Source organism: Neovison vison, chromosome 5 (genome assembly GCF_020171115.1).
Source record: "Neovison vison isolate M4711 chromosome 5, ASM_NN_V1, whole genome shotgun sequence".
Taxonomy (NCBI): Eukaryota; Metazoa; Chordata; class Mammalia; order Carnivora; family Mustelidae; genus Neogale; species Neogale vison.
In genome coordinates this window covers 69722320-69859658 of record NC_058095.1, presented here as the reverse complement: position 1 = coordinate 69859658, position 137339 = coordinate 69722320, and the positions used below count along the sequence as shown (strand labels likewise).

The 137339-nt window shown below is 54.3% G+C and overlaps 3 protein-coding genes across 13 annotated transcripts in view; 2 read left to right on the top strand and 1 right to left on the bottom strand.

The window, feature by feature from the left end:
- Positions 1 to 48759: 48759 nt before the first annotated feature.
- PEMT (phosphatidylethanolamine N-methyltransferase) lies at positions 48760 to 128643 on the top strand. 9 transcript variants are annotated; one of them, XM_044249284.1, is made up of 8 exons: positions 48875 to 48962; positions 52219 to 52292; positions 65262 to 65369; positions 110749 to 110864; positions 122870 to 123015; positions 125343 to 125454; positions 128013 to 128087; positions 128338 to 128643. In XM_044249284.1, the coding sequence occupies exons 3-8, from the start codon at positions 65277 to 65279 to the stop codon at positions 128393 to 128395; spliced, it is 600 nt and encodes a 199-aa protein (XP_044105219.1). In that variant the 5' UTR covers positions 48875 to 48962; positions 52219 to 52292; positions 65262 to 65276; the 3' UTR covers positions 128396 to 128643. The 9 variants fall into 9 exon arrangements, with proteins under 9 accessions (XP_044105215.1, XP_044105219.1, XP_044105220.1 ...); XM_044249288.1 differs by lacking the exon at positions 48875 to 48962 and adding an exon at positions 49576 to 49626; XM_044249281.1 differs by lacking the exons at positions 48875 to 48962; positions 52219 to 52292 and adding exons at positions 60548 to 60593; positions 127561 to 127622.
- A 5343-nt stretch (positions 128644 to 133986) lies between these two features.
- Positions 133987 to 135965, top strand: RASD1 (ras related dexamethasone induced 1). The gene is made up of 2 exons (XM_044250630.1): positions 133987 to 134430; positions 134704 to 135965. The coding sequence occupies exons 1-2, from the start codon at positions 134145 to 134147 to the stop codon at positions 135255 to 135257; spliced, it is 840 nt and encodes a 279-aa protein (XP_044106565.1). The 5' UTR covers positions 133987 to 134144; the 3' UTR covers positions 135258 to 135965.
- Positions 135966 to 137117: 1152 nt separating this feature from the next.
- The window catches only part of MED9 (mediator complex subunit 9), a 14011-nt gene continuing 13789 nt past the window's right edge, over positions 137118 to 137339 (bottom strand). For 2 of the 3 annotated variants that reach the window (XR_006384627.1, XM_044249278.1), the window contains exon 3: positions 137118 to 137309. Coding sequence is in view for 1 of the 3 variants with exons in the window: in XM_044249278.1 (XP_044105213.1) it covers positions 137280 to 137309 (30 nt within the window). In the remaining 2 variants the exon portion in view is untranslated. The other variant, XM_044249277.1, reaches the window with a different exon arrangement.

Below are 137339 nucleotides of genomic sequence, written 5' to 3'. Positions count from 1 at the left end.
TAACTGAATCTCAGAAACTCCTAGACTTCCAGTTACACAACCAATAAATTCACCTGTTTGTATAAATTAGTTTGAGTTGATTTTCTGCCTCTTATCTCAGAGAGAACCGAAGCTGCTTTACCCAGAGAAGGAAAATGAGGAATGTGAGAACAGCAGCATAACCTCTGTCTCCAAAGATCTGGAAGACTGCCCTGGCCTTGTATACCAGCATACTGAGTGTGTGGTTCCAGTGGGTGGGGGGACCTGGAGCAGGATGTTGACTCCATGAGGAAGAACTTTCCCACAGTTAGAACTGTTCAAAGAGGACCACGTACCACCTGGAGAGAGAGTAAGTTTCCTATCTCTGGGGGTATGCAAACAGAAGCAGGATGTGATGAAGGGATTCAGGCTGGCTAGGACAGCAAGTTTATAATTCAACGTGACTCAGGACCTCAGACCTGAGTTAGTGGAGAGCTGGTGAATATCAGTCACCCCCCGTTTTTCACTATAAAATAGTTAAAATATTCAATAAGGTAAGAGAATAATTCAGTGATGGCCACTGAATCCCTTCTCAACAGCTCAAGAAAGAAACCCTCACCAATACAGCGGCATTCTTGATCATAGAGTCCCGCCCCCACCGCCGCTGCCCCCTTGCTGGCCTTTAAGCTTTTACTATGTGTGCAGTATTCCCAAGAGATGTGCAATTCACAGGTCTATCTTAAATAGAGGGGGTGGGATTGCCATACTTTCGGGCCCTCCAGATTTTTTTGTTATTGTCAGTGGTGAAAATAATGGGTAGCGCTTAGCTACCCATAAAACATGTATTTTCCTTCTTCCTTTTTTTAATAATAGAAAAGTCTTACAAAAGCAGTCTCCAAACAGTTTTTCATCTTGTTTTTATAAAAACAACTCCATTGCCTCCCCTCTCCACCTCCGACACCCCAGCCTCCTCCGCCTCCCCTGTTCAGGGTTTCTGAGTCGTGGGGACTGAGACTGAGAGGAGGCGTAGCAAGCACTTTGCTCGCTCGCAGGCATGTAGTAAGTGCTCAGTTATAGCTCTGGAATTATTGCTGTTATGCCGGGAATGGCTTCCAGCCACTGCACCACACCCCCCACCCCCACCGCTCTCCCCTCAGTGGAGAAACCATCACCCCCCTCCCTCTGCTTCCCTCCTCCCCCAGCCAGGGTGTCATGAAACCCTGAGGGTTTTACCCTTTGGTCCTTCCCCAGTGACGGCCTCTGTGACTGGTCTCTGGTCCTCAGTTGTAAGCCCCATATCTACCCTCCTCGAGTGGCCCCAACAGTAGTTCCCCTCCAGTGTGTGACTACCTGACTTGCTCCCCTTCTGCCCCCCAAAAACACACCCCAAGTCTGGCTTGGCCCTTACGCGCACTCTTCCCTGCACAATGACTTGCAGGTCCTTCTGAAGGCTCATCCTTGACTCCTCTGAGCATCCTTCCCTGTTGTTCTCTCTGCCTGAGGCACCTTTCTCTATGGCTCGATCTGGCTGCTCCCTTCACACTCTTGTGGCCTCAGCTCAAGAACGGACTCCTCCAGGGTGCCCTCCCGGAGCTCCTCAGGCAAATCAGGCCTTGGCTCCCTCAGCTGTGCGCCTGGACCCTACGGTCCGATGGCATTCTCCGCGATCCGATGGCATTCTCCGCGATCAGCGTGTGTTACGAGTCTCTCTTGCTCTGGGTGGAGAGTTTCTTGAGGGCAGGGGTGCTGTCCTCTGTGGGACCTTGCGGATGATATTTGCTCAGCAATGATTAAAAACAGTACCATTTCCTTTCTAAGCTCTCTGCACCCACCAACTCATTTAAACCTCGCAAGAGCCCCGGAGGAGGACATTCTGCAGGGGAGGAAGTGAGGCATGGGGAGGGTGTGTGTGTTTTGCCTGCGGCTGCCAGCCAGTCACCACTAATCTGGTGGCTGAAAATGACACAGATGTGTTTGTTCTCTGAGTGTCCTGGAGGTCAGGAGTCCAGAGTCAGTCACTCGGGACAGAGCTGGTTCCTTCTGGAGGCTCTAGGGGGAGAACCCATGACCTTGCCTGTCCAGATTCCGGGGGCTGGCCCCACTCCTCAGCTTGTGACCCCTTCCTCACGTCACTGCTACCCTTGCTTTTGTTGTCACCTCTCCTGCCCTTTTTTGTCATCTCTCCTGCCTCTTTCTTCTATGACACTTGTGATGACTTTGATAAGTCACTGGATAAGTGATTCCTCTCCCATCTCAAGACCCTCTTCTTAATCATACCTGCAGAGTCCCTTTTGCCCTCTGAGGTCACAGGCACAGGGTCCGGTGATTGGGACATGGATATCTTTGGGGGCCATTATTCAGCTGACACAGAAGGGCCCCAGACCGGCAGAGGTGAGACTCAGACCCCGGAGGTCGGGTTTCTGTTTGGGGAGGTTTGCTGACCAGCTGACTGACCACATGGGGCGAAGCATTCCCAGCAGAAGGAAGAAGGTGGATTCTGGCCTGGGATCAGGGAGTCAGAGGCATGGGAGGGAAGTTCACACAGCCCTGCGGTCAGACAGGGCTGATGAGGCATCCAGGCCACCACCACAAGAGTCCCCAGAAGGCAGGGCACAGCTGTTCTTCCCACCTCCTCCCAGTGGTCAGCAGGGCCCAGATCAGGGTCCTTCCTGAGAATTCAGTGTTTAGAATGTGCCAGGCAATGGGCCCAACTGTGTGCATCTCTCATTTAATATTTATTTATTTATTTATTTATTTATTTATTGAGAGAAAGAGATAGCAGGGAGATGGCAAAGGGAGAGAGTGAATCTTAAGCTGACTCCACGCCCAGCACGGAGCCCAATGAGGTGCTTGGTCTCCCGACCCTGAGACCATGACCTAAGCTGAAATCAGGAGTCAGATGCTTAACTACTTCCCAGGTTCCTGCTGAGCTGGTGCTCACAGCGGCCCTATACCAGAGGTATTGTGAGAGGAAACTGAGCTTAACAGTACAGTGACTAATCACAGAATGCTGAGGACATTTGGGGGACGAGGCTGCAGTTTGGAGTGGAAAGGGAGGGCCGGCAAGGTCTGGTTTGGTGGGGGGAGCCAGCTCCCAGGCCACTCCCCCTCAGCCAGGCTGAATCGAAGAGGTGTAGGGCCTCTGTCCAGCTGCCAGACAGCAGGGGATAGGAGAGAACAAGAACACGTTGCTCTTAGGCTGTGGGGTGGGAGCAAAGGGAATGTGTGTTGTGGGTAAGCAATGGGGCGGATGGGGTAGGGAGGGAATGGAAAATAGGGAGTGGGGGTACAGTGGGGGAAGTGGGCAGTGGGGCGGATGGAGGAGGAGTGGGGGAGGAGTGGGGAGTGAGGGGAGAGAGGGAGTGGGAGGTGGGGGAGGAGGAGAGCTAAGTAGTGGGAAGCAGGGATGGGGAGGAGGGATGGGGTGCAGAGAGAGGGGAGATGGGGAGTGGGGGAGGAAGGAAGGGGAGGGATTAGGAAGTGGGGAGTGGGGGAGGGAGAGGGGGAGATGTGGGGAGGGAGTGGGAGGGACTCAGGGAGGTCCAAGAGGGTCGCCATAGTAACGGGAGCCAGTGCTGCTCTGAGGCTGAGCTGCCCCTGGGGAAGGAGATAAAATGTTTTCTATCGATCTCTGTCGGGAAAGTCATCAGTGATAAGCTCCTCCAGCCAAGACAGGGCTGGAGGGGCCTGGCTGGTGGGAGTTTGCGTGCGGCTACATGCCCCTGTGCCCGTGGTACCCAGGGTGACCACCAGGATTGGGGTCAGATTGGGAATTGACAGCCCCAGCCAGGGTGGTGCTGGGCAGGGGGCCACATTCATCTGCTCTGGCCTCTTGGCTTAGTCTCCCCTTCTGCTCAATGGGGGCAGTGACACCTAGGCTGTCTCTACCTCTCTTGGGGCTGTGATGAGTCAGGGATGGGGATGCAGGAGGAGGAGAGTGGGCTGGGGATCTGGCTGGTGCACTGAACACTGTGATGCCCTTCTCTGTGCCTGAAGGTCCAGCTGCAATCAGCTTGTCCTTTCTCTTCCAGGAAACTGGTGAGATTAGTCAGGTGCCCAGCGGGGGCATCGGCAGCCACGGCTGGGGCAGGACTCGGTGGCCCCTGGTGAGGACAAACACTCCATCTGCCTATGCTGGCAAGGCCAGGGCCTGTCTGCTGTCCAGGGCCTTATTGGAGCAGGAGACCGTCTGCGTGTGTGTGGGTGTGTACACATGCGCACGTGTGTGTGAGGTCACCAGGCCTCACTGTCCCATGCACAGGCATGCACGGCTCACCTGTCCCATGTACGGCTCAGGTCTCCATGAGTGTCCACCTGTGTCTGTCTATGCGGTTCCTTCACTCTGTAGGTGTTAGCGCCTGCCATGCCCAGGGACTGGGCTGGGCTAGGCAGGGGGACAATGGTGACCAAGGCAGGCACAACTCCTCCTCACAGAGCCAATTTTTGCAGGGGTGGAGGATCAGACTGAAAAAAATGGATAAGTATATACATAGACTATGGCTGATGATGTGGCGGGACCCTAGAAAGGGGCAGGAGGGTGGGGAAGTGGCTTCTTGGATATGTAAGGAACGGTGGAGAGCAAAGGAAGGGCATGGCTGGGCCAGGGAAATAAGTGCAAAGGCCCTGAGGCAGAGAGCATGGCGGGACCATTAGCCCCTGTGGGGCTGGAGTGCGAGTGAGGGACAGAGAGGGTCAGGAAGGGCTTGGGGGACCACCCGAGACCTCTGGCTCGGACTCTGAGTGAGGGGCGTGATCTCCCCGAAGCTCTTGCTGCTGGGCCAGGGCAGCGGCAGGGGGATCTGCAAGGCAGCCACCACAGGAGTCCAGATGGTCATCGCCAGGGCCTGATCGGGGCACGAGCCGCGTCCGTGTGAAAAGTTGCCAATCCCAATTACATTTTGAAGGTGGAATTGTCAGGCTTTGCTGCTGTGAGAGAGCAAGAGAGGAGTCCTGGACACTCCAGAGTTTTGGCCTCAAAGACGGGCTCTGTGCTAGCCTGAATCGATGGGCTCATGGCTGTCCGTGGGGGTCTGAGGATAGCCCTTGGGCCCTGGAGTGTGGGGGCGGGTCTGTGTGGGGGGTGCGTCTGCACACATGGGGTGTGGGCATGTGTGCCTGCGTGTGCCCCTGTGTGAGGCCTGAGTGCGGGCCCAGGGGCTCCGCCAGACCCTGTTCCCACCGCACTGGCTCCCAGCCTCTGGATCCCCCTGGCCTCCTTCTGCCGGCCCAGGTGCAGGCTCTCATCCCTGCTGTTCCTCCCTAGGGAGCAGGCAGGACGGAGAGGAAACACAGGGATGGAGGGACATGGCAGTCCTGGAGAAACATTTATAAGTAAGAATGGCCTCTTTCGATCTACCGCCTCCCTGGGGACTGCTCGTTGGTGGCCTCTGTCCTGCAGGGCCTGAGAGGAGGCACCTGCTCAATGGGAGAGATGCTGGTCCCCACCCTGCATATATCCTCCTTCTGGAAACTAGAGAGAATCCCATAGGTCCATTCAGCTCTCAGAAGCCATCCACCTTCTTTCTCCACTCCTGGAATCCTGTCTGTCCCCCAGGACTGGCTCAAACTCTGGCTTCAAGGAGTCTCTTGAGACACCAGGAAGATGGGTATTTGGGTCAATCGGAGGGTACATAAGCTTGCCACCTGTTGCTGTGTGACCTGGGGCAAGTCACTTGGCCTCTTTGAGCTGACATTCTTCCCTGTGCAGCTTGGAGCTTATAACGCCTGTTCCGTGGAGTTGTTCAGCCTTTATCTCTGTGAGCCTTACTTTCATAGTCTGTCAAGGAGGGTTGAGGGAAGATAAAATGGGACACTGTGGAGGTCCCCGTTCAGTGCCTGGGCCATAGGACACCTATCCCTGCATTCATTCCTTTCTCTGCCCCTGGAACTCAGCCCTGTCTCCCCACCCTGCTTCTTTGGTGCAACCCCCCCCCCAATTCAAGGGCTCTCTCACTGGGCTGTGACCACACAGCCCACGAGGCGCATGAATGTCAGCACCAGGCAGGGTCTCCAAAGGCCATCGCCGTACGTGGCCCCACTTGATCAGCTAGCTGATCAAAGCCAGAGCTGGCTCTAGGAGCTGGCCACAGAGTATCGGGGGCTCTGGCTCAGATCCCATGGGGCTCTCTGTGGCAGACTGAAAATGGCCCCCCAAAGATACCTATATACTAACCCATGGACCTGGTGGTCCCAAAAAGTGTCCTTGCTGGTGTGATTGAGTTAAGGAACCTGAGATGGGGAGATTGTCCAGCATCATCTGGATGGACTCTAATGCTATCACAATTGTCCTTCAAAGAGAGATAGAGGAAGATGTGACATTTGCATGGGAGGTGGTGACATGTGAGGTCACAATCCTGAGCCAAGGGAGACCCCGCAGACAGCAGAACTAGCAGAAAGAAGGATGAATCCCCCACCGCCACCCCCTAAGCCCCTGGCAGGAACATGCTGTGGCAACACCACCACGTCAGCCCACTGGTACTGCTTTCAGACTTCCAGCCTCCAGAATGGAGAGAATCAATGTCTGTGCTTTCAGCCCCCAAATTTCTGGTGATTGCTTACTGTGTCCTGGGAAACTCACACATGTACATTTCAGGATGTCTTCAAGGATCACCCTGAACCCCCTCCTTGCCTACCTTTCACCCAGAGTTGGGTAGTGAGTGGGTAGGGTGGGTGGGTGGGTGTTGCCTCGTTCCTTAGGACACCGGGGTCCCAGAGGCTGGTGGGAGGCAGGGCAGGTGCAGGGCAGGGAGGTGGCCGGGCTTCAGTTATCTGGACTGTGTGGGTGTTCTGTTGAGAAGCTGCCCCTAAGAGGCTGGGAGTCGTGGCTGCTGTTGACCATCCTGGCTTGACTCGGTCTCATCTTAAATCAACTGAAATCCTCTTCTAAGCCCCCATCCTGCTGACCGGTAGAAATGTGCATCTCAGCCATTCCTGGGACTCTTCTTCCCCTCCAGAGTGATGCAAAGGTCCTGGGACCCCACAGCCTGGCCACCACCTTTGGCAAGCAGGTAATCGACACTTCCTGGCTGGCAGAGGGCCCAGTTAAACTCCCTTAGAAAGGAATGCAAGGAGCCTGCCTGGAATTGGAGTGTGGGGTAGGGTTGGGTAAAAATAGAACAAAATCCAGATTAATATCTGGTATTCATCTAGAACCCTAGAGTTGCATTGCTCAATATGGGCATTGTTAGCCATGTGTGGCTATTTGAATTTCAATTACTAAAAATGAAACAAGAAAATGTAATGTAGTTCTTCATTCACGTAGCTATACATTGCAAATTTCCAGTGGCTATAATCACAGAAAGTTCTACCACTGACATGGGTACTGCCCTTTTGAATGGAGTAATCCACCCATCTTATAGATGAGAACGCTAGGACTAGGCGGGCCACGCACAGTAGCTGGAAGCTTTGAGCCCCACGATGCCCCCGTGGTATAAGGGTTCGTGGCTGTAGTAAGCCCTGGGCTCCCAGGCAAAGTCGGCACCAGTCAGTGCTCAGTGATGCCCCTGGGTCATCCTCTGCATTCCCGGCAGAAAGCTGCCTTCAGGAGGACAGTTCTGTCTTTGTTTAGAGGTACTGTCTCCTGAGCTTGGCTTGTCGAAGAGCTGTGTGGCTCTAGGCCCTGACTCAGGTGTGATGCCTTGCTCTTTTGTGAGTCAGGTTCACCATTCATGAGATGGAGATTATGACTGCCTCATCAGCCTGCCACGGAATTTCTGTGAGTTAATATTTGTAAAGTGCTCAGGACACTGCAGGGTGCCCAGTATTGCCAAGTCAGAGTGCGTCTGAGTGTCCTCTCCCAGAGGCAGGGGCTGGGATTCACTTAGAATTAGACCTCCAATTTTATTTGTGCTTCTAGCATTCACTTGACAAACACTCACTGAATTTGCTTTTGGGGGCTGATAGGCTTGTATGATGCAAATCTGGAGCTTGTAGGGGCCACCCTGGGGAAAGGGAAAGCTGGTCTGAGAATAAAGTGAACCCAGAGGAAGTCTCCTGTTGATATATGAGAGCTGTATCCAGCTGTTCCTGAAGCTGGTCACTTACCAGTTATGTTTGCCAACAATTTTTCCCTTGTCATTTGCAACTCAAAGATGAATGTGAGGTCATCTCATCTAACTCCTTGCTTCCTAATACCTGATCCTTCAGAGAAGCTCGGACAGCTTCTTCTTGAATGCTGCTCCCAATGGGGAATTCACTACCTATCAAGCTCCACAAGGATAGTACCAATTCTGGCACTAGTGAGGGCTGAGGGTCGATTGCTCCTGTCTGGAAAGCATGTGTGTGAAAAGACAGAGGAGGGCTCAGATACAGGGCAGGGCAGTGGAAAGAAGATCCTTCACAGTCCGGCAGACCTGGGTTCAAATTTTCGCTCGTGTTGTTGACTTGCTGTATGACCCTGAGCAAGAGACTTTCCTTCTCTGATCCTCAGTTTCACCACCTGCAAAAAGGGTTCCCTGGCAGCATTCATCTGGTAGGATGTTGTGAGAATTGTGGAGGGGGGATTGTGTGTGAAGTCACTGGGCACACGAACACGCCTGGCACAGGCGGGCACTTAGGAGTGGGAGCCACGTCTTTTATGTGGATGACAGTGGTGCGTGTTCTATGAACATCTGAAAGGGTCTGCTCTGTGCGCACAAGGGGCTGACACTAGGGGTCTACGAGGAGCCCGGGGATGCTCCTGTTCTGGGAAGCATCCACTGTGATGCACACCCTTCCCCTGGCCGCTGCTGGCAGCCCGAGATGCAGGAGCTGCCTGTTGTCATGGTGACGGAGGCCCATTGGCGTCCCGGGCCCGTCAGTCACCTAGGCCTGTTGCTGTGGGCGCGTGGGCACAAGGGTGTGGGAGCAGGGTGCACATAATTTGTGTGCCTGTGTGTGAATGGAATTCCTGAGTGTGCAAGGCTGCATGCCTGTGTGTATGGGTGTGTGCAGAGAATTCCTGCCTGTGTGGGGCTGGGTGTGTCTACATGCAGGTGACCCTGCATGTAGGTGGCATTGGAGTGGCGTGTGCTGTGTATGTTTGGAGCGTGTGTCTCTGGGATGCTGGGCCCGAAGCAGGGTGGGCAGGAGGGTGGTTCGTGGGGAGGGGTGTGGGCTCAGGTGTCCTTTGCTCTGATCGTGTGGCCCTGCTGTGCCACCGTACCTTTCTGAACCTTGGTTCCCTCCTCTGGAAGCCCAGCAGCATGTGAAGGACAGTCACATTTGGTATTTCACATTATCCTCGTGGGTCTTGTGTAGCAAATGTATTCACCTATCATGTTATTTATTGATGGCTGACGATGCGCCAGGCCCTGGGGTTACAGTGTGATCCAAGTTCCTTCCCTTAGGAGCTTGGCAGAAGATGGACACTGTACACAGAAGCAAACAGAAACACAGTGATGTCGGATATGGGCTGTGAGCAAGAGCCAGATGAGGGTGCAGAGAGGTGGGAGTGAATTCTGAAGATGATGTGGTTAGGGAGGTGACCTTTGAGCAGAGACTTGATGGAAGGAGGGGCAAAGGCATGGGAAGAGCATTGCGAGCAGATGGGATAGCAAGTGCAAAGACCCTGAGGCAGGTCTGAGCTTCGGGTGTCTGTGGGAGAATAGATGTGCTGGAACCATGTGGGCTCTACAGTGAGAAGGCTGTCAGGTAACAGGTGGTAGATGGAGAGAGAAGAGAGAATGGAGCTCTGCACAGGGTCTGGACAGGGTGGGGACTTGAATTCTGGGCCTGGGGATGGGGTTTAGGGCCAAGAAAGCCTGGACCGCTCTTCACATTGAAAAGGCCCTGTAAGTCTAAGGACTGGTGTTGAGGATGCACAAAAGGCCCGGGAGGTGGGTGACAAAGAGCATTGGTGGCAGTTGATGTCCCTCCCTTCTTGTACAGAGTGATTCTGCTCTGGCCCCTGCATGTTCTCCTTGGCCAAATCTAGAACCCTCACGATTTGATGATAAGAAAACAAGCCAATCAAAATGAGCAGAAGATCAGAATAGATACTTCTTCGGAGAGGTGCCGCGGGTCTGAAAGCACATGGAAGGAGGCTCCATGTCATTAACCACCTGGGAAATTGCGTCGAAACCACCGTGAGATACTGCCACAGCCCCACGAGTCTGGCTAAAGTGTAAAAGTGGGTAATGCCAAGTGCTGGTAAAGGCCCCGGGACAGTGGGGACGCTCAGACATCGCTTGGCAATGTGAAATGGGGCAGTCACTCCGGGAAGCCGTCTGGTGGTTTCTTATGCATTTAAATATGCACTTGCCGTATGATGCAGGCTTTCCGCTCCGAGGTGTTTACCCAGGAGAGATGCAAACAGACGTCCATGCATATGCTCAGGACGCTTTTATGCATAATTGCCACAACCTGAAAGCAACCCAAAAGCGCATCAGCTGATGATCAGAGAAGCAAAATGTGATACGCTCATACCATGAAATATTATTCGGTAATAAAAAGGGTGGAGCTCTTGGTGTAAGGATGGGCACAGGCAAAACCAGTGGTGAATCTCAGATGCTTTGTGCTGAGCGGGAGAACCCAAGATCACAGGGCTACGTACTACGATTCCCTTTACGTGACATTCTCAGAGTGTCAAGATTATAGGGACATAAAACTGATCAGCCTTTGCCAGGGGCTGGGGGTGGGGAAAAGGTTGACCACGAGGGGGTGTGAAGGAACTTTTTTGGGTCTATGAGAGCGTTCAAGGTCATAATAGTGGCTCTGGTTTCGTGGTTGTATACATTTGTCAAAACCCATTAAGCAGTACACTAGGAATTGGTGCCTGTACTTATGCGTAAATTATACTTCATTATATCTGGCCACAAATTATGATATCTGGCTCTGCTGGGCATAGCTTCTCAATAAATACATATTTTTATTTTTGATTTATTTTTTAAAAGATTTTATTTATTTATTTGACAGAGAGAAACATAGTGAGAGAGGGAACACAAGCAGGAGGAGTGGGAGAGGGAGAAGCAGGTTTCCCGCTGAGCAGGGAGCCTGATGTGGGGCTTGATCCCAGGACCCTGAGATCATGACCTGAGCTGAAGGCAGACTCTTAACCAACTGAGCCACCCAGATGCCCTCTCTGATTTGGAAATTGGCTGATTTCGAAGATTCCCTCCTAACATAGAGGCTCCTTGTTCTTGACAGGCGAGGGAGGAGTGAGCAAGGACTTCAGAGGCTTGCTGAGAAGTGTGGGCATGTGGGAGAGAGATGGAGGGTTTCTGTGCAGACCACCGCAGAATATGGTGATCTGTGCCCAACAGCAGCACTGGGTTCTCCTCCTAGCACCAGGCAAGATAGGGTGCACTCTGGGCTTGCTTTGAAGTCAGGGGTGGGAGGCGCCTTGCTCTGGCTAATGAAATGGAAACAAAAATGAGGATATCACTTTGAGGAAGCAGCCTGGAGGGCAGGGGTGCAATTCTTCCCTTTGCCTTTGCCCTGACCTGCTGACCCGTGGTAAGATAGTCTTGACCAGTGCGGATCCTGGCGTGACTCTGACATGTGTTGTCTTCTGGCTCCCCTCGGTCAGGCGTGGGGCACGAGCAAGACAAATCAACTGTTTTCCTCCCTTCCTTCCTTTTTTAAAAAATTAGAGTGGGTTTATTTATTTTTTCCATTTTAAAAATATTTATTAATCAGAGAGAGAGAATGAGCAGAAGGGCAGAGGGAGAGGAAGACTCTCAAGCCCATTTCCCCGCTGAGCTGAGTGTGGAATCCAGTGCAGGTGGGGATCGATCTCACCACCCTGAGATCATGATCTGAACTGAAACTTAGAGTCAGATGCTTGACTCTCTGCACCATCGGATGCTCCTAGAGCTGTTTCAGATTCACAGTGAAATTGAATGGAAAGTACAGATTTCCTGTGCTCCTGCCCCGCCCCCTAGCACCCACATCCTTGGGCATTTGTTATAGCTGATGAGCATACACTGACACATTGTTATCCCCCTAACCAGTCCCTGGTTCACTGTTAGGCTTCACTCTTAGTGGTGCCCATTGCAAGGGTTTTGAGAAATGCAGTATGGCACGGAATAGTTTTACAGAAGAGTTTCCCTGCCCTGAAAACCCTCCGTGCTCTGCCTATCATCCCTCCCTTTCCTCAAAGCCCTGGCAGCCACTGATCTTTTTACTGTCTCCGTAGTTCTGTCTCTTCCAGAATGTCATGCAGTTGGAATCATCGAGTACGTAGCCTTTCCAGATTGGCTTCTTTCACTTAGTGATCTGCATTTAACTTTTCCCCATGTCTTTTCGTGGCTTGATAGCTCATTTCCATTTCACGCTGAATCATATTCTGCTGGATGGATGGACTACAGTTTGTTTACCTGTTCATCTAGCAGAGGACATCTTGGTTGCAATCATGAGTAAAGCTCCTATAGCCATCCGCGTGCGGGTTTCTGGGTGGGTCTGAGTTTTTGAGTCATGTGGGTAAGTACCAAGAAACGTGATGGCTGGATTGCACGGTAAGATTATGTTGTATTTGGTTAAGAAACTGCCTGTCTTAGTCAGCGAGGGCCACCGTAACACAATACCACAGACTGGGTAGCTTATAAAACAGCTATTTATTTATTTATTTTTAAAGATTTTATTTATTTATTTGAGAGAGAGAGACAGTGAGAGAGAGCACGAGCGAGGAGAAGGTCAGAGAGCAAAGCAGACTCCCCATGGAGCTGGGAGCCTGATGTGGGACTCGATCCCGGGACTCCAGGATCACGCCCTGAGCCGAAGGCAGTCGTCCAACCAACTGCGCCACCCAGGCGTCCCTACAGCTATTTATTTTTCAAAGTTCTGGAGGTACACCTTCATATGGTAGGGGTGGAAAGAGAGAGAGAGGAGGAAAGAGAGAGAGAGGGAAAGAGGAGAGAGAGAGAGAGATGGAAAGAGGCAGGGAGAGAGGGAGGGAGAAGGTGAGAGAGAGAAGAATGCGGGCAGAGAGAGAGGGAGAGAGACAGAGAGAGAGAGACAGAGAGAGAGACAGAGAGACAGAGAGGAACAGAGGACAATAAGGAGGGCTATGTAGTGTCTCTCCTTATAAGAATATGAATCAGGGTCTCTTCCCTGATCACCTCATTTAATCTTAATTATCTCCATAAAGGCTTTCTCTCCAAATATAGTCACATTGGGGGGTTGGTGCCTGTCTTAGTCAGCGAGGGCCATCCATAGGAATGTTCCATCCATAACACTGCCAAATTGTTTTCCAGAGTGGCTGAAATGTGTTGCATTCCCACAAGTGGGGAATGATGGTTCCCACTGCCCCACACCCTTGTCGGCTTCTGGTGCCTGATGCCTGGGCTGCGGATTATCCATTCGTTCGTTTGTTTGTCTGCTTATTTAAAGATTTCATTTTTTAAAAGGATTTATTTATTTATTTATTTGAGGGAGAGAGAGAGGTAGGAGAGGCAGAGAGAGAGAGGGAGAGAATCTTAAGCAGACTCTCCGCTGAGCGTGGAGCCTGACGCGGGTTCTCGATCTCAAGACCCTGAGAGATCATGACCTGAGCGGAAATTGGGAGTTGGACACAGAACTGACTGAGCCACCCAGATGGCCCTGTGTTGTGCATTTTAGTCATTCTAATGGGTGTGTTGTTTTCATTTGCATTCCCCTAATGATGTATGTATGGAACATTTTCCTGAATGTTTATTTTCTATTGTTGAGTTTTAAGAGTTCCGTGTGTGTGTGTGTCTGTGTCTGTACATTTTTAAAAGAGTTCTTTGTATATTTCTGATACTAGTCCTTTCTCAGATATTTCCATTGTGAATACATTCTCCCAGTCTATGGTTTGTCTTCTGTAGACCAGAAATGCTAAATTTTCGTGAGATCCAACCTATTCCCTCTTTCTTTGATGGACCATGCCTCCGGTATTGTATGTAAAAAGTTGCTGCTCTGTTGTTATTCTTTCAAGTTTTAACAAGCGCTGAGATGTGGGGGATGGTTGTTACTGCAGCATCACCATGCCAGTACTGACTAATGCAACAATGAACAACAGAACCAGGCTGCAGGACTGAGTGTCCTGGAGAGCTGCTTGTTCTGCAAGAGTCTACATGGTGGGGAATCAGGAACTGGCCCCGTAACCAAGTCAGGGCACAATTTACGCCAGGGCAATCTCTTAGTCCTCACAAAGCAGAACCCTTAAGCCTGAGAGACTGCAGCAGCAGAACAGCTCCCCAGCAGGGAGATGTCCCCATCTCATTTCCTCCCTCCTGGTCTGTGTGTCAGTGCGTTGAAAGGCCGTGTATCTAGACTTGATTTCCTATCCTAGCTGCAAGAGATCCAGGAACGCAGTTTCAGCTTTCTAGCCTCACTGGCCAGAGAGCCATGAAAGAAGGTGATGGGCATGGGTGCTAAGGGTCACTTGACCAAGATCCACACAGTGGGGAGTGGGAAGGGGACGCACCATGGAGAATGAGAAGAGGCAGAGAAGGAGGCTGGGGGTGAGGAGGCTCAGGGTGGGCAGAGGGGCAAAAAGAAGGGGTTCCCAAGGGGAAGAGAGAGGGAGAGAAGATTGGGGAGGGGGCCAGAGACAGAGGAGAGAGATGGGCTCTGGGTTGATCTCAGCTATAGTGGGTTGAATAGTGTTTCCCAAAATTCAGGGCTACTGGGCTCCTCAGAACATGACCTTATTGGGAAGTAAGGTCTTTGTGGGTGCAGTGACTTAAGGATTTCCAGGCAACATCATTCTGAATTTAGAGTGGGCCCCAAATCCAGTGACCAGTGTCCTTGTAGGACAAGGGGAAGACACAGAGACGCATGGAAGGCAGCTGCAGAAAGACAGGGGTAGCGATCAGAGGGGTGTTTCCACAGGTCTGGGAATGGCAGGAGCCTCCAGGGTGAGGTGAGGTGAGGAGGGACCTTCCCCTCATGCCTCCAGGGAGAGCACAGCCCTGCAGACACCTTGAGTTCAGACTCTGGCTTCCAGAAGGGGGATTGATGTGTCTGTCCTTAAGGGGTTTCTTGGCCCTGGGTCCACACAATTTGGCTTTTCTTAACTTGCTGTGTGCAAGTGGACTTGTCCCGTGTCCCTGGGAAGATCCAGTATAAGGCGAGACAGGTCTTTAGAGATCCTGAGGGCAAGGCGGGGCTGAGGGACATGGTCACTGTCACTCTTGAGAGGAGGATGAGAGAAGACATACGGAAAACATGGTGGAATGTAGGGGAAACTGAGGAATTCTTCCAGAATCCTGGCATCCAAAGCCTGGGAATTGTCTTAAGGGAAGAGAATGCTTCCATCCTCAGTTCCCGCTGAGGGTTAAGTAGGGTGACTTTAATCCAGAGGTCGGCAAACTATGGCTGACCATCCAGATTCAGCCTGCCACCTGTTTTTATGAATTAAGTTTTCTTGGCGCCAGCTAATAAAAACACTCACTCGTTTATACACCATATGGTGGCATTAGGGCCATGAAAACAGGCTCAGTGAGGGGAGACTCAGCCGTTGTGCACAAACTGGGCTGTTCCGCTCAGGCCTCGGGCTCCCTGTTATTGACATCCGTCCCTGCTTGTCAGTGCCGAGGTGGGATGAGGCAGCTACATGGGACCTGCTGGTCAGTCACCGCAGAGCTTACCAGGGCTCCCCAGACTGGGACTGAGGCCTTGGGACCCGAGTGGTGGCCACACGCCGGTAGAGCCCCAGAATGCCCCATTAGGAGGAAGGGGAGAGAAAATGGAGCTTACCAGTGTCTGTCGGCCTGAGAGGCAGGGCCTAGGCACACGTCTGGGTGAGGTCCTGGGTGTTTAGGGTCTCTGATGTCTCTCTCCACAGCCCTCACCTGGAGCCATGTTTGTTCTTGAAGTTCTGCCCACTTACCTGCAAACGAGGTCCCTAACCTCTTTCCCCACCCTGCTGCTATTGTCATCCACGCCCCCAGGATTGTGATGTTTCTATCTTTCCCCCAAAGTGCACACAACAGCCAAAGTGCTTAAGAAGTAAAACAGGCTACATCATTCTGCTACTTAAAACCTCACACTGAAAAAAAAACACAACAAAAAAACCCCCTCACACTGCCCACCCCATTTCCTATCATCCTTAAAATAAAATCCCCATCCTCCTGTGGCTAGCAGAGACCTGCATGACCCAGCCTGCCTACTCTCTCATCTAATTGCCCCCACAATCCCCCTTTCTTTACTACTTTCATTGCTGGTTCTATAAGTTGCCAAGTTTGCTCCTGCCCCAGGCCATTAGCGCAGACCATTCCATCTGCCTTCCTCTATGCTGGCTCCTTCTCAGCCTTCACCTCTCAGCTCAGGTGCCATCTCTTCAGAGTGGTTTTCCTGAGTAACTTTGCAAAAGCTCCTGGAACTTTTTTTTTTTTTTTCAAGATTTTATTTATTTGGGGCACCTGGGTGGTTTAGTCAGGTAAGCATTTGCCTTTGTTTCAGGTCATGATTGCTTGGGTCCTGGGATCAAGCCCTGTATTGGGCTTCCTGCTCCATGGGGAGCCTACTTCTCCTTTTTCCTCTGCCTGTTGCCCCCCTGATTGTGCTCTCTCTCTGTCAGATAAGTAAATAAAAATATTTTTAAAAAACATTTTATTTATTTATTTGAGAGGAGAGAGAGGATATGAGCTGGGGTAGGGGCAGAGGGAGACGCTGGGCTCAATCCCAGAATCCTGGGATCTTGACCTGCCTGAGCTGAAGGTAGACGTTTAACCGACTGAGCTACCTAGGCGCGCCTAGTGCTGCTGGAATTCTTAACCAAGGTCTTGTTCGATGATTTCCATTTTAATTTTTTAAAAAGATTTATTTATTTATTTTAGAGAAAGAGAGAGAGAAAAGGCGGGAGGGGAACGGGAGAGGGAGAGACACAGGCACACTTTGTGCTCTGCACAGAGCCCAGCACAGGGCTTGATCTTACAGCCCTGAGATCGTGACTTGAGCTGAAACCAAGAGTCGGTTGCTTTACCGACTGAGCCACCCAGGTGTCCCTGTCCGTCAACTTTTATGTCAAAATTATGCATGCCTATAGTTTAGGGAGTACAATAGTTTTAAAGGTTTATTGGGAATAAGAGAAGTCTCTCTTCCCTTCCCCCAGTTGCGTCCTTCCCTGAGGAAGCGGCTCCCTGCACTTTTTAGCAGGTTCTTTTGCTGTTTATCTCCACGCCTCCATAACCCATTCATCTTGTGGCATCTTGGGTTTTCAACTTTCGGTATTATCTACCAACTTCCCACCCCAGGAGATGAAGGTTTGAAGCTCTCCCTCCTCCCTTTCAACATGCATATGGGCCCTCCTGACCCCTCACTCTCTATTAGAATGAGTCATGACTTGGATCAAAGGCAGGGGGTGATGGGGCACTGCTCGCATTGCCGTTCAAGTAAAAGCTTGCTTGGCTACAGGTAGTGTGGTCCTGCTGTGGCTTCCGTTGGCTTCAGGGCAGCCTTGGAGCTGAAGCCATGCTCTCCAGGAAAGCCTTCAGCCAGATCCTGCGCTCTGGGGGTGGTCTGCACCAGAGCCAGTCCTGCCCAACATGGGACTTCTGAAATGGGCAGTCTTTGCTCTAGGGCCCCTGATTGGGTTGGCCAAGACTTCTCCAGATTTACACTGGAGTCCAGTGGCCTCCCTGCCCAGTTCTGCTTTCCTCCCTTTCATTTCTCCCAGGCGTTACTCATCAACACACTTCTGTGCTCACAGCCTCTTGGCGGCTGCCCCCCTGGAGAACCCGAGCCCACACCAGCCACAGTCGGTATGGCCATTAGCACGCCAAGGAAATGCCATTGGCAGCCGAGCTGCGCAGTCTACAGAGTTGAAATGTGCTTCCCTGCACAGCATGTTGCCCTCCCCTGCAGCTAGACTGAAGAGCTTTTGTTTCATTTTGTGTGTACTTGTCATGAACTCGACCCCCCAACCTCCGCCATTTGTCTAAGCAAACTTTCACTTCTTATCTGCCGTGGGTGCCGTTAGTTTTATTTTGAAGAAATCCCTGCAGAGCCTTCCGCTCTGCCCTGATCTGGTCCGGCCACCCTCTCTGTCTGATGCACAACTTAAGATCACCTTCGGGTCACGACTTATCTCTCTCCCCAGGTGGAGTTCCTGTTTCCTGTATCCGTGATTTCCTCTTTCTTGTTTCTTGTGTTGTTTTTTTCCCTCTTATTTTGGTAGAGCTCATCTTCCACCCTTCCCAAGAAAGAATATGTGGAAGTATATTTATTAAGACTTTTTGTGTCTGGAAGTGCCTTTATTATTTATTTAATTTATTTATTTAGAGAGAGGAGGGGGTGGGAGGAAAGGGAGAATGAGAGAGAATCTTAAGCAGGCTCCATGCCCAGTGTGGAGCCTGATGCAGGGCTGGGTTTCACAACCCTGAGAGCACGACCTGAGCCAAAATCAAGAGTCAGATGATTAACCGACTGAGCCACCCAGGTGGCCCTGAAAGTGCCTTTAGTCTACGTTGCTACTTGGTTTCTAGTTTGTCTGGGTATGAAATTGAAGGTTGGGAGTAGTTCGTTTTCAATGATGGGGGCACTATTTCATTGCGCTTGGGTTTCCAGTGCTGCTGTTGAGAAGTCTGAAGTGAGTCTGATTTCTGATCTTTTGTATGCGACCAACTCTCCCTCTTTTTGTAAAGAAAGCGTTTTATTTATTTGAGAGAGTGATGGAGAGAGAGTGCAAGTTGGGGGGGGGAGGGGAAGAGCCAGGGGGAGAAGCAGGCTCCCCACTGAACAGGGAACTCGATGCTGAGCTCTATTCCAGGACCCCGAGATCATGACCTGAGCTGAAGGCAGACGCTTCACCGACTGAGCCCCCCAGCACCCACCCCCACCTCAACCAACTCCCCCTATCCTTCCTCTCTCTGGAAGTTGTAGGAACTTCTCTGTCACTAACCTTCACAAGGATGTTTTGATGTGACTCTATTTTCATCCATTGTTTGGGTTCTTGGTGAGCCCTTTCAGTCTGCAAAGGACAGAAAAAGCCCTTTGGATCTGGGACATTTCCTCATCTTTTCTATTTTCCATCTCATTGCTCTCAGAAATTTTAGTTTTATTTTCTAACTCTCACACTGATGTTTTAATTTCTGTACATATGTATGAAGGTATATAGATATATATTCTATAAGATAAAATATATTACATAATACATTATAAATATATTTTACCAATAATATAATATATACTATGAATATAACCTATAGATATAATTTTCACAGATGCTTTTCTGTTCTCGGAAGATTACTTTTTTTTGCCACATCCTGTTCTCATTTTGTGGCTGTAGTTCTCTTATCTCTGTGAGGAGATTAATGAGGTTGTCACTCATTTTAATTAATTAATTAATGATTTTCTTTATTTGAGATAGAAAGTGCGCACAAGTGGGAGGAGGGGCAGAGGGAGAGGGAGTAGCAGACTCCCCACTGAGCAGGGGGCCTGACATGGGGCTGGATCACAGGACCTGAGATCATGACCTGAGCTAAAGGCAGACGCCTAACCAACTGAGCCACTCAGGGACCCCACTGGTACTCATTTTTAAAGTTTTCCTCTTCCTGTAGAGTCTGTTTCTTTTTTGCCTTTTCATGTTTGTTGATGTGGTTCTCTGCCCTTCTCCTCAGAGGCCTCCCCAGGTTTCGGGTGGTCTCTGGAATCTTCATGGGCCTTGCGGCTCCCGGAAGAAAGTACCAGCGGGGCCTTCAGCAGCAGACATTTATTTCTCATGGTTCTGATCTTGGGTTGGAAGTCTGAATCAAGATACAGCAGGGTTGGCTTCTCCTGAGGCCTCCCTCCTTGTCTTGTGGAGAGCCTGCTTCTCTCTGTGTCTCGGTCATGCTTGTGTCCAAATGTCCTTTCATGAGGACGCCGGTCAGATTGGGTAGAATGAACTCTAATGGCCTCTTTTTACTTTACTTGCCTCTGTAAAGGCGACCCCCAGATGCAGTCCTATTCTGAAGGATGGTTTAGGAGTTCAGTATATGGGGGAGGGGCCACAACTTAGCCCAGAATACCTCCTGTGCTCCCAAACCCCTGAACTTGGCCCAGTTCCCGCCTTCATGGAAACAGCTTCCCCTGGAGTGTCCACCAGGCAGAGGCTGCTCCGTCTCCGTCCAGCTGGGCCTTTCTGCAGCATGGGCTTCTAACACTCACGTGCTTCCTCCTGAAATCCAACCCCCCCCCACCCATGCTTTGGTTTTCTTTCTCACCCCATGTACTTTGGGCAACCCCTGGGCTTTTTCATCCTCCTTCGATGTTGCCAGGGCCATGAGGGGGCAGGTAGGATGCCAGTTGGAAAGCCAGATTGCCAGGTCTCATCAGAAACTGTCTGAGCTAGAACCTGGGGGTACGGAGTCTGGGAAGCTTCCTCTTGAGTCAGGTCCCTAAGTGACCATCAGGAGCACAGCGTCGTAGCTGCCATTTCCTGCGTGATCCACGGGCACCCGTCTAAGCCCTGGGCCACTGGCCACCGTTAGCTCATGGGGTCCTCACAACTCTGACTGCCTCCACTTCCCAGGCAGAGAAGGAGGCTCGGAGGGATTGAAGCCACATGGCTCATAAAGGGCAGTGCTCTGTGTTACTGGAATATACTAGAATTACAAAAAAAAAAAAAAAAGACAGTGCTCAGATTTGAGCCCAGACCATGAGCTTTGAGAGCCCGTGGTGTAGCACCCCTATGGGTTGTCACAAGAGCCACTGTCCCAAGTAATCTCCTCCATTGGTGGTCTTACTCCCTAAGCAGGTCCTCTTGGACTGCTGTCACCTGCCCAGACCTTCCCAGATGTTTCTTGGGCACCTCCAAGCCAACACATTATGGACCTGTTCATCGTCCTCCCAGAGTGCTCCTGCCCTGGTGCTCCCCACCCTGGGTACTGTCACCCAATCTAAAACCTGGCTGGCAACCCAGGTCGTCTCTCTCCCTTGCCTCTCCTTGTGCTGTCCTCCCGGGCCTGGCCTCCGACGGGCCTCACCTTTCCTGTGATCCTTCTGTCCTCCCCCCCAGATTCACAGTCCCTCAGCCCCTGCAGCCCCTGACCTTCTCCTACCTCCAGGCCCAGCCCTTCCCTGCTTAAGACCCACCATGGCTGCCCTCTGGTGTCCCACTCAACCCGAAACCCCTTTCCTGGCTCTCAGGGTCACATGGCAACCTCTCTTGCCATCTGCTCTGTGCATTTCAACTCCTAGAAGACAACTTGTAGCTTCAGGTCTCGAGGCCTTTGATGTCACTCCTTCTAGGTCCCTTTCTGCCTTTCTTTTCTTTAAAAAATATTTTATTCAGAGATGCCGGGGCGGCTGAGTTGGTTAAGCATCTGCCTTTGGCTCAGATCGTGATCCCAGGGTCCTGGGATCGAGCCCTAGGTTGGGCTCTCTCCTCAGTGGAGAGGCTGCTTCTCCCTATCGTCTTGCCACTCCCCCTGCTCATGCTCTCTCTCTGACAAATAAAATCTCAAAAAAAATTTTTTTCAGTGGTATTTAGTATATTCGCAGTGTATAACTATCCCTAACTAGTTCCAGAATATTTTTACCACCTCGCAAAGAAAGCCCGTGCCTGCTTCTTCTGCTTAGGATGGTGTTTTTGTTTTAAATTTTTTAAAAAAGATTTTATTCATTTCTTTTGCAGAGACAGATCACAAGTAGGCAGAGAGGCAGGCGGAGAGAGAGGAGGAAGCAGGCTCCCTGCCGAGCAGAGAGCCTGATGCGGGGCTCGATACCAGGACCCTGAGATCATGACCTGAGCCGAAGGCAGAGGCTTTAACCCACTGAGCCACCCAGGCGCCCCTGGTGTTTTTCTTTTTAAAGATTTATTTATTTATTTGACAGAGTGAGCAAGCGTGCAGGGGGAGGGGCAGAGAGAGAGGGAGAGAGAGAACCTTAGGCAGACTCCCTGTGGAGCACAGAGCCCAATGCAGGGCCCAATCCCAAGACCTGAGATTGTGACCTGAACCAAAACTAAGAGTAGGACACCCAACCTATTGAGCCCCCCACCAGCCTCCCACCCCACCCCGTTCTAACAGGATCTCGAGTTCAGAAACTTGAGTCTGTGACCTGGTTGTGGGTGGCCATGGACAAGTCACACCCACTTCCAGGCTTGGCTTTCTCCCCTGTTAGTGGGGATCCGAACTCTTGCCTGTGGTAGTTTCTGTGGATGCCTGTGTTAGCTTCTGAAGCCCACCGTAATGAACACCCACAGGCTGGGGCTTACACAACAGAAGTTTCTTGTCTTGCAGTTATGGAGGCCTTAAGTCCCGTCAAGGTGCTGTGGACTGGTTCCTTCTGAGGCTGTGAGGGAACAGGCCTCTCCCCTTGGCTTGCCGTTGGCTGTCTTCTCTCTGTGTCCCTTCATATTATCTTTCATCTGTGGATGTCCGTCTCTGTGTCCAAATTTCTTCTTTTTATAAGAACACGAGTCATACTGGAGTAGCCCTCATGGCTTCATTATGACTAATGAAATTACTACTAAAGACTTAACTTGATCACCACTATAAAGAGACCCTGTCTCCAAATAAAGTCTCATTCTGAGGGACTGGGGGTTAGGACTTCAACACATGAATTTTGGGGGACACCAGTGACCAGTAACAACCTTGCAAATTAACTACTTGACCTCAGATCCTTGTCTCGGGGTCTACTTCTGGAGAATTCCCCTGGAGCCACAGCCTGGCTTTGCTCCCAGATTTGGAGAGACTCAGGTGAGCAACTGCAGTGTTTACGGATCATCTGCTGTCTCAGGGCCCCCAGACTCAGCACCTAACACAGCAGATAAAGCCCTTGACATTGTGAGGTTTGTGGGCCAGGATGGAGGTGAGGGGCCAGAGGGCCAACATGCAACGTAGTTGTAGATAGCAAGAAGTCTGAATATTATCAAGCAGGGGATTGGCAGAAGTGTGACTGAGGAGGCTGTTAGAGCCTGGGGTGGCCAGGGAAAGCCTTGCTGAGTAGGCAACATTTGAGCTGAGACCCGATTGGTGAAGATTCCAGCCTTGGGAGGTGTTGGGGGAGAGAGCATGCCAATTAGAGGAAATAGCTAAAGGACTGTGTGCCTGACACTTCCTTCCCACTCCCTAAAGGCCAGCCCTTAAAATGAGGAGAGCAATGCTGGGCGGAAGAGCCAGGTTCAGGACCCAGGAATGATGATGGAAGAAGCCCAGCCCAAGAGGAGATTCTTCTGGAAGTCAGAGGCTGTCTGAAGGGCGAGAGGTCAGATGAACTCTTTAGGGAGGTCAGTGGAGAGCTGGATGTTATAGTGGATGTTAGAATGGATGTTATAATGAAAGAAGAGGAAGAGCTTTGTAAAGAAGACACGCAGAGGGGCGCCTGGGTGGCTCTGTGGGTTAAGCCTCTGCCTTCAGCTCAGGTCATGATCTCAGGGTTCTGGGATCGAGTCCCACATCGGACTCTCTGCTAGGCAGGGAGCCTGCTTCCTCCTCTCTCTCTCTCTCTCTCTCTCTGCCTACTTGTGATCTCTCTCTGTGAAATAAATAAAATCTTAAAAAAAAAAAAGAAGAAGAAGAACACATGCAGAGAGTGAGCGCCCCATCCCTGGAGGTATTTAAGCCAAGGCGGGGCGATCTCTTGGCAGGATACTGTGGAGGGAACTCCAGAGTTGAGTTGGATGCTTGAGCACCTCTGAAGATCAGCTTCCCTGTTAAAAGCACCCAGGAGGGACCAACTCTCTGATTTTCATCTGTGATAGTACACTGGGCCCTCACTCCTATCTCTTTTATGAGTTCAAATAGAACAACTCTGCCCTGGGCTTTGAGTCTCATGGACATCTGGGACGGGTCCCAACAGGGCTCGCAGCGCCTGGAGTGTCTCTGCTGTCCACCAGGTGGCACTGTTCACCCGGCGTTGGAGCTGAATTGAACTCACTTTCCCGTTTCTTTCCAGTGCTGGCAGCAAACGGGGAGAGACGGGGGTTTCAGTTCTCAGGAATGGCCAGAGTGTGGAAAATCCTGCAGATCCCAGCCACACACTCAGCTGTGAGGAACCCAGCCTCTCAATGTGTAAATGATTCCCCAGAGTCTATGGTGGCCCCTTCTCTTATCAGAGTCCCTCAGTCTCGGGATGGGACCTTAGAGTGCCTGAAATAAACAGGTTTTTAAATTCCTGGAAGGGCTTACTGTAGACTGTGGAGCCTTCCGGACGTAGTTAGTTTCACTCGGGGCGGTAAGTGCTGTTAGGAGGTTGCTGTGAATGTCCTCAGGAATTTTTTTTTGTGTTATAAGATTTTATTTATTTATTTGACAGAGAGACACAGTGGGAGGGAACACAAGCAGGGGGAGTGGGAGAGGGAGAAGCAGGCTTCCTGCCAAGCAGGGAGCCTGAGTGGGGCTCTATCCTAGGACCCTGGGATCAGGCCCTGGAGGCAGATACTTAACCGACTAAGCCACCCACTTGGAGCTCCAAGAATTTTTAAAAAGATTTATTTATTTATTTGATAGAGATCACAAGTAGGCAGAGAGGCGGGCAGAGAGAGGGGAAGGGAAGCAGGATCCCTGCTGAGCAGGGAGCCCAATGCGATGCAGGGCTCAATCCCAGGAGAGCCCGGAATGATGACCTGAGCCAAAGGCAGAGTCTTAACCCACTGAGCCACCCAGGCGCCCCTATTTTTTATTTCAAAGAGAGAGAATGAGTGGGAGGGGCAATGGACAACCCTGAGATCATGACCTGAGCTGAAACTAAGAGTCAGATGCTTTAGCCGACTGTGGCCCCCAGGTGCCCCCTCAGTATTTTTTCCCTAACCATGCACCCAAACGCACATTTATATAAAAATGATTATTACATTTAGGAAGTGAACATGTACCTGTTCATTCCTTCAGGCATCTGTCCTGTGCTGTCCCATGCTAGTCCTGGGCCCACAGAAAACAAGGCACTTGCAATCCTGCCCTCATGGCGCTCCCGTTCTCGTTGGGAATGACACACATGCAAGAAAGGCTAGTGTGTGACAGCGGCTGGTAAAGCGGAATGGGGGTTAGGGATTGTGTTTGTGCCTAGTGTGAAGCATTGCTATAAGCCACAGAAGTGTACTCTGTTGCCGGGTGAATGCTGGAAGTCCAAATCAGTGTGGCCAGGCCAAACAAGGTGCTGGCAGGGCGGCAATCCCCGCCTTCCCCCACCCCAGGCTCTAGGGGAGGATCCATCCCTCATTGCCTCTTCCAGCTCCTGGTGGCTGCATCATCTCAGTCTTCAAAGCTAGTGTCTTCTCATCTCCCTCTGCCTCCCTCTTATAAGGACACACGTGGCTGCGTGGAGGGCCCACCCCAATAATCCAGGACAGTCTCCCCACACGCCTGCAAAACACCCCTGCATTTTTTTTTCCTTTTTCCGTACGAGGTGGCATTGGTTCCCACGATTAAGACAGGGACATCTTTTGGGGGCCACTTTCCAGCTTGTCTGGAGCGTGTCCAAGAGGGTGGAGGTGCTATTTCAGGAAGGGGACACTGAGGCAGATGCCCAAGAGAGATGACAGGAGGTGGTGCGGGCTCAGCCTCAGCCTGACACATGGAGCGGGGACACGGTTGACCAGCTTATCCATTGCTCAGTCGCCGAGTGTGGGAACGGGATGCTGACAGATCTCCCTCTGAGGACAGAAGCGTGTGCCCTGCCAAGTGCTGAATGCTGTTTTTCTGGCTAAAGCTGCGCATCGGGCTGCTGGGGGCCGAAGCTGGTGTTGGTCATCGCCTCCTGACCCTGGCCGTGGGCACCTCTGTGTTAATTCTATGTGGTCACCGGTACATAGGGACGCCCCCCAGAGGGCATGCGGCGGTCAGGGAAAGAAGGGGACCGTGGTGCTGGCAGGACCTGGCTTCTGTCCTTGTGTGGCACAGGGAGACCCCCTCCCCTCGGGTCACCAAATGCCAGCAGCCTCCCAGGCCAGTCTCTGGGGAAGCAGCGGAGTTAGGACTTGGGCGGGGCCCGCTGGCACCCAGAGCTGCCCCCTGTCCCCCGTGGCGTGTGCGACCCCTGGCCCTTGCATTCCCTGGGGTTCTCTCAGCCTGGGTGAGGGGCAGCCCCAGATGCCAGGAGCTCTAAGGAGGTGTTGGGGGGAGGTCCCCTACCACATAGATAACTGCTCTGGCATCCTCGTCTCGGGGTCTGCTTCTGAGGGTGCTCAGCCCGAGACACCGCTGAGCCCCCAGTGGTTCCCGGAGCTGGTGCTGGCCCCTTGCATATGTGGTGTCGTTTACTCCTCCACGGTCCCTGCGGCATTCCCAGCCCTGTCCCCCAGTCCAGAAAGGGTGTCGGCCACCTGCTCGCACAGCTACAAGGCAGTGGGCTGGACTTCAAAGAGCCACAAGGTGGATCGTCACCCCCCCTCACCCCCCCATCCTTAGTCCCTGCATCGGATCTCCCAGAATGTGCTCAGGATGCCTGAGCTCAGCAGCAGGGTGTACTTTCCTGAGGGCCAGACCCAGCGGGGCAAGGTGCCCCAGGGCATGGAGGGGAGGAGGAGCCACTCACTGTTCCAGGCCTGGGAACCCGCAGACCACTCTCTTCCCAGAAGAGGCTCTTCTCGACAGGCACCGGGAGGCAAGGGCAGCTGGAGCCATTCCAGCCCGGAGGCCCCTTTCGAGGGCCAGCTGAGACCCTCCGTGCCTGTCCCCAGCACACAAAGCTTCAACAGAGAGAGTGCTGGCCTCTTGGCTTGGCGAACACACTGGTAACTGCTGTCCCCAGGGCACCCCACCGCCTGCTCAGCCACCTTGGGTCAGGGACCAGGCCAGACCCAGGGTCACCTTTGGTGCGCCCCTCAGTGCAGGCCACCTGCCCAAGTGACCCCAGCAGTCAAGGCTCCAAAGGAGTCAGGGTGGAGGGAGGGGCAGGGGGAGAGGAAAGTGCCACGGAGACCTCTGGTTCTCCTGTGTGCCGTGGGGGTGTCATTTTCATTCATGTAAGGGGACCTGCTTGTAGAGTTAGGCGTCTCGTTACTTTTCTTTTCTTTTCCTTTCTTTTTCTCTTTTCTTTCAAGAGTTTATTTATTTGAGAGAGAGTGAGAGAGTGCGCATGAGCGGGGGGGAGGGGGAGAGGCAGAGGGAGAAGCAGGCACCCCGCTGAGCAGGAAGCCCCACCCTGGGCTCCATCCCAGGACCCTGAGATCATGACCCAAATGGAAGGCAGACGCAGAACAGACCGAGCCACCCAAGTGCTCATCAGCATCCCTTTTTATATATGGTAGGAAAAATATATGTATCTAGCATCAGAGGGGATCGTTGCAACGTTATAGCTGGGGGGAGGCTCACTTTTAAGAAATGAATCAGATTAAGAGGATTAAGTGACTACGAGACCATTTTTTGTGTAATAGATTGGAAAGGACTAAGAAATCTGATGAGGCCAGGCGTTAGCAAGGATGCTGTGTTATGGGACTCCCCTCTCTCCCCGTGGGGGTGCACCCAAGTAGCAATTTGGGACCACAACATGTTCTTACTTAGTGGAGTCAAAGATAGGCATCTCGATTCACAGACCTGTACCCCTGGGGCTAATAATACATTATATGTTAATAAAAAAATGAAAAAATTTAAAAAAAAAGGTATGCATCTTGGCTTCAAGGAGCAGATCTCAGAAGAGAGCTTCTGGAACCTGATGTGGGCACGGATGACCCGCGGAGCCTTGTCAGGAGGCAGAGTCGGCCTGAGGAGTTCCGGTGAGCAGACAGTCCATGGACTTCCGCATGCATGCGTGCTCTGGAATGTTCTCAGCTGGGGCGCTGGCGGTAACATGGGTTACAACAACACAAGCAGCAGTGCTGGGGGCCTGGAGGGGGAAACTGTGGCAGACCTGCACACCAGAATGCCACGTGGCCCAGAAGGGGTTCTGGACCCGCTCTAGGAGCTCTGCGGACTCTGGACAGAGCCAGGTTCCCCGACCCCAGGCCTGGAACTTTCCCAGAGTCGCTTGGTGGAGGGGATGAAGGGGGAAAGCCCATGGCCCTGCCAGCCAGGCCCCTGGTAACATTTGCATGAGAAACATCACCAAGAGGCTAGTGTCCAGTTCCCGGGTGGGGAGAGCATGTGGCTGCTGGCTGGAGGCAGACCGTGACGTCTCCCAGGCCCTGGCCCAAGTGCTGAGACCATTGTCTCAGAGGAACCGGCTTGTGAATCCCAGCTCTGCTGTGTGACCTTCTGCAAACTGCAGGATGTCTCTGAGCCTTAGTCACCTCATCTGTAAAATGAGGATAATAGGAGCTCCTAACAGCATAAGGGCTGAATGGTGACCATCCTCAGCAGGTCCCCCGTTCCCCTCACCCCCAGCCACCCTGCCCTGCAGTGGGGTCTCTATGTCTTCGCTGGCCAAATCTTGGGGCAGGGGGCACTAAATGTCTTGGGCAGCCCATCCAGGCTCCTGGGGCACCTCATCCTGATAACACCAGGTCTGCACTGGCATGGCCCCAGTACCTGGGGGCTCGTGGAGATGGCTCACTCCAGAAAGCAGACGCCCGTCCCGTCAACTTTGGGCTTGGACCAGGCACAGGCAGGTCAGGGTTCATCGGCAACAGACACTCCTTCTTCATCTGACTGCCCTCTCCCTGCCGCCCTGCTCTGCTCTCAGTCTGGGGCTCAGCTCCGGCCCTTGGCTTTGTCCCCCTGCCCCACTCCTGTGTCACTACCTTGCGTCTCTCCCACAGCCCTGCAGCCACATTGGGTTCCTCTGGGTTCCTCAGAAGATCTTTGTTCCTGCCTCCATGCCCCTCTGTGCCTGCTCTTTCCCCATCTGAGATCTCTGCCCCGACCACTCTGCAAAGCTGGTTTTCTGGCCTGCGGGTCTCAGGCAGGAAGAGAAGCCGGAGAGAGAGAGCGCTCGCCAAGCGGGAGGAGACAGAGAGAGGCCTGTGTATCTGAAACCCCAATACATGGAGAGGTGGGGGTCTGCAGGGAGAGACCCTGGGCTGGGACGGGAGGTGTGGCTCCAGGCCAGCTCACTGAGTTCAGCCTTTCTGCGGCCTTAACTTCAAAGTCTGTAAAATGGTCGGTTCTCTAAGGGTCCTTCTTCAGCCATAAAGTAGATCCCCTGGCAGGATTTCTTGGAGGCGAGTTGAACCTGGGGCCCGTGACTGCTCTGGTTGGGAAGACACAGGGCTCATCTGCCTCTTGTACCTCGAAGCCCATCGTTCCGCATTTGGGGCCCTCAGACTCGGGCTGTGGCCCCCACGGAGCTCCTCGTGCTGACTGGGGTGATCCATCGTGCCCTTTGGATTTCTTGCCATGCAGGAGTCAAGTCTTTGCACGATATCATCGCTGGTCCGCTGGAGACCACCTCTAGGTTCATTTCATTGTGTGATGCGTCCCTTTGTCTCTCCAACCCCTGCTCCTTGTCGTCCCCCCAACCCCGTTGCCCAACTAAGGCTCCCGCTTAAGAAAACTGAACTTTCATCTATCACTTGGTTTCCAAGCAGAGCTGGAGTTTATCTCATGCTGTTCCTTATCACCTTAACTGGGCCTCGTGATCTGTCCCCGGGGCTAGAAGTGCTCTTAGCTCACAGTTTTTCCCGGGCTACATGGACTGCCCCTCCCCCCACCATCCATTCCAATGCGAAGGAATGTTATGGGCATGCGCGTGGGATATCCGAGCGTGGGGAGAAGGATGGTGTGATGAATGAAGGCTGATGGTTCAGCCTGTGTAGCAAGGAGGATCCCACCTCACAACAAAGCAAAGGAGGGGTCCCTTGCATGAAAGATCCAACTCTAAACGGCTAACTGCATATACTGTTTATATGAGGGGAAGCCAAGGGTCAATGTGGGTCGATAGCTTTGTGATCATGGGATGGGAAAGATGAATCTCAAATGTCCCAACATTAAGTATGTTCCTATGCATGAGAGAGAGAGAGAGAGGGAGAGAGAGAACACATCTGTGCAAAGCAGAGAGCAGAGGCTTTGACTACAGAAAAACAGATTTCTGCTTCTGTGCAAAGGAGAGAGCAGAGAATCTGACTACAGAAAAACGGATCTCTGCCTCTTGAAGGACAATGCATACAAAAAATAACAAATGACAGACATGGAGAAAAAAAATTTTTTTTAAGTTTTATTTATGTAAGTAACCTCTACACCCAATGTGGGGCTCAAGCCCATGTCCCCAAGATCAGAAGTCACACGCTCTTCCGAGTGAGACAGCTGGTGCTACGAGAAAATATTTTTGGTAACTGGAAACAACAAGGACAAATGTTGTTGAAAGAAACTGAAGAAGAGAGAAACACGTGGAAAGGCCTCAGGTGTTCACAGGGTGGGAGGCTTAGGATTGTCTGGATGGCAATCTGCAGATCTCATGCCATCCCAAGCCAAATCCCAGCGGCCGTTCTTGCAGAAATGGAAAAGCCAGTCCTTAAATCCATAGGGGGATGCAAGTGGCCCCGAATAGCCAAAAATAATCTTGAAAAAGAGGCATTTAAAGTCAAAGGACTCACGCTTCCTGGTTTTATTTATTTTTTTAAATATATTTTTAAAGATTTTATTTTTCCACTTGACACAGAGAGAGAGAGAGATCACAGGTAGGTAGAGAGGCAGGCAGAGAGGGAGGGGGAAGCAGGCTCCCCACTGAGCAGAGAGCCCGATGCAGGGCTCAATCCCACGATGCTGGGATCATGACCTGAGCTGCAGGCAGAGGCTTAACCCACTGAGCCACCCAGGCGCCCCTTGCTTCCTGGTTTTGAAACTGACAACAAAGTTATAGCGATCAGCACAATGTGGTGGCCCCACGGAAGAGTCACGTAGACCAACAGAATAGAATTCAGAGTCTGTGGCCAGCTGATTTTCTTTTTTAAGATTTATTTATTTATTTTAGAGAGAGAAACAGAGAGCAGTGGGAAGGGGGAGAGGGAGAGCAATTTCCAGGCAGACTTGCTCAATCTCATGACCCTGACATTGTAACCTGAGCCAGAACCTAGAGTCAGACACTCACCGACTGTACCACCCACGGCCCCCACCGTTGATTTTTGACAAAGTGTCAAGACCACTCCATAGAGAAAAGAATAGTTTCTTTAACAAATGGTAGGGGGACCATTGGATAGCCACGTGCGATAGAATGAAGATGGGTCCCTATCTCACACCACAGGCAAAATTCAGCTCCGAACGGATCAAAGATCTAAAGTTAAAAGCTAAAACTATAAAACTCTTAGAAGAAAATATAGAGATAAATCTTCATGGCTTTGGACTCCACAAAACGTTCTTAGATATGATACCAAATGTGCAAATAACACAAGGAAAAATAGGTACATTCCATCAAAATTAAAAGTTTTGTGCATCAAAGAACACCATTCGGAGAATGAAAAGACAGCCTACATAATCGGAGAAAATCTCTTCAAATTATGTTTCTGATAAGGGTCTATAATCTGGAATCCATACAGAACACCTACACCACATCACCAAGAGAGATAATCCAATGTAACAATGGGCAAATGATTCCAAAGTGGATATACAAATAGACAACAAGCAATGAAAAGATGTTCAGTATCATTATTCATTAGGGAAACACAAATTGAAACCACAGAGAAATATCCCATCACACCTCCTGGGATGCCTGTAATTTTAAAACGTGGGAAATAGTGGAGACGCCCAGGTGGCTCAGTCGGGTAAGTGTCTGTCTTTGGCTCAGGTCATGATCCCAGGATCCTGGAATCAAACCCCACATCGGGCTCCCGGCTCAGTGGGGAGTCTTCTTCTCTCTCTCCCTTTCTCTCAAATAAATAAATAAATAAATAAATAAAATCTTAAAAAGAAAATGGGAAATAGTAAGTGTTGGTGAGGATGTGGAAACCTGGGAGCTCTCCTACGTGGCTGGTGGGGATGTTGTTGCAAAATAGTGTAGCCTCTGGGGAAGAGGGTTGACCAGTTAGTCAGATGGTTAAACATAGAATTACCATATGAACCAGCAATTCCACAGGGAGCTGTACACTCCCAAGAATGGACAATAAGGGCGCCTGGGTGGCTCAGTGGGTTAAAGCCTCTGCCTTCAGCTCAGGTCATGATCCCGGGGTCCTGGGATTGAGTCCCGCATCGGGCTCTCTGCTCAGCAGGGAGCCTGCTTCCTCGTCTCTCTCTGCCTGCCTCTCTGCCTACTTGTGATCTCTGTCTGTCAAATAAATAAATAAAATCTTTAAAAAAAAAAAAAGAATGGACAATAAGTGCTCAAACAAATCCTTGTCTGAATATTCATAAAGCATGACTGACAATAACCAAAGTGAAGACAACACATACGCCCATCAATGGAATAATGGAAGCAGGAAATATGGTATGTATACGATGAATATTATTCACCCATATAAAGGAAAGAGCTACATACTACAACACAAATAACCCTCAGAAACATTGTGCTATGTGAAAGAAGTCCAGCATGAAAGACCACAGTTTCTGAGGTTCTATTTATGGGAAATGTCTAGAAGAGGCGAGCCCAGGGGGACAGAAGGCTGGTTGGTGGCTGCCAGGGGTTGGGGAAAGGAGGGAATGAGGACCAAAGGGAGTGGGATTTTCCCTTGGGTTGATGAAAATACTTTGGAAGTAGAGGTCATAGTTCTGCAGCACTGGGAAGGCACTAAATGCCACTGAATTGTACACTTTCAAGTGGTTAATTTCACTGTATGTAAATTTCAGAGCAAAGCGTTCCAATAAGGAATCTGTATTCACCACTTTCAAAGAACACCTGCAAGCCAACTAGAAAAAAACTGGAAACCCAATAGAAAAATGGGCAAGGTACGAGAATGGGCTCTTAATAGACGGGAACCCAAACTGACCGACGAGTGTATGAGAAGGTGCTGGGGCTCGTTAATAACCAGAGAACAGCCCACTAAGACATCAGTGGGGCCCTCCTTTCTCCCGCCAGACTGGAGCCACTAGGCGTGGACAATAGCCGTTCTTAGTGGGCGTGGGGGAAGTGGGAATCACCCTCCACACCAGCCCCTGACTCGCCTCCCTCCCAGCACTCTGCCCTTCCTTGCCCCTGAACAAAGAGAAAGGGAGAGAGAAGCAACAATGAACAAATGTAAAAGTTGTCACTTCAGATTTGCACCCCCCCCATTTATCTGTGTTTCAGATATTTCTCTTTAATGTTTGGAAAAAAAAAAAAAAGATCCAGTGAGAGTGACGGGCTGAGGATGGGTATTTAGAGGAGGATTGTGACAGCTGGCTAGGATTGTGTGTGTGGACGTGTATGGCAGCATGTGTGCCTGCAAATGGCATTACTCAGTGCATCGAGTGTGAACTCTGGCCTGTGAACGGCGAGAAGACACAGGAGAATCAGACTTTGTGGAATGAGAGAAAGAAACACACAAAGTGGTCCCTCCGAGGGGATCTCACATGGCTGTGGTTGGGGGCCTTCCAGAGGCGAGGTTCTCCCCCAGGGGAGCAGAGGTGGAGGGAATCTTGTCGCTGCTTCCTGCAGCTTAGCAGGAGAGCTATGGACCCACAGCCAGGGGGTCCTGCTGCCAGGACCCACAGCCCCTCTGCTCTTTTGTCCTTCCTCCTGAGAAGCAGGAACATGTGATGCTGTGTCCTTTTCCTGTCTTTCTGTCTCAGACAGCAAGGATTGCTGCCCCTTATGCTTCCTCTAATCCGCAGACCTTCATTTCCTTGTCTGGGCAAGAGGAAGCCCCAGCGGTCAGTGGGGTGAGGAGTGAGGTGGGGCGGAAGGGCATTGCCTTATTTCCACCATCCGGGGATGCCTGCCTTTTAGGACTTCCTGTGTGATAGCGAAGGGCTGTTCATCATTCTCTCCACTGGTCTGTATCTTAGAGATCTTTCCTAAAAAAGGAAGAACAGTCACTAAGCCTTCCTGGCTCAGGATGGGTATATCGAGGATTTTGAAACCCGGCTAGGATTCTAGATGTGAATGTGTGAGTGTGGGTGCAGGGATCATGACAAGGATTATCAGAGCCCAGACCCTAAGATTGGCCAGGGACCCGCCACACACCCCTCCTCTGTCCTCTCCAGCAGCCCCAACGGGTCCCCACTTTGCAGAAGAAAAAACTGAGGCGCAGGGAAGTGAGGCAACTTGCCCTAAGGTCGCACGGGCAGCCAGGGGCAGAGCTGGGATTTGAGCCCAGGTCTGGGGCTTTCCTGACCTGAGCCTCAAAGCTGCCAGAGGACAGGTCTTGTTTGCATGGCTTGCACTAGGGATCCCTAATACGCAAGGCACAGCCCACATGGCCCATCCTGGCAGCCCAACCCTGGGAGGTTGTCTGTTGCTCCCAAGATTGAACAAAGCAGGGGTCCTCCCTGATCCGAGAGGAGTCAGGTCCTGTGTGCATGACCTGGGGAGCCTCCCACTGCCCCAGAGAACACCGTGACATAGCACAGCTCATCAGGGGCAGGCCTGTGTGAGCCAACCGGGTCTACCTCATAGTTGACATTTCCCTGGCAAAGCTTTCGTTCTTAGAAAGAAAACACAGGATCTAGGGCAACTCCAGCTGCTGTGTTTAAATGCCAGAGTTCATTTGACCTTCGGAAGCAGAGAAAATTGTCATGTTTCTCACAAACATTCCCATCTCTTCTCAAGGGAGCCCCGTTATTTACAAACACAGCAATTCCACAATGATCATGACTGCCAGGCAGCACTGTGCAGGTTGCGTACTACCTAACTCTAGGGAGAATGCCAATCTGTGTAAAAAGTACCCTTTAGGTGTTGCACAGTGCCCAACCTATGCAACAGTGCATGGCGGCCCTGAGCCTCCAAAAACATTTCCACTAAGCAGACAGGTGAGTGGGTCCCCTGAAGCTTTGAGAGGGTGGTTGCGATTACCTTCTTGTTGATATACATCCCCTGGAGTAGGAGAAACTGACCAGTTCCACACAAGGGACCTGGAAGTGGATGGCTCACCCTCACTGATGAACATTGTGCATGTCTTCAGCTCAGTATCTCACTTAGCTCCCCTTCCTGCCACCTCACTCTGATGTTCATGTTCCAGACTTGGCTTGTGTTACGGTTTCTGCAGAAGCTCTTCTCCTGTACCTGACTCTAAAATTCTTGAAGGGACTTTGGGTTACTTGGCTCCTGTGTCTTCTGCCTCCTCTCCCAGTCTCCACCATCCCACTCTGCCACGACCATGATCCCAGCTGCTCAGGCCCTCCCTGAGTCCTCAGTATCCTTCCCTGGCAGGGTCCAGGTGTAGGAAGTCCCGGTGGCCGTGCCTGCAAGATGCACTTGGGTCCCCTCCTTTCTCACCAGCCTACCTCCTACCTGTCCTGACCACCATCATCCCTCATCTGATGGGGCCTCCAGCCTCCTCCTCGTCTCCTTGCCTCAACCATGCCCCATTATGAACCCTCCTTCTCCTTGGGGCAACAAGAGGGGCCTCTAAGAATTTAAATCGAGAGACACCAGACATCAAACGTCACCTACTGTGTTATTCCGCATATGTGAAATGTCCAGCAGAGGCAAATCCGTAGAGAGAGAGCAGGTTGTTGGTTGCCAGAGGCTGGGATGGGGGGAATGAGGATGGGGAGGGACCACCCAGTGGGTTCAGGCGTTCTTTTTGGGGCGGTGACCGCACTGTGGAACCAGATAGAGGTAGCGATGGCACGACACTGGAAGTACCAAATGCCACTGCATCTGTATATCGAGAACGTGGCCACGGGGAATTTTATCGTAGGTGGATTCTGTCACAATAAAAATAAAATTAAATCAGCCCACTGATGAAAACCCTCACCGGTTCCCCAGATGCCCTCACAATAACCCAGAATTCCCAAGCCCCTGGTCCTCATTTGCATATTCCCAGACTCCTCCTCCAGGTCTGGGTCTGGCAGGTCCCTCCCTTATCCTCAGACCTTCTGGGGCTGCCTCTTCCCCACCTCTGAGCCTGAGCCTGCCCACCCCCGCACCCATCTCCTCTGGGGCAGGACTTCCTGGTCCACAGTCTACGCTTCCCTTCACCCCACTTCCAGTTCCCGGGCCCTGTTTGCTTCTGAGCTCTCAACATCACTTGAAAGGATCTGGTATTTATATCTTGACTTGCCGATTCCCTCTCTCCCCCTGAAAGATTCATCCACGAGGGGCAGGGGCTTTCTCTGTATCTCTGCAGCTGACTCCTGAGTGCCAGGGACAGAGTTGTGGTCTTCGTGGGCCAGCTGGTGGGAGCTCGGTAGCTGCATGGGCTGCTCCTGCCCTTGGGGCTTCTGCCTGCTGCCTCCCAGGGGCCTCCAGCGGGCTGGTCAGCCCTTGTCCCCTTGGGGGCTTGCCAGAGTGGAGCCCAGTTTCCTCTCTGCCCTTCAGAATCTTTTCTTCTTCAAAAGATTCATGAGCAGTGTTGGTTTCCGCCTGCTGCTTTCTGCTTCTGAAAATCCTCTGGGGCTTCCACGCCCCTCCCTGCTTATACCTGTGCCCTTGAACTTGTGACTTCCTCTGAGTTTGGGGCGAGGCTACCCCATACCTATACACTCAGCCCAGGCGGTGGACTAGATGGTGGGGAATGGAATGACCACAGCTGATTGTGCAGGTCATGGGGTGGGAGGGGGGGTGGGAGGGGCAGCCCTGGGACTTGTTCTGAGATGTCCCTGCCTGCTACCCAGGATGGTTCCTAAGTTGAAGGTCAAGAATGTCTGTACCGTGTAAGCTGGTATGGCTGCCTCTATATGCCCAAAAGTCTGGATTTTTGGACTGGACCCAAAAGTTACCTTCTCAGTGAAGGGACCTTTTTACTTAGCATTGCACCCCACACCCCCCTGGTGCCTCGCTTTTTTTGTTTTGTTTTGTTTTGTTTTGTTTCCAGAGCCCACCTCACCATCTGATGCCCCCATGTTTTAGCCATTCATCTCTTTGGGACATGTGAGTCCCATGAAAGCAGGGACTCGGTGCCCCCATAGCCTGGATCCTGGGGCGGCACCAGCTCAATCCATCTGTGAAGGGAGTGGAGATTTCCTAGTCCATCACTTCCTTTTCTGAATTGTTGGTGTGATGCTTAGAAATGGTCAGAGAATAGCCAGGCGGCCACCCACTGGCTCCTCCAGCACTCAGTGCCCGCTGGGACTCGACTGCCTTGCCCCCTGCCCAGATCCCTGCTTCCTGCTCCTGGAACCTGTCACCCGGCTGTACATTTATCAGTCTTGGTCCATTTTGTTTCCGGCGAACCTACCCATCCCTCTCTTTGGCTGCTTTGAAGCGAATCACAGACATCATATTATTTCATTTGTAATTATTCCAACATTTACTTCTGAAAGGCAGAGGCTGGGGGTACCTGGCTGCTTCAGTCGGTAGAGCACGAGACTCTTGATCTTGGGGTTGTGAGTTTGAGTCCCATTTTGGATGTATACTTACTTTAAAAAAAAGAAAAGAAAAGAAAAAATTTAAAAGATAATGACTCTGTTTTTATCAACTGCGTACACAGTCGCTGCTGTTGCTTGGTTGGTTTGGATTGGGGTCCAAATAAGGCCCAGCATTGTAATCAGTGGACATTCATGTGTCTTTTTCTTTTTTTGAGAGAGAGGGAGAGAGAGAGAGACGTTTGGCCCACATCTTCCAGCACAGTGGTCTTCAGACGCATGGTCCGTGGAATGGGGGCCCCCAACAGAGGCGTGTTTAAACACTTTGTCTCCCCAAGGTGGTCAGCCTAGAGCGGGAGTGGTTTGGGAGGGTCTAAGGGAAGAGAAAGCCGCTGTGGGAGTCAGTGACACCCACAGAGGTGGGTGGGAACTAGCAAGTTGGGGTGCTGCTAGGTGTTATGCTAAGCATTTTAACATTAGTTATCTTATGATAAGAACTCTATGAGGAAGGAAGTGTTATCGACATTTAACAGATAAGCAAACTGAGGCTTAGGACGATCAGTGATTTACTCTAGTCACTAAGTGGTAAGTGGTAAAGGCGTAATTCATACCGAGTTCTGGGTGATTCTAAAGAGGGTGCTCATAAGATAGAAACCGCAATTGGCAGTTACAAAGAGATAACTGACTCTAGTCCCTTAAACAGATTAGGGATTAACTTTCACATTAAAGATGACTGGAGGTAGGGTTGAGGGCTGGGCTGGCAGCTCCACAAAATTACCAGAGACCCAGCTCCACCATCCTCAGTTTATGGCTTCCATCTCCAAAGCCACCTACCTCATGGTCCAAAATGGCTGCTGGAGCTCCAGCCATCTCATCTGTTTTATAGGCAAGAAGAAGAAAAAAGAGGCAGAAAGACCTGACTCCTAGTTTAACTGGCTCTTTAAAGAGGGTCTTTCTTAGTCCCACTCAAAAGCTTCCACATCATTGGCCATCCCAACTATGAAGGAGGCTGGGAAGCGTAGTCTTTTAGTTGGGCCACATTGCTGTGCAAAGACCAGAGCTCCATAGTGAGGAGGAGGAAGATTATGTTATAGGCCCCCTTCCACCTTGCCTCCCCCACTGAGGAGCCATATTTCCATGCCTTCCAGTCTCTCCAGCGACGCATGTATTACTGATGGGAGTCACTCGAGGCTTGGAAAGTCAGTCACCCACTACCTTCTGGACTGCTTTGCTGGGGGACACAGGTGCAGAGAGGCACATCTGGGCCACGTGCTGCTGAGAGAAGTGTTACATTCTCACTGCTCACCCTTGGCTGTGCCTATGGTCTCCTAGGGGAACTGCTGTGTGTAGAATGTGCTGTTTTGTTAATTATGCCAGTGGCTCTTTGGCGTCCCACTGACTGGCTGGTGGTTTAGAGCATGGGTGGCAGTGCTAGAGAGACCTGGCTTCAACCCTTGGATCCCCCTTTTGACCACTGGCAAATGCATAATTGTTCAGGAATTTTCCATTCCCCTACCTGTCAAACGGGCATCACAATGGTTGCACACATGCATCCAGGATTTACTCCATCCCAGCACTTCTGAATACTCTGCACACACTAATATACTGAACCTTCCCAGTGAGCCTGTGAGGTAGGAACTACTATCATTCCCATTGTATAGATGCGGGAACTGAGGCACAAGGCATTTAAGTGTAGCTGGGGAATGACCCAGCTGGAAAAGAGAACTGATCTGACCAGAACTCACATTCTGGACAGTACTGCAGGCAACTCTGTGAGCCTCTGTTTCACTACATGCAGAATAAAATGGGGGTGATAACAGTACTTCCTTGGGCTGACCTGAAGACCCAGCAAGAGACCGATGTCTTTATGTACTCCATTTAGTACCTGGTGTGTAGCAGATGCTGGGCGCATGTTGGCCGATACTACCCTGTTTCCTGGACTCCTTCCCTGGATTCCCACATTTGGCTAAACACTGTCTGCCTGGCCGCTTATAGTTCCATTCCCTCTTTTGGCTATTTTTATTTCTATTTCCTTGGAACTCTAGATTCAATACGTGAGCCTCAGTGGTTCTTCGCAGCTTGCATGGAAAGACTAGGGGCTTTGGGGAGATGAGACAGCTTCCCAGATGGGAGTAACTGGGAATGCTGTGTTTATTCTGCTGGAAAGCACTCACACAGCTGCCTTTTCTAGGTGAGTGACCCTGGGGACAGAGTAGAACTTTGCCAGTGACCAAGATGGTTGCTGCTGGGAGAGGCCATCTGGACAGGGTGTGGAATTTCTGCTGAAGGCTTCCTGGGAAGAAACACCAGGACGGAGCCACAGGCAGATCTGGGTAATTAGGCAAAGGAGCCAGGAACCCTCTTGCTATTTTATCTTCACAGAGGCTCAGGCCTGGAGGAGACCAGGCATGGTAGCCCTCTCTTGGTCTTAAGAGAAGGGGACTTTCGGACAAAAATGGAGATGGACAGTGTCAGCCAATTTGCCAAGACCTATTCTCTTTGTTCTAAGAAAACATTGATTGGTTTTTAAGTCAACGGTCTAAGCCAGTCATGGCCATTTTGTTATCAAATTTCCCAGCGTCTCACGCTGATCATATGACCCAGATCTGGCCAGTCAATCCTAAAGTGGAAAGTCTGCTGGGGACATTTCTGGGAAGCTTTTGCTCTCCTGATGAAAAGAGACAGGAGTACCTCGTGTGGCCCTTGACCTTTCCCTCACCTTGGTCTTGTCCTGCACCCAAGTGTGAGGACTAGAGGAATAGCAGTCATCTTGTGACTCAGAGGCCAAAACCGCAGGATGGAAATGAATTACGTTAGGGAAGGTGGAGTCATGGTCCCTGATGCTAGCCACTACCTGCTTCTAGTTATGTGAAAAGAACCCTCTATCCATCTGCTTAAGCCTCTTTTGGTTGCATTTTGTTTTTTGCAGGTGAATGTGTTCCTTCCTTTCCAAAGTCAGTTTAAACCCCACCTGAACGTCCACGTGCCAAGCTTGGCAAAAACGACAAAGGAGCATAATGGGGGCAGAAGGAATTGCTCAGAGTCAGCAGGGATCTTAAGGCTCGGTCAGCCCTAAAATTATTGAAGGGGACTTTTGTCTTCCAGCTTTCACATTTCGGCTGACCCAGTCTGATGTTAGTTTAAAAAGACGAGCGGCTAAAACAAGTAATCTCCGGGACTCAGGAGACGGCACAATGAAGATGTAGGGATTGTTCATCTTAGTTGGACGTGGGCTGGTGGGAGGCAGCGAGCGCACTGGGTCCGCTTCCCACAGACATTCAAGGACCTAGACCCCTTCTATCTTGTGGCTCTGCCTTCCTAGGTCTTCCTCCAGGGCTTCTGGGTACTCTCATTCAGCAGGGAGATGGGGAAAGAGAAATGAGGGTGGCACATGGGAGGGTCTTTGCTTCAGGCCTGGGAGCAATGACGTCACTTCCTCCCACATTTCATTGGCTGGAACTCGGTCATGTGGTCATACCTAACAGCAAGGGAGGCTGGGAGATGGAGTCTCATTGTGTGCCCAGAGACCCTTGTGGAAGCCTGCACTGACCTTCAGAGGCGGTGGGCAGCAGAGTCCTTTGCTCCTCTCTCCAACGCCCTTTCTACAGCTGTTTCTCCCCGTCTTTTGTTCTACTGTGTCCCAGCGCCTTCCATGTAGTAGGTGCTCAGGAAATTGCACGAACGGAGATATCTAGCAGTACATGAAAGAGCTGAGTCAGAAAGGATGCCCTATACCAGCCGGACAGGACTGGGGTCTGGTTTGTGCAGGAAGGAGCCATTGCAGGGTTTGGAGCAGGGCAGTCACTTGCTGTTGGAGTAGAGGCTGCCTGAAAAGGGTGGAGGCAGGGACGCCAGCCATGGTGACCATCCAAGTGCAAGCTGATGAGGCCTGAGCATAGCTCTTTCAGAGGAAAAATTAATATGGTTGTTGATGACTGATTCGTTGCGGCAGGGAGGGAGAACACAGGGAGGAGTCTGGGTGGAGCAGGGAGGGCTAGTCTCGGTCTTGGACAAGATATGGAGGGGTCTGGAGGTGGGGTGGAGGGGTAGGTGTTCAGAGGGTGGAAGGAGTCTGGAGCCTGAAAGGGAAGTTTAACTGAGAAATAGAAAATTAGGAGTCATTCATATGTAGTGCCTGGAAGAAAAATCAGGTAATTCTGTTTTTCAGAAGCTGGTTGTATTTATGCATACATACAAGGCAGCAGCTGCAGTGGTGTTTAGAGAAGAGCAGCTTTTGTCTGGAAAAACATTCTAAAGGACTCTTGACTGGGTGAAAGGTCTTGGGCTTGCCTAGACCTAAGCTCGTAGGGGAAGGAGTGCTCCGTTTCCCCACCAGAGATGGGGAATGGGGGTTTGTGAAAACGCTGTAGGGCGCTGGAGCAGGACCTTAGGGCAGGGACAGGGGTTTCCTTGGGGGCCAGCCTGACTGACACCCTTGAGAAGCAGAGATGGCCAACATTCCGTTTTAAATGAGCATGTAATGACCCTTTCTCTTAGAACTCAACAACAGAAATGCAAATAACCCAAATAAAAACAGGCAAAGGATAGGAACAGACCTTTCTTCAAAGGAGATAGACAGATGGCCAACAGCACAAGGAAAGATACTTAACTTCATTCATGATCAGGGAAAGGCAAATCAAACCCACAATGAGAGGGGAGCCTGGGCTCAGTGGGTTGAGCCTCTGCCTTCAGCTCAGATCATGATCTCAGGGTCCTGGGATCAAGCCCCGCATCAGGCTCTCTGCTCACCAGGAAGCCTGCTTCCCCCTCTCTCTCTGCCTGCCTCTCTGCCTTCTTGTGATCTCTGTCTGTCAAATAAACAAATAAAATCTTTAAAAAAACCCCAACAAACCCACAACGAGACACCATTTCCCAGCCTCCGAGGATGGCTAGTATCAAAAAGACAAGAAAGAACAAGTGTTGTTGAGGCCATGGAGAAGTTGGAGCGCTCATGAGCTGCTTGTGGGAGTGTAAAATGGCAGCCACTGTGCAAAACGGTCTGGAAGTTTCTCAAAAGGCTAAGTATAGAGTTATCCTATGACTCACAAATTTCACTGTTAGAGAGTGCCCAAGAGAAATGAAGTGAATCCATTAAAAGACAACAATAACGACAAGCTGGTGGGCGTCTGGCTGGCTCTGTCAGTAGAACATCTAACTCTTGATCTTAAGGTAGTGAGTTCAAGTCCTACACTGGGTGTGACACCTACTTAAAAAAAAAAAAGTTAAAAAACCCAAACTGTACATAAAATGTACACACAGCATTATTCATGACAGCTAAAATACAGCAACAGCCCAAGTATCCATCAGCGGACAAACGGATAGACAAAATGGGCTATGACCATACGATGGTGTATTACTCAGGTATAGGAAGGCACGAGGTACGGATACATGCTACAGTGTGGATGGACTCGAAAACATGCTAAGTGAAAGAGCTTGGGCACAAAAGGTCACACTAACTGCATGAGTCTTCTAGAAGATGCAAATCCATAGGGATGGGAAGTTGGTTACCAGTTGCCAAGGGCTGGGGGGCAGGGTGCAGAGCAATAGCTGATGGGTACAGGGCTTCTCTCTGGGGTGATGGAGAAGTCCTGGAATTAGATCATGACGACGGTCACACAGCATCGTGAATGTGACTCAAACCACTGAACTGTACACTATAAAAGGGTTAAAATAGTTCTTTGGGAAAGACACGGTGGCTGCTGTAGGGAAGGTGGGGTCACCTGTTCCTGCCGCCCGCCCTGTCATCGCTTCTTAAGATACCTGGAAGACATCCGTGGGACCCGAGGTGGTGGTTCACTGAATCTGAACGACTCTAAGCAGAAGCAATGGGGAAAGTCTTTGGAGAAGATACGAGCTGACTGGGTCAGAGGCTCCAAGGCAAAGAATCCTAGTGTGAAGGGACCGGCCTACCAAGACTGTGAGAATCACTCCAAGAAAAATCTCCCAGTGCTGAAGGTTCTAAGATTTGAGATCTTTGCCAGATGAGGACCCACGAACGATTCATGGATTAGCACCGTCTCTGTGTGCTGCCCAGCAAATGCCCCACCCCAACCTTTGGTAGTAAGCCAGAGGTCAAGGTTGAAGTCACCATCACAGATGGTTCAAGTGATTACCTATTGTTAAAAAGTAAAAGAAGATAAGGTGGTTAAAATAATGACATTTATATCAATACAGTTTTTTTTTTTTTTTTTTAAGTAGGCTCCATGCCCAACCTGGGGCTCAAGCTTGTGACCCTGAGATCAAGATTTGCAAGCTTTACGGCCTGAGCACCACCCCCAATTTTTTTTTTTTTAAAGTATGTGAGAACTCTCTGTACTCTATGCTCACTTTGCCAAGAAAGTACTCCAAAGTGTACTGATTAACAAAACAAAACACAAAAACATGAAGTGGCCAGGAGGAGATGAAATCTGTGCCCCTGGGTCCCATGGTACCACCTGCAAGCTGCTAGGCGTTGGGAACCCTGCCCGTGAATTCACTGTCGTGGCCACCAGCCTGAACCTCCCTGGCCCCTCTGTGTTCATCTCTTCCTCTTTCTGAATGACTGAGTTTCCCGTAGGTCTGCAGAGGCCGCCCACAGAGGGCTGGTCAAAGGGCCTGTTGCCTTTGACCCCATGACAAGCCCATGAGGAACTTGAGGCTCGAGGAGGTCAGGACATTTGCCCAGGATGAATTCCTGGGTAAGTGGCAGAGCTGGGATGGGACCTCAGAAGGGTCTGGCCCAGGAGAGGGGTGTCATTGTGAGGTCAGGTCCCAGGCAAACCTCTGAGTTTGGGAACAGCTCACCCATGGTCCTGGAAACACAGACCAGACACTAACACCCACGCTCCCATGAGCGCCTGGGCTCTGTAGCTGGCCTGTCATTTAAAAGTGCTGGTTATCGAAGGTCTGGGCTGAAGCAGGGGAAATAGGCTTGCTCTGAGTTTTCCAAGGCCTGTGGGTCACTTTGACCTGGTCGGCCCTCACCAGCAGGCACTTAGCCGCCTGGTCCCCAAGCAGCCTATAAAAGTGCTCACCTGGGGGAGTCCAGGACAGAGAGGGGGCAACTCAGGGACCAGGGCAGAGTGGTCCTGGGGGCCATTCCCCTTCACCTAGGACTGATTCTCCTTTCTGTTCATTAACCTCCAACTGTCTAGTCCTTGAGGGTGAGGTGGTTGGGGTCCTTACTGGATCCGGAGTGTCACTACTTATGGTAACACTAGCTGCAGTGGTGGACAGTGTAATATAACCAACACGGGACTAAATACTTTCTGTGCTCTGGGCGCTGTTTTGAGAGCATTTTCACCTTTGAGCCTCACAACAAGCTTATAAGATCAGTATGGTGTGATACCATTATACTGATGAAGCAAAGGCCTGCAGATGCTTCTAGGAGCTGCCCAGGCTGGTCCTCGAACCCAGAGTGTATCAGTCATTTCTTGCTATAGTATTGCTGCGTAACAAACCTCCCCAAACTCCAGGGCTCACAGCAGTTGTTTATGCTCGTGTACAGGTTTGCAGGGGTGAAGGTAGGTTGGTTTGTCTAGTTTGAACTGGGCTGGGGGCTCTGCTACAGTCTGGAGTCAGCTGGGCCAAACTGAGTTCAGGTCTCCCCCACGTGTGTTGGTTCTGGGGCCCCGGCTAAAGGGGCGGCTGTCACCAAGGATGTTTGCTTTTTGCGGGAGGTCACGAGAGCACGAGAAAGCAAACCACACGAGCTCATTTGAGGCCTCTGTTTAGGTTATGCCTGTTCTCATCCTGTCAACCAAAGCAGATTACACAGGCCCAAAGTCAATGGCACAGAGCAGTCTGCTCTACCCACAATGTGAGGCCCAAGGAGGGGTGGAGGCTAGACCAGGAGGTGGCCCTGGGGTCCTCTGTAAACACAGCTTGGATGCCAGGACTCTAAGATGCAAGGACCAGGCAGCAGGGCCCCCTGGTGACAGACTGGGTTGACTGTCCCCCTGGGCCCTGCTGAAGCTGGCTGTGCCTGAGCTGCCCCGGCTGCCTGCCCTGAGCTGGGCTATAAAAGACCAGGGTTTATGAAAGCAGGAATAACACACTAGCAGCCAATGACAGACCCATAACTCAGAAGACAGGACACAGACCCCGCACACCCCTCCGAGGAGAGATCTGACACTCCCGGTGATCAAAGCTCACGCTGGAGGTCGGGCGTCACCGCAGCACTATGGTGACGCTCTGGCCCCTCCAGGCACAGCTTGTGGGGAGTCATGGGTGACAAAACCTATCCGAGGGGCCATCTGCACAATCCTCAGGGCTCTCCCCAAATGTCAGTGCTGTGAAAGATAGAGTCAGAGTAAGGGACTTCCTGCATCAAAGTCAGCTGTAGGAGGTGAATGATGGACCCCGGAGCCTGGACCTCATGCAAAACACAGCATGAAGGATGGTCTCAGGGTAATCGGTGAGATTCACATGTGCCCTATATGTTAGACACGCTCCTGTAGCAACAAGAAACTTCCTGATTTAGGTCATTGTTCGAGGTTTTGGAGGAAAACATCATAGTTCTTAGGAAATATCCCCCAAAGTATTTAGGGGCAAAACGTCTGCAATGTACTTTCAAAAGGTAGATTAAAAAAAAAAAAAATTACAGGACACCTGGATGGCTCAGTCGGTTAAGTGCCTGCCTGCCTTAGGCTCAGGTTATGATCCTGGGGTCCTGGGATTGATCCCCACGTTGGGCTCCCTGCTCCTCTCCCTGCCCCTACTCTTTTGCCCTCTTGGTCTCTCTCAAATAAATAAGTAAAATCTTAAAAAAATCATTACATATAAACAGATAAAGCCAACACTGGGAGACGGTCATTGGCAAACCTAAATGGAGGATATATGGGTTTATGGTACCGTTCTTGCGTGTTTTGGATGGGTTGGAAAATTTTGCAGGTCAAAAACGTTTTTTAAACCCATAAAATTGACAGCAGCCTGATTCATTTCATTAAGTAATTTCAAGAGATGGCTGAGTCAGGCTCATGAGTCTTTGAAAGAAGGCACAGGAAGTGCATCGGTAAATAGGGCAAATAAAACACTATTCCAGTCAGAAAGGAAAGCACACGGGAAAATGTCCAACATCACAAATAATGGGGGGGGAAGCCAAATTAAATAAAACATAATTATTCAACTATTAATGTTAACTGTTTGGAGTAATCATACTCTAGGCTGACGAGTCAGGGAAATGGAAATTCCACCTTTATTCACGGAGTCACTAACCTTCATGGGTTTATGTTTTTACTGACACATAGCTGAGACACAGTGTTACATTAGTTTCGGGGGTACAACACGGCGATTGGACAAGCCTGTACATGACGCCTTGCTCACCCCAAGCGTAGTTACGGTCAGTCACCCCACAGCACTACGACAACAGCCTTGTGCTGTTCCTTTCATCCCCGTGACTTCCTTACTCAGGAGCTGGAAGCTTGGTCGTCCCTCTCCCCCCACCCCTTTTGACTCATCACCCCTCCCCCTCCCCCTCCCCTCTGGCAACCATCAGTTTGTTCTCTGTCCTTATGGATCTGTTCTGTTTTCCTTTTTGTTGGTTTGTTCATTTGTTTTGCCTTTTAGATTCCCCATAGGAGGGAAATCCTATGGTACTTGCCTTTGTCTGACTCCGTTCACTCAGCACAATGCTTTCTAGGTCCCTCGGTGTCGTTGCAGGTCGTGCAGAGGGACAAATCTTCAGGAAGGGTTTTTTTTGTTTGTTTGTTTTGTTTTTTAAGATTTATTTATTTATTTGTGTGTATCAGAGAGAGAGCTACATAAGCGGGGAGACGGGGAGAGGCAGAGGGAGAAGCAGACACCCTGCAGAGCAGGGAGCCCCATGACTCAGGGCTCGATCCCAGGATGCCAGGATCATGACTGGAGCCCAAGGCAGATGCTAAACAGACTGAGCCATCCAGGTGCCCCAGTCCTTAGTTCTGATTGCTTCTGGCCCTTGCTTTCCTGCCTCCTTCCTGGGCATAGCCCTGCTGTGCAGTTTTCATGGTGAGGTAAAGAGCTGCTGATGCTCTGGTCCCCTTTGAATGTCTTGGGCAGAGACTGCTTGGTCCTGCTCTGCTGGCCCCGCTGCCCCCTTAGGGTCTGTAATGCTCAGTGGGCTCAAGGCTGTGCTTCCCCCAGCCACCACCCCATGTCAATGGGAAATGCCATCTTCTCCTGGAGTCTGGACGCTTGCCACTCCCTGGCCACTGTGGCTTGACCGGGATTGGTCACCTGACCTAGTCTAGCCAGGTGTATGAGCCAGGCTCATACCATCTGCTGCCCTTACTAGTCCATGTGGAGCCCACGAGATCTCATCTCTGGGGTTTATTTATTATTACTTTTTAAGATGTTATCTGTAAACAATCTCTACATCACACGTGGGGCTTGAATTTATGACTGGGAGATCAAGGTCACCAGCTCCACCGACTGAGGCTGCCAGGCACCCCTCATCTCTGGGGTTTCAAAAACAAATTATTCTCTCCTTTCCAAACATGGGGAGATGTTGTAGTCATCTTCTTGTTTGCTAGCTTAATCCCAGTGTTTGGGAGGATAAACTATGGGATCTCAATCCCTTGAAATGTTTTGAGATTTGCTTTATGCCCCAGCATATGGTCAATTTTGGTAAATGTTGTCTATGACCTTGAAAAGAATGTATGTTCTGCACCTGCTAGGAGGACAGTTCCGAGGAGAACGTGGTAGAAAGTTGGTTCATCATGTTGTTCAAATCTATGGCCCTACAGGGTTTTTCCTACCTTTTCCCTCAGTTCCCAAGATAAACATTCTAACCCATGAGATATTTTTATTCTTATGAACATCTAATACTCATCTAATACCCTTCATTTCTTCCTGTGTTCTTGGGCTTCTGATTGGGCTCATTTTCCTCTTACCTGCTGGTGATGAATTCTCTCAGCCTTTTTTGGTCTGAAAATATTGTTACTTTGTTTCCATTGTTGAGGGATAACTTCCCAGGGCTAAAATTCAGTCTTGGCCTTCCTTCACTCATCGATTCCTTTGGTAAATTCGATGAGTGACTGGTACAGGTGCTGGGTGTGTGCCAGGCGCCAGAACTGCAATGGTGGCCAAAACAGGAAATGTCCTTGCTCTCCAAGAAGAGAAGGGAAGAGTATGTCTGACAGGGAACAGGAGGTGCAAAGGCCCTGTGTCTGGAAGCAACTGGCAAGAGGTCAGCGTGGCAGGAGTACAGAGAGCAAGAGCTGGAATGGTGGGCTGTACCTGGGCCATACAGGACCTCAGGGTGGGGGAGGGGCATGGTGAGGAAGAGAGCTTTGCCTTAGTCCTTAGAGGAGTAGGCAGACTTCTTAGAGAAGATGAAGCTTATCTGGACCTTGAATGATGGATGTGATGAAAAGAAGCAGAGAATGGAGCAGAAGCATGATGCATTTTGAACACTGAATATTTGAAAAACTGTTGAGCCTGCCCTGGGCTGCGTGCTGGTTTTTTTTTTTTTTTAAGATTTTATTCATTTATCTGACAGAGATCACAAGCAGGCAGAGAGGCAGGCAGAGAGAGAGAGAGAGAGAGAGAGAGGGAAGAGGAAGCAGGCTTCCCGCCGAACAGAGAGCCCAATGCGGTGCTCCATCCCAGGACCCTGGGACCATGACCTGAGCTGAAGGCAGAGGCTTTAACCCACTGAGCCACCCAGGCGCCCCTGTGTGCTGGGTTTTTGATGTTATTTCCTCCATCCCAGGGAAGCAGGATTGCATAGTGGGAAAAGGCCGTGTGTGGCTTTGGGCTGGCCAGCCTGAAACACATCACTTACTCAGCAGTCTGACCATGGGCCAGTCCCTTCCACAGAAGTCAGTTCCCTTACCAGGAAAGCTAGAATAACACTGCCCACCCCAAGGGCAGTTTGGGGGCTTATACAGGGAAATGGTGCTGAGGGCTGAGCTGACAGCTTTGCAAGAGCTCAAAAAGCTTAGCGGTTTGTTTCTCTGGGTAGAATTTTCTCTTCTGCTGAGAGACAAAGAGGTAAGTCAATTGCCCCAGACCCATAGCCAGAGAGTGGTGGGGTGGAGACTTCATAACTCACGGGTTGCTTTGATTTCCTACTCACTGATCCTGTCACCCTCCCCTTTCCATAGGCAGGGTCACTGAGGCCCAGAGAAGTGGTTTGCCCACGGATGCCCCAAAAGTTAGGAGTGGTAGAACAATTAATTCATTCACTCATTCTTTCATTACTTACTGAGAGCCTGCTTCATGCTAGGCATGATCCAGGTGCCAGAGAGAGAGAGAGAGAGAGTTGTGTATAAAGGCATGAAAAAGTTCCATCTTCAAGCTCACATTCTACCCCAGGGAGACTGACCTACAGGGCATGAAGAAGTGGGGGAGGGGATGCAGAGTGTAGGGGGCGGTTGATGTTTTCCACTGGCCAGAAAGGTGATACTGGACTGGAAGGAGGGGAGGGAGGGAGGGAGTTGGGAGGACTTTGGAGGGAAGGGCATTCCAAGGTAGAATGCTCATCATCTGTACAAAGGCCCTGAGATGAGGGTGTGCCTGGGGTGTTCCTGGAGCAGCAAAGAGGCCAGCGTGAAGGCAGGTGTTGGCTGCTCCGTGCACCACGGAGGGGTCGGGGAGTCTTAGCCAGTCCCCACTTCTTGCTGGAATTGCCGGGGCCTTAAATGGCTGGATTCAGGTGAGTCTACCGCTGAGCCCTCTTCCCAGCCATAGGAAGTTGTGGGGGGGCCGGCCTCCTTTCTGACTCTGGGGAGGAAGGGAGGGTTTACTCATTATCCACAGCTCTGTCCTGCCCCAGCTTCCTCCCGGCCTCCTGCTGAACTTGCTTCTCTCCTGTTCCTGGACCCTCCTTGGGCCAAGGGGGGGCGGTGGGGCCTGAATATATGAGGGATGTGCGGGGCATTCTGGCTGCAAACCCATCATTAACCCCTGGTTTTAAAAAACTACTGATAACGTGCTCCTTGTGTACACCTGCCACTCCCACCACCACCCCCGCAAGCTGTCTGCTCATGCTGGATTCTCTCCTCATCTCTTCCTGAGAACTCAGTGCACCCCTGAGCTGGGCTGGCCTTAGATGCCAGCGTGCCTGTGAATGTTATGAGTGTCACCGCAGTTGCGGAGTCTCAGTTACATTACAAGAGAGGGAGACAAACATTTATTGAGAACCTACTGTGTGCTGGGCACGTTTGCACATATTGCTAACTCTAATCCTTATTTCAGCCTTTCTCAAGAGGTATTGTTAAACCTATTTTATGGACAGTAAATGGATTCAGAGTAGGGAAAGGTTTAGGTTTTACCCAAAGCCACCCGATAAGCAGATGCTAATTTTCCGTAATAAAAGCCCACTATAGTAATTCCTGGGGGCCAGGCAGCCAGATCCAATGCCAGTGGAGGCTGGGGGAGAGGGAGGGGAAGGCAATGAAGAAATGGCTTTTAGTTTTGATCCCCTCAGAGCAAGTGTCAAATTCCTGGCCAGAGAAGGCAGCAGGAAATGTTTGCCCTGGAGCTACCTGGGAGATAGTCTGTGATAATGGCTTCACATTATCTGAAGAATAATCAAGGGGAAAGGAGAGATAATTCCGAGGTTAGAAAGGAGCTGTATTTGTTAACCTTAGGAAGGGTGGCTTTGGGTCTGTTTCATGAATGAAACACTGTGTCCAAGACTGGAGCAGGCTACCTCAAGAAGTGGTGAGCCTCCTGTCACTTGAGATATGTAAACAGAAGTGACTTTGCTACTTGCTAGGGATGCTGAAAAAGAAATATTCCAGCAGGAGAGATTGGCTTTGATGATCCTAAAAGCTCTCAGACCTGGGAGTTTTCAAACGGCCCGGCCCGGCAGAGACTTCTGCCCCAAATTATCTTGGGCAGGAGGCTTTTGATCTGAACCACTCCCATCACATTTGAAGCTGCAGTCTGCCTTCTCGAGATCTGGGTGTTTTCACAGAAAGGGGCAGGGGGCGGATTCCGGGTGGAGAAGTGGATTCTTCTAGTTGAATCAGTTCTGGTGTGACCTCTGAAGTTTACCTTTCTTTGTTCCCAGATACACCAAACACGCACACAAACTCATTTTTCTGGCTTAAAAAAACAATACGAGTGGCCAGGAAGGTAAGGAGAAAACTGGGGCTTGGGGAAGGTAGACATGGGGTGGGGGTCGTGGGGAATGCCCTCCGGAGCACTCTGCCTTGACGGGCTCCCCAGAATTGACTCTGGGTCCGGCAGGCCCTGCCTGGACACCCGGAGAGGGGGAGCACTCCTGACTCTTGCGACAGTGGTCTGTAGGCAAACCAGCTTTTCAGCCCCTACCCAGTGGTCATTACTTGACGTGGGTCAGATGTGTACTGAGTTTTACCGATGTGTATTTCCCTTTTCCTTTTTTTGCTTTGTTTTTAAAGATTAATTTATTTATTTGTCAGAGAGAGAGAGAGAGCGAGCGCACACGCAGAGGGAGAGGGAGACGCAGACTCCCTGCTGAGCAGGGAGATCCATTCGGGTCTTAATCCCAGGGCCCTGGGATCAGGGCCTGAGCTGAAGGCAGATGCTTAACCAACTGAGTCACCCAGGCGCCTCTTCCCTTTCACTTTTGAGGAGACTTAAATTTGCCCCTAGCCAGAGACCTAGGGCATGCTCCAAAGCCAGAATCCTTCTTGTCCTCCCTATCTCGTTGGTGGGCTGCCCCACCCAAAGGATGTTGTAAAGGTTGGGCTATCTGTAAAGGGGTCAGAGCAGGGACAAGCACACAGCGACTGCCCAGCAAATGCTGGAGGATGTAGGTACTCAGGGCTAAGCTTGAGAGAAGCGAGAAGCAGGGCACCTGAATGAGGAAGCCGCCCGCCTTGCAAAAGTCCAGCCTGGGCTTGCAGCTGGCTGGGAGACTGCGCAAATCTGGGACTCTGAGTCTGTTTTCCCATTTAAATTAACACCTAGCTGCGAGAGGGTCTCTCTTGGACCTGACCATCTAAAATCCCACCTGCTTTCCTAATCTCCTTCCCTCCCACTCTTCTTCCTCCGCCACAGATGATAAGCTGTTTCTGGATTCCGTAAGGACGCCTAATTCTGCCCTGTCTCCTGGCCTTTGCACTGCTGGTCTCTCTTCTAAATCTGCCCTGGCCCTACACTTCCCAGGTCTTGCACCTTCTCTCCAATCGTGCCTTCCGCAAGGGGATCCTAAGGTGCTTTGCATTACCATCATCTGACCTGGCCCCCAGTTTCTTTCCATCACAGTACTTCTCCAGGTTATAGTCCTTTATTCATGTTTTGTCTCTTCTGTTAGGAGACAGTGAGGGCAGAGACCTGTATTGTTCCCTACTGTACCCGCAGCACACACTCGAGTTCAGCAAGTACCCGGTGAGTGAACCAGAGAATGAATGAACAAAGGAGTGGAGGAGGTGTCTCTGCCCGAGCCAAAGAATAGGGAGGCCGTGGGGGCGGGGGCCCAGGGTCCCGAGGAGTAGCCTCTGCAGGAGGCTACAGGGTGTGATCGGCCTGCACCGCCTCTGGCCAAAAGCAAATCTCAGAGGGGGGCGGGGGACCCCGAGCCTGGGCCAAAGTCCAAGTCCGCAGGGGGCTGCGCACAAAGCTACTTAGACCTAGGACCCGCAGCCGCCGGCTCCGAGCCCCGTCGCCAGCCAAGGACAGGGAGGCCAGGTCAGTTGTCGGGCCGGGGCCGGGAGCCGGAGACCGAAGGGTCTAGGGGAGAGTCCCCTCGGAACTGGCAGTCACCGCGGCGTACGACCCTGGGGCTAGTAGCTCTCGGCTCCTCGAGATGCCGTCGCGAGCTCCAGGACAGTGGCGGCTCGCGGGGACGAGGAACTACGTTTCCCAGAAGGCCGAGAGAAACTGGGGTCACAGGGAAAGCGCCCCGGGCGGCACAGCTTCCCGGTACGACAGGGCAGCTTTGGGGGGTGAGTCGGCGGCCGCGAGGCCCCGGCGGAGGCCCCCTAGAGGTGGCCGGGCTCGGGGGACGTGGCGGCCGGGGGCAGAGCCGATGAGCAGCTCTGTGGCGGGGCCCGACTGCTGCGGAGGCCTCGGCAATGTGGACTTTAGGCAGGTACGGACCCGGCCGCGCGGCCGGGAAAGCCGGGAGGGCTCGCGCGGCCGGGTGGGTCTTCCGGCCAGCAGCAGCCGAGGTCGCCAACGCCCAGTGGGCGGGGCTCCTGTTGCCAGGCAACGGGGGGCGGGGCGGGGCGGGGCTGCGTGTTAGAGGGCGTGGCGCGTGTGTGTGCGCGGGTGACAGAGGGATTGTGTGTGTCAGAGAATGAGTTCCTGAGTGTGCTTGTGTGCGCGCGCCTCTGGCATTGTGTGGTCAGAGTTGTGTGTGTTCTGTGGTCGGAGAGTGTGTGTGTTTTGTCTGAGTGGGAGGGTGTGGAGCTGGAACTGGGCGTGGAGGCCTGTGAAGGAGGCCGAGCAGGTGTGTTTGGGAGTGTACGTGGTGGCAGCATGTGGGTGCGTGGGGACTGCGGGGCCCCGGCCGCAGTTCCGTCCCCCTACCCGGGCTTGAGGCCAGCTCTGCGGAGGAGGCCAGAGAAAGGTTTGCGCCCATCCCCTGGCCAGAGTTGGCGTCAGTACATCACCTCCTTCCCGGGTGGATGGGTGGAAAGAGTGGACGACCTCGAAGCCTTGTGCCTGGATGGGGTGACGGGCCCTGCCGTCTGGAGAGCCCCCTGCCCCGGGGCGGCGGACCCTTGGCAGACTCATAGGCCAGAGGGTTTGTCTTTTCCTGGTGTCTCACCCCAGGCCCAGGCTCCCCTTTCCAATGGCTCGTCCTCTCCTGCATTCTGCCTTCTCTCAGAGCTTCCTTTTTCGCACCTTTCCACCTTCGTCATCAGTCAGCGGCTCTTCGTGGAGCCCGGGAGCTCCGTCGCTGCCTGGAGCAGCCTTTCTTTAATCTAGAGCGTTTCTCCCCTTTATTCATTCACTGGTGACAGCCAGTCTTTGAGACCAGCCTGGGAGCATGGAACATTCTCTGAAGCGAGTAAAACTGGTCAGTGTTTCAGAGAGTAGCTGGTAGAAGATGGGATGGAAATCCCTGTATCTGTGAGGAGGTGACCTGTGGTCTGACACCTGGTGATAAGCTCTGGTCAGCAGGGACAGCAGGGCAAAGGCCTTAAAGGCGGGGGTGTTTGTTCAAGGAACAAAGAGAAGGCGAGCGTCTGACCCTGAGAGAGTGCAGGGTGAGTTGACATTGGTAAGTGGGAAGCAGGAGAGAGAAAGAACAGCTTCCCTCAGGAGGATGATGGTATCTCATGGAATCCTTAGACTCTTAAACCACAAATGGCCATTAGAGAATCTCTGGGCCAACCTGGTCAGTGGTAGGACTTTAGGTGTTTTCTGCCAGAGCAAATCTTGAATGAAAAGAGCACTTGGAATGCCAGGGGGACCCTCAGCATTGCCTGGCTTAGGGGGTGGATGCTTCCTGGATGAATGACTCCATGGGGAAGGGTAGGTCACCATTAACTTGAGGTGGGACCTCCTTGAGTCAGAGGCCACAGTGCAAGGGGACAGTGGGCCCAACACAGGCCCAGTGGAGTGTTAGAGTGCTGCAGGGTCGTATGAGCAAGGACCATGTTCTAGATCTAGCAGCAGGAGTAAGAATCAGCCATGGGGAGGGGAAGGTTAACTGGGTTTACGTGGGACAGGCTTTTCTGTTCTCTCCCTTACTCCAGAGTGTGATGGGACTGTGGGGTTGGAGAGAACTGGGAGTGCTTCTGGGACTTGGTCAGGGTGACCCTAGCTGACTAAAATTTGTTTTTTTCCCACTGCTGCGTTAGTTGGCACAGTTAAGCTTCCTGTTACCAAAGGAATTTTTTCTTAACAACAACAACAACACATCATTATTATGTATTTGTCTGTGGTCGTTCTCCTCCTCCTTCAATCACAGTCTCTACTTTTACTTATTTATTTTTTTAAAGATTTTTATTTTTATTTATTTGACAGACAGAGATCACACGTAGGCAGAGAGGCAGGCGGAGAGAGAGGAAGGGAAGCAGGCACTCCGGCAAGCAGAGAGTCTGACATGGGACTCGATCCCAGGACCCTGAGATCATGACCCGAGCCCAAGGCAGAGGCCCAACCCACTGAGCCACCCAGGTGGCCCCTCAGTCTCTACTTTTAGAAAGATCTTTAAAAGATGCCAGTCAGTCGCTGGCCCAAGTGAGCATCAAGGTTTCTTTTCCTCCACAGGCATCTGAGCGGCAGGATGTCAGCCTGCTTGTCTAGCACCATCGATAGGAATGCAATGTGTCCCATTTATCATGTAAACTTCTCTAGTAGCCACATTTTAAAAAGTGAAAAAAAATTGGTGACGTTACTTTTTTTGTTTTTTTTTAAGATTTTATTTATTTATTTGACAGACAGAGATCACAACTAGACAGAGAGGCAGACAGAGAGAGAGGAGGAAGCAGGCTCCCTGCTGAGCAGAGAGCCTGATGCGGGACTCGATCCCAGGACCCTGAGATCATGACCTGAGCCGAAGGCAGAGGCTTTAACCCACTGAGCCACCCAGGCGCCCCTACTTTTTTTTTTTTAAAGATTTTTTTATTTATTACAGAGAGAGAGCATAGGAGTGGGGTGGGGGTGAGGTGGGGTAGAGGGAGAGAGCCCCAGCAGACTCCCTGCTAAGTGCAGAGCCCCACGTGGGGCTTGATGCCATGACCCTGAGATCATGACCTGAGCTGAAGTCAAGAGTCGAAGCTCAACCAGTTACCACCGGGTGCTCCATCGTTCCTTTCAAGAGTATATTCTGAACAGTATGGCCCTTGGGTACAATGCCCTTAACCAGCTATTTACTGCACCTGTTCCAGCTGATATGGAATTTTGGGTTTTTTAAAAAAAGAAATCACCCTTTGGGATGAGGAGTGTATCTACTGTGGCCTTGCTGGCAGTGTCCCTTCGTAGCCCTTTGCCCTCCCTGCCATGGGATTCCAGAGCCTTGCTCCTTGGCCTGCCAGCGGCATGAAGCAAGCTGGCTTGTAATGGATGGCAGCAGGGACTTCCAGTTTGCTGTCCTCGGGCAGAGATGCCTCCAGGACTCAGAAGATGGCTCCAGTGGGGCCCAGGGGTACTGGCTCCTTGGAGAACCCAGTCTGGCCAGGCATAGTCACATGGGCCTCTGTCATGCCCTTTTCTGTATGGACTCACCTGTTCTCATGAGCAGATGGCTGGTTTCACTTAGTGTATGTGTCAAGAGGTGCCCTTCAGTTTCTTGATCTGTAAATCAGGGATAGTAAATGGGGCTTATAAGGAAGCCCAGAATGACCAAGGGTATGGAGGAACCTTACAAATTGTCAAAGGTGGTGTTCAGAAGGTAAGCCCTTGTGTTCAGGAAGCTTCGAGGCCACGATGGCAGACAGGCCTGTCGAGTTGTGCAGTTTCCATTTGTGCTGCAAGAGCCTGATAAACCGTGGGAGGTAAAATCCCAGGGACAGATGTGGGAGATCTTGACTGGCTTTGGGGGGAAGATGTTTGCCTGCTATACAGCTTGTTTAGAAGAATCTTTGGATGCTGTTACATTATTAGAATAACTATCAGTCTGTTTGATTGGATGACTGATTTGCAAAGTTCTCAAGGACCTAATTTTTGTCATCAGTGTTTTGGGTCAGAGTCAAGACAGCAGGGCAACCTTGGGCAAGTCACTGGACCTTCTAGAACCTCGGTTTCTTCTGCTCCCGTTGAGATGATCACATGGCTTTCCCTTATTTGGCTGTTAATGTGATGAATTACATCGATGCTTTGATGATCGAACCAGCCTTGCATTCCCAGGGCCATGCAGGGTCCTGAGGTGTTACCCTTCGTCTGTAGTGCTAGATTTCCTTTGGTTTTGTTGTTGTTAAGGATTTGGATGGCTCAGCTCATGGATAGGGTTTGTAGTTTTCTTGTTGTGTCTCTGTCTGGTTTTGGTGTTAAAGCAATGCTGGTCTCTTCGTGTGAATTATGAAGTGGTCTCTCCTGTTCTGTATTCTGGGAGAGATTGTGTGGAATTGGTGTCATTTCTTCCTTAAAAGTTGGTAGAATTCATCTAGTGAAATCTTCAGGGCCTGGGGCTTTCTGTTTTGGAAGAGCTTTAACTGTGAATTCATTTTAAAAAAATAAATATAGGACTATATGTTGAATGAATTTTGTTAGCTTATGTCCTTCCATGATCGGACCATCTGATCTGAGTTGCTGGTTTGTGGTCGTAAGCTCTTTTACTACCCCTGTAATGCTTGTGAGGTCAGTGGTGAAGCCCCCGTTACATTCTCAGTATTGGTAGTTTGTGTCTTCTTATTCCCTTGCTTGGTGTGACTAGAGGTTTATCTATTTTATGTTTTTCCCAAAGAACATGTTTTGGATTTGATTTTTCTCCCCTCTCTGTTTTTCTGTTTTTGGTTGATTGATTTTTGCTTTTATTTTTTCCTTCTGCTTGCTTTGGGTTTATTTTACTTTTCTTTCCCTAATTTCTTTCTTTCTTTCTTTTTTTTTTTTAAATATTTTATTTATGGGGCGCCTGTGTGGCTCAGTGGGTTAAAGCCTCTGCCTTCAGCTCAGGTCACGATCCCAGGGTCCTGGGATTGAGGCCTGAGTCGGGCTCTCTGCTCAGCGGGTAGCCTGCTTCCCTTCCTCTCTCTCTGCCTACCTCTCTGCCTACTTGTGCTCACTGTCTGTCAAATAAATAAATAACATATTTTTTAAAAAAAGAATAACATATTTTTTTAAAAAAGATGTTATTTATTTGACAGAGAGATCCCAGGACCCTGGGATCGTGACCTGAGCCGAAGGCAGAGGCTTTAACCCACTGAGCCACCCAGGTGCCCCTCTTTCCCTAATTTCTTAAGGGTGAAGCATATATTACTGTTTTGAGCCTTTTCTTCTTCATTAATGTAACTCTTACCTCTCAGCCTTGTGTCCCACAATTTCTGATAATGTTGTATTTTCATTTTCATTCTGTTCAAGATATGTTAAAATTTCCCTTCCGACTTCCCCTTTGACGCATGGATCGTTTGGAAGTACGTACTTTAACAAGTATCTTTCTGTTCATGTGTAGTTTAATTCTGTTATGATTTGAGAACATACTTTTATGCTTTCTGATTCTTTTAAATATAAGATTAGTTGGGGGTGCCTGGGTGACTCAGTTGGTTGAATGTCTGTCTCTTGATCTCAGCTCAGGTCTTGGTCTCAAGGTTGTGAGTTCAGGCCCCCACTGGGCTCCATCCACGCTGGGTGTGGAGGCTACTTAAGAAAGAAAGAAAAAGAAAGAAAGAAAGAAAGAAAGATAGATAGATAGATAGATAGACTGATTGATTTGTTTTGTGGTCCGGACCATGGTCTGTCTCCATGGATGTTATGTGTGCCTGAGAAGAATGTGTCATTTGCTGTTATTGTGGAATGTTCTATAAACATCAGTCAGGCCAAGTGGTTGCTGGTGATGTTCGGGTCATCCCCGTCCTTACTGATTTTCCGCAGACCTACTGTGTCACTTCTAAGAGAGGAGTGTAGAGGGCCCCAGCTGCTGTCTCAGATTTGTCTGTTTCATCTTTTAGTTCTGTCGGGTTTTTCTTCATGTGATAGCCTCAGTTTTTTAATCTGGAAGATGGGCATGCCCCATGGTGTTGTTGTGTGGCCTGAATAATGCTAACATTTATCCAGGCTTGCTAGGTGCCCCTCAACTGTGTTATAAATGCTTTCTTTGCCGATCTCATGTGCCACTCTCATTCAAAGCCATCGGAGTGCATGTGACTTTCCCAAGTCAACACAGGTTTCCTCAAGCTGGACTAGGCTGGGGTGTGCCATGGCTCGGGGCTGTGCTCTGTCCTGCCTCATTAAAGCCAGGGCTTGGTGTCCAATAACTTCCCAGGGGAGGTCAGCTGGCTTATTGTTACTGCTTTTAATATATAACGTGTATTCGATAAAAGTACGCTGTAGCATCACCCTAATGGGATGGTCCTGAGCCCTCGAGGGCAAGTGTAAAGAAAAGGGGTCCGCAGCTCATGATCACGAAGTTGGGGGGGGACCCAAGGCGGAGGAGATGAGGGCCTTGATGAAAAGCGCTGGCCTGCCCGTGGGTGCCACTCCCAGGAAAGGGGCTCGCTTTGGCCCCACTGACCAGGGTGCACAGGAGCTGCCAGAGCCTTTTTTGCACCTGGTGCAGTTGATTGATGGGTGAATGAACGTCTTTGCCTTTCCTGGAAGGAGTTACATATTTGGGGAATTAGAGCAGCTGCTGGCCGTTTCTTCTTACCGTGGGATGTAGGAATGCCTCAAAGCGACATTTTTTCCGGAAATCGGCTGTGGCTGACTACCATGGTGTTGTGACATTCCAACAAACCTCCTGTCTTGAGATGGTTTCCAAAGCTCGCATGCCCTCCGATTCCAGCGTGGAGCCTACAGTCCTTGGATCAGTGTCCTCTCTCCACCTTTTCTGTATCCCCAGAGGGCCCCTCCAGAAAGAGGTGAGGTGTCCGTCTGTACTATTTAACAAACAAAGGGAGAGGACAGAACAGCCTCAACCCTGGGAGCACCCTCAGCACCGTGTACTTTCATGCCTGGTCTGTCCTCCGTCCAGAATGTCACGTTGGAGTCTGGAGGGCTGCAGTCTTATCACCCCCGCATCATCCAGGGGAAACCCTAGGCTGCGACTGGTCACAGAAAGCGTACCTGTGGTCCCTCACGGAAAGTGGGAGTGATCTGACCTCAGCTCACACTGTGAGCTGCCCGGAGACCTTCTTCTGAACCAGATGCTCCCCCACCCCACCCCACACAGAGTAGAACAGATGAGGTTGGGGGCCTGCCTTAGTAAAACTGAGACTCTGGCATGTTCGTTCTTGTGTCTGTGTCCTGTGTCAGACACAGAGCTCTAACCAAAAGTTACCCACTCCGTAGAGAATGCCGGGGGTGATTTGAGGGTCCCCTGGGAAAGGCAGAAGAGACTGTGGTCCCGAAGACATACTTGGCAGTGGTGAAGAGCCGGGCTGGAGGACCCCAGCCCCTCTGGCTTCCTCTTCACCCCGTTCCTCTTGCCCTTTGCCTTATGTGCTGTGTGGATCCCACTTACGATCGATGCGACTTTGACTCTCTGGGCCCCTACTGTTTGTTTGGATGTCACAATGTTACCCTGGGTGCTGTTGACCCGCGGCAGATCGTCCCCCTAAAGTGTCCTCCAAGCCCGCAGTAAAGTGAAGTTGCTATGAGCCGCTTCCTCAACCACCCGTAGGGTGTCAGTAGCCGAGCCTATTCGTCGGTGGCCCGAGTGGAATTATTATTCCCGGTTTCGGTAGGTAGTGCCTGTCCTCTTTTCAAACACAGAACCCTGCCGTCTGTGACCTTGGAGGGGGATTCCATTCTTAGAATGACCCGGGAGAGAAAGCCAGGGCTTTTGCTGCTTTAATACGGTTTTGGGAGGGGAGGGGGGGAGGACCCTCCCCTTAGGTCAAGGCAGCCCACTGGTATGCAGGGGTGACCTAGGGACCTGGGATCGGGGATTTTTTGTTCTTTTCGGCTGAGCCGCTTTGGGGAGGGAGGTCCGCCCTTTCAGGTGAGTTCTGGGAGATGACAGCAATCAGGAAAGGACGCTCAGGCCTTTGGAGGAATACCCTGGTGGACATTAGTCATTCTTTCCTGCCAAGCAGGCCCTTCTCCAGGCAACGCAGATCCCTCGCACTCAAGGTGACCCAGGTAACTGGATGCTTTCCTCCCACCAAGACAGGTTGACCTGAGGGCACTGGGACCTGGTGGGGGCTGAGGTTCCAGTTTTAACCAGTTTAGTCCTAATTGGGAGACTCTGCTGGATATCCCTTGGCTGCCAGCTTTGGCTGGTGTTGTTGGCTTGCTAACCTGTAAGTGCCTCAGTTTCCCTTCCCCTCAGCTCCCACCGAAGGCAAAAGCAGCAAATTTGACCTGCTCATTTGCCCTGTCTCTTTGGAAGTATTTGAGGCTTTTGCTGCAGCATTTCTAAGTCCTGACAGAAAGCCTCAGTTTCGGTCTGGAATCTGGAAGGGCGGATCTGGCCGTGGCCTGGCTCTGCCCCCTCTTGCCTGTGATCTGGGGGCTTTTTTGAGCCTTTGGCTTTCTTATCTGCAAAGTAGGAATAGCCACAGTGCTTGCCAAGATGAGGTATGCGAGCCTTAAATAAAGCCTCTTTGATCTTGTTATCTACACTGGAAAGTTTCTTGCCAGAGGGTCGGAGGGTGGGGTAGTAGTCCTCAGACTCCCCTCAGAGTGTCACCTCCCTGGTGGCTTGCTCAGAATGACATGGAATTGAATCCTTAGAAATGCCTTCGGCATTTCCAGAGGCTACGGTTTCCCCCAAGGCCAGTGGGGAGACAGGGGACACAGTTCACGGTTCCCAGTGAGGAAACTTTCCTCTCTGGGGAGGTGTCATTTACACACAGTGAAATGCGTAGACCTTTGTGTCCAGTTGGAAGGTCTAATGTGCAAGATCCAGGCTGGCCAGTCTCCCGCTGAGATGGCAGATACTTCCATCACCCCCGAAAATGCCCCGTGCAGCTCCTGGCCAGTGCCCCACCTTGTTTCCCAGGCAGCCACTATCCATGTGCCTGCACCTTCATGGGCCTGCCCTGAAGCACTGGTCTGGTTCTCTCCTGCTGGCATCCCCGGGTTTCTAGCAGTGACCCTCTGGTCATCACCTGCACCCTCTCACCAACTGGATGGGTCCCTACTCTGGACCTCACACTTCACCATCTTTCCTCCGTCTTGGTCACTGGGGATCCTAAGACAGCCTTGTGTGGGCACAGAGTGGGGCCTGGAGAATCAGGCCTGCGGATAACTCTGCCTATCAGTAAAACGAGGCTGCTGATAACCATGGAGGATAAAGTCGGTGGGAGGCTCTTGGTGGGGAAGTGGGGGGATATTTCACGTTCCAGGTGTGCTGGCCCTATGCTCCGCTTTGTGATGTTTCAGAGGGCAAGCCTGGGTCTTAGAGGGCCTTTTGTGTGCCCCTTCTGGTGGACGGGTGGTGCGGGTGCCCAGTTTACGGCGTAGCTGAAGGCTGTAAGTAGGATCTGGAGGGGATGATGGGTAGTAGAATTCGGGGGAGGGGGCAGGGCTTCAGGACTGCTGATAACCCCCCTGGTGCTCCACCTGCACTCTCTCCACCGAACTGTACACCCTAGGGACTGAACTGCCTTGAAGAGATCCCAGCCCTGGGGTTTCTAAGAACCTTAGAAAGCCCTATCCTGCCAACACTTGTGAACACTACTTGATTTCTCAGCCTAAAAGGTGCCATAAAAATATTGATGAAGCACAGCGCTTGGGCAGCTCGTGAATCTGTCGCCTCAGAAACGGAGGGATCTGCTGGCCGCTGTTGGCCGCCCACCTGCAGAATCTCCACGGCGGCTGCTTGGCCAATTTCCTGACTCCAGTTTGAAACCAGAAGGGAGGGGATCAGAGTCCTAGGAGCCCAGGCAGTTGAGCTGGAAGGCCCTTCCGTACCTTTAGCCTCTGCTTTTTACTGATGATGCAACAAGGGCCACCGTTCACTCAGCAAACATTTACTCTTTGTGCCCGGTGGAAGACACAAAGTTGGAGGAAAACATGGCCCCTCGCCCGGAGGGATGAGTATGAGATAGGAACAGATAACCAGATAATCACAATACCGTGTGCACTAAGGACACAGAAGAGAGTGCCATGGGTGAAGGTAGAGGAGATGCTCCCGCCGGGTGTTCAGGGGTGAATAGGAGTTCGTCTGGAAGTGTCAGAGGGATAGAGAGTATTTCAGACACATGCGGACCCACCGTAAAAGAGTCTAGAGCATGATGTTTGGTGTAAGCGATAGGGTGGGGCAAGAAGGATCACAGGTGAGGTGGGTGCAGGTGAATCATCACCTATCAGTGAGTCCTGGAATGGGTGAGCCAGCCCAGTGCAGGTGAGGACGCCCAGGGTCCAGAGTGTGGCAGGAAATGAGGCATGGGAGGCTGGCTCGGGTGAGGGTGCCCCATCCTGAGGGCAGTGGGAACAATGGTGTCAAGGCACAGATTGGACTCCTCAGTGAGAAGGGGGAAGGGTCAATGGCAGGCAAGCTGGGTGTTGAGGGTTGACATGGGGACCGGGGAGCGGGGGCAGTGAGGCAGGCACTGCTCTGAAAGTGGCCAAGCAGGACCAGAGCAGCATCCTGGTGGCTCCGCAGGCCAGCTCTCTTTCCATGCCTCCTGGGGCTCCTGTTCACCAGTCAACCCTATCGCAGCCTCTCAGTGGGCCTTGCAATTGGGTGATTAACAAACATTTCCTTTCAAACAGAAGAAAGAACATTCTTTGGTTCCGTCCCAGGCTTTAGGGGCTTTGAGGCTTAGATGTGCCCGTCTCAACTCCAGGGGAGGACAGCCTGTTCCGAGGCCTTTTCTAGTTGTTTGGTCCTTCACGAGCGGCTTTACCTCTTCTGGTGTGTTCTCCAGGACAACTTGGAATTTCCCGTCACAGCCCCAGGCTTTGTGAGGTGCCGCCCCCACCCCCCCCAACCCAGAGCCGAGAGCCTGTGAGACCCACCGATCCTCCACTGTTCTGCCTGACAAGCTGGGGGCCTCCAGGGGGCGTCTGACCTGGGAGTAGAAGAGAAGGAGGCTGGAGGGCAGGGGGTGGGGTTGCCTGCCTGCTGGGTGTCGACAAGCACCCACAGGGTGCACAGGGTGCCCAGACACTGTGGTCAACATGGGGCAAGACTGTGCTTCCATTGTCACCCTTCCCTATTTGCTGACTGGTTCCCCGTTGTCATTTGTTTACTAATAATGTGCTTGGGCACTCATGTGGCCACTCTGTCCCTCAGCCATTTCATCCCCATGTTCCCTTAGCAGTGCCTTTGTTGGCTCATTCATTCTCAGCTCTGCCCTTGGCCCCTCGGAGATGAAGATTGTCTTTGACTGGGACAGGAGGCCCACATGTGCCAAGGACTCGCCTGGCCACATCTTCCGTGCTCAGTGACTTTCCAGAGTCTTTCCACTGTCTCTACAGGAAGGGTATCTCAGTGCTGCCCCTCGGGGACATTGGGACCATGTATGGAGACATTTTTGGTGCCACTGGCCCCTAGGGGGTGGCAGCCAGGGGTGTGGGGGACAGTCCTGCCACAGGGAGCGCTCCATCTTTGAGTGTGAATGATGGAGGGCGGGAAACTCTAGCCGTAGATGTGGCTAGTAGCATGAATCCAGTGTGTCGCTCTCCAGGGTTTTTTTTTTTTCTTTTTTTAAAAAGATTTTATTTATTTATTTATTTGACACAGAGAGAGAGAGAGATCACAAGTAGGCAGAGAGGCAGGTAGAGAGAGAGGAGGAAGCAGACTCTCCGCTGAGCAGAGAGCCTGATGTGGGGCTCGATCCCAGAACCCTGGGATCATGACCTGAGCCAAAGGCAGAGGCTTTAACCCACTGAGCCACCCGGGCGCCCTCCAGGGTCTTTTTAAAAAGACATACACAGAAAACACTTAGTACAATGTGTGGTTATGTGTTACTTTCTAAAGATGTATATATGTGTATATGCTGTGGGAAGTCTGCAGCTTGCTTTGTACATTGGACATTTTTTTTCCAATTTATTTATTTTCAGAAAAACAGTATTCATTATTTTTTCACCACACCCAGTGCTCCATGCAAGCTGTGCCCTCTACATTGGACATTTTTAAAAGAATATCACAACTTGACATACAATGGGAAGTTAGTTTGAATTCAGTAGCTTTGCTGCTTTAGGAATGGGCCTATTCTATGTGGCCATTCTTCCATAGGTGGACACACTTTGCACACTCGATGTGAGTTTCTCTGGAACAGGCACTTGGGAGTGACCTTGCTGACAAGGGGGAGCATGCCTTTTGCTTCACCCCTTCCCCAGCACTCAAGCCTGGCCCTCATTCAGGTTGCCCTGGAGGAGGGACAGGGCTACTGTCTTAGTTCGCATTTACCTGATTACTAGGGAGGTTGAGCGTGTCTTCCCACAAACAACAGCCCCTGGGGTTTGCTCTGGGGCCTCCAAAGCCCTCTGCAGGTGTGGCCCCAGTCACAGCAGGTGGTGACCCAGACCTGGGTCCTGGTGGGGTTCCTTCCCCATCAGGGTGCTGGCTGCTCATGATTTCCTGGCCGAATGTCCCCGCACACCACTCCTCTGCCACTTGCCTGGCCACCCTCTGACAGGGCACGATGCGGCTGATTGGGTTTTGGCTTTTTATCTTCAGTTTTATGATTACAGTGTAGTAACCTTTGCTGGACTTGCTTGTGCCCGAGCCTCCCGGCGTGTTCCCAGAGGGTAACTATGTTTCTGAGTTCTGGGGGCTTTGCACTCCATGTCCGGCATGCGGGGGCCGTCGGGGGACTGGGTGGGTCTCCCGCTGACGCTGCTCTGTCCCTGCAGGCAGATCTCTACGTTATGACCCGGCTGTTGGGCTACGTGGACCCCTCGGATCCCTGCTTCGTGGCTGCCATCCTCACCATCACTTTCAATCCGCTCTTCTGGAATGTGGTAAGCGCCCTAGCCCGGCCCTGTGTGGGCTGGCTGTGTGCACGGACAGACGGACGGCTCTTCTCTCTCTGCATCCTGGCCAGTTCGGAATCGTCCTTTCTGTTTCCCCAGTGAGGTCAGAGCCCAGTTAGGGGATGCTGGCCAGGCCAGGATCCCACGATGTGCGGGCCGTGACAGTCCTGGGCTGCTGCTGGGCCGGGCCAGCAGACTGTCCCGTGATGAGGCTGTCCACATGGGCCCGATGACCTCGGTCTTCTAGAGGCTGCTGGAGATGGCCTTGGCTTAGAGGCTCCCCTCCCTTTGCTGCCGCGCTGCGCAGTCAGGTGGCTTTCTTGGGAACCCTCACCCTCTCTGATGTGCTCGAGAAACTTGATTTGTTTTTCCCGAACGAGGCTCCTGGCGAAATGGGTTTGCACGGCACTGGAGTGTGCGTGCCAGGGAGTAAGAACGAGCGAGCAAGAAGTGAACACAGAAGGAGACAGAGCAGCACCCAGCTCATCTGTGGGTACGGGGATGCTCAGGACCCAGAACTGTTGGGGGGCAGGCTGTGTGGGAAGGGGGTCCTGAGCGCTCTGGGGAAGGTGTGGGAATGGCGGACAGGCCCTCCTGCTACCATGTTTCTCTGCGATGCCTCCTATCTGCTGAGAAGCTCTTGGGATTTCTGCAGGGATGGAAGGGGGTGGCGGAGGTGCCCCAGGGCCGCTTCCTGAGGCTCCTGCCCTGTGCCGGTGCCCAGGATTGCTGATGCAGAGCCACGGACGTCCTGTGATCGCCCTTGAGGGTAGCCTGAGGAGTAAGGCCAGCCTCCCGGTTAGCAACACACTGTTCCAGACTGTTTTCATTTCGGGTGGCCACTTGGTCCCAGGGGTGGAACACGACACGTTTGTCACCTGGTTGCTGAGTTAGAGTCTTTTCTCTGTCTGGGGAGATGGGTGGTGGGTGGGAGTGGGGGTGGGGCGGGACTGCTCACTTCACAGAGGCCACATTCGGAATGTGCTGTCCCTTCTGTCCTGAGCGGGCGGGACCCACCCTGAGATGGCTGGTGCAGGCCCCCGGCTGGAGGGGACCTGAGGGGAAGGAGGAGCTCTAAGGGTCAGAGGTTTGGGCTCGCTTCTTTTTGTAAAACTATTCTTGAGGCCTCCTGGGACTCCTGCCTCAGTCCATAGAGGAACCCCAACTACTACCACACCCCACCATGTCTGAGCTGACCCTGATCTGACAGGGGCCTCCTAGCAAGGGCTGGGCTCCCGGAAGGCCTGCATCTCCCTGTGCTCTTCTGCTCGTCATTCTTTCTCCCCCAGCCCTGCTCCCCACCCCCCAGCCTGCCTCCTGCCACACAAGATCATGGTTGGTAAAACAGCTGGAAAATGGCACTCAAAGACGTATGTCCATGTCTTGTCCTTGGAACCTGTGACTGTGACCTTATATGGCAAAAAGGGGAGCTTTGCAGGTGTCAGGGATCTCAGGATGGGGAGATTGTCCTGGATTATTGGGGTGGGCCCTCAGCACAACCCCATGTGTCCGAATAAGAGGGAGGCAGAGGAAGATGAGAAGACACTGGCTTTGAAGACGGAGATGATGCGGCCACCAGCCAAGGAAGGCTGCGGCCACCAGGAGCTGGAAGAGGCAGTGAGGGATGGATCCTCCCCTGGAGCCTGGGGGTAGGGGTAGGGGTGGAAGCGCAGCCCTGCTGGCACTTTGATCTGGCCTACAGACACTGATTTTGGACTTCTGGCCTTCAGAACTGGGAGAGCATAAATTCCATTGTTCTAAACCACCTACTCTGTGGAAATGGGCTACAGCAGCCACAGGAAGCCGGTGTAGGATCTCAGAGAGGCTGTTAATCCGTGCTAGGAGAGCTGGCTTGTGTTGGGAGTGTGCAGTGCTCTCCCTGGTTCACTGTCCATGCCCTGTGGGCCTGGCTGGTCCCCAGTGCTGAGGGCTCAATTTACTGAGTGTGCGGCAGGTCCTGGGGACACTTCTTCATGTACAAGCCCCTTCCTTTATTTCCTGTAGGCTCTTCTAACGGTGTATTCAAGTTCATTTTTTTTTTTAAGGTTTTATTTATGTATTTGAGAGAGAGAGAAAGAGAAAGAGCGCTCATGTGCACAGGAGCAGGGGGCCAGGGGCAGAGGGAGAGGGAGAAGCAGGCTCCTCCCCCAGCAGGAAGCCGGACAGGGGCCTCAATACCAGGACCCTGGGATCATGACCTGAGCCCAAAAGTAGATGCTTAACCAAGAGAGTCCTCCGGGCACCCCTGCAAGTTCATGCTGAAGTTGAGCCGTGGCCCACAGCCGCGTGGTCAAGGTGCTTAAGACTCGGGCAGCTCAGAATCTGTGCACTTGTCATAGGCTTTTTTCTTTGGTTGTAGTGTTTGATTGGCCTTGCTTTTTATTTAAAAAGTTATTTCACTGGAACAGTCTGTGGTCATCAGTGGGAGAGAGACTCAGAATGGGAGCCTTTAGGGGAATGCGCTGTGGTTTATTGGGCTGCCGAGGGCCAGACAGTGGCAGAACAGGCAGAACTGGTCTGAGTGGCCTGCCTCCCCCTCCCCCAGCTCTGCGTGAGCAGTAAGCGAGAGGGCACCTGTAGAAGAGCATACTAAGCATTGACTCAGTGGTGACAAGAGGGACTTGCGGCAGGGACACTGTGCTGAGTGTTCCAGGTAGCGTTTTAGTTGCTTGGCAGGGCGAAGGCTGTTATTAACCCCTTTGGAAACTGCCCAGAAGAGGTTCGCTCATTTCTTCAGCTGCTTATTGATGGCCCACCACACATGTGCCAGGCACAATGTTCAGGTTCCAAAGGAGCTGACGTCCTAGGAGGGGGATCCTGAATAAACTCACAACACCCATCAAGGAGGGTTGGGGTTGACGGAGACTGAAGCTGGGAAAGCAGGTGGCCCCTGAGCCAAAACCTGCTCCCCCTCCAACATGGGAGGGAGCTCCCCAGGTATCCCGGGAGGAGGAAGCAACAAGTGCAAAAGTCCTGGGTGATTTCAAGGAAGGGCCGCTGGCTGGAATGCGACCCAGCGAGAATGGAGAGCAGCAGGTCAGAGAGGGGGCCGTCCTAACAGCACTGGCCTTGTGGGCCGTGGGGAGCACGTGGTGTGAGGCGTTCGGAGTGGGGAGCTGTGCAGTGCGTGGCCTGATCTGACTCGGATTTTCCAGGCAGCTGTGGGCTGATGAGAGCAGATGCGGGGGCGGGGTGGGGTGGGGTGGGGTGGGGAGAGGGCGGGGCTGGAGGCTGTGGCAGGGCCTGAGGCCCAATGGTGGCTTGGACCAGAGTGGCACCAGCGGAAGTAGGAGAAGTGGTCAGATTCTGGGCACGGTTTGAAAGCCGGAAGAGTCAGCAGGATTTACCATAGTTTGGTGGGGAAGTGCTAGAGAGAGGAGGCACCGCCAGGTGCAGCTGGGACCTGAGTGACTTCTCAGAAATGAGGATTTGGTCACTCTGGCATATAGTTCTCCAAACCCTTGAAAGTTCCTAGGGTTGAAGGCCTGTAAGGTGTCTTTTGTTAGGTTAACGAGGTGACCTTAGGCCTGTCCCCAACCTAAGGGGGGGGCGGGACATGTTGCCAGAGGAACCAACCACGTGATATAGGAGGGGGCGGAGCTGGGGGTGGAGTTCAGTAGCCAAGGGCCAATGATTTAATCAGTCACCTATGTGAGACCCCGCAGGGATGGGGTTGGGAGATGGGGCGCCTGGGTGGCTCCATAGGTTGGGCGCCTGCCTTCCACTCCAGTCATGATCCCAGGGCCCTGGGATGGAGCCCCGCGTTGGGTACCCTGCTTGGTGAGGAGTCTGCTTCTCCCTCTCCCTCTGCCCCTTCCCTGTGTTTGTGCGCATGCCTGCGAGAGCGCGCTCTTAAATAAATAAATAAATATATAAATAAATAAAATTTTCAAAAATAAAAAAAAAGAATGGGGTTCGCAGAGTTCTGGGTTGGTGGACACATGGAGATTTCGGCGAGAGTGGCATGCCCAGAGAGTGGGCGCTCTGCATCCCTTACCCCTTCCCTCGCCCTATTCATCTTTTCAATTGGGTGATGATTCCTGGCCTTAAATATCCTTTATAATAAGCTCATAATCAAGCAAATAAGCTCGTTCTCTGAGTTCCGTGAGTTGGGCAGATTGGGTCAGAAGCAAGTTGAATTGTGGGACACCCAGCTGGTGTCAGAGAATTGCCTGGGTGTGTGGGGACGAAACCCACACATCAGAACTGGGTGCAGAATTGTAGAGGCCATGGCCAAGGTAGGGGCTGAGGCAAGAGAGCTCCAATCTGAAGGTATTTGGGAGATTCTGAGGGGAGACCTTGTGAGTCTGGAACTGAGGGGAGCAGGATGGCTGAGGTTGGTGATAATGTGTGAGGAGGCCATGGACAGTGGCCCAGGCTGAGTGTGGCCTTGGACCATGGCCTTCTGGTTGTTCTAGGGCCCGCTATCTGCCTCCCCAGGGCTGTAGCTCTTTGAAGGAACTACAACATCCGCTGGAGGGGCCTGCCCGCCTGTCAGGGCCAGCATGTGGATGAGGGGTGCCCCTTCCCCACCAGCCCCCAGTCCCCATCTCTCTCTTCTTCCCTGTCCTCTATCACCAAAGTCGGTTTTCATCTCCTCTACTCTGTTAGAATTCTGCTTCTAGAGCTTCAGAGAACTTTCTTGCCTTCTGCTATCCTCTTGATGAATCTTTGGGGAAACCACCGGTGAGCATCACATTTTCTTGTAACTCTGTTCTTCCTGGGCCTCAAACTGTTCTTCTGGCTCAGTCTGCTGCTCTTCAACAGTTTCTCATTCATTCATTTATTCATTATTCATTCACCCATTCATTCATGCAACCAGTGTTTGTTGAGGGTGCCTGGGTGGTGCTGTCAGTTAAGTGTCTGACTCTTTTTTTTTTTTTTTTAAAGATGTTATTTATTTGAGAGAGAGAGTAAGTGAGAGAGAGAGCATATTGCAGGGCCAGAGGGAGAGGGAGAAGCAGGCTCCCCTGCTTGGCAGGGAGCCTGATAGAGGCCTTGATCCCAGGACCCTTGGATCATGACCGAGCCAAAGGCAGCTGCTTACCCAACTGACCGAGCCACCCCGGCGCCCCTAAGCATCCTACTCTTGATTTTAGCTCAGTCATGGGGTCCTGAGATCATGTCCCGTGTGCTGAGCCGGGAGCCTGCTTAAGATTCTCTCTCCTTCTCCCTCTCCGCCCACCCCCGCAGTGTTCACACTTTCCAAAAACAAGAGAAACAAAGTAACAAATATTCATTCCTCCAGAACCTTCTGTGTGCCAGGCACAGGAGCTAGGGAATAAAGCCGCTTGGCCTCCATTGTTAGAGATCGCAAATAGGTTTGTAATTGAAATGGTGAAAAGGTCAGGTGCTGCAGAAGGGCTAATTGGGGCTTCTCCCTTTGTCATCTTGTCTCTGTCCCTGGCCCAGAATCTTCTCAGTACCAACACCTCAGGTCCAGGTTCCGTGGCCCCACCTGGGGATGTCCAGGCCCCAAACGGAGCTTGCTGTGTGAACCCTGGCCAAGAAGGGGATGTGGGCTGTGTGCTCGCCTTCCAGGGGCCCTGGGCAGAGATCTAGCCAGGGTCCCCAGCACTCCCTGCGCCTCTCCACCCATCCGCACTGCGTACTCACTCCTTCACATGTGAACACAGGCCAAGGCCAAACCGCCCTGTGCCCCAGTGCACACTCAGTTGCTTAAAGGCACCTCACACCTTCCAGCACGAGATGGGAACCCCTTCCCTGGCCTCTGAGGCCCGCCCCTCTGCCAGGCTTCCTGTTGCCTGCAAGCTCTGTGGTTCTGGTTCCTGCCTTTCCCCGTGACTCCTCCCCTTGCCGAGGGCATCTTACATACCTGTGCCGCCTCTTCCAGGCAGTAGTCCTTGCTTTTCACAAACCCCCTTCCCAGCCCATCCTCCAGGCTCAGGTCGCTCACGTTGGCATTGTTGACATTTTGGGCCATCCTGGCCACTGCGGGATTTTTTTTTTTTTTTCCAAGATTTCATTCATTTATTTATTTGACAGAGGGAGAGAGAGCACAGCAGGGGAAGCAGCAGGCAGAGGCAGAGGGAGAAGCAGGCTCGTCCTGAGCAGGGAACCCGACACGGGGCTTGATCCCAGGACCCTGGGATCATGACCTGAGCCGAAGGCGGATACTTAATGACTGAGCCACCCAAATACCCTGACTTCAGGGTGTTTGATGATGTCCCCTGCCTCTAACCACCAGGTGTCCCGACTGTCTCAAAGGTCTCCAGATGTTGCCAGGATCCCTGGGGGGCAGAGTGTTGCCCTGGTTGGTGTGAGTGAGGCGGCCCTCTGTGCCCGCTGAGTGTGTCTCACGTTCCCTTTGGCATCACTGCTTGCCCCTTGACCTTTCTCTTGGCCTTCCCCTTAGCCTGGGTGTTCCAAGAGAGCTGGAGCAGCCCCTGCTCCAGGCCCGGTACCCTGCACCCTGGCCCGTGCTGGGGGCTGTGTGCTGTTACGAAGGGCAGAGCCCCTGCCTCACCTCTCCACACTCGCGCCCTGCACCCCTGGCACAGACCCACAGCCAGTGCCTACTGGGTTCTCAGCAGTTGGCCTCTTCCCTAGTTTTCCAGGGTGGCGTCCAGGGAGGGGGCCCATCTCCATCTGTGCCTTTGCATACTCTGACTCTGCAGAGGAAGGGGTACTGCGGGGGAGGGGAGAAGTGGGCCCCGCTATTCTGGCATCCCAGGAAAGATAAGATAGACGCAGCCCTGCGCTGTTCTAGCTCTGGGCACGTCCTCCAGTGTCAGAGCACAGCGAGCCCACGCCGGGCTGTGATGGTGTAGCCTTGAGCTCGCCCATTGTTTACAGAAGAAAATTGGCATGCTTTGGTGCCTTAGCTATTATCGAAGGCAAATTTCTTGTTAAAACGTCAAAGCTGATTGAGACTATCGCACGTCCGGACGTCCCGCTAAACGGAATGCGTTTATGGACAGAGAGCAATGAGGGCGTGCTTCTCATGATCCAGCTGGGATGGCAGGTGTCTGTGGGGACTCTCCTGGCCAGTGGGTTTCTTCAGCGTGGAGCGTGCCTCTGAGTTGTGCGTTCTTGCCTGCCTGGCCCAGCTCTCTGTACCCCCCCGCCCCGGGTGTCTGCTGTCTTACACCCTCGCCTGCTTGCCTGGCATCTTCTGCCTGAGACTGATCTGGGTGTGTGTGCAGTGCCCCCCACCGCCCCCAGCTCTCCACAACCCCCTGCCCCAGACTGTGTCCTGGCCTCAGACTCCTCTCTCTGGGGGTGGATACATAGCCGGTGTCCGGGCAGCCCGCGCTTATTGGCCGGGGCTTCTGGGGTTCGTCCTTGTCTTCCTGCATCCCCTGGGCTGGTCACCCTTTCTGTGGGGAGACACAGCCCCCCAAGAGGGTGCGTTGGGGATGAGGCAGCTCTTCCCCTCCAGAAAGTAGGGGCACTCCCCACCCAGCAGAGGGATGTCTGGCTGGCTGAGTGCCTGAGGCCCCTGGGCTGGTGGTGGAGGGCTTTGGTGGGAACCAGGAAGGCTTGGACAGTAGATGGCGCTGTGGGTAAGGCCAGCACAGCTAAGGGCAGGTGGGCTGACACCTTTAGTGTGCATTTGCTTTGAGGCCTCATTTTCTGGTTTCAGATCCCCAGCCAGCAACCTGTTGGCTAATTTCAGGTGCCCCAGAGGCCCCCTCCCCCAGGTGCCAGGAGGCTGACCCTGCAGCTGTCACTGGGCTGAAGCAAGGAAACTAGCGTGGCACCTGGGGGGAAGACCCAGGTCCCATTCCCTGTGTTCCCACCCGCTCTGGGGCTTCGTGTCTCCATCTGTGAGGTGAGGATCCCCAGCTGAGGTCCTATAGAGCTCTGAAACACAGGAACCCACCCACTCTGCCAAGCGCTGCCCTGGGATGGCCCTTTGCTGTGCCCAGGGGAAGAGGACACCCCTTGCCCTCCTGGCACTGGCACTTGGGCCACCAAGGTAAGGTTGGGTTTCTGAGTGCCATCTGAAAGTCAGGGACCGACTGCTAATAAAGCTTGCAGGTAGCGGACACATCTGGAAGACAGGAGACAAGAGAGGGGTTGTGAGTGTCCTAGGCTTGCCGGCTGCACAGGGCCCGCTGAGGCATGGCTGGGCTTTCTGAAGAGCAGCAGAAGGGTAGGATTGGGGGGCGGGGCGGCAAGAGTTGAGGAGACCAAAGAAAAGGGGAGGTGTGTGGAAAGAAGGTGGACTGGTGGGCCCGGGGCCCCCGAGGGAGGACCCTGAACATTGGCTTGCAATCCTCGATTGTCTGCTCCAGGGCTGGTGCTGAGTGTGTGTGTGTGTGTGTGTGTGTGTGTGTCTCATTCAGACAGGCTGGGGAATTGGGACAGGGCATGAACCCAAACCATCTGAGACCCTGGATCCCATCTGGCTCAGGACTCTGGCTCCCAGGGCATGGCCATGGACACACTGGGCTCCGAGGCAGTGTTTCTGGGTGAGAGACGTCACCCTGTGCCAGGGGTGCATCTTGCCGAGCTGGGCTTGCTGGTGCTGCCCTGGGTGCAAGCAGGAAGCAGGGTTTTCCACTGAGCCGAACTGGCTGGTGGGCTGGGCATGACCGAGACCTTGGCTGCTAGAGCCAAGAGAGCCCAGAACTCTGGCTAGCTAGCCACTTCCTTATCTCTATCTACTGAGGTCGCCTGGGACACCATAGCCCTCCCCCGGCCCTGGCTTCCCCCCCCCCCCGCCCCCCAGGATGTGCTCAGAGCTGGAGTTGACACAACTCATGGCACGTCTGGTCTCAGCTTCCCAGCTGGGGACAGTCAGCTCCTCATCACCAGGGACCCTCTGTGACTCCTCTAGCATCTCTATGTGGGCTCAAGGGCAAGAAACTCTGTGTATGTGTGTGTATGTGTGTGTATATGTGTGTGTGTGTTCTTTTCTGAGCCCAGGAGGAGTCACCATTTTTAGCAGGAGGTAGCTCTGGCCGCCCTTTGTGCAGTCCCATACCTATCCGGATGGAGAGCAGTATGGGCTGGCGCGTCGCCCCGTGGGGCTGTGGCCCTGGGCTGGCAGGGGCAGCATCTTGCCATCAGCCGGGGCTAACTTTAGACTCTCCATGTCTGGGCACCATGGTGATCGAGTGTCCACAGCACCTGGAACTGGGTCAGCTCACAGCCTTTGCCGGAATCCCTCGGAGCGACAGAGTTAAGAATAAAAGGGAGGCTCGCCCTCAGCCTCCTGATTTTCTGGAGGTGTGATCTGAGTTTTCTTAGAGAGTCTGAGCTGGATAGGGGTTAGGTGTGGTGCTGAGGGGGGATGTCCAAGTGCTTCTTCCTGCTATGATGTGTTTTGGGTTCTGGCCTCTGGGGCCTCGTGAGGAAATCAGGCATGGTCAGCACGTGTGGGATTGAGAGGCACACATTGGAAAGGGCTGCTGGCTGAGTAGTTTGGCGAAGGTGACCTCTTGGGATCCTTCCTGCATGGAGTGGCCAGGGCAGAGTTTTATTACCCCAGAAGGGTCCGAGCCTATCCTGTCCTCCTATGCCAGCCTTTAGACCCTGCTGGCCTTCAGGGTAGATGTGTGGTTTGGGGGTCATTCACCACCTGGACTCATCCGCTGGCCTCCTTGTGACCCCCTCCCAGAGTGCTGGCCATCTCCCCTCTGCTGTTCTGCAGACCCGATCTCTCCCCTCCTTGTATCTGTGTTCCCTCTTCCTGGAGGGGCCTGCCTTCCTCTTCATTCAGCTGGCTCCTATCTCCTCCACAAGGCTTTGCAGGCCCTTTAGCCAGCCTGCCCTGAGCCCTAAGCCCAAGCGGACATGGCCGAGCGTCCCCTGCATGGCTCCCGACTCTGCAGCAGTGCTGACCCACCGCTCCATGGACTCTGTTCATTGTGCGCTCACGTGTCGCCGCCTCCCTCAGACTGAGTGCTCCCAGAAGCTAAGGACAGTGTCTTGGGGCCAAGGAGGGGGCCTCGCCTGGTGTTAGAAGGGGTGGATGGAAAGGTGTCCTTCCTTCATCGGGGGGGAGCCCCGAGTGGCTGGGGAGCGGTGGGCCAGGCAAGGTGGTGCCCTCCTTCCTCCGTGTGTGAGAAGGGTGCCAGGTCCTTCCGCGGAGACCTCACCGGTGCTGCTGTGAGAGCTCTGTCAGGGGGCAAATGAGACGCAGCCTGGAGTGTTTAGCTGCCTGGGGGCAGCCTGGATGTCCTGTTGGCTTTGCCCCATTCCTGGGTCTGCTTCGGAGGCCAGCCGAGATTCCATGGACAATTTCCAGGGTTTGAGGTTTTGTCCACTTTTACCTCCCACTTGCTCTGTGACCTAAGTCAGTCCCCTCCCTTCCCTAGATCTCACTTGCCTCATCCGAGGTCTGCTGGGGCAGCCTTTGCCCGATTTCCTCACCATATGGCAAGGAGGCTGTTGGGGAGGGAATGGGTGCAAAAGGGTTTGGAAGCATAAAGTGCCCAATGTCATATTTGGCTCGAGGGAGGATCCGCTGCGGGAGGCGTCTGGCTGTAGGCATGTCTAGAAGAGCACTTGCATCAGTAGAAACGCCTGGAGCCTTTATCCACCCTGCCACCGCTACCCCACCCCCCAGGCTTCAGGCCAAGTGCTTTCACTTGTTCCAGAGTCTGCTGCCCCTGAAATTTAACCGTGGCTTCTGGCTACAACTTGGAGAGTAATTGCTCTAGCTGGCGACCCCTCACTTGTCCCCAGGAGTGAGGAATGAGCCAGAGAGAGACTTCGACTCAGGAGGCGATGGGCATGCCCGGGGTCGGCCAATGCCGTGCGTGGGACCACGCATCACCAAGTGGTATGGTCAGGCTCTCCAGCGTCACCGGGCATCATGCCAGGCTGTAGAGTTCCAGTCCACCAGTGGCCCAAGAGGCTGCCCCTTCTTGGCCACCTTTGTCTCTGATTCCTTCCCTCCTCATTCCCTGCCTCGACGAAGTCAGACTCAGGAGGGCTAAGGGGGGTGCTGGTCAAGTGCCAGTCTGATCAGTGTGGGGCTTGGGTCTGAGGACCCGGGGAGATGCCCCATTGCTTTTCAGGGAAGGCATCCAGGCTTGTGAGTCCGCTGGATGTGGGATAACAATGCCAGGGGGGTTCTTCAAAGAGGGGACAGCATGGGCCTGGGGTGCTGGGCTCCTGAGGTTTTGGTGGTCAGGGAGTTTGGACTGCCAGGGGATGGAGAGGCGTGCATTTGCAGGGGCCAGAGATCGTGAATAGAGTCTGGAACCAAAGATGAGCTGCTGCCCGGAGGTCCTGGGTGGGGAGCAGTGGGGAATTCAGGCCATCTGAGAGAAAATTGAGGAATTAGGGGTGGGTCTTGGACCCGAGGGTGGGAGGTGGAACCTATATAGATTCCCCAAGGGTAGCTTCCAACGTCAAGTGCTCACTGTCTGAGGCCTGGGCCCAGCCTCAGGGGCCAGCCCCCATACTCGGGTATAAGGTTCTGCTCACCTGCCTTTGCTGCTCTCCACTTTGTCCCCATGGCCCTGTTGAAAATGCTCCTAGCTGGCCTGGCTCGTGCTGGCTGGTGTGCAGGGCAGTGGGGGAGGGTGTGCGTAGAGACCTCTGCTCCCAAGGAGCCCAGCCTGCCGTCCCTGCGGAGGCAGCAGGACGTCTGTATTGACCCCTACTGGTCACGCGCTGGTGCCCACAGCAGGTGCGATGTTCTCCAGCCTTCCAGGGCTGGGCTCACAGGCAGAGGGGCCTGTGGTGAGGCCAGCACGGATGCTGGCTCTTTGGCCACATGACTGGATGGGCTTATCCATCTTCAGCGTTCTCCTGAGGCTTAGGTAGGCATAGGGCGTGGAGGGCCGGTCAGACATCACGAGAATGGCAGCCACGAAGCGGGTTTGTAAGCGGTATGGCCAAGCACGGGAGGAAGGAGCTGTGTGATTTATAATAAACATGTATTTTGTCTTCAATCTGTTCCTGGCACAGGCTTCCTAAAGCTTGCAACTTCCCAAGAGATGGGAGCCAGAAGACTCTTTTGTTATGTTAATGAGGTGACTTTCAGGAGGCCTCTAGGTCGTCTACTTTGTCTGGATACCAGCTGGGTACCAGCAGAGCCAACCATGTGTACACAGTCGGAATCCCTGACCTCCCGGGAGGGGAGAGGGGCTGCAGACTGAATTCACCGCCTGTGTACCACAGCCTCGTCATCCTCCCCCGCCCCCCAGCCCGGACAGCTCCGAAGGCGGATGCCCGGTGACTTGGAACCAGCCGTTGATTCCCAAGGCCCCTCCAGAGTTCAGTGTGTCTGCCACAGGCTGGGGGAGCGGCTGGGTGTCTAGGGAGGTGCAGTTCCAGCGTCCAATTTGTGCTGAGGGTCCCGGGAACCCTCCTGGGGAGTGCTGCCCCCAGAAAGGCAGCTTGGGCTGTGTGGTCGGGGCGGCAGTGGGGGGGGGGTGCTCACAGCCAAGGAAGGTCATGTGTCTGAGCCTGAGTTATGTTTCCCCCTGGCTCAGGGGGACCCTCTGAGCTGCCTTGGGGAGGGGAGTACGGAGCCCTCCCCACCACCACTTGTGCCCAGCAGGGGACGGTCATGACCTTGACAAGCCCCTGGGAGCTGTGAGCCCCCATCTCCTGGCAGGGTGGGAGGCTGAGTCTGCCCCTGGTCCTGCTCTCGGTTTTCCCCCGTTGCTGCGAGAAACACCACCCAGCAGTCTTTCACAAGGCATCAGAGGCCTTGTTCAGTGAAGAACATTGGGAAAAGGGTGCTCAGGAAAGGGGTGAGGTGGCACCGTCCTGCCCAGACTCCTCTGTCGCCTCTTCTGTAGATGCTGTCTCTCTCGTTGTGTAGCTGGGAATCTGTGACTCTGTCACAGATGAGATGGCTGGTTGGGGGCGGCCTGCCCTGGTCACCAGCTGGCTAGATGTGGTGGCATGGCTCCCTGTCTCCCCACCAGTCCTTGAGGTTGGGGACCAAGGGATGGTGGCCCGCAGTGAGGGGCAGAACAGCCCCAGGTGGGAACAGTGCCATTGGTGGAGTGCACCACCCCAGAATCTTCCGAGGCAGCCGCTGAGGACCAGAGAGGTTGTTTGACCTGCCCCTGGTCACATAGCTGCGGGAGCAGAACTGGGCCTGGCGGCTGGGGCTTCTGCTCCTGGGTATTGCCCTGCTCCCCTATCCATCTCATCCCCCTGAGGGCCTGGGGGGGGTAGGCATAGCCCTAAGCGCCAGCGCGTCCCGGATGAGGCAGAACGCTGGGGGCCAGCTGGTGGGAAGAGGATCTCGGGACGCCTGCTGGGGCTCTTGCCCTGCGGCCCCCTCCCCTGAAAGCCTGGGGTGCACGAGGCTGTCCCGCCCTGACCGCTGAGCAGCTGGGGTTCCTGGCTGACATGTGTCGTCCCTGCGTCAACATTACGCCTGCCGGTGGGCTTGATGGGGGCCGGGCTGCAGGTAGGTGGCCGTGAAGGCCAGTGACCTGGAAAGGATGCCTCTGCCGGGGTAGGGCAGGCACAGATGTCCTCATGGGCCGTCCTCGGCCTGGTTGGCCTCGGGGACCTGGTGTAGTCACAGCCCCCTGAGCCCGCAAGTCTTGCTGGCCTGTCTCGCTGGGCTGCCCAGACTTCTCAGCACGCTAACCTGTCTCGTGAATGGTGCCCCTCAGCCAACAGTCCCGGGCAGGATTTTTGGCTTCTCTGAGCCTCAGTTTGGTCATCTGTAAAAGGGGCACAGCAGTCAGGGCCTCAGGGGTTGGGCAGGAAGGTTGGTGGGACTGGGCCTGGAGCCCCCTCAGCAGCTCAGTTGTTCTCCTGGTCCCCTTTGTCCCTGGCGGGTCCTTGTGGCCTGGCTGCTCCGGGGCGTCTGTTGTGGAACTGTCCTGTGGTCTTCGTCCTTCACGGGGCCAGCTGCTGACTCCGTGACCTCAGGCGAGGTCCTCCACCTAAGCTCCGTGCCTCAGTGTCTCCATCTGTGAGACAGCGTCACTGTAGGTTGTGTCCCAGGGCTGTGAGATTCGTGATGTAAGCCACGGGGTGCACGCAGAGGCCAGGCTTGGTAAATGTGAGCTGTCGCTGTCCGGGTCGCGGCTGACCGGAGCCCGGGAAGAATTTGGTGATTGGGCTGCCTGCCGGTCCTGCCAGTCATGTGATGGGACCTCGGGGTCTGGAGGAAGGGGCAGGGAAGGTTGTGGAGAGAGAGAGGAGACGGGAGAGGTTGCACACGGGTCCACACGGCCTCCCACTGGGTGTGGCTGCTGGGTTATGCCCAGCGGGTGCCCAGGTGTCAGGGCCCAGGGAGATGGCTGATGAAGGGCAGTTCTGGGGCAGAGAGAGGGAGCACAAGTACAGTTTCAGTGGGGGAGAGGTAGGAGGAGAGTGGGCTGTACCTCATCAGAAGTGCAGGGAAGGTTGGGGGTGGTTGTGGGAATTGAGGCTGGGCAGGTGGTCTCAGGGGCCTTCTGGGGGAGTTTGTACCTGCTGCAGGGGTGGCAGGGAGCCAGTGGAGGAAGGGAGGCATGGCAGTGACTGGACCCGTGGGTCCATCAGATGGCCCAGCCCAGGCCAGCCCCTATGTTGTTTCTTGACTGTGTGTGGCTTTGTGCCAGAGGCCACGTGGATGCTGTCCCAGCCCTGGCCACCTGCGAGCCTCTGGCCCAGTTCAGCTATGTCTTTGCTGTCGTTGGCCAAGAGGCCAGGTCTTGGCAGGCCCGGTGAGATCTCGGGTGGGTTAGAGTGGCCAGTAGGGCTCAGAGGCTCTGATCATTCAGGAGGGCCCTTTGGGCCCCAGGAGATTGTGGGTGACGGAGCCTTGCCGTGGCTCTAGCCCAGCCACACACTGACCGACTGACAGCAGTGGCCAGCCATGTCAACCTCTCTGAGCCTCAGTTTCCCTATACAGAAACCGGGGGAGGTGGAGTCCACGGTGGTCTTTTCTGTTTCTTTTCTATGTATTTGAGGCTGTTCTGAGGCCACACCCTGTGCCCTGGGTTTCCTGAGAACCCCAGCCATGACTTGCTGACAGCCCCGAGTGTTCACTCCCGTCCAGAGCTCCAAATACACTACCCCACCCCGACTTCACACCTGTGAGACTGTGGGACTGTTGTGTGAAGGCTCAGAGGCCCAACTCTGACCTCCTAGCTCAGTGCTCTCCATCCCTCGCTCACTCCAGGCTCCTGGCCAGCTGGCCCCCTGCCCCAGCCACTTCTGGCCGTAGAGTGCCACCGAGGGGCAAGCACGGCCGTAGGTAGGCTGCCTGAGCTGCAGTCCTGGTCCCACCTGCCCTGAGCAAAGCACGGAGCCTCTCTGAACCTCGGGATCCTCTTCTGGCAAGTAGGCCCTCTCCTGCCGACAGACCCTCTGAGAGGCAGGGCCAGCTCTTGCCGGGGTGCCAGCCCATTTGCCGAGGACTGCCTTCCCCAGGTCCCCGCCCTGAGGGAAACCTGCCAGTCCTGGGCCTCTGCCTCTGCCTCTGCCTAGATCGGGGGGCGTGGCCCGTCATGGTGCCCAGCTCTTGCAACACCATGCTGTGCCACTCCGCCCACCGGGCCCTCCCACCCCAGCCCTGCAGAGCTTTACCTCGGACCTCTCCTTGTCCTGCAGACTCCCTCACACTGGGAGGTGTTAGAGATGAACAGGAAGCCAGCCCTAGGGCCTGGTAATGAACCTTCAGTCTGTTGTTCTGCTAGAGCATCTGTCACAGGACCAGAATGGGCCATGAGCCACCCAAGACTCCTGGAAATGCTTTTCCCATGGCCATGGCCTTCAGGGCTCTGGGCCAACTCCCGACTCTCTGTGCACCTGCAGCCTGGCCCAGGCGCCTCCCGTCTGTCTGCTGTGTGCGTTTTCGCAAGCACTCCATGTCTTTTTCATAATGAATCACAGGGTAGAGACAAAGGCCAGTGGAGTGCCCAGTGCAGGGCATCTGGGCTTGGTGCTGGAAGTGTGGGCTCCCAGGAGGGGCCGTCACGGGAGGCATGGGTGTGTCCCCTTTTAGGGTAGGCTGGGCAGGTGGACAGGCTGCACTGAGGCCGGGGATCAGAGGGGGTTGGTGAGTGCCAAAGGCTCTGAGGGAAACCAGGGGTCCTGCGAGGTGGGGGAGGGGACACCGGGCAGCCATCTGACAAGGATCAAATCCTTTGTGGGGCCCAGTGGCAGCTTACTGATGCAAGAGAGATATGAGGCATAGAGGCAAGTTGTAACTCCGGTGGGGCCCTTGGGACCTGCCGGAGGGCTTCTTGGCATCTTTACAGCGCCCCGTTTCCTGCTGCAGACACACAGCCTTGCTTTCCTTTGCTCTGTGCGAGGCACAGCCCATGGCCCCTGGGGACCACGGCGCCTGGCTGCCCCCATTAACATCACCGGGGTCTTCCCTGCAAACGAAGGGCATGTTGTCATTGTCATTCTCATTCTTTGAGTGTTCTTGAAGCTTCTGGAAGGAAGGAGGCGGCTTCGGCCAGCCCGCAGGAATCCCCTGGAATTGACCCGGAATGGTTCCCACTGTGGCTGGTGCCCTGGCCAGGCCTGGCTCTCGGAACTTTCCCATCTGGCCGATGGGCCTCCTGCGGCTGGACAGCCCTCCTAGGGGCCAGATGACTGTGTTGTTGACTTGAAACACTCCCGGCCCCATTGTCAGGGATCACGGTCTCAGGGAGCCTGCTTACCCGCCTCTCACTCCCCTTGTCATCTCCCTGCCCCGCGTCCGGGCAGGCTGTGTGATGGGATGCCCCATGCCCTCTTTTCTCTCTGAGAAGGAGATTGTTATTTGCTCGCCTCTGAGCCCCGTTCCCCTGCTGAGGTGGCCGGCACTAAGAGGAGTAAAGCATCTGGCTGCCAGCTTTGCTGCCAGGCAGGGCTGGATTCCCATCTCTCTGCGGTCACATACAGACAGTCCACCCAGAGCATGTTTTCAGAGGACCGGAGGCAGCAGAATGCCCTGTTTCAGCCATGGAGAACAAGCATTTCTGGAGGGCAGTTCAGGGTCCCGGGGTGGTCATGATGGGCGCGGGCCGTCAGCACAGGTGGGACGGGCCACCCTCAGGTCCGATGTGACCAAATCAGCCCTCTGAGAACCTGGGAATGAGCTCTGAATGGAACCCCAGTACAGGTACTGCGGGAACCAGAAAAAGGGGAGACTCAGACACTCAGCTCTAAATAAATCTCCACGTGAACAGGGAGACAGAGTCCCCACCCTCTTTTGTGATGCATGCTTAGACAGCTGTGGTTCTGGAAAGTTCTTCCTCACTTGTCAGAGAAAGAAACTGTCCTGGGTGGAGGGTACTTGTCCAAGGGTGTGCCACTGCCCATTGACAAAAGGGTGCTGGGGCCTTGCTCAGAGCTGGGGTGTCCTGGAGCTGGAGGACATGGGCCCTTGCTGAGCTGCTGAATGGGCTTCCTCTGGGGGCAGGAGCGAGTGCAACAGCTCAGACTTCAGCACACACCTGGTCTGTCTGCTTCTGCACTTCCCTGTTCTGCTTTCTCTTTCTAGATGACACCTGTCATTTTGGGGGATTGGTGGGGGTGGCGCTCAGTAGGGATCCTAGTTCTACCACTTCCCAGATGGCCTCAGTTTCCTCCTCTGTGAAATGGGCATAACACCTATAGGGGCCCTGTGAGAAGTCAGTGACTTGGTCCCCAGGCATGGTTTGGAATGGTGTCTCTTAGTACTCATGCAAACATGTGCTGTGGCCACTGGTAAGTCCCATCCCCAGAGGCCGTTAAAGGCCATGCACAGTCCATAAATGTTGGTTGAATAAATACACGGATGTATGCCGCCTTTTCACTGAGGGTTCTTTTAAAATACCTGCTGATGCCGCGCCGGTCAACAGTGGTACAGCCGTGCAGTGCAAAGACTCCATTTGCTAGGGCCTGGCTGGAGGCTAGCTCCCCCTACCCCTGCCGGCAGAGCACCCCACCTGCCAGGACGTGCATCTGCGCCATTAGCCATCCTCAGGGTGCCATATTTATGGCTCTGAAGCCCAGAACAGTCAGTTCAAAAGCAGGATGCAGGAGCAAGGTAAATATTTGGGATGTTGACATCTGTTGGGGCCCTCATCGACCAGCAAGTGCTTCCCCTGTTTTCTGGAGGATGGAGGCCTGATCTCACCCACCGCCCCCTCCACCAGCTGGGGGCAGAGCTGGAGCAGTCCCTGTCTCCTAATGCTGTCTCCTTATATGGAAAGCCGAACCCAGGTTATACCTGGAGAGAAACAGACAGGAGAGAAGGGGGAGATGCCGAAGGCCTCTGGGCTTGCTGTGGCGGGCAGGATCCTGCTATGAGACCCTTGGCTTGGCCTCTCAGCTCAAAGGGTTAATGCCCCCTCCCCCAGGAGCCTGCCACCATCCCTCCTGGAGGCACCCCCACCCCCTGGCAGGGTGCATGCCGCGTGGGAGGGACAGAGGGAGGAAAAACCAATTCTCCAGAATGGCAGCCCATCCCCAGCTGCGGTTAGCATATGACATCTTTCAAGACAGGCAGAAGAAGTAAAGGGGGACCGATAGTGATGCACAGAAGTATCTGGGTTTTGCTAGACTTTCCAAATAGATGCACAGAGTGGGAGGGATTCACAGGGCCTCACTTTACTGAGTGGCCGACAGCAATGGATGCTGCAGAGGGCCCAGGAGGAGGTCACACAAGATGAGCTGAGCGGGGGCAGGGCTCTTCCCTGCATTATATAAGCATCCATGGGCTTACTAGGGGGGCTCCGGAGGGGGCATGATTTCATCTGAGGAGTCCCTCTGACACGAAGCCCAGATCGCAGCTGGGAATGGTGGTCACCTGTGCACATCAACCTTCTCTCTTGCTCTCCCTCTGATTCTCACAGCCTCCAGGGATAATTACAGGGATAATTATGGGCGAGAAAATGGAAAGTGCAGGCGCCTTCTGCATTCCGGAAGCTGAGCGCTGTCAGCACAGCTGGAGACCTGGGGGCCCCCCTAGGGGGCGGACAGTAAAAAAAGGCAGAGTCTGGGGCCATTGCTTTCCAGCTGCAGGTCTGAGAGCCATGGCCTGTGTGGGGGATGGCTCCTGGGTCCCTGAGAGCCTGGTCCGGGGGCCCTCCCAGACTTTATAATCTCTAGCCCCTCATGCGCCCTCACACCTCAGTGGAACCCTGCATGCTGGCTGCTTTGAAGAATGGGTTGAGATGGGGGTTTCTGAAAGTGGTAAGTGGAGAGGCGGGACCCTGGAGCCTCCCGGGTGAGGGACCCTCGGAGTTGCCCCAAGCATGCAGCGGGACGCAGCAGGACGCAGCGGGACGCAGCGGGACCGTGAGTCCTCCAGGCTGGACCTGGCTGGAGCAGTGTGTTCAGAAGACACTGTTACCGGAGCGCGGATTTGACACCTTCCAGGGTCAGCACTGAGATGTGCCCCCCCACCCCACCCCGGGGAGCTTGGAAAGTCAGGTGTGAGATCCAGTGGCCTAATTTTAGACCTTGGGTCTCTATGTCAAAACAGGAGCAAGATAATTAAAAAAAAAAAAGAAAGAAGAACAGTGACCAGCCTGCTTTGACCTCTTGTTAATTATGAAACAAGCCGCTGTGCATTCCTCCTGCCCGGGGGGCTCGGTGGCACCCAGACCCTTCACCTGTGCGGGCATGGGTGGCTGCATGGCAGCACCCCAGATGGGAGGCACACAGAGGGTGACACCTACCCCGGGGCACCCCCCAGTCCTTGATTTGGGTAGGCGATGGCCCTTGGAGCGGACACCTGTGAAAAACTGTAATCTTCATCACCTTGGTTGGCCTTGAAGATCAGCCATCTGGGGTCCCTACCTGGGGTGTTACGATGTTTGCAGTTTTAAGTGTAGGTGAGACACCCATGGGAGAACAATTCCAACAGTGCCCAAAGGGATCAGGTAAAAATGTCTCCCTTGGGCCCCTTTCCCCTGCATCCCTTCCTGAGGTGTTCTCTGCATTGGGGGGGGGGTCTCTCTTACACGGATGGCCACCTCTGAATGTCCTACTCCTTTTCCATCCTGAAAGCTCAGCGTGCTGATCTTGGAACAGCAATGGGAACTAACCTTCACGAGCATTTGCTCAGACTAGACTTTGTTCTAACTAACCCTTCAGGGAGCTCTTAGTGGGCTTTAGAGACGTTCCCTTTCCGGTCACAGAGCTCCTTTCTTTTCAGTGGCTACATAGTATCCCGTTGTGTTTACTGATCTCATCCATGCAGGGACACTGAGTTTGTTGCAGACTTTTGCAGACTTTTACCGCCCTAAACGGTGCTCCTGGAAACGTTCTTTTCCTACTCATTTCACTCGAGGGAAGTTAGGTGTCGGATCTGCTTCTGGATCTGGAATCCCTGGGTTAGAGAACCAGCGTGGCTGTGACCGCACTGGAGATCCGCCCCAGACCCTGCGTCTGAAAGCAGATGCCCCTCCTCCCCGGGTGGCTGGTGCACCTGGCCTTTGCCCCTGAGGGCCATGGGAGATCCTCTGCCCTGTCTAGACCAAGCATCGGCAGACCTTCAGGGACTCCTGTTGGAGCTCAGTGTGATCAGCGGCATCGGGGAGCTGTACGAGATCATCCCCAGAGAAACCGTGTTGTGCACAGAGATCGTGCCGTTCTGGCTCGCCCTCCCCTTGGGGGATAGAGAGCCACACATGTCCCCGTCCTCAGAGGTCACGGGAGTGGGTGATTTGCACAGAACACAGTATTTTGAACCCAGGCTGTACCCTGCGAGAAGAGCGAGTCCTCACGCTTAGTGCTTTGTCCCCTCGTCTGTCAAGAGACCGTTTCGGGGACAGTCACACCACTTTGTGAAGGGGATTGGGTTTCCTTGGGACGCTGCTTTTTTCTGTTCTTCCCTGCTGTCGGGTGGGGTGAGCTCCCTCCTCTGAGCTCCCATGCCCCCCCCCACCCCATCCTGTTCACAGCCCCTGGGAGGGTGAGTGGGCATGGCTTGGGTGCATGCGGGCTCTGGTGTCGCCGCGTGGCAGGGACAAAGACCTCCCTCCCTGCCTCCCAGGTGCTGGGATGGAGAGCTGACCAGTGCTCACACCCAGCAGACTAGAATAGCTTCTGCCAACAGAATCGTCTCAGCTGTGTTTGTGACAAACAGACCAGGGGTCCAGGAGGTGGCCACCTCTGAGGGGCTGGCCGGAGGCACTTAGGACCTCCCTGCGCTGACCTTGTAACTTATCTAGGAATCTGAAGGGGTTGAAAAAGAAAATGCTTTTTAAAAATGCCATGGCTGGGGGTGCCTGGGTGGCTCAGTGGGCTAAGCCTCTGCCTTCAGCTCAGGTCAGGGTCCTGGGATCGAGCCCCACATCGGGCTCTCTGCTCGGCAGGGAGCCTGCTTCCTCCTCTCTCTCTGCCTGCCTCTCTGCCTGCTTGTGATCTCTCTCCGTCAAATAAATAAATAAAATCTTAAAAAAAAAAATGCCATGGCTGGTTGTCACTACTGAGGGTCAGTCCCATTGCCAGTCAGTAAGCCTAGGGGACAAATGCCACTGAGTCCAGGCCTGTGTGTGGCCTGTGCCACCTCTGCATTCCACTGCCTGATATGGACTCTGGTACACATCTGGACACAGACTGCGGAGCTTCTGGGTTCCCGGAGGGCAGGGGTGAGGTGACCCTCAGTCCTGCTCAGTGCCTCTTGGGCTCCCCCTCCTGCCCCGTTGACCCAGCCCCCAGGATTCCCCTGTCCCAGACGCCGGCAAGCCCTGCAGAAGGCCTGGCCTGTGTGTGCAGCTCGGCTGACTCCTGAGTCTTCTGATTGTGGACTGTGGGTTCTGATCTACATCAGAGGGTCCTCATGAGGATGGGTGAGGTTGGTGATGCCCTCTGTGCCTGTCTCCCTTTGGGTGTCATTGGTTGGGCTCACGCACTGTTGCTTCTGATCCCACAACAGTCGGGAGCATCAGGTGCCCATCTTTCTCTGAGTCCCTTGGTTCTGTCTTCTCTACTCTCCCCCCGTCCCTGCCTCGGAGTTTGGAATTCTTCCCTTCCGAGCCCCCTCACCGACTAGCATGATTTAGGTCTGCCCTGTCCCTCCCTAGTACCTCTGGCTTCGATCACGAGGACAGCGAGCACCATGCCACGTTTCCCCGCTTGGAGGAACCTTCCCTGTGTTTTGTGTGGGTCTCGGTTTTGTGTTTCAGGCATGGAGGTTGGCCTGCTGGGGAGGCTTCCTCGACAACCCCCCTTCCCCAAAAGGTATTCATTCTGCCAGCCCCTGTTCTCTGCCGATTACATCTCCGGCACATCTGCCCCACCGGGGGACCTCCTAGGGCTATTCGCCTCAGTGTCCGGGAGATGCTCTGGGGCTGGCCCAAGAGCAGACACCCGCAGGCGTGAAGACTAAGGCTGCCCTTTGCTTGCGGGCAAGCCTGGGCAGCTCCGTGAACACTTGGCATCAGCAGGTGTGAGATAGCGTAGCGGTGCTCCCTGCCTGGGGAATTGTTTTCTGTTGCGTTCATTATCCCAAGTGTCTGCAGACGCTGCTGTTTTAAGAGCGGGGCTAATAGGGAACATTAGGTGCTGCCCAAGGAGGGGCTGTGCTTGGCTGTGAAGCTGGCTTGCAGCCAGAGCCGCGTTCAGCTCCGGCCCCCAGGAGAGGCAGGAGCCTCTGCGCATCTCCCGACCTCATCCCGTGGGCTGCTGAGACTCGTGTGGGCCCAGCCCTCTTGCCCCCTCATTTTTGCCCTTTAAAAGGAGAGAGAAGAAAATCAGACTGGTGGGCAGAGGCCCCGGTCTGCATGCAGCCAATGAAGTAATCCTAACTTAGCTTTGATGCCGACTGTGAGGATAATGGAATGGCCTTCATCCCATAGAAGCTCAGCAATTAGCGGCAGCTAATTGGGATTTCGTGGCCAGCCTCCAGATTGTGCACACTATCAGGCCACCAAGGGCCACCCTGCCCCTTTGAGCCCTCCCTCTGTGAACAGAAGCCACTCCTCCCTCCTATGCCCAGACCCTCCCCCCTACACCAGCGGTACAGTTGTAGCTGCTGACCCCTCCCCCCACCAGGAGGAAGGGGGACTTCCCCCTAGGACTGGACACAGTGGGCTCCGGAGCCCCTTTGTGCTGCGTGCATGAGCGAGGGGCCCCGGGGCCTGGATGGGGTGTGTGTGTGTGTGTGTGAGAGAGAGAGAGAGAGAGAGAGAGAGAGGGGGGCAAGTCTGCTCTGTGCTGTTGTTCTTAGCCCTGCAGACGCCAGGGCTGTCCTTTTTCTCTCTGCACCTTTAGCAAATTTAGCAAACACGACAAGGGTTCTGGCCTGTTGAAATCCTATCATGCTCAGCACCCCCTGGCCTGGCCAAGTGAGGCTGCCAGCAGCCTGAAGCCCGCTTCTGCGAATGTCTCAGGGAAGGTCTGGCTGCACCTGGGAGGGAGCCCAGGCTGTCTGCATGTGCACCGGCTGGGCTCAGGACTGCCGAGCCGGCAGTGGGGACCTGAGGGCAAGTGCAAGCTGGCCAGACCAGGGTGTCTGGTGCGTCCTTGCCCCCACCCTGTCTGCGGCACACACTCCACAGTCCCCCCCGCCGAGTGCAGTCATTTCCTTTCTTCCCCCATGACTGGGCCACGGCCAAGGCAGAAGTGGCACTAGGCCTGGGCACTTAGCATGTGGGGGAATTCAGCTAGTGTCTACGCACAGGGCCTCTGGGAGGTGTGGAGCAGAGCAAGGCATAGCCCCTTCTGCCCGTGTTAGAGGGTGCTGGAGGGGGTAAGGTGGGTAGAGAGTTCAGGGCCCAGAAGTTGCTACGCTGTGAGTAAGGCACAGGCCTTCGAGAACGGACAGAGCAGAGCAGCCATAGGCATCAACCCCCTGAAGGAAGGGAGGTTTTAGCAGGAAGAGACAGGCAGGAGAGGGAGAGGCTTAGACAGAGAGGGCCTTTTTTTTTTTAAACTGGCAAAATTTAAATGCATACAGCAGCAAAGAGGATGAACCTTCCAACACTGTCACCTACATTCTAGAACATCTTGCCGTCTTTGCTGGAGGCCTGGATGCTGTGACACATGCCCCCTCAAGCCTCTGGTGTAGCGTCTGTGAGACTAAGGACATTTCCTACCTTAGCAGAACTTCATTATCACAAGAGAGAACATTTTGCGCAAAAGTTGGGAAGAGAGCAGGAGTGGGGTTTGCTCTGGAATGGAGTGAATGAATGAGTCATTGGATGTGCCTAGCCCCTGGGTATTGCTGCTGACAGTCTGGTGGACGAGCTGAGACCAAGACCCACGACTCAGGACAAATGGGGCTACTCCACAGGCTGGTGGGAATGGCTCCTGGGGACCGGACCCACCAGGGATGAGGTCACAAGAGGAGAGTCTTCAGCTTGGCAGACAGCACGGCTGTGATGTTAGCAGGCCAAGGGCAGGGACAGCACTTCTGGGTGGCCAGAATGTTAGGAGAAAGTCCTAGAATCCAGGTGGAATGCATGTGCTAGGGACACATGCAGGTGCATGGCCTCTCGGGGTGAACAGGGACGCGAGGACTGTGCAGGGCTTTCCAAGTGGCCTGGTTGGATCTGACCTTTTGCGGGTCACCTGCATGGGTGGGTGAGGTCTCTCAAAACATGGACTGAGCCATAGCCTCACGGCCTGAATGCATGGCTGAGGTCCTGTCCAACTCACCCAACGTGCCCAGGAGAGATCAGGCTTTCCGGAGGTATGGGACGGGCGCATGTGCAGGCCACATAGCCCCACTGTGTGAGCGGAGGACACCGAGTGGATCTTTGGAGTGGGAAACACCCTGAGAGGTTCCTGAGGGCCCAGAGCCAATGTGGGCTGGCTTGGGAAGGAACGGCACAGGACGTGTCCCCTAGCTCCTTGGCGGCTGCAACGAGCTGGCCTGTTGGTGCCCCAGCTTTGGGCATGGAGGGAGTTCCTGGTTTGGTGCCCGTGCCCACTAGCCAGAGGGGAGGAAGCAACCCCACGCCGCTGGCTTTCGCGGACCTGCAGGGTGTCGCAGCGGGTGGGGATGTTAGAGGCTAACCCCCTTCCCTTTACACGTGACCAGACTGAGGTCGTGATTATGTCCCAGCAAATCAGGGGGAGAAAGCCAGAAGGAGAGCAGGCCTGGGAGCTTAGTGGTGAGAAACACAGGTTCCGGGTTCAAGGCTGAGCTTTCTTCTTGTCTGCTATGTGGCTTTGAGGGGGTCACTAAACCACTCTGTTCTGTATGGGTCAGGTGAAGTGGTTTTCTCATGAATGGTAGTGAGGGCTCTCTGAGACGATCCGTGGGCCAGGTGCTGCACACAGTAGGTCTTCTGCTTCTCCTGAACCCTACCCAGTCCACTCCCCAGCCTCGCCAGCCTCGCCAGCCTCCAGCCAGTTCCCAGAAGACGCGTGAAGACTTTTCCTCCTAGCAAGGCTGAGTTGCCGAGGTCCTTCAAGTGCGGAGCTCGACCTCTGAGCTCTCCCCAGTGCTGTGGTGGCAAAGCCTCACTACTGTTGTTACAAGGACCCAACAGTCCCTGGGCTCACCTAGAGAGAAACGTGTGCGTGGTCAGGCTCTGAGGTCAAAAGAAGGCATGAGCTTGACTTTGCCCTCTGCCTGGCGAGCTGCCCTGGAGGTTCAGAGCTGCTGTAGCTGTGCTCCGAGCTCTGGGGCTTGGCTGGGGGGTGGCGGGCACTGTCCTCAGTGACTGTTTCAGAGGACAGCCGCTTGTGGAGGGAGGGCTTCCCGGTGTCAGGGGCCTGGTGGAGGGCCACCGTGCCGAGTTCAGACGCGGGAAGTAATGCTCACCCAGTGACGTGGGATTCCAAGGAAGTCGAGGAGGGGTTATGACTTGTGGAATTAATGACACTTGTAGGAAAACAGGAGCTGCCCGGGGAGAGCTTATGGGAGAGCTTTCTGGCATCGAAACGGTTTTAGGATTGAGTCAGTAACCAAGTGGCTGTGTGAGGGCCCTCAGAATGTTGTGGAACAGCATAGCCCTTCTTGGCAGTGCCTGGGGGTGTGATTTTATTTATTGAGTTGAGAGAAAGTGAGCGAGAGAGAGTGAGCACAAACAGGGTGAGAGGCAGAGGGAGAAGCAGACTCCTCGCTGAGCGGGGAGCCCGATGCGGGGCTCAGTCCCAGGACCCCGGGTTCATGACCTGAGTCGAAGGCAGACACTTAACCGACCGAGCCACCCAGGTGCCCTGAGGGTCTGCATTTCTAACAGGTCCCCAAGTGTTGTGGGTGCTGCTGGTCTGGGTTTAAGGGACTGGATTGGAGGTGGTGAGGCCATCCTCGGAGGGAAGGCAGCTGGAGAGGAGCAGAAGTGCATGTCCAAACCCCTCTGGCTTCAGGATGCTCCAGACAGGGCTGTGTCTCCAAGGAAGGGAGACAGGCCCCCCCCCCCGTCCCCCTACAGTGTGGTGCCAGTGGCCTCGGGCCCTGTCCCGGTCCCCAGATGGCTGCCCACGGACCGGGCCTCCACTCAGTCTTGGTTCCCACTCATGGTCCCCGCTCATGGGCCTGCTGAGGGTCAGACAGACAGCCGTGGACCAGCCTCAGAAGCCCAAGGGGTGCCCACGAATGCCAGGACTGGCGTGTGTCTTGGCGAAAGGTCCAGAAGGTGCCCTTGCCTTCCTTCCATCAAAGACAATCCCACCAGTACACAAAGCCCCAATCCCCTTGACCTGTTTGTATCCTTACTCGAGTTCAGCCCATTCTCCAGAAGGCTGACGATTGCCTCAAGATAGGCTCTTTCCAGCTCTGGGCACCCTGAGAGGCCGCCAGCATTAGCCAAGGTAGGTTGCCGGAGGTGTGCAGGGATGAGGCCCAGAGAGGTGATCTGGGACCTGGGTGAGGCGAGTGCCCTCCTCTGGGTTCACCTGAGCAGGCTCTTCAAGCTGTGTCACGCCAGTCCACGGAGACCAGGCCCCTGTTCTGGATTAACTTCAGGGGAGCCCAGTGAAGCAAATCACTTCGCTAGGCTCAGCGCTGGCTTTAAAGAAGAACAAAATTAGCAGCCCCCTTCTGGCCCAGACGCTCTCATTCCAATATTCACTAACGGCTTCTCTGGCCCTGAACTCCTCCTTGAAGGCAGTGTGGGACGGGGGCTTCCTGGGTGCTGGGCCCACGTGGCCAGCACCTCTTTGGGTGGTCTTGGAGCCGGGGCTGGTGGCCCATTCCTCTCTGGGCAACGGGTTCTCCGAAGATGTCCTTCTGTGGTTGCAGACCAAACCGGTGGCCTTGGGTACCCTTCTCGCCCTGTCACTTTTGTGCTTTTGGGTAGGTCACTGCCCCTCTGGGAACCGGAGTCCTCACCTGGAAAATGGACGTGTCTGTAGTTATGTCTAGAGCCCTTGACAAACGTGTTCTGGGTGCTGCTTTTTAAGTTGGGGCTGACTTTTCCAGACCAGTGAGTGGCTTCCTGCCAGAGTCTACCTGTGCCCTGCTCACTGGAGCCGGAGACCAGGCCCCTGGGGACGCAGGCCTGCCCACACCCTGCTGCTGCCGTGGCCCTGCTGGTTGCTCTCAAGTCAGCTCAGACTCGTTTCCACGAGGGGCGTCTCCGTCCCCTCAGCCCCCCAGGCCTTGGCTCCTCGCTCTCTTAAGCCCCGTTCTGCATCCTGGCTATTGCCCCCCACGTTTACAGGCTTGTCCTCGTACCTGCTCCTAAGCCTTGGGCTGTGGAGTTTGGGAAGCGCTCTCCTCAGTGTCTGTGTGTCTGTGTTCCTGTCATCCCGTGCCTGGTCCGTTTCTCCTGCCCGCCCTCCTGGGGGCTCGTGCTGCAGTGCCCACAGGCTGGGTGCCCCGGGGGTCTCAGTTCCACGGGCTCTGACCACTAAACTTACCCTGCAGGCCAGCAGACTACAGGAGCAATGACTACAGTCACGTGCCCACCAAGCCCTGGAAACACCTGTCGGTGGCCACTTAATTTACAGTAGCAGAGTCCTGTGACTTCCAAGTGACGTCAGCTGGGGGTGGGGGGAAGATAAACCAATTGTGGTCCATACCCCTGTACCATGGACTCCCTCTGTGGCAACCCCGGAGAGGAGCCCCCCACTGATGTGCACGGACTCCCCTCTATCCCCGGGGCTGGTTGAAAAGGCTCTCTCTGAAGGCAGTGGGTGCCACGGACAGCAGGATGCCACGTGTAGGACAGGGGGCAGAAAAGAGGTCAAGGGTTGCTGGGGTGGGGGTCAGGGAGGAGCCTGGCTGCGAAGGCCACCAGGACCTTTCCAGGGTGACTGAAGTGTCCTCTGTCCTCATTTGGCTGTGGCTGCCTGACTGCGTATGTTGGTCCGAACTCAGAACTCTGCCTTTGAAAGGGTACATTTCTATCAGATGTGAATTTTATGATTCCCTCTGTAGGTTGGATCTCAGAAACACCTCTCTTCTAAAATAAACTAGTAGTGTTTCAGGAAAAAAAGAGTCAAGCTGGCTGACTGTAGCTGCTAATATTATAGCGATGGGGACAGTGACAATGACATTGTGTCTCGTACCTGGCCTCCCCCTCCCCCAACCCCAAGAGGTCTGGGAAAGGCCCCGGCTGCTTATTGAAACCCTATGTATCCAGACAACCACTCTGGCCACGAATCAAATACTTTCTAATTTCCTTTCTGAGTCAGGCTGAAGTCCATGTAAATATTGACCGAAGAAGGCAGGCTAGACTTTGCGCTATATTTGGTTAGTAGCTGAAGAGTCACTCACTCCTGGGCTGTTTTTCCAGTGGCTTCTTACAGGTGGGCCTTGTTTTATTGAAAGTTTTAAAAAGATCCTGTAAAGCTCTGTGTAAACGAGCGTGGTCAGAAAGCCCGCATATTTCCAGGACTCTCACGGCAGTTACCTCTCCCTGCCCCTTTAAGTGTATGTATTAAGTGCAGTTTAAAAATAGATATTTGGTCTGCTTAAGCGAGGACTGTATTATCGAGATACGGTGCTCGCTTCAGCAGCACATATACTAAAATTGTATTATCGAGATACGTTGTACCGCCTTTCCCTGGCCTGGCGGGGGGCCGCTCTCTAGGCCACGAGGCGACCCTCTTCTTACGAGGAGCCACATGGTGTATCGAGCGAGTGACAGGAGTTCTGGGGGCTGTCTCGTGGGGAACTGGGCGTCCTCCCTGCTTCCTGTCCAGGCGAGGACAGGTGGCATCCCTTTAGCATCCTCCACTGGGGACAGGGAGAGCAGCTGAGACAGGATGGGCTTACCCTCTGGGTCCCTACAGCCAAGCTGTCCCCTCCGGAAGGTAGGGGACACCTGCGCGGTCGCTGGCTCTCTGTCTGGACCCCCTCCAGCTGCAGGTTGGACACCAGGATGAGGTCCCACTCCTGCAGGGGCAGAGCCTCTGGGTCCTGGAGCCGACCGTGGTCCAGGCTTTTCTTCCCTTCCTCCCACTTCTTCGTTTCCCCCAAAACAAGTATCAGGGACAGGAGAGGTGGCCACGAGGCAGAGGGTGAGGAGCTGTACAAACCATGCTGTACAAACCCCCCAACATACCATGTTGGGGGCCGGTGCAGGGAGAGGGCTCTGCGGCTGCTGGCACCTGGGGTGGCTTGTGGCTCCCATGTGGGGTTGGGGGTGGGTGAGAACAGTTGTGTCGGGTGGGCTGTGTCCCTCTCTGGCCAGGTGACTTCTGCGTCTGGCTATGGTCACCCTGTGGGCATGGGGTCTGGGGACCTGCTGGGATGGGGTCTACCCTCTTGGGGTGTCAGCAGCAGGGCTAGGGGGAAGCAGAGGATCTGGGGCCCAGGAACAGGATGGGGGCCTGGTCATGGGAACTGGGCAGGCAGCCACGGGGCTCCCTGCAGAGCTGGGCCCCAGGGATTCCCTCTGTCCTTCCCTTTTCTTAAAAATATTTTTTCTACCTATCTTTTTTTCACCCTTTTTTTGGGGGGGTGGGGCAAAGGGAGAGGGAGAGAGAATCTCAGAAGGCTCCATGCCCAGAGTAGAGCCTGATCTGGGGCTCGATCTCATGACCCTGAGATCATGACCTGAGTCGAAATCAAGAGTCCGACGCTTAACCAACTGAGTCACCCAGGTGCCCTTTCCTCTCTTTTTTCTAGCGTTCAGAAGCACATAACGCAAAGTTTACCATTTTAGACACTTCTAAATGTACAGTTCGCGGTATTAAACACATTCATGTTGTTTGTGCCGCGAGCATCACCGTCCATCCCCAGAGCTCTGGATCCTGTAACACTGAAACTCTGTCCCCATTCAGCACTACTTCCCCATTCCCCTGCTCCGGGCCCTTGGCAGCCACCCTTCTGCTCCCTGTCTCTGCATTTGAGACTCCAGGAATTTGAGGTAAGTGAGATCCTGTGGTATTTGTCCTTAGGTGTTTGGCTTAATCATGTAGCGGAAGGTCCTCGAGCATGTTCAGCCACGTGGTGGCGTGGGTCAGCATTTCCTTCTGTGAGGAGGAGGCCTGGTCCCGTGAATGGACATACCACATTCTGCTCACCCATGCATCGGTCACCGGACGTTCAGTTGTTTAACTGTGTTAGCTGTCGGGAACAAGGTTATTGCGAACATGGGTAACCAGATGGCTCTTTGAGACCCTGCTTTAGGAATTCCTTTGGGTGAGGGACGCCTGGGTGGCTCAGTAGGTTAAAGCTTCTGCCTTTGGCTCAGGTCATGATCTCAGGGTCCTGGGATCCAGCCCTGCATCAGGCTGTCCACTCTGTGGGGAGCCTGCTTCCTCCTCTCTCTCTCTCTCTCTGCCTGCCTCTCTGCCTACTTGTGATCTCTCTCTGTGTCAAATAAATAAATAAAATCTTAAAAAAAAAAAAAAGAATTCTGTTGGGTGTATCCCTAGAACTGGAGTTGCTGGATCATACGGGAATTCTGTTTTTAATTTGTAAAGGAAACACGTGGGTGTTTTCCACAGCAGCTGTGCCAGTTTCCACTCCAGCCAAAGGTACGCAAGGGTCCATCCACATCCTCGCCGATGCTCGTTGTTTTCGGACTCTTGGCGGTCGCCGTCCTAGTGGGTAAGCGGGGATTTGTTTGGTGTTTGGATTTCCTAATGATGAGAGATGTTGAGCATCCTTCCATGTGCTTTGGGGCCATTCCTTGGAGAAGCATCTCTTGGAGTCCTCTGCCCATTACAGAATGAAGTGGTTTGTTGTCACTCTTTCCTTCTTTCAGGGACAGCATTGGCCCAACGCTCAGGATGTGGCCATCATTACAAACAGGCGCTTTGAGGCCTTGGTTTGGAACTTGGGCAGATCCAAGAAATGTAACCAGAGGGACTGTCACTGTCCAGCCCCGAGCTGCCCCAAGGTCTCTCTGTGGGCATCCCCAGCTACGGAGGGCCTTAGAGGCGAGTCTCCCTCAGGAGCCAGAGGACCCGCTCCCTGGCCTGTAAGGGCTTAGTTTTAGCGCTGTGAAGGGTGGATTGTCTACGGGTTTGGGGGTGCAGGCCTTATGCTTCCCCCTCAGGCACGGAGAGACCGTCAACCCAGTGAATGAGAGCAGCTCTGAGGAGGAGCTGATCCTGCCATGTGTGGCCGGTACTGGGGCTGAGCTGCCAAGCCTCACCTGGGCAGAGGGCCCCCAGGTGTTACAGGCCCTCAGGAAGGGAAGGTGGCTCCGAGCCATCCCTCCCCCAACCCCGCCCCACCACCACTGCCCCCCACTCCAGCCCAGGAACAGGCATCCATCTGTACACCCCTCATAGGACTGCTGTGAAGACAGGGGCAGGAGATTGGAAGCAAGCATCTGCCATCTTTGTGAGCGCTCGCCCCACGGAGGGGAGACTGTATCCTAGAGGCCACGGTCACGTGGGTAGAGAGGCTTCCAGGAACTGCAGCCACTCACCGGGCCAGACCCGTACCAAGGTCCCACAGAGCTCCAGGGAAGGGTGGGGTGCCCTTACCCCAGGAGCCTCACCCTTGGGGTTCCCTGCAGCAACTTTTTTTCTTTTATGAATGATACTTTTCATGTTGTATCTAAGTAATGATTGCATAACTCAAGATCATAAAGTTTATCTAGTATGTTTCCCTGTAAATGCATTATAGCTCTGGGTTTTATATTTAGATTTATAATCCCTTTTGAGGTCATTTTTGTATATGGTCTGAGTTAGAGGTTGAAGTTCACTGTCAATGTGATCTCCAGTGCCAGTTGGAAAACTTTTCCTTTTTCCACCGACCTGCCTTTGCACTTGGTCACAAATCAATTGGTCTTCTGTGTGTGGGTTTATTTTTGGAATCTCGTTCTGTTCCAGGGATCTATTTGTCTGTCCTCACCGTTCGCACCGGGCTGTCTTGGTTACTGTTGCCTGAGAATACAACTGGAAATCTGATCGTGTTAGTGGTCCAACTTTATCCTTTTTTAGAGTTGTCTCGGCTCTTCTAGGCCTTTGCATTTCTATAGGATTTAGAATCAGGCTGTCAGTTTGCAACAAGAGGGTGGTTGCTATTTTGAACCTGGGGGGTGAGTAGCATGACTCTGTAGACCAGTAGAAAGATTTGACTTTGTAATAAGACGGAGCCTTTGAACCTGTGGCCACAGTATCTCTCTTCATTTCTTTATGCCCTAATTTCTCATAGCAAAGCCTTCCCACATTCAGTCTGCCGGCCTTACAGCGATTTGTAGATCTCCTCACGTTTCCACATGGGTGATCATGGGTCCACTGGGAAGGATGTTTTACTCTTTCCTTTCTGATTTTGAAGTGTCTTTTCCTGATCTGATTGAATAGGCTAGAACCGTCAGCCCAGCTTTTAAAACAGACCACTGTCTTGCGCCTGATCGGAGGGGAAGGCTTTCGGGGTGATGCTAGCTGTGGCTTTTCATCGATGCTTTTTGTCAGGACGAGGAAGTTCTGGCCTCCCTGGTGTGCTGAGTTTTTGTCAGGAATGTATGTTGGATTTTGTCAAATGCTTTTTTGTATCTGTTAAGGTGGTCATCATGTTTTTCTTATGTATTTTGTTTATATGGTGAATTCCATTGATGGGTTTTCTTTCTTTTAATGATTTTTAAAAATTTATTTATTTGAAAGAGAGAGAGAGCGCACAAGAAGGGGGGGAGAGTTAGAGTTAGAGGGAGAGGGAGAAGCAGGCTCCCTGCTGAGCAAGGAACCCAATGTGGGGCTTGATCCCAGGACCCCAGGATCATGACCTTAATCAAAGGCAGCTGCTTTAACCCACTGCACCACCCAGGCGACCCCCATTGATTGAGTTTCAACTGTTAAATCAACTTTTCATTCCTGGGATTAAACTCCACTTGGTCATGGTTTATGTTCCTTCAATCTATCACAAGACCCCATTTGCTAATTTACTAACATTTCGTCTAGAATTTTTGCATCTCCGTTCAGAAGGGATACTTGTCCCTAGTTTTCTTGCGATGTCTTTGATTTTGGTATCAGGTAAAGCTGGCTGCATCGAAGGCATTGAGAAGGGTTCTCTCCTTTTCAATTTTGGGGAAGAGTCTGTATATAATTGGTATTATTTCTTACTTAAATGTTTGGTAGAGGTCTCCAGGGAAGCCATCCGGGCCTGGAGTTTTCTTTGTGTGGAAGTTTCCAGCTATAATTTAAGATATTTAGATGGATATGGGGCTAGTCAGGTTATATACTTTTTCCTTTGAATGAGCATTGGTGATTTGTGTCTTTCAAGGATATATACATTTTCTTCAAAGCTGTCAGACTTACTGGTGTAAAGCTGTTCACATGTTCCCTTATTTCCCTTTTACCATCTTCTTCATCCTCTGTAGTGATACCATTTCTGTCACTGCTGATATTGAGAATCTGTGTCTTTACTTTTCTGGTGAGTCTGGAGTGACATTTTACTCTTCTTTTCAGGGAACCAGGGCTTGGTTTCACTGACTTGTCTCTAGTGTTTTCTAATTTCAAGTTCATTGATTTCCACTGCAAACTTCTACTGGCATGGGCTCCATTTTTCCCTCCTGTATCTAGTTTCTTAAAGTTGTTGAGACCAGTGATTTCAGACCTTTATATTTTTTGAAAAGATTTATTTATTTATTTTCAAGAGAAAGAGAGGGAGGGGGAGGAGCAGAAGGAGAGGGAGAGAATCTCAAGCAGACTCCACTCTGAGCAGGGAGCCTGACATGGAGCTCGATCTCACAACACTGAGATCATAACCTGAGCAGAAATCAAGAGTCAGGCGCGTAATTGACAGAGCCACCCAAGCAGCCCTCCTCTCTTTTCTAATAGAAGTGTTCAGTGCTATAAATTTGCCCCATGAGTGGCTTTAGCGGTGTCCCACATGTTTTGGTATGTTGGGTTTTCATTTTCATTCAATTAAAAATTTTTCTAATTTCCCTTTTGATTTTTACTTTTCCCATGTGGTTTTTTTGGAGCTCTTTCTCATCACTTTATAATTAATTCTATTGTGGTCATAGAACATACTTTCTGTAATTTGAATTCTCTTGAACTTTTTATGACTTGTTTTATTTTCCAGAATGTGGTCTGTTTTATGTGCCCAGTTTTTGTTCTCTGCTGCAGTTGGGTGAAGTATTTTATAAAATAGGCTGATTTGGTTGATAATATTCAAACCTCTATCTTTACTTGTTCTATCAGCATTAAGAGAGAGGTATTGAAATACCTGAGTGTAATTGAAGGTTTATCTCTTTCTTCTTGCACTTTTTAGTTCATGTGAGCTCTGATTCTGGGGGCATGGATGTTTAGGATTGTTACGTCTTCTGAAACTTACTTAGTCTGATATTAATACAACATGCCAGCTTCCTTTTTTTAAAAAAATTATTTACTTATTTCTTAAAATTGCAGCATAATTAACACATTGTGATGGGCACTGAGTGATGTACAGAATTGCTGAACCTCCGTATTGTACACTTGAAACTAATACAACACTCCAGCTTTGTTTTGACTCCTGTTAGCCTGTTGTCTCTTGTACTGTCCTTTTACTTTTAACCTATCTGTATCTTTATAAGTAAAGTATATTTCTTTGTAGCCAGCATACAGTTAGATCTTGCTTTATTTATTTTTTTTTTGTAAACCCAATCCGACAATCTGTCTTTTAACTGTGATGTTTAGGCCATTAACATTTAGTGTGATTATTGATGTGGTTAAGTTTAAATCCATGTCCTTCCCTTCCTTTATGTCCAGTGTCTGGAAAACTATTGTATACTTGTCTGTCTTTGGTTGTTTGAGGTGAGAGGCTATATTCTATCCATCTTGGCTGGAAGTGGAAAGGACAGCCCATGTTTAACACTCAGTCCATATTCATTTGCCCCTCATGGTGTCAAGAGTATCTGTTTACAATTGGTGTGTTTGACTTGGGATCCAAATAAGAGAGACGTTGCATTTGGTTGCATTCTTAAGTCCCTTTTATTCAGAGTAATGTCCCATGCCTTCTTTCCATGTCATTTATTTATTCAAGAAACAGAGTCATTTGTCCAGTGGAATTTTCTGGGTTTGGGTGATTATGTCTTTGTGACACTTTTTCACATATTCCTCTGATCTGCTATATTTCCTGTAAACTGATAGATATAGAGAATATTCATAGAATCTGGTGCATGTTCAGTTGTAACACATGAAATTGCCAGTATTTGAGTATTTGCCCTGAGTAGCAGTTCCCTGCTATCAAATCTCATACTTCCTGTTGCATCATGTCAGGAAGCCCCACTTTGAGTGACAGAAATTGGCTCGTGAATTCTGGAGGTCAACCTGGCCATCCATTGGCAAGTTCCCTGCATGTACCTGCTCATTTTGGTCACTGATGCATGTAGCCTAGATCCTTATCTCATTTAGGAGTTGTAGAATGGTGATGTTTTCATTCTTTCCCTCTTCTTGCATTTTTTAGCTGTGAGTCTTCTGTAAATAGAAACTTTTGCTCATTAGTGATGTGGTTACTCTGAGATATAGTTTAGTTAGTAATGGCGGGATGAATGCTTAATTTTTCTTCATTTAAAAACCAATTTTCAGAATACTGTGTCAGTATCCTAGCAACCTCCAAAGAGATTGGTGATTTGTGTGTGCATATGTATGTATTTGTGTGTATGTGCACATAATTGACCTATTTCAATTTGCTGTCATTGTTTTTGTTGCTCAACACCCCTTTTTAGCCAGCTGGGGACACTTGAAGTTTTCATCAGTGCTCTGACATTTGCATATGTATCTTTGACAGCATCTGTTCCCAGATTCAACGTCATGTATGTTTCATATTCTAGACCTGGAGTTGGACTTTGAACCAAGGAGCTCTTGGAGACTTTTAGTTGAAAGTGGCACTTAGAGACCACAGTCTGAATGTTAGAGGTGCTCATTGCAAACAGAGAGGCCTCTTTTGTGGATAGGGCTAGGAAAGATGAATTTATTAGAAAGAAAGAAATCATAATCATATCATCCTGGTATTTATATTCTGAAAGTTTTTGCTTCACTTTGTTTTATTTATTTATTTAAAAGAGGGAAGGATGGGTGGGGCAGGGGGAGAGGGAGAGAGAGAATCTTAAGCAGGCGGCTTGATTTCATAACCCTGAGATCATGACCTGAGCCGAAATCAAGAGTCAGATGCTTAACCCACTGAACCACCCAGGCACTCCAGTTTTTGCTTAACTTTAAAGAATTTATTTTTGTACCTCTTCTCTTATAGGGGAAGTGTGGCTCCTAAATACATCAATGTAGTTTATACAGAGTCAGAATAACAATACTGCATTATTACTAATGATATCCTTACTGGATGCAGTTTAGAAATTCTTTCTAGGTTTGTTGTTTTTTGTTTTCTTGTTGTTTTTTGTCCTTAGGCTATATTATGTGTGAGGGAGGATTGGTGAAAATACTGTGTTTAAAATTACTTGAAAACAATTTCATATATAGTTAAGTTCCTTTATTTGGTTTTTGGATTTTTAGTGATTTTTTTAATGCTTTTGTAAAACATTAAATGGTCTCATGGTCAAATTATCAAACAAAAGACATTCTTAAATATCTAGCATTTCTTCCCTCCTGCTGCTCCACCCCTCACCTATAGATACTAGTTTTTGTTAGTTTTTGCTCTCTCCTTCTGTTATTTCTTTTGTTTTTGAAAACATAAGCAAGTGTTCGTATCCCCATTTTTTACCCAGCAAGTAGGGCGCACGTTCTCCTGCACCTGCCTTTTTTCCACCTAATGGAATATACTGGAGCTCACACCATAGCAGCAGGTAGAGATCTTCCTTCCTTTCCCTCTGGGCCATTCTGCAGGGTGAGGCTCTACCATGGTGTTTCCCCCTGTGCCCTGCCGATGGGGACTGCGGTGGGGGTCTTGGGGTTAAAGAATATCATAGGCGGTGCTGAAGCCACAATGTGAACCCAGAGCCTCTGGGCCTGATGTCTGCTGGGACTCGTTCCCTGTGACTCTTTCTCTGCCCTGTATCTGGAAACAGCAAGAGCAGGGCGGGCTGCCCGTCCCCTCCTCCTGCGCTATGGCCATCGCAAATGAGAGGGAGGGTTGTTGGGCTCCAGGCAGCCGAAGAAGCAGAAATGTCAAGCGCAGGCAGGAGACTCTCTGTGCATCGTGGCCCCCTCGGGTGTGACGTGAGCTCATGCTGCTGGGCTGGAATCTTGCAGATTGCCTGGAGGTGGGTGGCTCCTGTTAGGTTAACAGAAGTTTTTCTGGCCCAGCTTCCAAAGTATGACTTGGGGAGCCCCTCCCACGCAGTCAAGTCCACGGGTTAATTCACTGCAAGAGGAATGTCTTAGATGTACTTTGAAATTGATTTATTCACTGGATAGGCCGGTAGGAAGTATACAGTGTACAGGTCATGACAGAATGAGGTTGTGGGCCGCACTGAAGGGGCATGGAACTATGGAAGCCATCGGGCATGGCCCAGTGCACCTGGTTGTATAATCATGAAAGGGTGGCTGGCCCGGGCTCAGGGTGCCGAGAACTGAGAGAGACCTCTGGGCAGATCACAGAAGGCTTCCAAGCGCCATGTGCGGTGTGCACCCAAAGGACAGGGTGGGGCTGGGTGTCCGGGAAGGGCAGGTGTGAGCCAGCCTGCACCTCTGGCTCAGTGGCCCAGGGCTCCCTGGGGGAGGGACGGAGCTAGCTGTCTGGCTAGGTGACGGAGACATACACCTTGCCTTCCTCAGGGGCCTTCGGACCCCTCCCCTCTTTATGAGCTCCCCAACCCACGGTCAGTGGCTCTCTCCTCCTCCTAGTCCCTCCAAGCCCTTGGAATGGAATCACCTGGGGGGCTTGCCCACTGAGTCTCCCTATAGGATGGCAGGAGCAGAGGAGAGAAGGTCAGAGAAGCTCCTGATGGTTGTGTTGAGTTGGAGGCCTCTGTGCTTTCCTGTGTTCTTGGAGGCCCAGTGTCCTCCAAGATCCTCTTTCTGCGCTAGGTAAAATGCTAAATACAGGTAGAGGTGGGATGCCACGTGAAGGGTGAAGCCAGGTCCAGAATCCGTCAGTGAGTGCGTGACTGGAGCTCAGAGGAGTGAGAAGGTTCTGGTTGTTGCTGGGATGATCTAGGACATGGGGCGCAGTGAGTAGTGGGTAGAATTGAGGAGGGGGATGCTGGTGGGGCCCAGTTGCAGGCAAGAGGAGCTTGAGGTACGAGCAAGAAGGCAGAAAGGTAGCAGAAGCCCCTGCATGGGTCTGGGCGGGGAAGTGGACGACGTAATCTAAATGGAAGAAGAGGGGCTGTACTGGTGGTTCTCACACTGGGGCTGTGAACCCCTTGGAAAAGCTCTTAGAAACTCTGGCTCCCCAGCAAAAGTTACAAAGACATTTGCTCACCATTTGCTTCAGCTGTGGGATGTTCCCTGAGCCCTGCAGTGTGCCCCAGGTCCCCCGGTGGGCGGGCCTAGACTAGATGCTGGGGGCCTGACTCTGGCTCTCAGAGATGCTGATGGCTGCAGTCAGGGTCTGATGGGTTTCGCTGCTGAAGCCTGCCAAGAGTGAGAGGAGGAGCCTTGGTGAATGCTGATGGCTTGCCGGGGTGGAGAGGGACTGCCCTGTGAGTGGGCCTGGTGCCTGCTGTGATACAGGGTCTTCGTGTCCTCTCCCAGGGACGCTGGTCCACAGCAAACTTTCTCCATCTGCATCTAACTCGACCTTGAACCCAGAACCTAAAGCTCTTCACCAGCCTACCGTCTTGCTGGCCACCGGGGTAGATGGCCGACAGTCATTTAGTGAGTGTGACAAAACCTCTGTCTCATTGCAGATGGGGTATTTCAAAAATCCACCCTTGGTGACCCTCTTTCTGAGGACATGTGGGAAATGTGAGAGGCGAAGAAGAGTATGTGTCCTGAAAAGGTCTTCATCAAGTTGGAGAGATGGCTCTGGAGGCCCCTGCATGGACTCTTGATAGTCTCCAACCATGGCCCTTGCTTTTGTCTTGTGGATGCCCCGAGGGAGGGGCTGGTGCTTTTAGTGACTGAGGCATCCTTTGCCTTAATTATTGTTATTAATTTACACATTTTACATGAAAACAAGCACTGTTGTTATGAATGATTTTGTATGGTTTTCTCCCCATTTTCTTTCCAAAACATTCTACTGTCTAAAGCAGTATCTGGTCTATAATAGATCCTCCAGGAAATGTTGGATGAATAGGTAGGTGGTTGGGTGAATTGGTGGATGTGTGGACAGTTGGGTAGATTGAGTGGAAGGGTATTTCTCTTAGCCTTCCAGAGCTGAAGACTTTCCCCGGCCTATCTCAAAAGGCATCCCGGATAGCACTCTTTATCATTTGTGGCCACAGCCACATCCCTCCCGTCTTCTCAGTTGTTGTCGCCTACTCTCCCTGTGTTCCCAGTGAGCTGCTCAGACAGCCACAGGATGCTTGGCTGTCCCTGGTTCTGGGATGTCAGAGCTCCCGACTCTCCCTGGTTCTAACAGGTGCCCCCAGCTGGCCGGCATCCCTGAGTCAGGGTCTCCCAAGGACACCCTTATTCTTCTCCGGCCCTGGGCTGAGCGCATCACGTAGGTCTCATATAATCTCACAGCTCTCTGTGCTACGTGTTACTTGTATTTCAGTCAGAGGAAATGGCTCAAGGGCACATTGTCTGCAAAGACTGGGGGTCAGGATTCAACTCAGGCCTGCTGAGCCTGGCAATGACCTTGGTGGTTTCCACACAGGCGTTCCCGATCCAGAGGCACCGACGTTCCTAGTTACACACTCGTGCCTCTGGTGCCTGGACCTTAAACATAGCAGGCCGTGGATCTGAGTGGCAGGGACATGCTGCTGTGGGATGCTGTGACTCCCTGCTTTGGGGACTTGCTGAAGGCGCATTTCCCCCTCCTTGTGGAGGCCGATGAGGCTTCTCTTGCAACTAGTGGGGCTGCCAAGCTCAGGGACCCACAGTGTGCGGGGCTCACACACTGGCGGCCCGGAGTCTGAAGTCACTGTGTTGTGCCTGTTGGAGGCTGCGTGGGCAGGCGTGCCCCTTGTTTAACTCTGCTCACTCACACCCTGCCGGCTGTCAAGAGCCCGCGGCTCACACGCATACAGCCTGCTGCGATGGCGACTCCCACCGCTGCCCCGTCTGCCAGGGGGTGGCCTCTGTCGCTGTGGGTTGCCGCGCATGGCGGCAGGCCCTCTGTGGCCTCGTTGTGCAGACTTTCCCCCTCATACTGGATGCCAGGGTTTTAATGTAAAGACTTTCAATGTTGGATTGTTGACTCAAACACTTTTCAGGTGCCATGAGTTTGATCGAGGCACTGCTGGGGCTTCCGGTGATGACCTCTGTCTGAGCGGAAGGATGCAGTCCCAGGGCCTACCAGAAACAGAGCTCTGGAAGGTGCCAGAAAGAAGTGTATACCTATTGGGAGCTGTGGGTGCTTACCTCTGGGGCAGACATGGTCAGCCCAGCCCCAGCAACATGATCCAGTGCGATCCAGAAGGAAGGAAGAACCAGAGCCTGCTCCAGGTGCCAGGGACCCAAGGAAGAGACATTCTCATACCCCAGACAAGGCTGTAAGGCCGACACATTGTCGTCCCTGCCACTCCACTAGCCTACAGCCTATCTCTTCTATCCCCGCACAGAGCCTGTGGGAGAGATTTGCAAAGAAAGAAAGAAAGGAAAGAAAATGAATCCACGTTAGGGAAGAAGAGGTCTCCGGATTACAGAGCTGAGGCAGGTGTATGGTGCGGGAGAGGCAGGGTTGCCACATGTAGCAAACACAGACAGGGAGCCCTGGTTCATTGTGGGTTTTAGGTGAACAACAAATGCAACATTTGGGACAACTTCTACTGAAATGGATTTGTTGTTGATATGAAATTCAGGTTTACTTGGTGGGCCTTGGATTTGTGGGAGGACCTTGGGGAGAGGGAAGTAGGGCATGAGGCGGGCAGTGGGGGGAGGCTTGGGAATGCCCATGGGCATCTCAGGGATTCTGGGAATCGACAAGACAAGGAAAGCCAGGAGCCGGGACAGTGGAGCGTTGGGTCATTCCGCCTCCCGTGCCTGTGCCCGTGAGGCCCGCAGGACAGTGACCTGCGTCATCCCACAGCCTGGCCCTGGGCATCCAGCCCGCTTCGGGGGAGCCACACCGCCCACTTCCGGCCCCTTAATTGGATGAAGTGTGCAGCTGGGCGCCTGAGGAAGGGAAGGTGTGGTTGCCAGGCAGGGAGGAAAATTAACCTTGGACTCCGCGAGGCCACTGGCTGCTGATTTATTGATCGCCTTGAAATAACAGCCCAATCTAATACTGGCTGACCGAAAGTCAGATAGATAGTTGTTATTCATAGGATTCCTTGTTTCCTCTTTCCCACACGGCCTGTCTTGGGCTCTGCCACCTTTTGTTATTAGATTACTCAGAAAGTACATTTATCACGCCCGCTCCTGCTCCATTGCCCAGATGAAGGCCCAGGGACGTGGCAGCCCAGCTGGGATGTCACGGGTGGCAGAGTTGTCCCCAAAGGGCTGGGGCATGGGTCCCTTTCCTGGCCTCCCAGGAGTGAGCTGTGGCTACGGAAGTGGAGGAGTGTGGCCTCTGGGCTGAGGTCTGGTGTGTGTCCTTGGACACATCAGTCAGCCCCCTGGAAGCAGGTGAAAGCCCCTCCTTTGGAGGATGGACTCAGGAATCTGGGGTGTCGCATGCTGAAGAGTCTACTAGGGTACGTGACATTGGGAGCTGTTCTCTGTCCCTAGAGCTCAGGTGCAACAAGGATTGGACTTAAAAATCAGCTTCACTGAGGTGTAGTATACATACACTACAAGGCACACATTTCAGGGGCACAGTTTGAGTCCTGACCAAGGTGTCTGCCCGTGTAACGCCTGCTCCCATGGAAGAACAGAACATTTCCTTCCCCACAGCATCCTCCCCTGTACCCTCCCACGTGGCTCCCCTCCCTTCCCCGGCCCCGCCCACTCTGCGCTCAGCAGGTTCTGCCTTCCTGCGGGTTCTGCCCTGGCTAGAACTCCACGTCAGTGGAAGGAGGCACAAGGCACTCTTACATCTGGCTCCTTCTGCTCAGCATATCGTGGATGACAATTGTCCCTTTGCTCAACAGGACATGTTTTGTCTCTGCGTTCCGGACGGTGGGGGTGGGGGCGGGTTTCTGAGAGCCAGCGCCAGCCTCAGGAGTGTCAGGGTTACCTCCTCCCATGCCCGCGTCCTTTCACAGCTGGACAAACAGCTCCAGGGAGAGAGAGAGACAGAGAGAGAAAGAAACTGGCCTAGAGCGTGGAGGGTACACTGGCAGGTCTAGGGCCAGCATCTAGTGGGCCCAGTGGTTCCCCCTCTATGCTTTCCAGACTGGGCCTGCGGGGACAGTCCCAAGCCCCTCGGGTGGAAGTCGGTGACGCCTTACATCATTTGTAACTGATTTCAGTGTCCTTTTGAAAGCATTATCCCGTCAGCTGGGAGGGGGAAAAAATCAATAGTCTTTCTAGCTGGATCTTAAAATCAGTCACAAGGAACAAGGTGTGCGAAAGAGAACTTGTTCGAAAAATAAGTAGCTCATTGGAAAGAGGGGCCTTCCGTGGGTGGAGGGAGCACTGGATCAGGAGCCCAAAGGTCATTCGGCTGCTCTTCTTTCTGGCTGTGTGACCTTACCAGTCTCTCTGAAAGGACTTCTCTTCACCCCTTTGTCTGTACCCCTTGGTTGGCTGCTTCAGAGGGTGTCTTCCCGGGGACCTTCGGGAGGAACCCTATGCAGGCCACACAATCTGTCTTAACGTCTGACCACCCCAGACACCCTCCAGATTTAGGACCAGGCGCACAGATGGCAAATCTACTCCATGAGCTCCCTGAGGGCAGGCCTGTTAGTTTACTGACTTCCTGAGCCCCCCACTCAGCATCGGTTGAGTTGGGTTGAATCCTACAAGCAAACAACGTGATTCAGCTACATAAAAAGCTTTTGTGCATGAAAGGAGATTAGGAAGAGAGTGAAGACTATGGACAGAATGGGAGAAGATATTTGCGAATCAGATATCTTATAAAGATCTACTACCCAGAATATATAAAGAACACTTACAGCTCATTAACAAAGATTATCAGCTCAATGGAAAGAATGGCAAAGGACTCCAACAGACTCTTCAACAAAGGAAACATACAAATGGCCAGTAGGTGCATGAAAAGATGTTTCGTGTCATCCATTAGTGTGTGGGGATCCCAAATGAGGCGGCTTGCCCCTTCTCACCCACTAGAGTGACTACAGCTTTTGTTGTTGTTGTTGTTGTTGTTTTTAAATGGGAAATACCAAGTGTTGGCGAGCATGGGGAGAAATCGGAACCCTTACACTCCCAGCTGGCATGGAAAAATGGTGCAGCCACTGTGGAGAAACCTGTGTCCACACAAACTTAGATGTGGGCGTTCACAGCAGCCTGGTCCCTAGTAGCCAAAGGACAGAAGTGACCCGAATGTCCATCACCTGCCACACGGGTAAACAGAATGTGGTCTCCACACACAACGGGATGTCGTTCGGTCATAAAGTCGCATGCGACAACGTGCATTAACCTCAGGAACGTTACGCTGAGTGAAAGCCAGCTGCAGAAGGCCCCAAGGTTCTGTTTATCCCCCTTCTGGAAGAGGAAAACCCACAGACACAGAGCGTAGACGAGAGGTTGCTGGGGGTTGGAGATGGGGAGGCAGCGTGACAGCTAACAGGTACGAGGTTCCAGTGTGGGGTCTGGAATTAGACCCTGGTGATGGCTGCACAGCGAAAAAACACTTTGAATTTTATCCTGAAATGTTTTTTGAAAACCTCGAGTTGCCCACAAGAAGTGCACCCTGTGCCTGGCCCTGCCTTCCTCCTACCAGGCCACCTGCGGGCCCTGGGTGCAGCCTTCCGAGCCTCTGGAATGCTCAGCCCTCGCTTCCGATTGCTTCCGATTCCCAAGTGAAGCCTGAGCTTCCCATGGGGTCAGCAGGGGCCGCCTGCCCGGAGCCAGACAAAGGGTTTGTTTACCTTCCGGGAGAATGGGGCGGGGCATCAACAGCTGATCTGCAATTGCAGGGAAGGCGGAGGAGTAAACTTCCCATAAACTCCAGCCGTCCTCCACCCCTGCCCCCCACCACTCAGGCTCTGAGGACAGGCCTCGGGAGCCACCTCCTCCAGGGACAGAGTCAGAGTCGGTGGCCCTGGGCCAAATCATAGGTGTGCCTGGAACCGCCAGCCACTCTCGGGGACCCAGTGCCGGGAAGGGCTGGTGCAAGGCGGGAAGCGGCATTGGGCGGCAGAAGAAGAGCTGAGGCGTAGGGGAGATACTGGCCCAGGAGCTCCCCCGGACCTCATCCTCCTGCAGTCCTTCTGGGACCATAGTGGGCCAGCGGGGGCCCTCGAGACCCTCCGTGTATGCCACACGTACACGTATGTTCAAGTTCAGGGCCCAGGTGGGTGACCTGCTCACATAACCACAGAGCGACCACCTCGACTCCCCAGCATCCCTGACTGGATTTGCCTCTGTGCGCCCCGCCCCCCGCCTCTACCCGCAGGTGCAGGGGAAGTGCCCCCTCCCAGCCCCTGACCTCCACCTGTGGGCGGAGAGCGCCCCTCCCCACTCTCTGCCCACAGGTGCAGGGGAAGCCCAGCACGGTGGCTTGTGCACCTGAGGAAGCTGGGCTGGTGGAGACAAGCAGAGCTGGCTGTTCACCGTGCTCTGTGTGAGCTGTTGAAGGTTGCGAGTCTAGATATGATTAGTGCAAAAAACTGAAACAAGGATTCTGTGGCTTAAAATAAAAATTTGGAAATCTGTGCCTGGCTGGGCAGTGGGGTAGCAGGGATGATGGTGTGGGTTGCCCCTCTTGGCCTCCCTCTCTCCCCAGGCAGTGAGAGCATCCTGCAGGTGGGATGTTGGCCCCGGGGCTGTGCTCTCCCCTTGGCAGCTCCTGTCTGTACCCTCTCGGCCTGGTGTGGTCGTTGGGAACAGTGTCGGGCGGGATGCTTGCTGGCTTTGCAGCAAGGCCCAGAGGCTGGTCCGAGCCCAGCTCCGACCTGGGTGTCTCTTCTGGGTTCGGCTCTCCTTCGCTGCTCCGTGTGTGTTGTGTGTTTCCAGAAGGACAGCGCGGTCCACCTGGCAGGGCTAGAAGAAACCCCTGCAGGGATGGCCCGAGTTCCACAGGCACCTGCTTCCTGTAACTCTGCCTGCTTGACATGGGGACCTGCCCCTGCATCTACGTGGGTCCCGGATTCTCTGCAGCAAACGTCTTATGTTGCCTCCTTCTCTCTTCTACACTGTTTAGGTTGCAAGATGGGAACATAAAACCCGCCAGCTGAGCAGGGCCTTCCGATCCCCCTACCTGGCCTGCTACTCCCTGGGCGCTGCCATTCTGCTCCTGAACGTCCTGCGCTCACACTGGTAAGCTCCCCCGGGCCGCCTGGCCAGAGTCTGTGTCATCGTCGGCATCTTCGGCGTGGGAAGGGGCGACCACTGCTGGCGGTATGAGGCTGTCCACCGAGATGCGGGGAGCACTGGCGTCTGCAACCGGGGAATTCTCTCCAAGCCCTCCGGCCATGGCCAGTCACCCTTCCCTCGCTGGGCCAGGGTTCCCTCGCTGGGCCACCCTTCCCTCAGACGCCTGTGGGCAGAGAAGTCCTTGTGGCCCTGGGAAGGGGACAGTAGCATGTGCCCGGGATCCGGGCGTGGAGGAGTGGGGTCGACAAGGCCAGGTGGTCCCCAGGCTCACATCCCCAGTCCCCAGTGTGGAGAGAGCTAATGCAGGAGTCCCCTCCAGGAAGGGCCGGAACAGAAGCAGGTGACACTCGGGGACGGGGCCTCATCCAGGCTCGGGCTGTGCCAGCGAGCTGCTCTTCTCATCGGTGGGCTTGATGTATTGGAAGAGGACAGAGCAGGCGAGCTCCTTCTAGACGATGAAGCGCCGTCGCCAGGCCGGCGGCGAGCACTTGTGCTCAGATGGGAGACACGGCACCCTGCGGGCTGCAGGAGGGCGGTGAGAGCTCCGTCAGAGGTGGCCCAGCCCGGCCTGGCTGTCCCTGAGCCTTGCGTTCTCCCTCCTCGGTTCTGTGAGAACCGTGGTGGGCAGCACGCTAGCTCCTGGACTGGACCTTGGCCCATGCGGTGCTTTGAGAAATAGAGACAAAACACAGGAAAACCCCTGACCCTGACTTGTCGTGATAGATGAGCTCTGGGGGGCACCAGCCCCCACCTGGCAGTAGCCCTGGGGAGCTGAGGGTCAGCTGGTCCCCAGGTTCCCCTGTGGGCCCTGGGGTGAAAGGGGGTGGGGTGTGCAGGGTGTGGCCTCAGTAGATGCCAGGGACGAGGGGGTGCGTGTTGACTGGGCCCTTCCCCACTCCCACCCCGAGAGAGCCAGGGCCCCGGCCTTCCCTCTCTGTGTCCGGGACACCTTTGCTACACACCCCTGCTACCTTTCTGCCATGGTGGGTTTGGCCTTCTTGGCATAGGGAGAGGGAGTGTGGCCAGGAGGGGCCCCGCCAAGGCCAGCCTTCCCCATGGATAGCTGCTTCTTGGCCTTTTGGGCTCCCTGCTCATTGTCACGTTACAGTGACAGCCCCAGCCCTGTCAGTGGGCTCTGGGTCACTTCTTCCCAGGCCCCTGGCAGGGACTGCACCCCATTCTCTTGCCTCACCTCTGGTGGGGTCTGGCCTCTTCTTGTGCGTTAGTTCTTGGTGTCCGCGGCACCTGCCAGAGCCCCAGGTGACCCCCCCACTCCAGCCCAGCTCCTGCAGAGCCCCGAGGCCGTTCGTTGGTACAATGTAAGACCACGTGACAGTGAGCCCCAGGATTGTCAGGCCTGTGTCTGTCCTGTGAGCCAGTTGATGGCCAGGGCCAAATGCTGTGCCTTGCTCAGAGGCGATCAGTGAGCACTCGGGCTCAGTGCAGAGGATCGAGCCTGCACCGGGAGCCTGGCTGACCCCTGACCCTGGGGAGAGAGGTCACAGGGTGGCTCAGATGGCCAGCGCCATCTGAAAGTGGAGGAGGCTCTAGATGTGGAAACAAGAGGCTCACTTCTTGGCCCTGTCCCTCTGTCCCCTGGGCCTCCTTTGAACTGTGCTCACGGTGCCAGGACTCCAGGAGACCTGGCATTCTCTCTTGCTGCACTCTCCCGCGGGCTGTGGCTGCCCAGGACTCTGGAGGAAAGGGGGGCTGGCGCCACCCAGGCCTGTGCCTGTGCTGCCCACCGTGGCCTGCCGTGGCCCTTCGTGGCCTCCCAGCCTCAGGGTCCTCAGCTACTCGGCAGGAGAAGTCTCTCCTAGCATGGCTGGCACAGGGGGGCCCTTGTCACTGCCTCCCTCCCTGGGACGTCGGTTACCTGTTCTTGGTGTCTTCTGGGAGGCTGCTTCCATCCCTTTTCTGAGCAGGGCCCAGGGTGGGGCTTGCTTAGCAGAACCGGGTGGTGGCTGTCTCCGAGCAGCAGGCCTGGGTCCGGTCCCGATCTTGTCACCGTGCAGACTCACGTGTGTGTCACCACGCTCGTAACCTTGTGTTTCTGGACCCTGCCACTCTTGGCCCTGATCAAAGGGCTCCTGTGAAGTGGATGGCGGGGGGGGGGGGCGCTGCCACTTGCCCGTGCCCATGCACCCCCAGTGATCCTGCGGTGTCCCTGGCCTGGTGGGGCACGGGCTGGGCGGGGGTGGCCTGTGGGGTCAGGCCACAGCTGGGATGCAGTGGGAAAGAAGGCGCCCCGAGGTTCCCAGAGCCAGGGCAATGACATCATGGATTGGGTTTTCGATTCACAGGGGCTACTCTGCTCTCCTAGCTAACTTCCCTCACCATGAAGCTTAGGGAAACCATCACTTCGGGTCCCCGCAGCAGCCAAGGGAGGGGACCCGGAGGGACAGGGTCGTGGAGGAAGGTGCCCTCCCATCAGAGAAGCTTCGTGGGTGGCTGCCAGCCCCTTCGTGTCTGCTCTGGGGGAGAGGTCCACATCCTGCCTTGGCTGCTGGGGACCTTTGGGCGCCCTGTGCTGTGTGCTAGCCTTCCCCCCTGTCTATGGGGTCCCTCCCTCAATGACTCTTAGACCCCGCCGACCTCCTTCCTTCTTCCCCAGCCCCCACCCTGGCCTGTAGCCCAGCCCTGTTAGCTCCTTCCCAGCTCAGCAGATTTCCCTTTGCTTTCTTCCCTCAGGAACCTTTGCCCACAGGGCCTGCAGACACTCTCCCCCTCTGGAATGAATGAATTCTCTGTTCTGCCTCTGTGTTCTGCCTCCCAGCTGGTGTTGAACTTGTCTAGCATTGGAAGACTGTGCTCCCAAGGCCCCCCCTGCTAGCCACCTGCCTTTTTATGTCCCATGAGCTACGCTAGAACCTCATCCTAGTGGAATCACACGGTATTTGTTCTTCTGCGTCTGGCTGACTTCCTCAGCAGAATGTCGTCAGAGCTCCTCCCGTTGGAGTGCAGGTCAGAGCGCTTCATAATACCTAGCCAAGTAAGCCAGACACAAGGACTCGTCCTGTGTGATTCCGCTTACACGTGGGGTCTGAAAAAACCCCAACATACAGAACAGAGAGTCGGTTTGTGGTTGCCAGGGCCTGGGGGGTGGGAGGTGGGGAACAGGGAGATGTTGGCCAGAGGGCATGAACTTCTAGTTAGAAAATGACTAAGTTCTGGCAAGTCGAATGCACAGCGTTCAAACTATAGTTAATACCGTCTTGTATACTTGAAAGTTGTTGAGAGAGAGATCTTAGAAATTCCCCCCCCACACACACACATGCACAGGGACACGCACACACACATGGTGACTGTGTGAGGTCGTGCTTGCTAACCGACCTTATTGTGGTCATCATTTTATAATATATGCATACATCAAGTCATCACGCCATATGCCTGAAACTCACCCAAAGTTAGGTGTCAGTTATATCTCAATAAAACGGGGATAAAATCAAGGCACTTTGAATTTTTTTTTTTTTAAAGAGTGTCCTTCTGGGCGCCTGGGTGGCTCAGTGGGTTAAGCCGCTGCCTTCAGCTCAGGTCATGATCCCAGGGTCCTGGGATCGAGTCCCGCATGGGGCTCTCTGCTCAGTGGGGACCCTGCTTCCATCTCTCTCTCTCTCTGCCTGCCTCTCCATCTACTTGTGATCTCTCTCTATCAAATAAATAAATAAAATCTTAAAAAAAAAAAAGAGTGTCCTTCTATAGTTTTGCATGTAACTGTTTGGGGAACTGTACCGTTTCCTCTAGCCGCTGTACCATTTTCTCTGCCCATCCGCGGTGCACAAGGGCTCCCATTTCTCCACATCCTTGCCAGTGTTTGCAGTTACTATTTTTTCATTCTTTTTTATTTCTTCTTCTTGTTGTTGTTACTATTTTTTCTTTCTTTTTTATTTCTTCTTCTTCTTTTTCTTTTCTTTTCTTTTCTTTTTTTTTGAGGGTAGGGCAGGAGCAGAGGGAGAAGGAGAGAGAGAATCCCAAGCAGGCTCCAGAGTCAGCACGGAGCCCAACGCGTGACTCGATCCGACAGCCCTGAATTCATGACCTGAGCCAAAGTCAAGAGTCAGACCCTCAACCAGCTGAGCCCCCCAGGCTCATGTTATATTTTTTTCAAAACGGCCATCCTTAAGAGTACGAACTATTTTGATTTGCATTCCCGTGAGCATTTTTTTTGTCATGTGCTTATTGACTATCTGTCTATATTCCTTTGAGAAGTGTCTATTCAAGTCCTTTGCTCATTTTTTAATCAGGTTGTTTGTCACCATTGAGTTATACAAATGCTTACGTTTTACGTGGTTCTGTGAGCCTCTACAGGATATCCCAGGTTTTGCCTCTCAGCCTTCAAAACTAAAAATCTTTATTCTCTGGCCTTTTGAGAAATAGTTTGTCAACCCCTGGGCTAGTTGCTGACTGAGGTTCCTTCTAGCTCATTCACAGGCGTAATTTTAGGATTTTCCATATCAGGTGTCAGCAGACTTTTTCTGTAAGGGCCGGATTGTAAGTGTTTTTGACTCAAGGGCCACAGAATCTCTGTTGTGACTCCCGGAGATGGCACGTCAGCGCATAAAGATATGCCCATGGCTGGGTTTCAATAGAACGGAATTTACGAGAACCATTGGCAGGGCCAAATTTGGCCATAGGCTGTGGTTTGCCTGCTCCTGCGCTCCATGAAAGGAAAGTCCCATTGCTGCTTTTGCGTATCCATATCCACCTGGTGGATGCCATCCCAGACCCCGGGAGGGAGCGTGAGTCAGAGCAGCCTGGGGAAGGGGCAGGTGCCCTGGGCTGCCTCAGCTCTGCTTCCGATGGGCAGGCCTGGAGCAGGTCACTTAGACTGTCTTGGTCTCCTGTGTGAAGTGGAGTGGGAGTCTGGAGTCACCCGTCCTCACTGACCAGCTCCTCTCTGAGTGTCTGGCCATGCAGGGGAACCCTGGGCCGAGCCGATGCCATCCTGCCTCGGGCACCATTTTGTAGTAATATGGATGGGGCAGTGATGTGGGCAGAAATCCATGCTCCGCTCGGGAGCCGGTAGGAAGTGGGTAAAGGAGGGACCACTCTGCCTGGATGCCAGCTGGAGGCAGGACACTCGGGGGCCCCGGGTCTCTGTTTCCCTGATGGGAGCACCTCCTTCCTGCAGGCCTCCAGCCCAGCACTGTGGGTTCCTAGGAGACCAAAGGGACAGGCCCCCAGCAACCCAGCTCCAGACATGTAGACACCCGCAAAGAGCTCCCTGCCTCATTCTTGCATCGGGGCCTGGGGAGAGCTGGGAAGTAGTCCTCCCCATGCCCCGCTTCTTGTAGCTAATAGCTCCTCCGCTCGGCCTCCTTCCTGGCTTCTTGTTCTTGGCACTGGCCCAGCCCGTGACTTCCGGCCCATGACTTTTCTCCTGGTTGGACCTGCCACACCAGGAAGTTTCTGGGACGAGAGGGAACGTGCTCGCAGGCAGGACTGCTTTCTCCGCTCACCTTTCCCAGTAGCAGGCACTTTCCCTCCTCCCGGACCCTCTCCCACTTGTCCTTCCCTCTGCCGCATGGAGTGATGTCAGGGCGTGGGGCTTCCAGAAGACGCTTGTGAGAACTCTGGCAAGACCCCCTCCTGCCTGTAGCCTTCTTCCATTCCCCGCCCCCTTTGAGCGCCCTTTCTCATATGTGCCTTTGTCTGATTCCTGTGTGTTTTCTTTTTCTTTTGTGGTAAATAATACATATAACAGGAAATTCACCATTTAGCCATTTCAGAGTGTAAGGGTGGGTGGGTGGGGGGACCGTTGAATGGAGCACAGAGCACGTGCCTGGTAAAGGCCTGGGCAGGGGTGTCAGGAGAGCACTGGGCTGTGGGTCCACCAGGCATGAAACCAGGGCCCCGCGGTGGTGACCGGTCCAGAGGGGCAGGGCCAGGCATCCGTGTCAGCTGGTCTGCCCCAGCCAGGCGACCAGAGGTGGTCTGAGGGCCGCCAGCAGGATGCGTGGGCTCCTTATTGGGAAGCCATTGGTGCAGACCTGTTCACTCTGGCTATGGAGCGTGAGGGAGACGGAGGCCTGGAGAGCCCCTGGGGGGCATCTGTTGAAGCCCCCGCCCTGCTGGCTGCATCCCCTGCAGAGCCTGGTGGCCTGGAGCCAGGATGACACAGCATGGCCCCAGCCACCCCCTGCCACCTCCTCCTGGGGGAGCGGCCTCAGGGCGCCAGGGAGCCTCTGCTATGCGGGCTAGCCACTCAGTGGCGCCCGTGTTCCAGTACGCTGCAGCACTGTCTGGGGTCCCGTGGAAACGAGGTGGGGGGGTGTGCCAGCATGGGGGCTGGCAAGCAGGAGCAGGCGGCCTCTCGCACAGGCTAGGGTACACGTTTGGCAGAAACAGGGCTGGGCCGTGGCCGGGGGAGCAAACCACCTGCTCCTCCGGGTACCAGTTGCCTGGGTGCAGGCCAGACACACCCCCGTCTGTGCATGGGCCGGCCACATCGCTGGGGCGTCCCCGCATGGGTGGCTCTCTGTCCTGGTGGTGTCCGTGTGCTGGTCATTGCTGCATCCAGGGCCCTTCAGGGACTGCTCACAGGCTGAGGTCGGGACAGGCCCAGTGGACAGGTGGCCACACTGAGGAGCGCACCACGGCTGCCCCAAGTTCACTGCCGAGGGGCCTGTCAGAAGGGCCAGTGAAAATGTGGGGGCTCCCCCAGGCTCGAGGAGTGTTATCCTGGTTGCTGGAGGCCCTCCACTCCTAGTATCTGCACTGCTCGGGGGCATGTGGTCCTCCCCACAGCGTGGGGCTCGGCTGCTAGGCCAGCGGGAGAAAGTCTGACTTCTTTCTGACCTCCAGAGCCTCTTGGAAAGGCTCCTCCATCCATCCCCACCTGGCCAGCGTAAGTCTCCTTTTCGATGAACTGCAATTACATCTGCAAATGCCCCTCACCTATGTTCGCAGGGCCTGCAGGGGGAGGGATTCTGCAGGCCTGCACGCTGAAGCCCCATGGAGGTCTGCCTGCCCCATGGGAAGGGAGCTCTGGGTGCAGGGAGCAGGTGGAAGGGAATTCTAGGCAGAGGGAACAGGAGGCATGGCTGGGGTCAGCCTTGGCGCTGCAGGTGGTGCGGGCACTGGGGTTTGCCTTGGGGCAGAGCCTCAGATAGAGGTGCGGTTCAGAGTGGAGGCGCTCCAGAAGGAGGCAGGTGAAGACCAAGGCCAGAGCTGCGAGCCCCAGAGGTCCATGCAGACTTAGAATCCGGAGATGGGGCAACCAATGGATGTGGGAATGAGGGGTTTCCCTTAGACACCTTTTACTTCCTGATGCCCAGTGTTCTGTTGTATCCTGCCCAGCCTGTGAACTGTGGCCAGGGCCTGTGCATGGTGCCCCCCAACCCCCGCCCCATCAGCGCAGGCAGGAGAGGTGGGAGCAGCTGGAGAGCTGGCTGCCTGACCAGGAGTGTGGCCAGACAGACTGGGTTAGGCTACCCTGAGGCAAAAGGGGCCTGGCTGTGGGATTTCAAGTAGGTTGTGGGCGGGTGGGACACACAACCCTGCATTTCAACAGGGTGGGCCCAGATGTTGGGGTCGGGGCCCAGGTAGAGGGCGCTCTCCCCTCCAGGGCAGTGGGGGCCAAGAACTTACAGCTGAGAAGGCAAACACAGGACCCTGCCCCTGCCCACTCATCTCCCCACTGCCCCACCCCCACTCCATCTGTTTCCTTATTTGTAAGATAAGACAGACCCTCTCTTGCCTGTGATGGGTTTGGGAAATGCTTTGAAAAGGTGCTGTGTTCATTCAAGGTACAGCATCCTGGCCCTAAATTCTCGCTGTGTGACGATTTCGTAGGGGGTGACGTGGGTGAGCATTTTTGTTTTCTTCTGTTTTAGTACGTATAGGTCTATTTTAATGTGGATTAGGGAAAAATAAGTCAGCCCACCAGAGGCCCATGTTCATGGATAGTTTTGCATAACTGGGCTGAACCACGAGGCGTGAGCTAACCTAAGCCTGGGAGGTAGAGTCTGAAGGCCGTTGCCGCTCAGGTTTGCCTGGACGACCTGGTGAGGATGCCCTTGAAGGACCGGAGTCTGTCAGTGGCGGTCCGTTGCAGACAGACAAGGGGACAGGCCTGTCGCGGGGCTGTGGGCGCCGCATGTGGCCAAGCCGGGTGCCTGGTGTGTGGCGGGGACACAACGGGCTGTGACACCCTCTCCTCGCCTCCACCCTGGATTCCCGGATTTTAGGGGAGCAGAGCACAGACATCCTCAAGTCACACGGGTGACCGAAAGCTCAATCCAGTTTTATAAAAATAGAACCCGAGACAAATGGATGAGTCTCTCCACTCCCACCCCCAGTGCGGAATCTTTCCGAAGGAAATTGCCTCCTATTACTTCATTCTATTACGGAGAGCGTGGCTCACAGAGCCACTCATCCCTCCATTAATTTTCCGTGGGGAATGGACTGTGCCTTCTGGCTTAATGGAGGAGCTGGAACACCACGGGTCACCTGATCGGGGCCGGGCCCTGCCATTCCAGGAACCCTGACGCCCGTGGGGCCTGGTGGCGCACAGGGCGTCTGAACAGAGCTCCTGGGAAGGGCATCGCCTGCTGTCTGTGCTAACCCCAGACAACAGCCCCCGCGTGCTTTGTGGGGAGTGGGAGAGTGCTTCCCCGTGGGCCCTTCTCTTCATCTCTTCCCACTGGTGAAGGACTACAAGAGGGGCCACGGGTGGGCCCCTGGGGCGAGTCTGGGGCCGTCCCCCACACTTCAGGGCCTTCTCCTTCCCATCACCCGCCCGAGATCTGCCCTTTCTTAGGAATCTCCATCTGCTTCCAACCAGATGGCTTTAACAGCAAGGCCAGCCCCTGCCCTGGGACGCTGCTTCCGCCCTGTACGCCAGAGGTCAGAGTAAGAACTTTCCATTTTCATCTGCCGCTGTGCTAGGCGCACTCAGGGTCAGGGACTTGCGTGCTTCTTGGAGGATGCGAGGGACTCTGGCAGAGGAGATGACACCGAGGCCAGCTTCTCTGGAACCCCGTATCTAGTCCCATCCGGGCTGTGGCTGGGCTCGGTGCCCCAGCCTGGAACTGCCCCCGCCCCCGCGGCTATGGTGGCCGCTCTCCACTCTGCGCCCCCGCAGCCGTGACTGCCCACTCGGAGGGCACCGCCCGGGCTGGACAGCCCCAGGCTGAGGTCTCTGCAACAGGCTGCTTGCGCCCCAAGCTCCTGGGCCAGGCTCTGTTCCCAGCCTCTGCTGGGGCTGTTCCTCTTTCTGGAATGCTCTCCCCCCTCATCATCCCCTTCTCCTGGGGAATGTCTTCATCAGATCCCAGCTTCAGCCTGGATCTGGATCACCCTGTCCCCTGTGGCCATCGTGTGGCACGTGGTGTTTCATCATATGGTGTCACCCTGCCTGCACACCTCTGTCCCTCCCGCTGTGTACAAGCCCCACAGGCAGAGCCTGACAGGATTCGTGCTTACCAGAGTGGGCACAGCCACTGGCCGAGGCTCCGAACGGGACGACGAGGGCTTACTGTTGCTGTCACACAGAGGCAGACGCCAAAGCTCTGGGCACCCAAGTCTGTCTGGGCATGAATGCTGTTCTGCCAGGAGCTCTTTTGGTGGGCTGCCATGGGGGCCCACCAGAGCACTCGAGGCAGATGGGTGTGCTGGGCTGGTCAGAGGGTCCCCGCCCCCGTGCCTCATGTCCTTAGATTTGGGGGCCGGGGGTCAGCCCAGGCAGGGAGGAGCAGTTGCCTGAGCTATGTTGAGGGAGGTGGAGCCCAAGAACCAGGCAGGGGGCAGGTACCCCAGTCCAGCCCCTCCCACCCACCACCCTCATGCGCATATATACACATTCTCTCTCTGCGGGGAGGGGTGGGGGGTGATCCTTCATGCCCTGGTTGCCAAGGAGCCAAGGGCCTGCAGGTGAGCCCCTGGCAGGGCCCACACCCTCCTACAGACAGCAGGGATGGGGAGGGTGCCGAGGCCCAGTGCTGAAGCTGCCTGCTCTGGGACCTGAGCTGCTGGGTCTGTGGGATCGAAGGGGCCCTGGGTCACGGGGCTGCCCAGTGCATGAGGGCCAGTGGTTTACCAGAAAGTCAGGTGAGGGCCTTCAGGGATGGGGCATGGGTGTGTGTGTGACCCTGAGCCGTCCCAGCAGCTCTGCCTGGATCTGCACAGTGGCCCTGAACCGGGGCAGCAGGGAGGCGGAGGGAGGGCAGTGGTGGGCAGAGAGCTGGGAGTGTGGGCAGCGTGACCGGTGGCCGGGTGCTCCTTGATGTACATGCTGCTGCTGGACGGGTTGCCCCGCCAGCTTCTGCCGCAGGCGGAAGGTAAGACCGTGGACTTGGGGGCCGCTTTTCCTCCAGTTGGTGAAAATGTATCATAACCCATCCTGCCTGGTATGTGCCAGATGCCAGGGTGATACTCGAGGGAAGGAGAAGCAGCCTCTGTTCTCCCAGAGCTGAAAGTAGTTGGAGGAGAATGTTCTGGGGAGGGGGTTTTTCACTCAGTATCGGGATAGTCTGACAATAATTGGGATTTGCCAATGGAACGAATGAGTGAGGATGGCGAATTTGTTCTGCTTGCAAGAGCCTTATGAAAAGAGTTGCTTTGTGATGGATGGATGGATAGATACAGGATAGCTGATAGACAGATGCATGGGTGGATGGATGCACAGATGGATGGGTGGACAGACGGATGGATAGGTTCATGGATGGCTGACAGGTGGAAGGGTGGATACATAGGGGATAGATTAATGGGTAGGTGCATGGATGGATGGATGGACGGAGAACAGACTGATGGTTGGATGGATGGGAGGTGGATGGTTGGAAGGAGGGGTGGATGGATGGATGGACAGAGGATAGACTCATGGATGGGCAGGTGGACGGATGGAAGCGTGGATGGGTAGAGGCTAGCCAGGTGGTTGGCTGTGTGGGTGGGTAGGTGGACAGTGAGCGGCCCTGCTGAGAGGTCCCTGGTACAGAGTGGGTACAAGCAGTTGTCCTGCAAGAGGCAGGAGACCTCCGTGCTCTGAGGGTCACGATCATGGGGGAATGGAAAGTGAATGTTAGTGGTACACGTGTGCCCTTGCTCCCTCACACACCCTTTCCTTTGGATGTGTCCTCCCACGAGCACCAGCTCCCCGCTAGCGAGGCAGAGTCTCAGCGTGCTCCTGTGCGCCACCACGAGTCCCGTCTGCAGCAGCCATGCAGGGAACCTGAACCTCCAAACCCACAAGCGTGGTCACCCGCCTTTGTCACTTGCTGGTCAACAAGGCCTTCGATGGCTTGGCCCCGACAGGAGCTTGCTAGGGCCGTTTGGGGATGGGGGGAAGACATAGGGAGCCTCTGAGGGGCCACCTGGGATGTTGGCCAGCCCGGCACAGGAAACGTGGGGGCCAGGGAAGGGGTGAGCGTGCCCCAGGCTTCCCAGGGGCACTGGGTCCACCAGGGGCCTGGAATGCCACCTGCCCGTGCAGCATATGCCAAGTGCAGGGGGATACGGGTGCAGCCAGGGGCACGCAGCCATTCCTTTTGGAGCCACAATGACCTCTGAAGTCCCTGTTGCTAACTGCACAGGAACCAGAGTTTGCAAACTGGTGGGCTGGACCTGGCCCACGGCCTCGCAGAGTCTAACATGTCATTCTCACCTGTTTCTAATAATTAGGGGATTTTAAATCCAAGTCACGACTTCTGGCTTCTCGAAAACCAAAAATGTTAGCGGGTCCCAGGTTCCTCATTGTGGTCACTACCCTGCTGGCAGCAGTGGGGCTGGGGCTGGAGGGAGCCCCTGTCGGGCAGGGCTGTGCTGTCCACGTCCCCTGCACTCCACCTGCAGCCGACTTCGCTTGGCGCCACCTGCCCAGCCTCAGCAGACTCTGAGTCTAAGATCCCTGGGTCGGCTATTCTGGGGGTCACCCAGGGGACGGGGTGGGGGAGGGGAAGGGCAGGGCAGCCCCTGTCCATGGCAGTGACCTCCTGACTCCCCCTGCCCCACAGCTTCACGCAGGCCATGCTGAGCCAGCCCAAGATGGAAAGTCTGGATAACCCCACGGCCTATCGTATGGGCCTCGTGCTCCTCGGAGTGGGGAGCACCTTTGTCCTCTCCAGTTTCTTCGCCCTGGGCTTCACTGGGACCTTCCTAGGTAAGACCCTGAGGGCTGGGGGGCCAGTAGCACACAGATGCCCTCTGGGTCCTGGGGGTGGTGGTGCCTGGCTGGTATGTTGCTCTGCCCCTAAGTCTAAGGCTCTGGGCCCTTTGCTTCTGCAGGCCCCTGCCTGTCCGTGGTTAGCCGGGGAGGCTTGCTTATCTCATCTGGCCAGTTGGCTTTCAGGCCAGGTGACATTGCCATTTGCTGCCCTTGGGACACAAGCCAGGGCTGGTGCAGGTCTGGAACGGGTGTGGGTTGGGGGGATGCTACTGTCCCTGCTCTGTGTTCCCCACAGCCTGTGGCTCAGGGGCTTTTGGGCTCCAGTCCTCATGACATCAGCAACTTGCCCAAGAAGGAGTGCAGCTGGTGGAGGCTGCCAGAGCAAGGCCATCTTGGGGACAGGGACAGAAAGGAGGAGGGAGCCCAGAAAAGGAGCCCAGCAGACAGGGGCACATGGGAGGTGCCCATCCCTCCGATGGGCTGGGTCAGGGCTTCCTGGGTCCTCCCTGCTCTCAGCCCCTGGCCAACTTCACTGAGCTGGCTTCAATTTCCTCCCCTGCAGGGGCAGTCCCCAGCGCCCGGGGCAGTCCCCAGTGCCCTCCCAGTCTGCCTGGGGGCCTCTCTGTCCACAGGCACTTGGGGCCTGCAGGCTGCAGGGGAGAGCTGGGAGCTCTGAGGGCGCTGTACTCACAGGCAGGGGAGACTCACGGGAGCAGCACGGGCAGGGGGTGGGAGCTGCGCCGGTCGCCCACCTGCAGCAGCGGGACCCTAGGCGGGTTACGCCTCATGTCTGCCTGGAGCTTTAGGTGCCCAGGGCCCGGAGAGGGGCAGTAGGCGAGAAGGTGGGAAGAGGCGTTGGGAGCTCCTGGGTCTGCTGGGAGGGAGCAACACACTGGGGCGGACAGGCGGGAGGCCTAGGAGCAAACCACAAGTTCCAGGCCAGGATGGCAGGCAGGTGGGCCTGTGTGTGGAGGTCCAGTCTGACCAGGGGTGGAGGTCAGGTGGGAGCCATGTCACAGGTGTCCCTGAAGGCCAGGCAGGGGCCTGAGGCTTCACTGCTGGGTAGGAGGACCTGGAAAGTTCTCCCAGCGACAAAGAGGTTGCGCTGCTGGGGTCGTGGGGGAGGAAGGGCCACGGAGGGAGGAGAGGTACTGTCCTGTCTGCCTTGGGTCCTCTGAAGACCAGGGTGAGTAGCCCAGTAGCACACAGGCGCGGCGCAGATGTGGGCAGAGAACTGGGAAGGGGCCGGTGTAGGAGGTCAGGGTCGGGGGTGGTGGGGAGTTGCCTGGGGGAGCCAGTCAGGATGAGCAGCCAGTGACTAGCCCAGTAGCCAGGGATGTAGGGCACGGCGGCCGCGTCCCTTCCATGAGTCAGCCCCAAAGCGGGTTTCTGTGCCATCCACCTCTGGGCCCACAGCCCCTTTCCTGCCTCCTGGGAAGAAAGCCTTCCGCAGCCTCCCAGGTGCCTCCTGTGTCCCTGGAGCCCTTTGTCTCCAGATAGCGGACTCCTCCCGCCTGCGGCTGCCCTACTTCTGTCTCCAATGAAGCTCAGAGGCATTTCTGGGGCGCGGAGGCGGGGAGGATGCGCCGGTGCCCTTTCGTGAGCAGCACGGTGCCTGCGGGCGTGCAGGCTGCCCGTGGGCCCGCGCCCGACAAGGCGTCTGTGCCTCTATGCCCCTTAGAGCGGCCTTGGGGGAGGCCACGTGGCCACATTTTGGAGTTGCCGGATGCTGGGCCAGGCTGGGGTCAGCCATCTGATGGTTGCACTCTCCGCTGTGACCAGCTGCTCTGGGCTCCTTGGCGGCCACAATTCCGGGGCTGACCTCTGGGTGGTGGGTGGTCCAGGGTGGGGGAGCGGAATGGACCCCCTCATTTCCCCCCCGCATGGGAGGCGCTCACCCAGGCCACATGCTGGGTGAGAAGGGAGTATCTGGGGGCAGAAATAGTGGGCAGCAGGCAGGCCTGCTTTCGAGAGTGGAAGGGTCTCTTTCAGGAGGTGACATGAGCTAAGGGAGAAATGCTGAAGGAAGAAAGCCGCTGGCTGGACAGGGAGCAGGGAAGGGCATCCCTAGCAGAGGGAACAGCATGTGCAAAGGCAGGGGAGAGGAGCAGATCGTGGGTGGGAAGGTCCTTGAAGGCGTCTGCATGCCTGTGGCCTGAGTGGGCCCAGCACCCAGGGTGTCCCTGGAAGGGGTTAAACCTGGCCCCCAGCTGGCCTGGCCCCTCCGGGAGGGCAGATCCCAAGGTGCCCACCCTGGGGTCTCCCTCAGGAATGGTGTGGCCAGCCTGTGAGCCTCTGGTCCTGCCCTGCCTCGTCCACAGGTGATTACTTCGGGATCCTCAAGGAGGCAAGAGTGACCACATTCCCATTCAACGTCCTGGACAACCCCATGTACTGGGGCAGCACAGCCAATTACCTGGGCTGGGCCGTCATGTGAGTATTGGGCCTGCCCCTGAGGGCTGCCCCAGGCGGGGACAGCCTTCTGTCATTTTAGGGCCTGAGGCGATCCCCGGACTTCCGAACTTCCTCCTGAAGGACGGGATAGGCGAGGCCCCCAGGCCCACGTCTGTAGCTCCCAGGCAGCCGGGAGACAGTGGGTAAAGGAGGGACCGTGGCCGGAGCCAGCAGCCCTTCATTTATGGATATGGAAATTTCAATTTCATATACTTTTGTGGGTCATGTCATACTCCGTTCCTTTTTTTTTTTTTTTAACCACTTAAAAAATGTAAAAACCATTTCTGGCATACAGACCATAAGCTGCCAGCCATGCACTAGAACATGAGGGCCAGTGGGCCCCCAGCGCCTCTAGCACTCAGGCTGTACAGAGACCTCTGGTGAGGAGCCGGCAGCGGGAGTGCCGCGGGCCCTGGGGTTCCAACTGTGCGCCCCTCCAGCACGCTTCCTGTTTGCCCATTTTGGATGTTAGGGCTCCTTCCGTGGGGTGTTTTCCTGTAGACAGTATTCTGCTTTTACTGAACACTTGAAACCACGTGCCTGGAGTGTTACAGTCTCTCCCAGACACCAGGAAGTTACAGGACACAAAGGAATGAATCTCAAATGGTGGGATGTCAGGAGCGTGATCCTTCCTTGAAACCCCCACCTTTCAAGGCAGCCCAGATCGGAGCACTGGGCTTTGAGTGCCAGGAGCTGAAGGGGGATCTGTGGGTCTGGCCGGGACGTCTTCCCCTGCCCCAGTCCCACTTGCAGGCCAAACAGTCCCCTTGCCTGAACTTGGGCAGCGGGATCCCAGGGGGGAAGGGTCCGTACCCCTAGAGTCACTGCCCCTGCCCTCACTGAGCATCTCCCTGCGGCCCACCCTACAGCTTCTTGATTCTTCCTGCTGACCTCCTTTCCCTACCCACTGCCAGCACACCCTCTGTTCTCTCCATTTCCACCCTCATTTAGTCTTTCCAAACCCCAGCTTGTGTGTCCCCTCCTCCAGGAAGCCCTCCCTAACCCTTTGCTCCCTCCCACCCCCCCACCCCAGCTCCCTCCTCTGTGCTCATATGGTCCTTCCAAAGGCCGAGCTCACATGTGGGTCCCCTCTGTGCCCCAGTGGGGTGCCTGGTGCCTGGGTGAGATGTCACCTCCACCTCAGGGCTGCTGGGCCATGGCTCTCAGGAACATGAAGCCCTAGAGAAGCCTGGGCTCCCGGAGGCCCCCTCAGGAGGACATCAGCCACACGGTGATGAGAGAGGGCCTCCTCTGTGGCTCAGGATGTGGCCCGGCATCTGAGAGATGTTAGAGGCCATTACCTGAGCTGCCAGATGCTGTCCTCCACCAGGGGCCCCAGGGATGGGGCTTCCTGGAGCTGCCGGGTGTGCTGGGCCCCTGGTGGACCTCGCATCAGGATTCCCGGGGGCATGAGGCACCGGGGCCTCCTGCTCCGTCCAGGTCTCACCTTCTTAGCTCCCTTGCCTGAGTGGGACGCCCCGTCCCCAGGGTGTGCCGCCTGTTCCGTAGGACCAGACCTGCCACCGCCTTGGGCTCAGGGCCAGGCATGTGGCTCCATCTGGGCCTCAGTCTCCCCATCTGCAGAAGGAGATGATCCTCTCCACACCGGGTTGTTAGCGTGTCAAGGTCAAGAGCGGGGCAGCACTTGGAAAGGGGTGGAGTTTCACGTGCGTGGAATGGAGAGGGAGTGCCCACTGGGCGCATGGGTTAGGGCCCAGTGTGGGGGCATCCCAGGGGTCGGTCTGAGCAACACTGGCTATAGATCCCCGGCCCTGTCTTCCTGAGCTGGCTGCTGGCGGGTCCACCCAGGTGGGAGCCCGCCTGCTGCCCGCCTCCTCCCCAGCTCCTGGGGTACCTGACTTCTGAGTGCAGAGGCTCTGCTTGCTCTAGAAAACCAAACCAGGGCCAGTGAGTAAAGCTCCGGGAGAGCAGATTTCATTTCAGCCCCAGAAGGGTCTCTGTTAGGTGTTGGCATCTCCCCTGGCCGTGGCAAGGGGCAGACAGCCTGTGCGGCCCTGGGAGAGGATTTGAACAGAGTCCACAGAATGGGGGGGCCCATGAACCCATTTCCCTTTCTCCTCCCAGCCATCCAGATGCTGCATCCCAGTCCCTGTGGAGCCTCGGGGATCCGAGGGAGCTAGAAGAAGGTGGGCCCACAGCTGGATAACAGGTGCCCTCCGGCCCTTCCAGCAGGGAGCTCACGGAGGGCCCACTGGACACTCCACATGTCCTTGGGGACACCAGACCTATTTCTAGAAGACAACCTGAAGACACTATCAGTGAAGGGCAGGTCCCCTGGGACCGCCCTCTATGCAGAAAAGGACCCGCTTGGCCACCCGGGCGACTCTGAGAGGCCATTTTTTCCTTCCTGATTCATCCCCGCTGTGTCCTGAGCTGGGGGACAAGGGGCATGAGAAGAGGGGTGCGGGCCCCCATTCGAGGATGGAGCCAGCCCAGACATGGTCAGCAAGCAGCCAGTGGGTCAGGACTCTGAGAGAGAAGGCTGGGCTCGGCATCTGACACTGTCTTCTCCGCAGGCACGCCAGCCCCGCCGGCCTGCTGCTGACCGCGGTTGTGGCCCTCGTCTACATGGTCGCCATCCTGTACGAGGAGTGAGTAGACACCTGTCACACACAAGGAGCACGACCGCCAAGCTGGGCCGGGCTCCCCATCACTGCTTGAAGCAGCAAGCTTCAAGCCGGCTCAGTGGAGCCTGGGGGTGCTGGACGGGAGGTGCCGAGGGAGCCTAAGCCTCCTGCCCCACGCAGACACCCCTCTCCATCCACACTCCGGTGGGGTGCATGGCCTGAGGTGGTGGCATCACCCCTGAGACCTGACCAGAGCTTCTCTCCCTGCCCACAGGCCTTTCACTGCTCAGATCTACCAGCAGAAAGCCTCCCCGTCCCACAAGAGGAGCTGACCGGGCCTGCGCCACGTCGCTGAGCGTCTGCTGCCTCCGGCCTGCCCCGAGTGTCAAGCCCTGCAGTGGGGAGAGGGGCCCCGGCTGCTGCTCGGTGTTCGCGCCTGGCGAGGGCCACTCCAGTGCCTTGGAAACCTCTGCCTTGGGGGCCCTGGACATGCTGTTGTCTGGCCACTGAGTCCCCACCCCCACCCTGCTGCTCCCAGTATGTCCTAACTCACCAATAAAGGCACCCTGATGCCAGCGTCCCCTCCAGCTCTCTGTTTGGCGGTGGGGGGGGGGTGGTTAGGGCTGTGGGGAGTGGGGCATTCCCCTGAGGGCTCCAGGCCATGCTGATGTGGCTCTCCTCACTGAAGCCTCTCAGCTTCTAGGTGGGCACCACCATCCACACTAGGCAGGGAAGGGACTTGCCTGGATGTTTGGGCTTTCTGTATGGCCTGCCTCACCCCTGCCCCAGTATCCCATCTTCTGTCTCTTTCCTTTGGGGAGCCAGCCCAGCCTCAGGGTAGGGGTAGCATCATACACCCAGCAGCCCAACACCGCCTCGTGCCATGGAGCTCCCAGCCTCTGAGAGCTGCCATCCAGGTAAATGATCAGAGAGCAAAAAAATATGGCAAAAATTTAAAACCAACATGGAAGTACGTGGTGGGAGTGGGAGCCCCTGTTAGCCATGGCGGTGGAGGGCTCTCTTGACGAGGTAACATTTGAGCGGAGACCCAAATGAGCAGAGAGCAAACTGGAGGATTCCAGGCAGTTGGAATGGAAATGCGAAGGCCCTGTGGTCAGAACAAGCTTAGGGGCCCAAAGCAGCAGGCTCTGAAGGACTGAGCAAGAGAGGAGCAGCAGCCACGAGGTGCCTGGCCCCTGGGGGTCAAACCAGTGGGTTGGCCCAGTTGGTGCCCCTTGAGGCATGACCACATTCTCAGAAAGCTGGGCCGTGACCTCATGCTCTCTGAACCCCAGGCCACCAGGTCTGTGCTAGATGAGCTGGCCTTGGAGACAGATCATCTCTGTGGAGTGATCTGAGAGTTACCAGAAAAGTCCAGATGCAGTCACATTGCAAAACCCCTGGGCCTACGAGGGGTCTGTGTCTGGATGGGACCTTGCATGCCCCTGAAGGTGGCCATGGGGTGGGGGCGGGCTGTGCAAAGGCGTTGTGGTTGAAGAAGGAGTGAGGCCTCACGTTCTGCCTTGGACTTGCTAGCACTGAACGAGCCTGTGGAGGGAGGGGAAGGGCCTGGCCAGGCTGGACCACGGACATTTGGCAAGCAGCTGCTCTGGAGCCCTGCCCTACACTGGTGTCTCCAGACAACCACCCTGGCGGGGATCACCCCCGTTTGGTGGTTGAGGCTGGGTGACTTGTCCAGGAGGCATAGGTCTGTGCTACCCCAAGTTCAAGGTCCCTCTCTCTCGCTGAGGGAGGGGGAGTCGAAGAGAGCTGGGGGCTCCCCGGGCCCTGGGATGGGGCTTCCTGGGTGGGACCGGAGGACCTGGGCCCAGCACCTAAGTCTCCCCCCACACTCCTGGGCTGAACTCAGCATCTCTGGTTAAGGCTGACATTTCTCTTCTAATTCCTTATGGGCCTCACCGCCAGGAGGAACGGCCCATGTGATCATCTGGGGCCTGTTGGTCAACTCTGACTGCAGGGCCGAGTGTACCAGGCCTGCCCCTCCTCCGGGCGCCTGCCTTATCTGCAGGCCACCAGCCCTCTGAGGACACAGGCCAGGCCTTCCCCTCGCCACGCAGACTCCCCACCTGTGCATGCAGCTCTCGGAGCGCCTGCCCCCCGACCCTGTAACAGGGCCGTGATATTCATGCCTGTCTGTGTATGCAGCAGATGTCTAGGCTTTGCAAGCTGGACAGCTCCTTCATCACCCAGGGAACTCCTTGAGCCCTTTTCTTTGATTTCTGGAATCCAGAGTCTATCTCAGGCCTTGACGGGCCCCAAGAGGAATCTAGTCTGATCATACTCAGTGCTTCACTCTCTGTGTCTTCTTGCACACCCCTTGGAACAGAGAGCTCACTCCTCCACAAGGACCTCTGCGCACATTGCCTTTGAGGATATGCTGGCCTCCTGAAGGCTTTGTCAGGGCAGAACCGAGGAGCTCCAGGAAGCTTGCCCCATGGGACCACATGGCGGTGGGAGGAGGGGCCCAGGGTGGGCTGAGTGGGCTCCCCTGTGAAGATCTGTTGTGACGGGAGCAGAGCTCAGTGCTGAAGAGGAAACTGAAAGATGGCTGTGACCTGGGCGTGATGAGGGGAGTCTGTCAGGGGAATACGAGCTCTTTGTCACTGTGTTCCCGTTCAGGTGGTGGCTGTGGTGGGTACGGGGCTCGGGCTGGTGCCATGGCACCTGGACATGCACATTCTCGCGGGAAGTGTCCACTCACCTCCACCCCTGGAGGGGGCCTACCCGGTGCTCTCCCCAGACGGCTTTCAGGAACCGTAAACTGCTTTTTGCCACCAGATCCAGATACGGCTGCTGCAGCCAGATCCTGCCTTGGGGGCCAGCTGTCCACCCTCCAAGGGGCCCTCAACACTTGGTAAATATTTTTAAAGTTCCCTTTCCTCTCTAAGCACTGCAAGTAAATAACATGTAGGAGGAGGCTTAGCCCCACAGATACTGTTTGTTGCTTTGTGCCCAAACATCCAGAAAACAGAATCATTTGTAACTATTGTTAACCTGGACAACATGGAAACAATGCTCCAGGCTGGTGGGGCGTGGGAGATGAGAGTGCAGGGAAGGAGTGTGTGCCTGTGTGTGTGGGAGGGGAGGAGGTGTGGATGACTCCCGCAGAGCGGGCCTCACTGTCCTGGGGAGTGGGCAGAAAGGGGGGGGGTCCTACACCTGGTTCCTTCCACTCTGTTCCTTTCTTAAGTTTGGATGCTTCAAAGGCATGAGTGTGGAATGGTGCCTTCAGAGAAAGCCAGATGGGACATCCCAAGCTAGCACGCATCACCAGGGCTGGCTTTCTGTGGGAGTGAGGCCCCAAAGGCCGCCCACAGGCTGTTTTGTGGGGGCATCTGTTTGGGGAATGAATGACACACACACTCAGGGATTAACTCGGTGGGCCTGGGAGGACACATCTTACAACCTGGCATCTGTGAGGTGGGGTGACACTCCCAGAAAGGACTGGTAATTGTGGTTGAGAACCCAAGCTGGGCTCAGTACCTGCTACGGGCGCTTTGGGCGGGGGGCCGTGATGTCAGTGCCGACCTTGACCTTGAGGGAGGCTCTGAATCCAGGCTGGGGCCCAGCCCACTGGGTCTCCCGAGGGAGAGCTGGTTCAAATCCTTCCAGGACTGGAGGCCGCATTCACTCTGGCCCTCTAGCATGGGCCATCAGGAAGGAGCCAGAAGCCATTGTATTTCAGAGAGCCCAGCTGCCCATACTGTGCCTTCACAAGAGGCAGAAGGAGGGCCCCTCATCTGGGGGTGAGGCAGGCCCAGGCCATGACCAGCCCCTGCTTGCATCCTTGTCTGGTTCCTTTCTGCAGTGAACGCCCCGCATCACCATCCACAGTGGCCCTGGGTGCTAGGCATCGGCTCAGTTCCTTCTCATCTCAGATGGGGAATGCAGGGGAGAGCAGCCACAGCAGGGTCAAGAGGGGTGGGGAAGACCCATCCCAGCTGGCCTGTCACACAACTCCTGCATAAGTGACACCAAGAATCAGAGCCTAGTGGTAAGCTCTTGGGGGCTCATGATATGAGGTGTGCCTCTGAAACACCTCATCAACAGTAGACATGAGGCTTGGGGACAGGTATAGAGGAGCAGGGAGATCTGAGGGGTGTGCTCTGAGAAAGGGGGCATGGATATCCCACAGTGGGGAACAGAGCTATAGGAGGAGCACTATGGGTGGGTAAAAGCCAGGACCACAAGCCCCCTGGGTTCAGGCCCCAGCCCTGCTGCCACCTCCTGTGGACCCTGGCCAGTCATGCCCCCTGCCTCAGTTTCTCCACCTGTAAAATACAGACAGTAATAGTTCCTACTCCTCAAGGTTGCTGGAAGGACTTAGAACAGTGCAATGGTGCAAATGGCACTTTCAGCAGGTGTGACATTCTGCGGGAGGGCCTGTCCTAGAGGGTCTGGCTAAGATGGAGTCTGGGAGCCCACAGGTCCTGTGCCAAACCGGGGGTGGCAGGCTGGGGTTCCTGACACTGGCTGGAACACCAAGGCCTGTGCGGATGGGTGGCTGGCACCAGCTCATGGCTCCCTGGCTTTCTCCCAAATCGAGCACAGCCTCGCTTTTTGCTGTGAGGATCTGTGACTTCTCACTGTGCTCCAGACCTTTGAGCCCACCAATCCCAGCCAGACCTGCTGCCTTGGGGCTTGGCTCCCACCGCCCTGCACCCCCACCCACAGTGCTGTAAGCCCATGGGTCGTTGAGCCCGTGGGTTGGTTTGTTTTCTTTTCTTTCCTTCTTAAAATTTTATTTATTTATTTAACAGAGAGGGGAAGAGGGAGAAGCAGGCTTCCCTCTGAGCAGGGACTCAACTCAGGGATTGATCCTAGGATCCTGAAATCATGACCTGAGCTGAAGGCTTAAGGACTGAGCCACCCAAGCACCCCAAGCCACGGGCTTCATCACTCATACCGGCTTTGAGACCCAGCTCTCACCAGTTGCAAAATGGGACTGTTGGCCCAGGAGACTCCTGAGGGACAAAATGCTGTGGGGCAGGGAGGATGGCACGTTGGTCCAGCCTGGAGCAAGCAAGCAAGAGCAAGTCTCTGGTCCTTGGAATGCCGCCCAGAAAAAGGATGGGGTCAGCCCCTGACTGAAAGCCTTGGCCGGCTTCAGAGCATCTCTGGCTGGGCGAAAGGAGACGCCGAGGCCTGCCGTAAAGCGCGGGGCGGGGGACGGCTCCTGCTGGGTCTCGGCCTGGAGCCCAAGGCCGGACCTCACCAGACCCCAATGTGGAGGCTCTCCCCGCACTCCAGCCCGGGAGAGCGGTGCCTGCGGTCTCCCGGCGCCGCCGGCGGGGCCTCTGCGGCCCTCTGGTGGCCGGAGTGCGCGGCGCCGACTTCGGCGCTAACACGGTCGCCGGGGAGCAGGCACGCGCCTGCGGACAGGTAGGGCGCTGCCGCGGGGGCTCGCTCTCAGGACCGAGGAGAGAAGGAAGGTACGCAAGGCCCCGTGCGCTGTGCTGGTAAACACCTGCGATTACGCTCCTGCTGTGCCGAGATTACAGTTGTTACTTTCTGGGTAAACTGGGTAAACGCTCCCAAGAAAAGGAGCGTGAGCGTGAAAGTGCGTGTATGAGTATGCGAGTGTTGTGGGTGGGGTCCTTGCCCCAAGGCGCGGAGAGTCAGAGCCACTGGAGGAACTACAACCCTGACGCCCCTGCGGTCGCCCAGCCCCGTGCCGTGGAGAACGGGGTCCGCGCGCCCCCTGCCCCAGCCGGACCCGGACTCAGTTGCTCCTCGCGCGTGGCGGGCAGAAGCAGCCGCGGCCGGCGGAGGTCGCGGGAGGCGGCGAGCGGGCCCGCGGGGCGTGACGCACGGAGGCTGGGAGGGCGGGGGGCGGGGCGGCCGCTCAGGCTGCTTATAAGGGCGGCCTCCGGGCGCGCAAAACCAGAGCGAACGACTTGGTCCGAGAGCCATAGAGCGGAGCGCGATCCGGAACCCAGCCCCAGCCCCACCAGCCTCGGGCACAGCCACCGAGCCGCGCAGCCCCGCGCCAGCTCCGCGCCCCCGGCCGCCCTCCGCGCTTCTCTCGGCCCTGCTCCCGCCAGTGCGGCCCTCCGCCAAATGAAACTGGCCGCGATGATCAAGAAGATGTGCCCGAGCGACTCGGAGCTGAGTATCCCGCCCAAGAACTGCTACCGCATGGTCATCCTCGGCTCGTCCAAAGTGGGCAAGACGGCCATCGTGTCGCGCTTTCTCACTGGCCGTTTCGAGGACGCCTACACGCCCACCATCGAGGACTTCCACCGCAAGTTCTACTCCATCCGCGGCGAGGTCTATCAGCTCGACATCCTCGACACGTCCGGCAACCACCCGTTCCCCGCCATGCGGCGCCTCTCCATCCTCACTGGTGAGCCTGAGGCCGGGCCTGGCGGCGGGCGGGTGGAGGGAGCTGCGCCACTGGGGCGGGGGACGGGGACCCCCGCTCCGAGGGCGCCCGGCGACCCCACGTCCCACCCCGCGCGCCGCGGTACGCGGAGAGAAGTCGAGGCGCCCAGCGCGCGACGGCTGGAGCCCCGACGCCTGGCGGCGGGGCGTCCGCTCCCCGGTCGGTCCCACTTCAGCTGTCCCCTTGGCCGCCGTCCTCCCCGGCTCCTTTAACGCCCCTTCTGTTCTCCCGTAGGAGACGTTTTCATCCTGGTGTTCAGCCTGGACAATCGCGACTCCTTCGAGGAGGTGCAGAGGCTCAAGCAGCAGATCCTCGACACCAAGTCTTGCCTCAAGAACAAAACCAAGGAGAACGTGGACGTGCCGCTGGTCATCTGCGGCAACAAGGGGGACCGGGACTTCTACCGCGAGGTGGAGCAGCGCGAGATCGAGCAGCTGGTGGGCGACGACCCCCAGCGCTGCGCCTACTTCGAGATTTCGGCCAAGAAGAACAGCAGCCTGGACCAGATGTTCCGGGCGCTCTTCGCCATGGCCAAGCTGCCTAGCGAGATGAGCCCGGACCTGCACCGCAAGGTGTCTGTGCAGTACTGCGACGTGCTGCACAAGAAGGCGCTTCGGAACAAGAAGCTGCTGCGAGCCGGCAGCGGCGGTGGGGACCCCGGCGACGCCTTCGGCATCGTGGCGCCCTTTGCGCGCCGGCCCAGCGTGCACAGCGACCTTATGTACATCCGCGAGAAGGCCAGCGGTGGCAGCCAGGCTAAGGACAAGGAGCGCTGCGTCATCAGTTAGGAGCCTCCCCCCACCCCCAGCCTCCCCCCTCCCCGCGCGCCGGCGACAGAACCTAAGGAGGACGTTGTTGAAAAGTCACGTCTGACGTCCGGGCCAGCCCTGGGTCGCACGCGTGAACTGGCATCTTCCCTCCTCGCGCCCGGCACTAACTAGGGGGGCGCAAACGATGAAGGGATGGCCCTCTTCTCTGGAAGGGAAGAGAACTGGCTCAGATCGGGACTCCCTCCTCCCCCCGCCCCCGCCGTCCCCCATGGGCGCCTGCCACCCCCACGGGTTGGGGGCACAGGCCGGGCAGAGGAGGAAGTTGTCTTGTTTGTGACAAAGACAAGAATGGGGTAAGGGGGGTGTAAGTTAATCAGCCTCTGTTAGGCTTTGGGAAACCTGTTCTGACCCCTGGAGGGTCTAGACGGGACAAATGGGGCATTAACTTGTCTGTGATTCTGGGTTGCCATGACAGCTTAGGAAAGCTTCTGCCCTCGTGAGAATAAGGGGGTGTGGGTCAGATCATAGCCAAGTGACTTGTTTACATGTGTGTGTGAAATTGCACAAAGGAAAACAAAACACACAACTTGCACTTTAATAGTTCTGAGGTCATCATGGACATGAACAAACTCTTACTCAGCTGTTTGTACTGTGTGTGTGACAGTCTTTAAAGTTATTGCTATTGTTTTTTTTTATAATACCAAATAAAATTAAAACAGAAAGCCACATGCTTGCTTTGCTTTTAGAAATGGCTGGAAGGCTGAAGGGTGAGGAGGGAGGGGCGGGGATTTCCTTCTGGGGCATTCGATTCACCCTCCTCAGACTGTCAGATGACCCTGGCATTCTGAAAATGGCCTCAGCCCCCCATGGGCTGGGAGAAAATGCTCCAAAAAACCTGCAGATGATTGGACCAAAGCCCTCTCCGATTTGGGAACGGCTCCTCAGAAAGCCAAGATAAGAAAGGGATCCAGATTATTCCTAGAGCTGCATCTCTCCAGCCACCAAGGGCTTTCGGGCTGTGCCAGACTCACTCCAGGCAGAGGGTGACGCGAGGGCCCCAAACCTGCGACTCGCAGTCCGCTCAAGGGGTCACTAGGGTCCTGCTCGCACAAGGGAAACGGAGCCTTGAGAAGAATCCGGTCAGGCCCGTGCAGGACCCTTGTCCCCGGACTCCGGTCCAGGGTCTGCCACATGGCTGTCAGTAGACAGCTCAACGCGCCCCTGCCCCCAGCCACCTATGCCTTCCAGCCTCAGGAAGCACTTGCCACGGCGGGGGGGGGGGTAGGTCCAGCACCTCCTCTGCCTCATTGAGGGCACCCATTCCTGACTCCGGAACCAGCTCTCTGCCACTTGTAACTGCAAGCTCAGGCCAAGTGACACCTGTCAACCCTCTAATTCTTCACCCGTGGAATAGCCTTCTGCGTGGGGGTGCTGTGAGGACTAAGCGAGGTGTTTGCAAAGCACTTAGTGCGAGTGCCCGCCACCTAGTAACCCCTTAACAGGTGGCTTCAGTGGCTTCGAGAGGGTGCTTGGCCCCGGGAGGGGTTCCGTGTTGTCTCAGGGAGGGATTTCCATCCTGTGTTGTGAGGGCTGCTCCCTGGGCACTGAACTCACCCCTGGGCCTGGGGGGGCCAGTCACAGGTGCGCAGGATGACCCACCAGGCCCACTGGGTCCTTGGGGACAGATGTCACTCCTGAGGACAATTACCCTGTTTCTCATGCTGGCTTTGCTGTGTGGGCTGAGGGAAGGAGGTGCACGGTGGGGCTTCCCACAATTTGTTCTCTCTCCCCTGAGCAAAATGAACATCTTCCTTTCAACTATGCAAGAGGGACATCTTATGATGGATTTCTCCGTACAAAACCCAAGATACCCTGAGAGCAGAGCACAAGTTCTTTTAATTATACTTTCAGAGAATGTCACCAGTCCAAAGCGTGGAGTACAGGGAAGTCTCTGTCTCCCTCAGCCCCGGGAAGAGGTCTTCAGCCTTGCAGAAGGGCCGGTGGTCTTGTATCTCTATGTGCTTCGTGGTTCCCGTTTGGTCAGAGCCTTAAAACCGGCCCCACGCGACTCTGAAATGTCAAGGACATAACTGATTCAGT

Bases quoted from the DNA above. Each gene is read 5' to 3' on its own strand.
- PEMT (XM_044249280.1), top strand. From the start codon at position 48,864: ATGGTGCTGAGGGCTGAGCTGACAGCTTTGCAAGAGCTCAAAAAGCTT. The intron at 48,963-65,261 runs GTAAGTCAATTG...CTGTCCCTGCAG, and splicing joins TTCTGCTGAGAGACAAAGAG to GCAGATCTCTACGTTATGAC. The intron at 128,088-128,337 runs GTGAGTAGACAC...CCCTGCCCACAG, and splicing joins GTCGCCATCCTGTACGAGGA to GCCTTTCACTGCTCAGATCT.
- RASD1 (XM_044250630.1), top strand. From the start codon at position 134,145: ATGAAACTGGCCGCGATGATCAAGAAGATGTGCCCGAGCGACTCGGAG. The intron at 134,431-134,703 runs GTGAGCCTGAGG...GTTCTCCCGTAG, and splicing joins GCGCCTCTCCATCCTCACTG to GAGACGTTTTCATCCTGGTG.